This window comes from Rattus rattus, chromosome 1 (genome assembly GCF_011064425.1).
Source record: "Rattus rattus isolate New Zealand chromosome 1, Rrattus_CSIRO_v1, whole genome shotgun sequence".
NCBI lineage: Eukaryota > Metazoa > Chordata > Mammalia > Rodentia > Muridae > Rattus > Rattus rattus.
The window spans coordinates 67,331,284-67,475,125 of NC_046154.1; the positions used below are offsets into that span (position 1 = coordinate 67,331,284).

The following is a 143,842-nucleotide window of genomic DNA, read 5'->3' on the forward strand; positions in this document are numbered from 1 at the left end:
AAATATTGATGGGCCAAGTAAGAGGTTTCAGGCTGCAGGGACTGGGTGAAATAAGGCTTAGTCACAAGCTTTGAATCTCTGAGAGTCTGCTGTGTGTGGAAAAGGGCCCTTAATATGGTCCCCAGGTCAGAGAAGGAGACACATGGGTACTCCTTCCCCAGTCACGAGAGACCAGCAGGGAACAATAGTAGCTCACTGCAGGGTCACTTGGATTGGGGTCACAGATAGAACAAGGACAGTGAAACCACGTGCTCCACTTGACATGGGGGATGAGAGTGAATGGCAACCTCCAGCACACATTCTACATGCTAGGGCACCATAGTTAGATTGTAACTGACTAGTCTAGGGAGCACTGAGGCTGGAGGACAGCCTTGTCTCGTATCACACCATACTCCAGGTTGATAGGTTATTTCTCTGCTGGCGAAGTGAGCCAATTCAAGCCAGATTAGATTAGATTAAAGGCAGGTTCATTGGGAAACAGCTCCCCAATTGTTGAGTTCACTGGCCCCAAGGACTAAGGCCAGGGAAGTTGCCATGAGGAGAAAGGAGAGGAGGAGAAGAGAAAGAAAGGGGGGAGAAGGAAGAGAAAGAAAGGGAGGAGAAGGAGGAGGAGGTGGGGTGGGGAGAAGAGGAAGAAGGAGAAGAAAGAGAAGACAGAGAAGACAGAGATAGAGACCAAAATGCAAAATGTCTGGATTATATAGGAAAGAGACTCTGTGGGAAGGGCAGCCCAGTCCCTGGGCTGAAAAGTTCAGGATTGGGGGCAGGTTATGCCAGGTAGGGACTGAGGGATGCTGGGAGAACCTGGAGGCCAGGTCTGCTTTGGTATGTAGAATATGCATCTTAGTTTCTGGGGTCTGAAACCAAGCATGTAGCTGCTCTGGAAGCTGTCTTTCCAGTGTGTGCTGGTGTACTTCAAAGGAGGATCTCTCTGTGCTTCTGGAAGGAGATTATTTTAGTTTAGGTCTTTTGAGACAGGGTCTAACTGTGTAGCCTTGGCGGTCCTGGAAATCACTCTGTAGATCAGGCTGGGCTTGATCTCAGAGAGATCCAAACACCTCTCCCTCCTGAGTGCTGGTATTAAAGGGGTACACCATCACCACTGGGCTCTGGAAAGAGATTTTTACCTGGTTCTCTACACCAACCTTCGGCATGAACAACTTCTTCGTGAAACCTCAGGACAGCTTCTGGGGGCCATGGGCTCTGCTAACACCATGGTCAAGTGGGACGTGAAGGTACTGACTGGGGACAGGCCAGAGGTCTATGCAGGTCCCTTCTGGGCCCCGCTCACCTCTAACTTGGAGCTGGAACACTAACGGCTCGACAGCTGGCTCAAATACCTTCCCTTGAATAATGGTCCAGTTGAAAGGTTTTTAAATCTCGCATTGGAAACTGTCAGGAAATAGAGAGCCAGAAAATCTCTTCACCAAGAACATGAAAACGTAGTCACCAAATCGCCCTCATATCCACAGAGCAAACGAAGCCCACGGGCAGATTTTGACTGACACCTGGAGAGCTGCCAAGAGCCTGGTGGGCTAGGCAAGGACTCTGCCCAAGTGTCCCTCCCCGAGTCTTACAACATGTGCTAGGCTTGAGAAAACAAATCTTTCATAAATGGTTGTTTGAAAACCTGCAGTTTAAACCCTTCATGGCAGTGCAACTGTGTGTCTTTAGGGATTCACCACCAACTGCGAGGATCCAGACATTGGAGCTAGCATTCGGGATGAATGTTGCTTAGTGTAGAAAGCAAGCTATAGGATAATACATATGCTACGACCCACTTGTTGATTTCCTAGGACTGTTACATAGAAGAGGTTGTGAGAATGGCGTGACCTAAAACATTAACAGCACATGCCTGCTGGCTCCGTACTAGTTATTGTTCTCGTTGCTGAGACTACACAGCAGACAAGAAGCAATTTAAAGACTTCTGGGATGGCCGGCTCACGTTCTAGTCCCAGCATTCTGGGGGCTGAGGCAGGAAGAGCTACAGAAGGAGACGTGCCTGTCTGGGGAAAACAAAATTAAACCAGGTGGTGGTTACACAAGCCTTTAAGGCCAATGCTCAGGAGACAGAGGGAGGTGGATCTCTGTGAGTTCAAGACCAGCCTGGTCTACAGAATGTGTTCCAGGACAGCTAAGGCTCCATGAAAAACCCTGTTTCCAAAAACCATATAATGATGATAATGATGATGGTGATGGTGATGCTGCTGATGGTGGTGGTGGTGGTGGTGTGGTGAAAGGGCAGCTTAAGGAGGGAGGGCTTTGCTTGGGTTCATGGTTCAGGGGGTATAGTCTATCACGGCAGGTAAGGCATGGCTGCAGAAGGGGGCATAAATTCCCCTGAGAGGTGTAGTTACGGATGGTTACAAGCCATGGGATTGAATCCTGGCCTCTGCAGTAGCAGCAAGTTCCCTTAACCGCCGAGCCGTCTCTCCAGCCTCAAACTAAAGAAGAAGAGAAAAAAGGAGGACGAGGAGAGGTTTGGAAAAGTGACATTGTTTTAAAAAAACAAAAGCTGGGCATGAGAGCTCACAAATTTTATGTCAGCACTGTGTGTAGGCAGAGCAGGTGCAGAGACAGGTGATGTCTGTGACGTCAAGCCAGCAAAATAAACAAAGAGCTATTCTCTCAAGTATCATTTTGTGTCGCAAACCAGTTTTATTTATTTATTTATTTTCATCTTGAGCTTTTAAATTTACAGACTTACAGACTTTTTGTTGTTGTTTTCACAGAGTCTTGAACTTGTAGGCCAGGCTGCCCTCAAACTCATTAGTGTCCGAAACTGTCCTACAACTCTCAGCAATCCCTTTGCTTCGCCCTTCTAAGTGATATGACTACTTACACGAGCCATCACACCCAGCTTTTGAGAAAGGGTCTTGCTACGTAGCTCAGGTTGGCCTGAAATTTGCTATGTAGCACAGGGTAGCCTCAAGTCTGAGAACTCAGCAGAAAGCTAAAGATGAGCTTGAAGTCCTTATCTTCCTGCCCTCTAAATGCTGGGATTACAAATGTGTGTCACCAGGCTTAGAGCTTTTTCCTTTTTGATTTACTCCACACATGCCCCAGCCCATGAGGTGCTGCCACACACATTCAAAGTGGTCTCCCTTCCTCAGCTAAACCTTTCTGAAAACCCCTTCACAGACATGGCCAAATGTATGACTCAGTAATGAATCAAGTGCTTTTTAAATCCAACCAATTTGACAATAGAAATTAATCATAACACACACATTCAGAGAGCTGGGAAGAGAGCTGCTTAAAATGAGACCCTGGATTTAGAGCCAGGGGAGGAGGGGGGATAGATTCTGATGTTCTTCTCCATTCTCCCTCCCCCTCTCTTTCTTCCTCCTCCCCCTTCTCCTCCTCCCCCCCACCTCCTCCTCCTCTTCCTCCTCCTCCTTCATTTGAAGTAATTTCTCTCTTGGAACTTGCTGTGCAGATCAGGTTGGCTTTGAATTTATAATAATCCTCCTGTCTCTGCCTTCAAATTTGGGATTACAGGACCATACTGTTGTAGCTGGTTTATCATTCAAAATTCTGACTTACTACATTAAGGACACAATCAAGAAATATTTAAACAAATAGTTCAAGTCGTTCTGATTGAGATGATCCAAGACACATTACACATTAATAAATTCTACAGAATCCAGGCATGGTGGCTCACCACCTGTATTCCCTGTACTCAGAAGGCTGGCTCAAGAGGATTGACATGAATTTAAAGTTAATGTGGGCTACATAGTTCCAGTCCAGCGTGGAACAGAGTTTGTCTCAAAATAAACAATAAACACAACAATAACAAAAGACAAAGGGGGAGGCTGGGAGGAGCAGAACATTTGCCTAGCACATACACACAACACACATACACACACACACACACACACACACACACACACACACACACACACGTCCATGCGTGCACATGCATACTCTCATGTTCGAGCCTGAGAACTCCTTAAAAAGAAAGCAAGAGGGGCTGGAGAGATGGCTTAAGGGTCATGAGCACTGACTGCTCTTCCAGAGGTCATGAGTTCAATTCCCAGCAACTACAGGGTTTCTCACAACCATCTGTAATTGGATCCAATGCCCTCTTCTAGTGCGTCAGCAACAGTGTGTTAATATACAATAAATAAATCTTAAAAAAGAAAGAGAGGGGAGGGCAGGGCAGGGGAAGGAAGAGGGAAGAAAAAGGGAATGAGTGAGAGACAACAAAGGCTGGAGTAGTGGCACATGTCATGTCCCATCACTCAGAAGCTGACGCAAGAGGATCATGAGTTTGAGACCAGCCTGACCTACATAGTAAAATCCTACCTATAAACAAGTGTATTTATATATTTATTTAACCAGTGTTTAAGCTGGGCCTAGTGACATACTCCTGTAACCTTAGCTTTTAGGAGGCTGAAGCAGGAGGATCACAAGATCAAGACTAGCCTGGGCTTGCAAGACCCTGTTTCAGGGAAAAAAAATTATCAGGTTTTAAACATTTAAGTAAGACTCTTCAGTTATTTGCTTAGTTGGGCAATTAGATTAAAACTGGCGTCTGGGGTTTCTGATTCATGGCCTACGTTGCTTCTGTGGTGGACACATAATACAGCTTAACAACTCAGCTGTTAGAGTCTGTTTCGTGTAAAGAATTACCCTTGATAATGTATTTACTATGCTGCAGCTTCAGCCTTTCTGACCCTCCAACCCCAGAGGAAAGCCAGTTCTTATCCTCAGGACCTAAAGCCCACAGGGACGGACATGAACAGAGTTGCTGGAGCATGAACAGCCCTTGAAAAACAGTTCGTTTTGTAGGATGAGTAAGTAGTATCTGTCTCTAATAAACTAAGTGCCTTCCTGGAGGTCATCATGTACTTGTGTGACTGATTATCAAGGCCCAACCACAGGACAAACAAGGTAGAAAAAGCTTTTGTAGTTTTAGATGAAATCTCATGTATCACTGGCTGGAACAAGCTCACTGTAACAATTACATAAACCAGCCAACACACCCAACTTTTACTTTTGTTTTTAAAGACAGTGTTTACAATGTAGCCTTGGCTGGCTTTGGGGACTCATTTGTAGACCAGGCTAGCCCTGGACTTACAGATATCTGCCTGATTCTGCCTCCCCAGTGCTGGATTAAAGGCATAGGCCATGATGCCTGACTCAAACCCAGCTTTGGAGAAAGGCTCTTACTATGTATCCCAGGTTGGCCCGAAACTTACTGTGTAAAACAAGTTAGCTTTGAATTTGAGAACTCAGTAGGTAGCTGAAGATGATCTTGGAAATCTGATCCTCCTGACTGCATTCCATGTGCTGTGAATACATGGGTCAGTCCAGTTTGGGAAACAGTAAAGTACTGCCTCAAAACCAACTAACCACCCATCTATCCATCCATCTATCCATCCATCCATCCAACCAACCAACCAACCAACCAACCAACCAACCAACCAAGGCCAGCTCATCAGGTAAATGTGCTTGCTACTGAGCTGTAACTTTAATTTTTTTTAAGGTCTACTTTTAATAATGATTTTTAAATGCTTTAACCTCTCTTTTAGCCCACTATCTACCAGAGGTAGTGGAAAAGAAAGGATATGGAGGAAGTGGACATGTTTAGAAATGTTTTTTTTTTTTAGAGCAACTCTTGTTTGTGTTATCTGGAAACTGGCAGTTCAGTTCCCAGGTTAAAAATGGCAGCTTGATCCACTCTTAAACACTTTATGGATATATCAGCAGTCTAGTTTGGTAGAATCGGGATAGGAACATCGGTAGCACATCCTAGTTGGAACACCCAGGCCTCGCCTCAGCACGAGTCAGCAGGAGGGACCAGGGAGGAACATCAGGAAAAGTCCTCAGCTGTGTCTCTCTGAGTAAAGCGAAGATCAGTGAAGACTTGAGACTAACAAGCATTGTACAGCTAGCTCTGTACGTAAGCCAAGTTCAGCCTCCTTCGCTGTCTTTTGAATCTTTGTTATACTGTTTCTAAACACCACGCATCCTCTTTGGGTCTTGTTTTAGCAGGTGTCTTGCCTTAGCACGTGAGTCTGTCTTAGCTGACATCACTCTGCCAATCAGCCTGAGTCCGAGAAAACAGGAAGAAGCCAAGGCACACTCCCAGAAGCTTTGTGATGTTTCTTTTTTGGAGTCCTGACAAATGTAGCTCAACTATGCAATATAGGGCAGACCAATATATGTGTGCCATTAACAAATAATCTTTCATCAGGTGTCCTTTTACATGTCTGCTTTAGTAAAAGATTCTTGCACCTGTGTCCACTTCAGGAAAACACTTCTTTACATGTTTGCCCCAACAAAACACAGTCTAACACAACCGACTCTCAAAAAAACCCAACCAAACAAACAAACAAAAACCCAAAAACAAAACAACCCCCCAAAACCCAAAACAAACAAACAAACAAACAAACAAACAAAAAACCCTCAAGTTTCCACTTAAGCCTGATAATCAAGACTGATGATAACCTGAGTTTAATTCCTGGGACTAGCATGGTGAGAACCAACTCTTTTTTCTTTTTTGTTTTTTTTGTTTTTGTTTTTTGTTTTTTGTTTTTTTTTGGAGCTGGGGACCGAACCCAGAGAACCAACTCTTGAAAGTTGTCCTCTGACCTTCACGGACTTATACTATGGTACATACACTTGATCACAAACAAAGTAATGATTAAAAGTAAAAATAAAGTAAAGTAAAAGACTTTACTTGAAAATTTTCATAAATAACTCATTTTTAAATCTAACTTTCTTACTATGTAGACCAGACCAGTTTGGAACTTATTAGAAATATTCCTGCCTCTGTCTCCAGAGTGCTGGGAGTAAAGGTGTGTACCACCATATAAAGCTATATTTTGTGTGTGTGTGTGTGTGTGTGTGTGTGTGTGTGTGTGTGTGTCTGTCTGTCTGTCTGTCTGTCTGTCTACTACTGAGCCTACTGAGCCATCTTGGTGTCCTAACAACTCACAAATTTCAAATTGACTTTCTGAGCAACAAGATGAAATTTGATTGATCTCCTTTCCTGCCACCCTGCACCTGAGTCATTCCTCTGTGCTATGTATGTGTACGTGCTGGGAGAGGAGAAAGAGGAGGTGGGGGTTGGAGGGGAGTGTTGCATGTAGTTTTGAAAGCTACTGCCTTTGCCCTGAGATGGGTCGCCACCAGCCCTAACACACAGCTTCCCTTTCTACCCTGGCTTTAGCTCCGGTGTGTGTGTGTGTGTGTGTGTGTGTGTGTGTGTGTGTGTGAGAGAGAGAGAGAGAGAGAGAGAGAGAGAGAGAGAGAGAGAAATACTTTCATATAATTTTTATTACTGTAATTGTTCTGTCTTATTAGCTGTTGCTCCTTTCTTTCTTTCTTTCCTTTCTTTCTTTCTTTCTTTCTTTCTTCCTTCCTTCCTTCCCTTTCCTTTCTTTCTTTCTTTCTTTCTTTCTTTCTCTCTTTAAAGATTTATTTATTATGTATACAGTGTTCTGCCTGCATGTATGCCTGGGGGTCAGAAGAGGGCCCCAGATCTCATTACAGATGGTTGAGAGCCACCATGTAGTTTCTGGGAATTGAACTCAGGACCTATGGAAGAGCAGTCAGTGCTCTTAACCGCTGAGCCAACTTTCCAGCCCCATACCTCCTTTCTTATGGTATCAAATTTTTGAATTAAATGTTATTATGAATTTGTATATATAAGAAAAAGACCATAAAATCTGAGCTAGAGTTCAGTGGGAGACCGTATGCCTGCCATGTACAAGGCCCTAGCTTCACTTTCCGGAACAGAGAGATATAGAGATGAGTAGAGAGGCAGATAGGTGGAGATAGATGGATGATAGATAGATGACAGACACACAGACAGACAGACAGACAGGACCAGGATCAAACCCAGTGCTATCTGTAGCATCCCCTGGGTGTATTGAATACATCTTTTTCACACACATATCCTATTATTGTGGAAACTTCTTATTTGTTGAACCTTCAGTTTTTTTCTGTTGAGAACATTAATCATATGATGTGAAAGAAGCATGAAAACAATCAACTTCGTCTTAATTGTTCTTTGCTTTTGTTTTTGTTATGTGTTTTGAAGTTTTTCCTCCTGTGTTTATGGGGTTTTAAAAATGTGAATCCTTCTGTAGCAGAGCTAGGCACTGCTCCCTTTATTCCAGCTAACCCCTCCCCCCTTTTCTGCTTTAGCATGAGCCTTGGACCCAACATCATATTTCTTGATGTTCTTTTTCTTCTCCAACTGTAAATTTTGTATTTCTTTTTTCTGCTTGCTCGTTTTGATGTAGACCTGCCTAAGAGTGACGACTTGTAACCAAACGCCAGAGTCAACATTAGGCTGTCTTGAAATCTTCTCTGCCAGTAAAATCAGTTCAAAACGCTTCAGTTGGATTAGCCTGAGGGCAAGTCTATGGGAGTATTTTCCTTCCTTCCTTCCCTTTCCTTCCCTCCTCTTCCTTCCTTCCCTTTCTTTCTTCTTTCCCTTCTCGTCCTTCCTTCCCATTCTTCTTTCTTTCCCTTCCTTCCTTCCTTCCCTTCTCTCCTTCCTTTCTTCCTTCCCTTCCTTCCTCCCTTCTTTCCTCCCTTTTTTCCTTCCTTCCCCTCCTTCCCTTCCTTCTCTTCCTTCCTTCCTTTCTTCCTTTACTCATTTATTAGAGTTTTTGAGATAGGATCTTTTTGCACATCTTTCACTGTCCTGAAATTTACACTCCACTGGCATCGAACTCAGATGCCTCTCTCTCCTGAGTGCTAGAGTTTAAAAATGTGCCACCGCCATCTGGTTGGGTATTTTCTTGATCCATGATTGATGTGGGAGTGCCCAGCTCACTGGGTGGTGCCATCTCTGAGCTGGTGCTTCTGGGTGACATGAGAAAGGAGGCTAAGTTATCTATGGTGAGCAAATCAGTAAGCAACACTCCTCCATGGTCTCTGTATCAGTTCCTGATTTGAGTTCACTGGATGGTGAACTAAAAACTGTAAGATGAAATAAATCTTTTCCTCCCCAAGTTGCTTTTAGTTGTAGAGTTTTATCTCAGCAGTAGAAAAGTAACGTTGAGGGCTGGAGAGGTGGCTCAGAGGTTAAGAGCAGGCCTGGAGGAGGCCTTGGCTTAATCTTGGTAAAAGGCAACTGCAAAAAAGCTTCAAGCCATTCTCATTACTATCAGCATGGTCACAAGCCTAGACAATGGGTCATTAGGCACATCAGCCCATGGTTGACAGCTCAGGAAAGCAGACTAGGCAATGTCTGGGAAGTCAGTGATACCTGAGATTCCTTCTAGCTCTCCTGCTGGCCCTGCTCTTCATTTCAGTGGCCAGCAAGACTCCCTTAGCAATAGGCCATAAGCATGTCTAAGTCATTAATTGTCCCATTTCTATGTGTGTGACATGAGTCTAACTGTTCAATTTACAGATTTGTTTATCTTCCCCAGAACCTTACAAAATAAGTTGCATTATTTTTTTTCAGCTTCTCAAAACTTCAGCCAGGTGTGGTCACACATACCTTTAATTCCAGGACAGGAAAGACAGAGGCAGGCAGATCTCTATGTGTTCAAGACCAGCCTGCTCTAAATAACTATTTCCAGGGCATCCAGGGAAACACAGTGAGACCTAGCATAACATACGTAAAAAAATATGTAAGTATGCAGCTTGATAGAGTTTCAGAAGTATAGACAGATAACATTCCTAGAGTAAAAAAATTCCCATCACCCAAAAGATTACTTATTGTCCCCCCTTTTCTACTCTTACTACAGAAACAAATACCATCGTTCCTCTACTCCTCCCTCTCCTTTTCTTTCCCTGAGACAAGGTCTCTCACTGTGCAGTTTTGGCAGGAGTTCGAACTCTAAGTAGACCAGACTGGCTTTGAACTCACAGAAATCCATCTGTCTCTGTCTCCTAAGGCTGAGATTAAAGACTTGTATCCTCACGTTTGTCCTTGTCCTTGCTTACATTTTTATTTAGGTTTTTTTTTTTTTTTTTTTTTAAATTTCAGCAGTGGTGGTTTTAACCTGTGTGCATAGAGTGCTTAAAGGTCAGAAGACAGCTGTGGGAATCATTTCTTTCTCCTCTTACCGAGTGGGTTCCAGGAAATCTAACTCAAATCATCAAGCTTGATAGCAAGCCCTTCTATCTTCTGAGCACCTACTCCTCACCTCTTTAAAGAGTATCTCCCTGTGTGGGTCAGGTTGCCTGGAACTCACTAGGAATCTTGAACTCATGGCAGTCCTCTTGTCTCAGGTTCCCAGTGCTGTGATTGCAGGTATGTGCCATCTCACCCAGTTCTCTGCCTTCACTTGTGTGGGCGTGGGTGTGTGTATGTGAATGTTATGCATGCTTGGGAATGTGTAAGTTCGTGTACACACAGGTGTGTGTGTGTGCCCTCGTGAGTGTGCACGCACGCTGGTGCAGAGGCCAGAGGAGGATATAGGGTGTCATGTGCTCTCACCTCCCTCCTTGGTCCTTTGGGACCGTTCTATCAGTGAACCTGGAGCTAGGCTGGAGTGCATCAAGCCCAGTGATCCTCCTGCCTTCCCTTCTCTCAATGCTAATACTGGGCAGGCACATTTGGTTTTGATGTGGGCACTGTGATGTAAACTCAGGCCCTCGGGCCGGCACAGTAAGCACTATTACCTACTGAGCCAGCTCTCCAACCCCTTATCCCTACCTTGTAACAGCAGAGTTTAGAGATCGAGGCGTGGTGATATGTGACTGTAATCCTAATCACACATCTGCAATCCCAGCATTCAGTGGGTAGAGAGGAGGAGCAAGGCCAACCTAAACTACACGATGAATATGAGGGTAGCCTAGGCTACACAGTGAGAGCCTGCCTTTAAAAAAAGAAATAAAGAAAAGAAAAGAAAAGAAAGAAAAAAGAGTAGACAGACAAAAGACTAATACAAGGAACGGCCAAATATCTTCATGTGGACCAGGAAGCAGTGTTATCTCCATTTCACAGGTGAGGAAGCCCAGGCAAAAACAAATTAAGCAATAGCTCAGGTCATCTCCTGGGATCTAATCTTGGTCAGGTTGCTGCTTGATCATTAGGCCAAGGCAGATCAGGTGACTTTCCTGAGACCGTTTCTCCATAAAGTGGTGGTAGTAATTCCATGCCGTTGTAAGGTTCTACTACTCCCCTTACATTCTAACTCAGTAGATCTGGGCTAAGAGGCAGAAGTCTTTAATCAGGTGACTCTGCTGTCCTGACCATTCCACAAGAACTCAGTTTTATAAATAACTGTTTCTGAGCATAGCTCATGCCAGTGTTCATAATACTCAAGAAGCTGAGGCAGGAGGATCACTGCAAGTTTGAGGTCAGCCTGGGCTCCGTGATGCGTTTAAAGCCAGCCTGGGCTACAGAGTGAGAGTTTGTCTCAAGAGAAAGAAAGAAAAACAGCTCAAAGGCCCTCCACTCTCGGGAGTCAGTCTTAATTTTTCTTAATAAATCTTCTACTCAAGTTCTCACACTGGTGAAGGTGAAATAGAAACAGATTGATTTGGTGTGGTCCAACCTTTGCAAGTTAGGGTAGTCTTGTCCCAGATGATTTCCCCAGGGGCCCTCTCCCTCACTGGAAGATAAAAACAGAAGAAAAATTGCAGATCTTTAACAAGGGGAAGTGACTCACAGGCTTGAAATGTAAAAAGAGGCTTTTTGTAGGGGAAAGGGCAAAGAAAGAGGTCATGTTGGAGAGAAGTCATTAGAATGTGGGGGAGGGGAGTGACAAGTGGTGGACAGACCAAATGTTTGCTTAGAGCAGTGGTTCTCAGCCTTCCTGATGCAGTGACCCTTTACCACAGCTCTTCATGTTGTGGTGACCTCCAACCATTACATTATTTTGTTGCTACTTCTTAACTGTAATTTTGCTACTGTTATGAATCATGATGTAAATATCGGATATGTAGATGGCCTTAGGCGGCCCCTGTGAAAGGGTTGTTAGACCCCAGAGTCATGTCCCACAGGTTGAGAACCTCTGGCTTAGAGTAATACCAAAAAATTTAAAATTAAAAAAAGATTTAGTCGATTGTTCTTATTTTTGCATCATCGTCATCATCAGAAGGAGAATTGTGGGCTGTTTTGTTTTGTTTTGGTGGGGGGGTCTTGCTATGTAGCCTGGCTGGCTTGCTATTCACTATATAGCCCTACCTAGTCTCAAAACTGCAATCCTCCTGCCTCAGCCTCTGGAGAGCTTTGGCTCACAGCCACCTGTAACTTCAGCTCCTAGCAATCCAATGTCCTCTTCTGAAAGGTCTCAGAGGATATCTGCACAGATGTGGCATACACACATGTGCACATAAAACAAAAAAATCTTTAATAAAAACACTCAGAACATCTTTGCACTTCCAGACATTTTATGGCTTTTTTTTTTTTTTTTTTTTTTAATTATACGGTGATGTCTCCCAGTGCCTGCGATCCATTCAGGCACACATTTTAATGAGCCAATTTGGATCTTTGGACCTTTGAAAAAATGAGCAGCACTTGTGTGCATGCAACTTTGGCTAAGTGATTGACGTGGAGGTGAGGGCTGCCCAGAGTTCAAATTCCATAGCTCCGAATGCACCGTGCACAAGCCTTTTTAGTGGGTCACAGCACTGCTGCTGCTGTTCTTATTCCACACCCTGGGGACCTGGGAAGAGCTTCCTTCCTACCCTCAACTGATCCTTCTAGTTTCCCTCACAAGGAATCAGAAGGCCTGCACCTCTTTTTCCAGGAAAGAAATTCCCTGAACCCTTATGACTCCAAATGGCTGTACACCTTTTGAGATCCAATAACCCAGTTCACGTCCCTGCATTCTTGACAAGGATTAAAATATGATTCAGATGTTGACTATTTAAGTTCCCTTAAAAACATTGCATAAGTCACGATGAAGTTGGTCATCTCTCCTTAATTGTTGGCTGCTATCAGTAAAGAGCGATTTGGAATTGTCTTGCTGAAGAAAACACAGCAGACAGACTCAGGCTTTGTTTTTGGAAATCCAGATCAACCTTTCAATTAGGAGCGTTTGATAAATGGTCTCTGAGAACAGGGTATTTTTCTGGCCTAGAACTCACAACGAGCCTCCTGCCACAATCTCCCTCGTGAGGGCTGGGAATTACAGACCAGAGCCACCACATCCCATTGATGAACTGGTTAAATCCAAAGAGCAGTAAACCAGAAATCTCTACAGGTCATTATTGTGTTGGAATTTCACAGATCTTTGTTACTTTCTTGACTTAAATTAAAAGGTTAGAACCCCTACTGGCATTTAGTCTACCCCGACTTCCAATTTTGAAGTGCTCTTTTCTGAGGACTCCTGTTAATTTGTCTGCATTTTCCAAAACCCCAAGATAACCTGCATCTTTGCAACACAGCTTTCAGGACCCCTGCCCTAAGTCAGACAGACAATCATAAGCCTCGCCCCGGCTGGCTCCTGGTCTTGTACTGGGATCTCTGGGCACTGGGCTCAGGTTCCTTCACCAAGGAGGCCCCTGGTTTCCTGGCACCAGCTGGGGTCCGCTCACCCAGGCTGGGTCCCCACCTCCCCACTGAGTGGCTCCGAGTCTCAGCCCAGCCCGGTTCAGCGGGCTCCGGGTTCAGCTGCCCCAGGCCACTGGGCTATCACGTGGCGCGGAGGCATGGGCGGGGCAGCCAGGCGATATTTAACAGTCGCCGGGCCGCCTTGCTGTGCGGTGATTCTGGACCGTGCGGATTTGCTCGTCTCTCAGCTCTCCTGTTCGGTGGGTTCTGCACCAGTTCTGGCCCCCAGGCCGCTGCCGCTTTACCTTCGCTGGGCTCGGAACTGCAGCAACGGGTTGGTGGCGGGGCGGGAGCAGCCCGGGGCTGGTTGGGAAAGCTCTCGCTTTTGTTCTAGAGGTTTCCTTTCTGTTTGCACGCCTGTCTGTGGTAGAGCAACTTGCGTTTGTCCTGTAGAGGCATTATTTAGAGGGAAACACCTTACAGAAGAACTTAGGAGGTGCATAGTGAGAATTGTCTGGTTTTCCTTTAGTGTCCCACCAAGCTGGACTGGAATCTTGCTCCTCCTCTGCCTCAGCATCACCACACCCCTGGAAAACGTAACGAGATCCATCCTCGGTACGGATACTGCTTGAACCTTCCGCTTTCCGGGCAATTCTTAAGGACCTGGGACTTTTGATTGGAGGCTGAGCTGTTCTAGACAGGTTCTGTCGCTGGGAAGAAGGCAGTTTCGTGTGGGTGTGGGTCACTGGGGATAGGAGATTTTACAGTCCCCTGGAGCGACTCTTTCTTGAGCTCAGTCAGCATTAAGGCAGCCGCTGCTAGTTTCAAACTTGTTCACAAGAATGGAAAAAAACACCCTAAAGTATCAGTTTGATAATCCTGCTGCTGAGAGCCAGGCCTGGTGACCTGGGCCTAATCCCAACACTAGGGAGGTTGAGTTAAGAGAGTCAGCCTAGGCTTTAGACAGGCAGGGACTAAGTAAATCAAGGGCCATCTTTAATTCTAGCACTTGGGAGGCAAAGGCAGGCAGGTCTCGTGAGTTCGAGGCCAGCCTGGTGTACTGCCCGAGTTCCAGGATAGCCAGGACTGTTACAAAGAGAAATCCTGTCTCAGAACGCCTACGAAAATAAATTGTAATTAATCAAGGGCAGGTGTTTGTGGAACACCTAAGATGTCTTCTGTTTAAATTGAATTTTCTGCCTTTCTGGTTAGCGCTTTTGAGAACAAACATTTCAGAGGAACAGGACACCTATCAACGACCAGTCTTTCCTATTGAAAGTGTGTAAACAGCTCCGGAACCTCCAGTCAGGCTGTTGGCCCTGAATTAGAGGAAGGGAAACTGAAACTGTCTGTGCAGGAATTGTACGCCTGCCTTGGTTGGGACAGGAATTGTTTCCTCAGTGTTCTGGAGTAATTTTCTTTTCTCTCCAGGCATATCTTTACTCCAGGAGGGAAGATGGCGTCAGTAGCAGTGGATCCACAACCGGTATGGCTTTTAAGTACTCGTTTCTTAGCCCTTTTCTTTCTTGTGTTTTGAGTCGTTACTATCCACTCCTCCGTGTTTGCAGAGCGTGGTGACGAGGGTGGCCAACCTGCCCTTGGTGAGCTCCACCTACGACCTGGTGTCCTCCGCTTATGTCAGTACAAAGGATCAGCACCCGTATTTGAGGTCAGTGTGTGAGATGGCGGAGAAGGGTGTGAAGACCGTGACCTCAGTGGCTGTGACAGGCGCACTGCCCATCATCCAGAAGCTGGAGCCACAGAGTGAGTTTAGATTTCTCTGTCACTTTTGAGCCCAAGGGAGTGGGTAGGGTGAGTTCTAAGGAACACCAGGAAGCCCTCAGGCCTTCCTGAAGCACTCCTCTTCCTGGAAACTGTCTGCTGACCTTCATTCACACAGATGGACTGCTTTGCAGCCATAACTGATCCTCACTTATCTTACTCTAAATAGAAACTTCCCAGCTTGGCATGGTGCTCAGCCCAGTCACCCCAGCACTGTGGAGGGAGGCGGAGAAGTGTCAGTTGAAGGCCAGCCGTGGCTACATGGTGAACTCCAGGCTGCCTGGGCTGTATGGTGAAGGCAGGCAAATCTTTGTGTTCAAGCTCACCCTGGTCAACCTAGCAAAATCCACACTAGTCAGAGCTATGTAGCGAGAACTGTCTCAAGACAACAGACCAAAAAGAAAAGAAAAAGTAAATTTCCAAAATGCTTTTGTGTTAATAACTGAAATCACCAAGCCATCGTCCAAGGGCACTGGTGAATTCACCAAAGGGGAGAATGAACTGAGTTAGCTTTCTCATACAGCATGTGCAAATTGAAAAACAAATCTTTATTACATTTTTATTGATTTTTGTGTGTCTGCACGTGTGTGTGTGTGTGTGTGTGTGTGTGTGTATGTGTGTGTTTGTGTGTAGTTGCATGTCATGACAGTACTCAGAGAATACCAGGGGCGTCTAATTCAGGTCACCAGCCTTGGCAGCCAGCGCCCTAACTCATTGAATTATCTTGCCTGCCTAAACTTTTCTTTACAAGACAAGGTTGTACATTGTAGCTTCTGCTGGCCTTGGGAACTCACTATGTAACTTTACCCTCAAACTCAAGGGTATCCCTCTGCCTTAGCCTCTCAAATGGCTAGGGTTACATTGCTGAACTACGTCATCAGTGTAAACCTTTTTACTTTTAATATTAACATTATTGAGATAAGAACACACACTGTACAGTTAATCTACTTAAGTTAAAACTGGCTGTACCTCAATGGAGGGTGCTTTCCTGGCATGTATGAGACCCTGGATTCAATCCCCAGAACTGCAAGCTGTGAGAGCAAGCTCATTTTCTTTAGCAGTCAGGACCCGCTTCCTTCCATCCCCTTAAGTTACTCTTGAACCTATTTTGATATAAGATTATTTCTGGCCTTTGGTACAGTCAGTCATAAAAAAGCTTCTTTCACTTAGCATAGCGGTTTTCAGGGCTTATCTGTGATACAGCATTGTATGTACTTCGTAGCCATAGCAAGTGTTCATGTTGTTTCTGTATTTAATCCCTTTTAATTGAAGAAGACGATCACATTGTATGGGTAGAACATATTTGTCTTAGGGTTACTTTTGCTGTGATGAAACACTGTAAATCCAAAAGCCACTGGAGGAGGAAAACGTTCATTTGGTTTACATATTCTGAATCATAGTCCATTAAGGGAAGCCAAGTCAGGAACTCAAACTGTAGGGACCTGGAGGCAGAAGCTGACTCAGAGGCTGTGGGAGAGTGCTGCTTACTGGCTCGATTCTCACGACTTGCCCAGCTTGCTTATTCAACCCAGGGCCACCACTTTGGGCTGGGCACTCCCTGATCAATCACTAATTAAGACAATGACCTACTGGTTTGTGCTATCTTTTGGAGGCATTCTCTCAATTGAGGTTTCCCTCTGTCTGATGACTCTAGCTTGTGTTGACCTAAAAACTAGCCAGACAATGCTTCTCCCACTTGGGGTGTGTGTGTGTGTGTGTGTGTGTGTGTGTGTGTGTGTGTGTGTGTGTGTGTGTGTGTGTAGACATGTGGAGGTGTGAGACTGATGCCTGGAACCTCCCTGAATCACTGTGACTTTTGAGGCAGAGTCTCTCAATCACAAATGAGAGCTCACTGACATGGCTACCCAAGCTAGCCAGGCTGGCTCCGGATCTCCTGTTAATGCAGAGGCCATGATTGCAGATGACTTGTAATCCACATCATGCAGACTCTGTGGGTCTGAACTCTGGTCTTCAAGCTTTTGTGCTTGAAGCACTTTTAACCACCAAGCTGTCTCCCCAGCCCCAACATGATCCACTCATCAGCATTTAGGTTGTGTCTACCTTGGGAAGGTGGTGAATGATGCTTCTGTGAACATATATATGCTCACCCCAGGTTTTGAGGGTAACAGTTCCAGTCTCCTTAGTATGTATTTTAGAGTGGAACTGCTGGAGCTTTAATAACTCTGTTTAAATTTCAGAGGAACTTGGGGTTGGAGAGATAACTGAGGGTTAAGAGCACTGGCTGCTCTTCCAAACAACCTGGGTGAGATTTCCAGCACCCACATAGTGGCTTACAACTATCTGTAACTCCAGTTCCAGGGGACCCAGTGGCTTTTTTGGAATCCCACAGATACCAGGATTGTACACCTGGTACACAGACTTGCAAGCAAAACACCCAACCATGCACATCGAATGTTTTTCTTTAATTTTAGAGGCACTACCAGACTCTCCAAATCTCTCCAAAAGCAGGAATGAACTGCTTTTAACAAACATTTGCATCATTCTCCAAAGGGTAAATTAGGGCCTAGGATTATAAGGATCTTTTAAGACACAGTTATTCCAATGGCGCTAACTCCCTAATGAATTTGGTGTGGATTCTTGACCTGTTATCTTTATGGGGGAAGCTTGGACTGAAATCTGGGCTTCATTAGGAAGATCTAGGGTGGTACTGTTCACTGGTGAGATCCCAGAATGTATCTCTATGTACTGAGATAAGTAGGGATTAACTCAGCATGGGCTACTTTATTTCCTGAGTGAAAGTTCAGTAGAAGGTTGCGTCACCCGTACTGTCACTAACACTGGGGCCTTCTTCCTTAGCTGCTTTCCCTACACAACCCCTCATTTACCTGTCACTGGAAGAAAGTTGCCAGGAACCTACCAAATTTCTTCCTGTGAGAGCGAGAGAAACCAAGAAGTTGATATTGTGGCTCGAAGAAAAACAAAGCTGCATTCTTGCTATTTTCATAAAAAGGCTAAAGCCCTGAAGTGTTATCCATGTGTTCATCCTATACTTACAATGAGTGATCATTTTCCTGTCTGTGCTTCCTACAGTTGCAGTCGCCAATACCTATGCCTGCAAGGGGCTAGACAGGATGGAGGCAAGGCTGCCTATTCTGAACCAGCCAACATCTGAGGTGAGCTTGGGACAGTGTTGAGGCTTGGTACTTGGGATGTTTTCATGTTTGTTTTGTTAGCCCAGTCTCTGAGTGCCATAAACACACAAAATACCTTCCCCTCAAACTGCAGCTGGAGCTGGGTTTATTTTGAAGGAGTAATGACTGCTCCCCGTCTTCCTCAGCTGCCGTTGGGGTGAGTCCAAGAAACAGAGATGAATGGACTGCTTTTGGTTAGATTGCAGGCCGGTCTCTACCAGCTTGTAACTCTGCTCCTGCTGTGAAACTGCTTTTAAGTAACTGATTCCATATGGTGCTGGATGTGTACATATACAAACTGGGAGACATAGTTCTGTGCACTGCTGATAGGAACCACATGCATATGCGACAGATAACCACTGCTGGCACAAAACAATTGGCTTTATCCGTCTTGGTGACTGTGCAGTTCAGATAATGCCCTAAAGTTTTCCTTCTGGTTAAGAATACAGCATTGCAAAAAAGGCTGTCAGTTAGGGGGACATTGGGTTGTGCCTTTCACCATTTAAATAGGTAAGTTTAGTGTATAGCCTTTAGATACCTTTCTGTGTCTCCAAAATTTTCATTTAAGTTGCTTGAGGAATTATTTTCCATTTGGGGTATTTAAATTTTGATGAATGGTTGGTTAATATGGTGGTACATGACTTGAATCTCAGGGTTCTAGACAGAGACAAGCTATTCTCTGTGAGTTTAAGGCCAGACTGGCCTACACAGTAAGACCCTTTTTCAAAGAAAAAAATCTGATGACTTATTTATAATATCTAGCATTGTAATATCTTATATACAATGAACTTGTAGCTCATTCCTTGCCTAGTGTGTAGAGGGCTGAGTTTAATCTGCAAGACCACAAATATAGTCAACTTACTGTGTTTCAAACTAGATAAAAATTAGTTTGGGGTATTAAACTGAAAACTTCATAAATTGAGATCTTATTTAAAGAATTATTAATTAATCAATTAATTTAATGTATGAATACACTGTAGCTGTCTTCAGACACACCAGAAGAGGGCATCGGATCCCATCACAGATGGTTGTGAGCCACCATGTGGTTGCTGGGAATTGAACTCAGGACCTGTGGAGGAGCAATCAGTGCTCATAACCGCTGAGCCATCTCTCCAGCCCAAATTGAGATTTTATTAAGAAGTGATTTTGAGGTGTTTGTGGCTATGTGCCACCCTCCCCTGTATCTCTTGCTGTCTTCTCTCCTTCCCTATGATTCTTCTCTTTAACTTAGACAAACCTATGTGCCAGTATTAGAGGGCCAAGTTCAACCTGGTCTGCAGTTTCCTTTCTGGACTGATGTGACTTCTACATGAGCTATGTAAAGTTATATAATCTCACCAGGAGGTAATACGTTTCTGCTGTCTGTTGTTGTTGTTGTTTGTTTGTTTTGAGAGACAGGGTTTCTTAGCTTAGGCTGCTCTTGAATTCCATTTGCAGATAAAGGTGACATTAAGCTTCTGATCCTCTTGCCTCTACCTCCCAAATGCTAGGGTCATGGATTTGTAGGCTACCACGCCCACTTTCCATGGTGCCAGGCCTCAAACCCAGTGTTTCATGTTTAAATATTCTACTAACTGAGCTACATTCCCAGGCTATCACCCTTTTTTTCTCCCTCTACCTTTGCCTATTTGCAAATTGTAATGGTTTACTAGATTATTCTTTGTCAGGAGAGCTGTTGAGGATTCAACTCAGGGCTTTTTGTTTTACTTAGTTTTGAGTCATTGTCTCCTTGTGTAGCAGAACTGGAGCTGCAGCCTTAGCCTCTTGACTGATGGAATTATAGACATGAACCACCCACCCAGTAGTTTTGAAAAATACTCTATGTGATAGGCTGTGGTGACACACACTTCGAATCCCAGCATGGGGAGGCAGAAGCAGGTTTCTGTGGGTTCATGACCAGCCTGATCTATGGAGTGAGATCCAGTACAACCAAGGCTACACAGAGAAACCCTGTCTCAAAAAAACAAAGCCAAATAAAACAACAATAAAAATCAAAAACAAAGAAAAAACAAGATAAAGTTTTAAAAAATACTATATGTAAGTTAACTTTTGGGGGTGGGGTGGTGATGGGGTGTTGGTGCCATGGTGTATGTGTGTGTTCAGAAGACATTGTGTGGAAGTTGGTTCTTTCCTCCCATCATGTGAACTCCAGGGGTAGAACTAAGGTCTTCAGGCTCTGTAGCACTTCATTCTGTCCCCTGGGCCATCTTGCTAGTCCTAAGAGAAATTCTTTTTTGTTCTTATTTTTGTTGTTTTTGAGACAGGGTTTCTCCCACATAGTCTTGGCTGTAGACCAGGCTGGCCTCCTAGGCTTCTAATATTAATTATTATGAATGGGAAAGTTATGGTGTCACACACCTTTAATCCCAGCTTTAGGGAGGCAGAGGCAGGTGGATCTCTGAGTTCCAGGTCAGCCAGGGTACCTTGTGGTGAGATCCTGTCTCAAATAAGAACAACAAAAACAAAACAACTTGTCTGGACAAATTGATTATTTCATGTTTGTTCATTTCATTTATACTTAGGGATACTCTGGTAGGACAAAGCAACCCGACAGAGACATTCAGCCTCATTAAGTCTTAATGCTATGTGTGCCCAAGACTGAGAGTAAAAGAGCATGTCCAGGTCTGGAGAGATGGCTCAGTGGTTAAGAGCACTGACTGCTCTTCCAGAGGTCCTGAGTTCAATTCCCAGCAACCACATGGTGGCTCACAGTCATCTGTAATGGGATCCAAGCCCTCTTCTGGTGTGTCTGAAGACAGTGACAGTGTACTCACATACATAAAATAAATGAATGAGAATATTTTTAAAAAGATCGTGTTCAGTGCACCTTTGACTATTTAGCTGTGTAGCCTTTGTAGAACCATGAGTGTGTATTTGCCCATATTTCTCATAAGCTGGCTTCTCTGTTTCTTTGCTTACAGATTGTTGCCAATGCCAGAGGTGCCGTAACTGGGGCGAAGGATGTAGTGACGACTACCATGGCTGGAGCCAAGGATTCTGTAGCCAGCACAGTCTCAGGGGTGGTGGATAAGACCAAAGGAGCAGTTACTGGCAGCGTGGAAAGGACCAAGTCTGTGGTCAATGGCGGCATCGATACGGTTTTGGGGATGGTGCAGCTCATGAGCAGTGGAGTGGAAAATGCAATTAGCAAGTCGGAGCTGCTGGTAGACCGATACTTCCCACTCACTCAGAAGGAGCTTGGTAATGGTGCTTTTATGCTGAAGTTATGTTTGAGCCCTTTTCAAAAAGTTTGTTCATTTACTTAGAGGAAGGTCTCACTATGTATCTCTGGCCAGCCTGTAACTCGTAAAACAGACCAGGTTGGCCTTGAACTCACAGAGATCCATCTGTTTCTTCCTCTTGTGTACAGGGTTAAGTGTGTACCACCATGTCCAACCAAAAGCTACCATTAACCTTTAATGAATTAATCAATCAGTGAAATTATGTTTTACTTGTGTGTGGTGTGCATGCATGCCTTGATGTGCATGTGGGAGTCAAAGGACAAGGTGCAGGAGCTGGTTCTGTTCCTGCATATGTGTCTTAGTCACTGTTCTATTTCTGTGACAAAACACCATGATCAGGGCAACTTATAAAGGAAAACATTTTGTCGGACTTAGGGAGCAAAAGCATGTCAGCAGGAACAGCTGAGAGCTCACATCTTCATGATGTGAAGCTAGAGGTGGAGAGAGCACACTGGGAATGACACCCAAAACTGAACTGTCAAAACCTGCCCCTTGACAGACCTGCTCCATCAAGGCCACACCTCCTAATCCTTCCCACACAGTTCTAGCATCTGGGGACTAAGGATTCAACCAAAAGCTCCTGAGGGCCATTCTCTCTCTCTCTCTCTCTCTCTCTCTCTCTCTCTCTCTCTCTCTCTCTCTCTCTGTCTCTCTCGCATGCGCGTGCTCTGAGCCTCTGTCTACTTAGCCATATTGCTGGCCTTTTATTTTTTTTATAAGATTTATTTATTTATTATATATAAATACACCGTAGCTGTCTTCAGACACACCGGAAGAGGGCACCAGATCTCATTACAGATGGTTGTGCTCTTAACCACTGAGCCATCTCTCCAGCTCCTCCCCTTTTAAGGATCTTACATAACTCAGGGTGTGGGGATGGTTATCCTGTAGCTGAGGATAACTTTGCTTCTTCTGTTGCTACCTCCTGAGTACCATACTCTTTCTCCTTTATTTTTTTGCTGAGACAGGGTCCTATATAGCCCAGGTTGGCCTCAGACTCACTAGATACACGATGCTAGCTTTGAGCTTCTGACCTTGCCTTTATCTCTTAAGTGCTGGTATTACAGTATGTACATAGTAAGTTCTAGACCATCCAGGGTTGCATAGTGAACACATCCTCCCTCCCCCAAAAAAAGCAGGGTATTGAGGCTCATGCCTGTAATCCCAGCACTAGAGGAGCAGGTGCAGGTGGAGAATCAAGAATTAAAAACAAGGGACTAGAGAGATGGCTCAGTGGAAGAACTTGGGTTTGATTCCCAGGACCCACATGGGTACTTACAACTGTCTGGAACTATAGTTCCACCACACATGCATATGATGCACAGATGTACATGCAGGGAAAACACTCATACACACAGAATAAAAATAAATAAATCTTTAAAAATAGTTCTGAGGAATGGAGAGATGGCCCAGAGGTTAAGAACACTGGCTGCTTTTTCTACAGGTCCTGAGTTCAATTCCGGGCAACCACATGGTGGCTCACAACCTTCTATAATGAGATCTGGTGTCTTCTCCTAGTGTGCAGGCATATGTACAGTTCAGAACTCTATATACCTAATAAGTAAATCTTAAAAAAAATAGTTTTAAATGCTTAAAACCCATTTTTGATTGTATAGCAAGTTTGAGACCAGCCTTAGTGGTACTTAACTACCTCTACTTCTTATCTTATGTGCCAGGGTCCATGTTGCTAAGAAGTGTGTGCAGGTAGGAAGAAACACATGTAAACCTCTCTCTCTCTCTCTCTCTCTCTCTCTCTCTCTGTGTGTGTGTGTGTGTGTGTGTGTGTGTGTAACAAATGCTTCAGTGTGATCTACCTAACAGTGGGCTGAACAGTCCTAGGAAATGAGGATTCCAACTGTGGAATTCTAAACAAAGGATCGGCTTTGTTTATCTTCTCTTTTTCCTTTTCTTTCCCTCTATTGTCAGAGATGGAAGCAAAAAAGGTGGAAGGATTTGATATGGTTCAGAAGCAAAGATACTGTGAACGGCTGGAGTCCCTGTCTACCAAGATCTGCACCCGGGCCTATCATCAGGCTCTCGGCAGGATCAAAGACGCCAAACAAAAGGGCCAGGAGACCATTTCCCAGCTCCACTCCACTGTCCATCTGGTGAGTGCCGGTTCATTTTAAGGATAAGGGTAGATATAATTATGACACTGAAGAATTTCAGTACTGTATGTGAATAGCCCAGTAGGAACGTGGAGAGTGTAGATGACTCCAGAGAAGGAAATAAAGTCAGAACTTCAGGGCCCTCAGCCACCTCTGTCCTGTGGCATGAGCACAGTGTGGTGCGGTTTTCAATGATCCAGAGAAGGGGTTGCTGTTGTGAATGTCTGCGGGACTCCAACACTGAAAAGAACAACTTCTGTGGGCCTGGAGAGAAGGCTGAGTGGTTAAGAGCACTTTTTGCACTTGTAAAGGGCTCAGATGGGGCTGGAGAGATGGCTCAGTGGTTAAGAGCACCGACTGCTCTTCCTGAGGTCCTGAGTTCAAATCCCAGCAATCACATGGTAGCTCACAACCATCTGTAATGGGATCTGATGCCACAGTGTCTGAAGACAGTTACAGTGGACTATAATAAATAAATAAAATTAAAAAAAAAAAAAAAGGGCTCAGATGGGTTGCCCCACAGCACACAGCAGCTCAGACCACCAGCAAGTCTAGTTCCGGGGATCCAACACCCTCTTCTGGCTTCTGAGGGCACCAGGCATGCATATTGTGCACATCCATGCATGCAGACATACAATATAATAAAATACTCATACAAATAACATAGAAATAAGTAAGTCTTCTTTAACAAAGAAGAAAAGGAAGAAAGAGAAAGAAAGAAAGGAAGGAAGAAAGAAAGAAAAAAAGAAAACACTTACTTTAATCCCAGCACTTGGGGAGGGAGAAGTATCCGTGATTGGGATATCTGTGTGTTCGAGGCCAGCCTGGTCTACATAGCAAACTCAGTGGCAGTCAGGACTTAAGACTTTAATCTCAAAAAATCTAAATAAATAAAAACTCAGATATTTGTTAGATATTTGCCGTGTAAATAATTCATTCTCTTTATAGTTGCAAAAGATGGAAACAGTGCACAGCAAGTAGGGGCAGGTTTGTGGGGAATGCCACAATAGGTTATTGTGCAGCCATTAAAGAATGCCAAGGTGAAGAATGGCATGTACTGTACCAAATGGCAGTTTCTTCTAGGAAGAACAGGTAGCTGGTAACAAGGAAGAGGGAGGCTGAATTCGTTTCCTCTTTTTTTTTTTTTTTCTTTTGTTTGTTTTTGAGACAAGGTCTTGCTGTACAGTTCAGGCTGGCCCGGAACTTGAAACATAGACAGAGTTAGCTTCAAACTTGTAGCAATTCTCCTGCCTTTGCCTCCCCCAATCCTGGGCTTACAGGCGTCCACCACCATGCCTGGCCGCCTTCCTCCTTCACTTTCCCCTATGCCTTTTTCTTTTTTAAATTCTCTTTTACCCTTCATGCAAATATAAAGTCTAGTACATCTTACCCTGCGCTCAGGAGACACATTGACGTCAGCGATGTCATAATCGCACAGACGCGATTAAAGAGCTGCTACTGCCTGGCTGGCCAGGAAGCCGATCAGTAAATGCAGCTCTTGTTCAATTCCATGGCATCTGTGTTGCCTGCCCACACCACAAGCTGTAAGCAGATAAGACACAAGGACTAGTTGTGTTTGCCTGGTTTGTTTCATTAAAGATTGAATTCGCCAGGAAGAATGTGCACAGTGCTAACCAGAAAATTCAGGACAAGCTCTCTGTCTCATGGGTGGAGTGGAAGAGAATCGTCGGCTACGACGACACTGACGAGTCCCATTGTGCTGAGGTAAGATGATGGAGAGCCATTCACTCCAGCGTCTGGAGAAGTCCTTACTACACTGTTTGCTTCAGTTCCCCCCATGAATCCTCTCAGAGTATATTTATGTCAGCCCAGACTGGTGGTGCAGATGTAGAATACCAGCTACTTGGGATGCTGAGGCAGGAGGATGGCAGGTTCAAGTCGAGCCTGGGTTTATCTCCAAATAAAAAAATAGAGAGGGGCTGGTGAAATGGATATGCAGTTAAAGGCACCTGGGACTCGAGGTAGAAGGAGAGAAGCAACTCCGTCAGGGTCTCCTTTGACCTCTGCCTAAGTGCACATGGTAAAGGCAGTTTAAAAAGTGACAGGACTGGGAATGTACCTCAGTGGTGCATAGTACCTGCCTTCAAATGGGTGAGTCGGGTGGCCTCTGGAAGAGACCAGGACGCAGTTGAGGACTGACGGTTAGTAAACCAGCGAAAGAGGAGCTGATATTCTAGAACTGGCTCAGTGTAACCATACAGAATGGTTCTCTGTGTCCCAGGGGCAGTGTGCTGCTGAAATCAGCATACTGTAGCTTCCTATTGGAGAAGAGACTAAGTTAAACCAACAACAGCAAGTGTATGTCTTGATTGTCTGCTCTCTCCTGCTTGCCGTTCTTCAGTTTATGATGGTGACCTTTGCAGTCACGAGTTCAAATCTCCTCCTGAGCTACTTTCCAGCTGTTAATTGGGCACATTAAACTCCAAGCATATGTTCCTAGCTGTGAAATACGATTAGTGCTGCTGCATACAGTATTGTTACTAAACCATCGAAGGATTGGTTGGAGGGTTAGCTCAATGCCAGAGCGTTCCTCCCTGAGGAAACCCAAGCAAATACTCAGGCGTCAGAGAAGCTGCATGGAGAGGATGTCTGTATGGATACGTAGCCAGCACACTGTCACTGGGCTAAATCGTTCATAGCGGCCATCGGATCCACTGCTAATTCTTGAGTTTGTTTTATTTTTAGCACATCGAGTCACATACTCTGTCTATGGCCCGCAACCTGACCCAGCAGCTCCACACTACATGCCAGACGCTCCTGTTCAACGTCCAAGGGTTACCACAGAACATTCAAGACCAGGCCAAACACTTGGGGGTGATGGCAGGTGACATCTACTCGGCGTTCCGCAATGTTACCTCCTTCAAGGAAGTGTCTGATGGCGTCCTCACTTCTAGCAAGGGGCAGCTGCAGAAAATGAAGGAGTCCTTAGATGAAGTTATGGATTACCTTGTTAACAACACGCCTCTCAACTGGCTGGTAGGTCCCTTTTATCCTCAGTCTACCGAGGTGGACAAGGCCAGCCTGAAGGTCCAGCAGCCTGAGCTCAAAACTCAGTAAACTGCTCTTGTCACCAGTGTATGATGTTGCTGACCAGGTGGCACCTTTTATTTTTTATTGTATTGAAATTAACCTGATTAGATTAGAAAAGCAGCTAGTTTGAACAAAGGTCCTTATTATGGTCATTCACAGCTCACTTATGGTCGTGCCCCCGCTGGCCCTGACACATGAGTTCTTCTTACCCAGCTGGTATGTGGAGTGTGTTAGTTTTGTGAGGACCTCACCAGAACCTTAAAGTTCAGGTGCGCTTACAGTCTTGTCCATGGCCTTTGTGTTCTTATTGGCTGTAAATGTCTGTCTGTACCGAATAAAGATTTGTTCATGTGGCCTCTGCTCTGAATGGGCATCTGCTCCTGTGTGGTCTGAGCAGGCTTCATCACTGTTTCCCTCAAGGCATGTTCTTGTGCGGCTTGAATTTAGTTTTTTTTTTCCATGTGAAGAAATACCACCTTTGGACCCAATAAAATTCATAACAGGGTAGAGCGTTTTTATGTTGTTACGTTTGCTTTGTGTGTTGCTTTTATTGACCTGCTTGATCTGCATGACATTATTAAGCACATACATGAGTTCCAGTTGGCTTTTTGGGGAGTTCAGCATTAGAAGATGAAGTCCAATTGACGATTTCAAACAGATTCAAAGCTAGCATGAAGCTGAACGCATTGTTATTGCTACTCAGGGTGATGGGAGAAGATCACTTGAGCCCAAGAATTAGAGAGCAGCCTGGGCAGCAATGAAGGCCCATAGAAGGAGTAAAGGGTCAGAAAAGGGGCTCAACAGGTAAAGGTGCTTGCTGCCAAGCCTGATGACTGGGGTTCAAGACCCATAAAGGCTGACTCTGAATGTGGTTCTCTGAGTTCCTTATGCACAATTGGGCACCCACAACACAGACACACACACAGGCCAGGGCTGGTGTCACACACTTTTAATCCTTTAAGCACTCAGAAGGCAGAGGCAAGTGGATCTCTGGTCTACATATTGAGTTCTAAGGCAGCCAGGGCTACTAAGAGAGACCCTGTGTCAAAAACAAAACAGAATAACGATGTGGAATGTCTTTTAATTTTTTAAATGATTTATAAAAAGGGGGGACGGCAGCTGAAATTGGCTCAAGGGTTAAGAGCACTAGGTGGGTTCAGTTCCCAGCGTACATGTGACAGCCCACAGCTGTCACTCCAGGCCCAAGGGAATCCAACACACATGGTGCAAGACACACATGTAGGCAGAGTACCCATTCACAAAAAGATAAAACTTAAAAGTAAAAATGACAGAAAAACAGGCACTGTCTGAAAAAGCCAAAAGATGGTATATGTTATGTGCATGTCTGATACCCATAAAGGTCAGGAGAAGACACTGGGTCCCCTGGTACTGGATCTATAATTATGAGTGGACACGTGGGTGCGGGAGTCAAACCCTGGTCCCATGCAAGGGGAGCCGGAGCTCTCAACAGCTGGGCCTTCCCTCCACCCACCTCCGGGATTTTAAGCCAGTAGAAAGGTCTGTTCACAGCAGGCTGCTTTGCTGAAAAGGAACCAAAGGGCAGGAAGTGAAGCAACTGGGTGGGTTGTATCACTTTCCAGAAGACAGCAGATTTTTTCTTTTTTTTTGGCCAAGAGCCCAGTTAAAAAGTAAGTCACAAGTGAGATTGCCCAGTGTCCACTTTACCTGGATAACCGGCTGTGCTATTTCTGAGTGAGAAAACAACTTCAGTCATTGGTGATGTGGGCGCCCATAGGATAACAGAAAAAAGTCCAAGGTTCCTGCCTATGGTCTCCAGGCTTCTCATTCCTTTAAGCAGGACACAAGTCTCCTTATCACAGAGCTGCAGTCTTATCAAACTTCCAAAAATGCAAATGAACTCTAAGACTGTAGTTAAATCCTGGGCTCAATCCCTAACACCTCACAAGCTGCATGTAAACACTCCTGGGATCCTAGCGTTTTGGAGGAGCCAACAGGAGGATTAGAAGTTCAAGATTTTTGGTGGCTATATAGTGAGTCCAGAGACAGCCTGGACGACATGGAACCCTATCTCAAAAAAAAATTTTTTTTTAAGACAGATTTGAGGGGCTGCAGAGATCTCTCTGGACAGGAACACTGGCTGCTCATGCAGAGGACCCTCTGCCTTCCGTTTCTAGCACCTACATGAAGGCTCACATATACCTATAGCCCGGTGCAGGGGAATCCGGTGCCCTCCCTTAGCAACTGTGGTCACTGCCTGCACACGGTACACATGCATACAGTCAAGCAAAATACTCCTATGCATAAAGTAAAAAGAATATTTAAAAAAAATGTTTTTTGAAAAGAAAGCAGACTCTAGAGCCACACGCTCTGCCTATTATGCTAAGTGAGCAGCGCTGCCCGTCACTAGACCTAAGCTTGAAGGTTCTCTCAGCCCTAGCTCTTGCCTTTCTATGAAAACAAGAAAGAGTAGCCAGATGGTGGTGGGACACCTCTTTAATCCTGCCCTTGGGAGGCAGAGGCAGACAGATCTCTAAGTTCAAGGCCAGTCTTGTCAACAGGGTGTGCTCCAGAACAGGCAGGGCCACACAGAGAAACCCTGTCTTCAAACAAGCAAGAAAGCAAACAAACAAACATAAATACAAAAACCTAAACAAAAATAGAAACAAAGAACCCCAAGTCACCAAAACCGTACACACATAGACACACACAAACAAGGGCGAGCATGTAACTTTGCCCATGTCCTTGCAGAGTCTGGGACAGTTACAGGTATGGTTTTAGGAAAAGTAGATGATTCATGGGTCTCTGCTTCTTAAATTTTTTTTCTTAGTTCAATTCAGTCACAATCTTTTTATTCTGTGCCCCAAAAGTATGTGTATAGTTTATTTCAGTTGGTGGAAATATTTGTATTTGAGGGTGTAAAAATGGTTTTATGCTTATTGATTTGCTTTTGTGGGCGTATGGGTGCCATTATGGGTGTGGAGAGGACAACTTGTGAGAATCCATTTTCTCATAAACTTGTGGTTTCCCCCTCAAACTCAGGTCATCAGGCTTGGCAGCAAGTGCCTTTACTCTCTGAGTCATCTCACTGGCCCCACAGTGTTTTGTTTTTGAGATGGGGACTTACTGTGTCACCAAGCTGGCCTAACTCCTGGACTCAAGCAATCCTTCTGGCTAGCCTTCAAAGTGCAGGGACTCTGGGTACTACACCTGGCTTGGAGCATTCGTATGCAATAAGGACACACATGCTTTTTCTTGTTGAGACTGGTCTTGCTACACAGCTCTGGATGCCTTCAGTCTCCCGAGGACTGAGATTATAGGCATATGTCTCAATGCTGGCTACTTAATTCTGAAAGTCTACTCTTGTGTTTCTCCATTACAAGAGTTTCAGTGCTAATTCAATTGATTATGAAAAGGAGACAGGCTTGAAAATTCTACAGAAATTTCAAAACAGAATACAGACTAGAGGTAGGTGTTGTGACTTCTTCTGCCTTTAGTCCCTGCACTTGGGAGGCAGAGGTGGGCAGATCTCTGTGAGTTCAAGGCCAACCTGGTCTACAACGTGAGTTCTAAGACAGCCAAGGCTACACAAAACAATAAAGCCAGACGACAATGCAGGTCAGTTTTAGAAGAAGCCCCTGTTGCTTGTCATGACCTGTCTACACTGGTCGTGGTTTTGTCTGCCTGTGTCTTTGTTGAGAGAACTTTTTGCAAGAATGCTTCTCATTGTCTTTTCAGTATTTGGTGTCTTCAAATCTTGCAGCTTCATTGTGGTATAAACTGACAGAAAATTAGTTTTAACAGATTTCCTAACATGATATCTTACTTAACATGGTAGGTTAGTAAGTAATAACTATGTGGGCTCTGGTGTGGTGAGCCAGCCAGCCAGCCAGCCAGCCAGCAAACAAAGTCAAGAGATTATGGGGTGCTGTCCATTAGTCTTCACAGTTTTCTCATTTTTAAAAAAACAGATTAATGATATCCTGATTGGCGAATGTGAAGTATTAAGGATGAGGATGTCTTTTAAAAAATTATTCTGGCTGGGTGTGAGGCGTATGCTTTTGATCCAGCATGGAGAGGCAGAGGCAGGTGGGTCTCTGAATTTGAGGCCAGTCTGGTTAGTCTGCATAGTGAGTTTCAGAACAGCCAGGGCTACACACAGAAACCCTGTCTCCCACCCCTAGCGCCCCAAAAAATTTAATTTCAAAAGACAGTCTCTTATGTTACTCAGGCTAGGCTCAAACTCTTGGGCTCAAGAGGTCCTTTTGCCTTAGACTCCCCAAAAGCTCAGACTGTAGTAGACACAAACTACTACGTCCTTCTGTATGGTCTGAGGTTAACCACTCTAACCACCAGAAGTATGAGGACATCATCTATGGGACAATGATATGTCTTATCTCTAACTGACCAGCAGGTTAGTCCCTAATACCTGAATGAGATTAGGGAAAACACAAGTCCTTTGGTAGGACATTTCAGGTGCTGAGGACCTAGTGAAGTACAAAAAGAAATTTGAATTTTGGGTTGTCCTCCATACCCCCTTAGAGTACTACTTACAGAGGAAGAAGGGGTGTACAGATCTTTAAGAAGCAGAGTCTAATTGGAGTCTGGGAAAGCCAGTGTGGGAGGAGAGAAAGCTCTGGCCAGCTGGGCCTTTCTTGGCTTCCATGGGACCAGGCCAGTTAGATCTCACATCTGATGCAGTTCCAGGAGAACTTGATACTGAGGTCTGTACCTGTGATGGTCTTGTGAGGTCTTTGACCCAGTCAATCTAAGTATTTATCGCTGTGTCTCAGGGAAACCTTCAGCCTATAGGTATACACTTTCCAAAGAGGTTTTATGTGATACAGGATATTCTGCAACATTTTAAAATGTCTGTACGCTGAAGATCTTTCTTTCTCTTCTTGCTTCTTCTGATGCCAGCCTCTCACTGTGTCGTAGCACAAGTTACTGAGTCAACTCTTTCTGAGGTTTCGGGGTAAGCTAGTCTCAAATTCACGGCAATCCTCCTGCCCTACTCTACTGAGTGCTAGGGTTATAATGGCCTTCCCAACCACTTTGGCAAGTCGAGGAGGCCTTTTAACTAAATTTACTGTCCACTTGTGGGTGTGCTCTAAGGAAGGGGTAGGGTTCCAGAGGAAAAGGGCAAGTCAAAATCACACCCTCGGTTAGCGGTGAGGTGGTGAGAGGCAGGTCATCTGTGCATTGCTGAATTTGACAGGTAAGAATGATGCTTGGCACAATACATATTCAGAAAAGTATCAGCTGGGTGACCACTTGAAGGGACAGGAAGTCAGGGAGAAGAAAGGTGTTTATATTTCAGAGTGGGGTAGACAGTTAAGTGAAGTCTCTTTTTTTTTTCTTCTCCTCTTTTCTTTTCTTTCCTTTATTCTTGATAAGGTTTTGCTAAGTACCCCAGTCTCATTTTGAACTCAGTATGTACCAAACTCACTCTCCAATTTCCTCATTCTTTTAAGTGTTGGGACCAAGAGATGTGCCATTGTGTCCAGCTGAGAGTCCTCTCTCACGCTTGCTTAAACTAGACCCTCAGACTAGAAGGAGACAGGGCATAAGAAGAGGAAAAGCTTTGAATCTCACTCAAGAACCTAGTCTTCATAGAGAATGAACCTTTGAGACTTTTAGCTTGTTATTCATTTCATGAAAGTTCTACTGGAGTGAGCTAGATACAAGATACTGGGCCCTTATCATGAATACCTGTATTCTGGGCTGATACTGAAAAAAACAAACTGCTTTGTACACTTACTGGGTAGAAACAATGTGAATAAAAAAGCAGCTACCATACATATATGCACATACATACACACATACACACATACACACACACACACACACATATATATATACATACATACATACATACATACATACATACATACATACATACATACATGTTTGAGTTCCTGAGAGGATAAGGCGTAAACTCTGCCCTTGTGTCAAAATAAAGAACAGAAACTTTGATGCCCTTAGAAAAAGATTGTCAGTGAATATTTGATCACATTCCAGTATAGGATGCCATCTATTCCTCACCCTTAGTGGTTGAGGCTACTAATTATTTTTCTCCTCCTGCTTCCCCCTCCCCTCTCTGTGTAGCCCTGACGATCCTGGAACTCACTTTGTAGACCAGACTGGCCTTAAACTCAGAGATCTGATTGCCTCCTAAATGCTCGGATTAAAGGCATGTGCTACCACCGCCTGTCAAGGCTACTAATTCTTACATGGTCTTTCTTTTTCTATTTCTTTTTTTTTCTTTTTTCTTTTTTTCAGAGCTGGGGACTGAACTCAGGGCCTTGCGCTTGCTAGGCAAGCGCTCTACCACTGAGCTAAATCCCCAACCCCTCTTACATGGTCTTTATTACAAAACTAACTTGCTAAAGATGACACTTTAGCCTAGGAAGGTATAGGAATTCCAGAGCAACAAATGGATCAAAGTGAAAGAAAATGCTGACTTAGGCATTTCCTGTAACTGTAAGGAGGAATAGAGACCTGACAGCTCCTAGAGGTCAAAGTGAGAAAGGTAATGGACTGTGTTAACTGACATTTACAGAAGGCAGGCAAGCTCACATGGTGTGTGTGTGTGCATCAATGATGAGGTTTTTGATAAATGTCGATGAGGAAATGGCTACCATTTAAATTATGTTTTTGTTTTTTGTTTGCTGCATACGTAGGAGTCAAGTTGCCAAGTCATGTGACAGATGTTTACCGACTGGAAGAAAGGCCAGATTTTTCCAGAGTGGTAACCCCATTCCACTCGCATTCCATTCAAATGTGAAAGCCCTGACTTCTCAGTACCTTCCTTGATACTTATTAACAGACTTTCAATTCTAGCCAATTATAGAATCACAACGTTATAGGAGTAGATATTGGGGCTAGGGAGATTGCTCAGAGGTTAAAAGCACTGGCCACTTTTTCACAAGTCCTGAGTTCAATTCACAGCAACCACATGGTGGCTCACAACCATCTGTAATGGGATCTGATGCCCTCTTCTGGTGTCTGAAGTCCCCTACAGTGTACTCATCTTCTTAAAATAAATAAATTAAAAAAAAAAAAAAAGGTAAGAGTAGATATTGAGACCTGGGAGTGGAGCTCAGTTTGTGGAGTGCCTGTCTAGCATGCAGTCAAGCCCTGGGTTCCATCTGTATCACTACATAAAATCAGGCGTGGTGACTCAGACCTGTAATACTAGCCCTTAGGAGGTAGAGGCAAGAGGATCAAAAACTCAAGATCATCCATGGGTACATACCAGGTTCAAGTGCAGCCTAGGGCATGTGGTCGTATGTGAAAGAAGAAAGAAAGAAAAAGCAGACAGTGAGTAGTGTGGATCAAATACTTCTCTTTTCATTTTCAACTCTCCATAGAAGATGGGCATTGTGGTGCCTGCTTGTAGTCCTGATACTTGCAAGGTGGAGGCAGGGGCATCGGGATCTCAAGGCCAGCCTGGGCACCATGGGAACCTACCTAAAAACAAAACACAAAACTCTATTCAAACTAGAACCTGGGAAAAACTCAGCTGAGATAACTCCTTAGAGAACAGTGGTCCGAGTGAGCTTTAGCATAGATAACAGTACCCCTCTGTCACTGGGCCTAGGACCACCTTGTCTGTCATTGTCCTCCCCTGTCCCCTCTGTGCCAGGAATTACCAGCTGGGGAGCTTGATAAGAAGATTCCTGGTCCCACACTTTTAAGTAGGTCTCGGTTTTCTTTTTGTTATTGTTGTCGTGGTTTGTTTTTTTGCTTTTTGTAGGTTTTTTGTTTTTGTTTGTTTGTTTTGAGACAGAGTCTCTTTATGTAGGTCAGGCTGTCCTGGAACTCTTTTTGTAGACAAGGCTGGTCTCAAACTCTTAGAGATCCACCTGCCTCTGCCTCCCAAGTGCTGGAATGTTCTTTACTTTTAAAGAACATTCTTATGTGCTTCTAATGCAGGTGATCCAATGACCATATTTTGAGGAACAAGGAAATAGGAAGTAAATGATTTTAATCTGAAACAGAACATAGAGTGATTTTATGTTATGTATATAGGTAACAGACAGTTACCTATAGTTCTTTTATATAAAAAATAAAAAAAACCAAGATCCTTAGTATAGGCTTTACAAAATATTTTATTTCTAGAAGTTCCTGGGCACAGGGCCTAGTGGTGCATGTTTCTCAATGCCAGCTACCCATAGTTCTGAGACAGGTCAAAACTGGCCTGGGTTACGAAGAGAGTTGAAGGCCAATATATTTGACATAGTGAGAAGTCTCCTCAAAAACAAAAAACAAAAAACAAACAAACAAAAAACCCAGAAAACTAAGAAGGCCTGTTGATACAGAGTAGCATGGGGAACCACAAGTGCAGCTTTAGTGGTAATGTGTTTGTCTGGTATCTGCAAGATCATGGCTTCAGTGCCTTGCACAGGGAAGAATAGAGCAAAATAAAATACTCAAATGGATAAGACGCAGAGGAGTGGACATTGGTTAGGTGATTAACAATAGATAACAATAATCACTGTAACCTGCACCCTATCCTAAGGATTCTAACTTCCTCAGACTTGTTAAGACAAGAGCAGACCACTGCATTGCTCTACAGAGCATCCCACTTGGGGCGAGTGAGTGGGGCAGTTGTGTGTGTGCCAGCCCACTCAGCTGTTCCTCATTGTTCAGTATAGGCAAAGCGAATGAAGCTGGACTGGATGCCCCAGGTCCTCTGGGAGGCGAGCACACCCTCAGGCTCACAGTCAGCACTGTGCGCGCACCTTTATCAGCAGTTTAAATCCCTACAGATAGCGTTTCCATTCCTGAGCTGCCTCTTGTATTATCCAGGACCCAGGGCCACTCACTGCTCATCCTTTATGAAAAGGAGAAAAAAAGACTCCATATCCTTAAAATGTTTAGTGCCATCTTGTGGAAGTTTGCTATAATATGTGAATTCATGATGTCATATCGTCATAGCGTGTGAATGGTGCCCCCTAGAGGATTTCATGGTGAACAGCCTGAAAACCCCACGGTATCTCTGGCTCAGGATATTCTGGTTTTCATGAGAGAACGAATGTCTGGCTTTCTGTCCTTGGGGAGTGTCTATGGCTACGTCACTGGTGTCGCACTGTGCATGCCATACTGGCTCCACCCTCCTCCTTGATAGGCACCTTTTCAGCAAAACACTTCTGACAGTCCTGCTTTAGCAGTACATGACTGCTTGTTCACGTTAGTAAGACAAGTATTTATTTTCTGATGCTGGGAAATGATTTGTGAAGCATTTCCCAAAGCCCTGAAAAGGTGGCAGGCAAGATCCCCAACCTCGAACTTAAACTCACCATAGATGATAGACTATGGCTACTTTTAGCCGCTCCTTCCCTCTCCCATTTCCTTCACAGCAACCAGGTTAACAGTAGAGTTGGAGACAGCCTAATAGTGTAAAGGAACTTGCACACTGATCTGATTATGTGGAAGGCGAATTGTTCATATGGCACTCCTAAACGGTCCCAAGGTGTGTGTGTGTTGTGTGTGTGTGTGTGTGTGTGTGTGTGTGTGTTGGGGGAGGAGGTTATCTTGTTGGCTTTAGGGACTGGAACTCTGCAAGTGGGACCTCCAACACTTTCAGAGAATCTTCAGAGAGTTGGTGTGTAGGTCACTAGAGTTTATTGATCCCCTTCTGCAAGTGAGTGCACCCCGACTTCATTCTTCACCTGGTAAGTTGGATACTTCAGATGAAGAGTCAGGTTGAAAAGAACTAAGAAGCACAGTGGGGACTTGGTCCAATGCCTTACTGATGTCAAAGCGCAGATAGATATAAATATAAATATATAATAGAGATATAAAACTATAGAGATAGATGGAAATATAGATTTATAGATATAGATACAGACATAGAGTTCCCATTCTAGCACTCTAACTCTCTGGCAGGAGAAAACAGCAACTGGCTTTCTGGTTTGGCAACTAGAAAATTCCTCTGTTTATATCTTTTGTGCTATAGCTTCATGGTCTATTTTATATTTAGTAGAAATAAATATAGTGTGCCAGGCATGGTGGCTCATGCTTGGGATCCAAAGATTTCTAAGGCCGAGGCAGGAGAAACTGCCACAAGTTCAGGCATATTCTGGGCTATGGGGGTCACAAAAATACATGTACACAAACATTGTTACGATACAGATCTAGTAAGAGGGAACTATAATGAATGGGTATTGAAGGCACATGGTGTGGTAGATGTTAAATACATTCATTAACAAGGGCCCAGGGAAGAAGCTAACAAAGTATATCTTTTGACCTATAACAGGCTAACATGATAGATGGCTTTTCTGGCTGATGTTCCAAATCAATTTTCGTAACACTGCTGGGCTCTGTGGATCTCAGGTTGATAAAGTCTTTGCAAAGTGAGCCCAGGAGCTGGGGTTCTTACTGTGCCAACAGGAAACTTAAGGAGTACATTAGTGAGAACGGATCTCTCAGCTCCTGAGTTCTTAGGGAGAAGTCCAGTGAAGGACACAGAGAGAAAGAGGCCTGGTGAATAAATGAAGACTTTCCTTGTTCCCATGCCTTTCATTTCCCCCTTATTGTTAGGGAATAAAATATAGCAAGCACCAAGTTTACCATGCTGGGGATGGGGAGATGGCCGAGTTGGTAAAGTGCCTGCTGGATTTGGACCACTGGCACACATATTTAAACCTGGAGCTGCGGTGTGGTCCTAGTGTTGGTGGGGTGGGTAGAACTACAGAATAGGCCTGGGACTCATGGCCAGCCAACCTAGTGGAGTCATGATGTCTCAGCTCAGTGAGAGACTCTGCCTCAAAAAATACAGTGAAGAGTGTTTGAGGAAGACACATTAAATCAACCTTTGGGCTTAAGTGTGGGCCCGTGTCTACCCATGCCCACATGCCACACAAATATTTTTATTTTGATCATTCTGAGGCAGGATTCTGCTAAAAGTATCTCTGTCATGATTCAGTGTAACTCAAGCTGGTTAGTTTTTTAGTTTTTCAGATCTTGTCTGGCTTTAAACTTGCCCTGTAACTGAGACTGATCTTGATCTTCTAGCCCCACTTTTTTTTCTCCATCTTTATTAAATTGGGTATTTCTTATTTACATTTCAATTGTTATTACTTTTCCTGGTTTCCAGGCAAACATCCACCTGACCCCTTCTCCTCCCCTTCTATATGGGTGTTTGCCTCACCATCCTACTTCCATTTCTGCCCTCCCTGCAACAATCACGTTCACTGGAGGTTCAGTCTTGGCAGGACCCAGGGCTTCCCCTTCCACTGGTGCTCTTACTAGGCTATTTATTGCTACCTATGAGGTTGGAGCCCAGGGTCAGTCCATGTATAGTCTTTGGGTAGTGGCTTAGTCCCTGGAAACTCTGGTTGGGTGGCATTGTTGTTCATACGGGGTCTCGAGCCCCTTCAAGCTCTTCCAGTTCTTTCTCTGATTCCTTCAGCGGGGGTCCCGTTCTCAGTTCAGTGGTTTGCTGCTGGCATTCGCCTATGTATTTGCTGTATTCTGGCTGTGTCTCTCAGGAGAGATCTACATCCGGTTCCTGTCAGCCTGCACTTCTTTGCTTCATCCATCTTATCTAATTGGATGGCTGTATATGTATGGGCCGCATGTGGCTAGTCCCACTTTCTACATGCTGAGATTACAGATGTCAGCCACATGCCTGGCTCATTTAAGCCATGATTTTGATATGTAACTCAGTAATATTAAATATGGTCACAATGTAGTCCAACTATCACCATCACTCACTACAGAGACTTTTCTTGTTCATGTAAAATATCCTGTCCATTTATGCTACAGGTTAAATCATTAACTCCTTAGTCCATTTCCTCATTTCTGCCCTTTTTTTTTTTTGAGGTTTTTGTTGTTGTTGTTAGTTGTTTTGGCTATTAGGACATTAGCTTTCCTATTATTATCATCATCATCATCATTATTTCTGTAATAGTCCAGTCTACACTATAGCTCCTCTTTTACCTTCCTGTGTGCTGGAGGTGAAACCCAGGGCCTGTGAGCTTGCTCAGCACAAGCCTTACCAGTGATCTACACCTCTGGCCCCTTTCGATGACTGTTTCAAAGTTCCATTTGAGGCAAATTCTCTCTGTGTAGCCCAACTGGCTTTAAGCTTACCATTGTCTTGGCCTCTGCCTCCTGAGTGCTGTATATCAAAACTAGAAAACAATTTGCTATTTCAGTTCCTAGGCAAGTCCTACAAAAGGTAGACCATTGTTATTTAAAAAGAAGGATAGTAACTCGGATTGCTTTGTTTTGTTTTATATTTTTTGAGAGTGTCTCACTACGTAGGCTGGCCGGCCTGAACTTGCAGAGGTCTGTCTGCTTCCGCATCCGGAGTGCTGGGATGACAGATGAGCGCCTGGCACGGCAGAGTCTCCTCCGGCGGCCATGAACCAGTAAAGGAGCGTTTCAGGCTGCTATGGCGGCACCTGTCAGGCTGCTATGGCGGCACCTGTCGGTATTCGCAGCACTCCACGGGTGGAGGCACGAGGAGCAGCTTTGGATCCGAAAGTTCACTTACTTGCTAACTGCCTGTTCTTTTGACCTTAGTCATCACCAGGAAGAGACTGCTCGTTCTAACATCTGAGGTTCTTCTTTTACAGATGCTTGATTTCTCTGCTTTTGACTCGACATCTGACACTGATGAAGTTCCTGATATTATTCCTTTGGAAGAAGACTGAACCCAACGATCACACACAGCTTTGTCCTCTTAAGGCAAAAGACTACCCAAACAACACAAGGAAAGAGTTCATTTTATTCAACACATAATACGTATCTTTTTTTAAATGTTTGCATCTGTTTTATTCCTGTGGCTTTATTAATCTACTCCTTTTTGGCTGCTTGATCTTAGTTGTAAATGACGTGAACTTTTGTAAGAGAACTTGTTCTGCGTCATGTATCATTTTATACAATTCTTTAATGTTTAATTGCTGAAATCCCTTTGTAATAATATTTAGCTGTAGGCCAGTGAGATGGCTTAATGGGTAAAGGTGCCAGGCCTGACGATCTGAGTTTGACTCTTTAGGACCCATATGATGAAGTGACTTTCTCAAACTGTTCTCTCTCTCTACACACACACACACACACACACACACACACAAACGTGTAATAAAAATACAAAAATTGGGTAGCATAAAATTTGACCAGAAAGTCTTTTTTTAAAAAACCGAACATTTGCTATTTTCTGTTGTTTTGTTTTTTTGAAAGCTATATTTACTTATTTTATGTATGTGAGTACACTGTTGCTCTCTTCAGACACACCAGAAGATGGCATTGAATCCCATTACAGATGGCTGTGAGCCACCATGTGGTTGCTCGGAATTGAACTCAGGACCTCTGGAAGAGCAGTCAGAGATGGATCGCTGAGCCCTATTTTCTGTTTCTTAGGACATTCTTTTGTTTTCCTTTTTTGATTTTTGAAACAGGGCTTCCCTGTGTAGCACTGGGTGTCCTGGAACTCACTACTTAGACCAGGCTGGCCTTAAACTCAGAGGTTCTCCTGCCTCTGCTTCCTGAGTGCTGGGATTATAGTCATACACCACCACAACTAGCATGAAATGGTTAAATGTATGACTCTATGGCCTTCTAAGTCACATGGCTTGGGGGATATAATTTACAAAAAGGTTTAAAGATCATGAGAAGTTTAAAAATTAAGTAAAAAACATTAGAGCTGCTTTACTTATTTTTTCTTATCTTGAAAATTTTCCAGCTGGGCCTGGTGTTGCAAGTCTTCAGTCCCAGAACTCTGAAGGCTTTGAGGGGTAGAAGGCAGGAGGATCAGAGTTCAAGGCCAGCCTCTGCTACACAGTGAATTTGAGACCATCCTATGCTTCAGGAGTCCCTGTCTCAAGAAAGATATCAAAATTTCTTTTGCACATGAAATTGTAAAGTGGTTTTTTTTTTTGAAGGGCATTGCTTAGGTTTGAGGGCAGCAAAAGAATGCTAATGTAGTTAAATTCAAGGCCACAGTCTTGCTTAAGTAACTGTATTTTGTTGTTTAATTCTTACTGAAGCCAGCTGTTCTGGCATACACTAGAGAGGCAGAGGCTGGCCTCTTTGGGAGTTTGAGGCCCGCCTGGTTTTCGTAGTGAGTTCTACATGGCTAGGGATCCATAATGAGATGGTGTCTCAACAAACCCAAATCCTTTCATCTGAGTTGTCTTCACGAAAGCAAGCACTACCTTTGCAGGCAATTTGGGTTCTATCAGTTGTGTTGAAACTTGACTCAGTCATTAGGAAACACAAAGTAGACCCCAAAGTGGATCTTGGGAAAGGTTCTTTCCCCTTCCCAAGTCCTCTTAAAATTTTAAAAATCTTATCTTGCCTCAGTGCTGGATTTACTATAAAGTTTAAGAAAACTGAATATAGCTGGACTTAGAATGCCAGTGGATGGAATAAAGACACGGAGACTTGTTATTTATGAAAACATAGGTTCTATAGCTGGCAGATTCTCAGCTACTCCAACCTGCCAAATCCTGGCCTCTGTCCCTCTACATGGCCCATTACCTGTCTTTCCCATTGATTCCCAGCACCTGTTCCTTCTCATGTCATGCTGGTGAATCCCCCATGTCTGGTTCCTCTCCCAGAAACCCTCTTCTGCTAGGAAATCCTGCCTTTCCTCCCCTGGCAACAATTGGCCACCATATCTTTATAAAATCAGTTAGTAAGTGAGGAAGGCATATGTTTACAAAATACTGGGACAGTTGATAATCCATAAGAATAACAAAACAAAAATGTGGACAGTACTCGGCTGTCTGCTGGTACAGCATCAATATCTGAACGTACAATGACCACCTTCACACGCTTCACAAAAAGATTATCTCAACAACCGAATTTGTGAGACGCCTAGTGGCACAAAACACCGCTGGTCACAGAACAGTATCAAGTATTAATTAGCTAAAAATATTCTATAAACTAAAATACAGGTCTATATTTTAGTAAGTATGAATGTCATTTTTCCCAGGTTGTGGTCACAAAGTATTTCTCACTAAAAGAAAGCAGGGCTTCTGGAAGAAATGGCTGACTCCAGGCCTGAGGCAGGAACTGCCCAAAATGAGCCTTCAATTTCTTGGAAATTTGAGAAAGTTCTCATTGTCCAAATAAAGGATAATTTGAATCACTATATGGATAACAAATCAAGCAAATTGAATCCTGTACATCTGTGTAGTTCCACAAATTCATGTATGAATATATGAGATGTGGAGGGATTGTGCATCGAAGTTAGGAGGTTGAAGAGATTATGGAAATACTACAGCAAAAATGACAACATAAAGGGTTACATACCATAAACAGAACGGAAGACAGACTTAGACAAGGTCAGTTAACTGAGAGGCTGGGATATTTAATCACCTATGTGGATAATGCAAAACCTCCTGTGAGCAACGTCAGATCTCAGAATGAACTCTGGTGCGAAATCTCAGATGACCTCCTCAAAAACTACAGGAGCTGGTGCTTTTACTAAGTCAGGAGGTAATAATTGTTTGATATGGTAATGTGAAATATGATATTCCCACCTTGAAAGACTTGTTATAGAGGGGATGATGGAGAAAGAATAGCCAGGGTGCTGGAAGGGGAAGCTGTATGCTTAGCAAGAGACAGACTTCTGGTACAGCAAGTTGAAGTCTGGCTGGTGGTGCCTCCCACCAATGCCAGCATTTGGAAGATGGAGAGCCTTCCAGAATTAGGAATTCAGGGTCACCCTCCTTTGGAAAGGGAGTTGAAGGCCAGATGAGGCTAAAAGAAATCTTCTCTCGACTCCCAACCTCTACGACCAAAGAAACATTTGATAATATAAATTTTGCCAAGCACTCGGGATGAGGTGATCAATAAGCAACTCCGCCTGACCCAGTGGCTCTTGTCCATTAATTCTCATAGTAGGAAGACAGTTACAGACTTCGATGCCAGCCTGGGACACATACAGAGTCCCAGCTCAGTTAGAGCTACATAGCAAGACCGTCTTTTTTGTTTTGTTTTGTGTTTTTCCAGACAGGGTTTCTTTGTATAGCTCTGACTGTCCCAGAATTCACTCAGTAGTGTTCTCGAACTAACAAGTTCTCCGCTTCTCGAGCGCTGGTATTAAAAAAAAAAAAGTACACCGCCGCCTCCACCCGACAAGACCCTGGCTTAAAACAAAGGAAAAGATAATTTGTTCAGGGTCATACACTTGCATTACTCACTACAAAGGGTTACAGTGTAGCTTTTCCCGAACAGCAATCACATACTGAGCAAGAGAAACCGAAAACTCAAAGAACCTAGGCCCGGAGGGCTCTAGAAAACACCTGGTTACCCGCCCTTGGAGCAAGTTGCTGGTCACGCAAGGTTTTGTGGGTCTTGTAGTTTCTCTGAGGGAGACGGCGCATTGCATGGTGGGAGCTAGAGCCTCCTCGGAAGACCAGTCCCGGAAGTCAGGCGGCGCCGGCGCCGGCGCACTGTGTCCTTGCGCAAGCGCGGGAGTTTGGTTTGCGTGTTTCGCTGCAGTCACTGCCCTGGTTTTCTGGGCGCGTTCGGCCTTTTGTGGTGTGATGGCTCTTGGAGAGGAGGCAGCGGGAGGCCGCAGCAGAGGGGTTGCCGTCACCTCGGGATGCCTGTAGGAGGAGGGGTCCAAGGGTCCTCACAGTTTCGGTGCCTTCGTTTTCCTCCGTCAGAGTCGCCGTGCCTTTGGAAAGCATGAGCTCCGCCTGGGACTCCGCTTTCGAGAAGCAGCATCTCTGGATGTACCTGCAGGCGCTGGGTTTGGATCCGAGTTCCGGCGTCAGGGTCGGCGGGAAGATGGTATCCTACGCGCACCTTGGAGAGTAAGGAGACCCGGGCGGTGGCGCGGTCCCCGGTGGAGGCAAAACTCAGAGGCCGCCAGCCCATGGCGGGGGACTGACTGTTCGTCACCAGTGTAGGGAGGAGTGCCCTGCAGTTGAGACAAAACGGCGGGCCCTCTTAACCCTCCCTGCCTTTGTGGTCTGTAGTTGGTGGGAGGCGTCGGGGAACTGTTTATGCAAACGTCTTATAAGCAGTTGACTGTGGGTTTAAACTTGGAATCCGAACTAAAGCATGTTCCAGCTGGCCAAAACAATGAATGAAAAATCAAAGGCCGATACCCTTTCTTTTGCCACTTAAGTTATTATGTTGTGATCACAAAATGAAGTTCCTTGTTTATACTCATGTACTTTAGACCCGAGCTTCCAATTTCAAGCACCCTTTTCTCTTTATAATTTAATTAAAAGAGTGATTCCATTACTATATCATCACCATCATTATTATCATCATCACTTATTATTTTGGTATTTTGAGACAAAAAAACAAAAAAACCAAACCCAAACACCCTCTCTCTGTGTAGCCCTGGGTGTCCTGGAACTCGCTCTATAGACTCCGCCTGCCTCTGCGTTCCGAGTTCTGGGATTAAAGGCATGTGCCACCACGGTCTGGCTCCTCTGCATAGGTGTTTTGCTTGCTTGTATGTCTGTGCAAGGTTGTCAGATCTCCTGGGACTGGAGTTTCAGTTTAGAACTGCCATGTGGATTCTGGAAATTGAACCGGTGTCTTTTGGAGGAGCAATCAATTCTCTTAACCTCTAGAGACATCTCTCCAGTCTCTGAATTTTGTGTTTGATCTTTTTGTTTGTTTATTTTTTCAAGACAAGGCTTCTCTGTGTAACAACCCTGGCTGTCCTGGAGTTCTTTTTTTTAGAGCAGCTAGCCTTGAACTCAGATGTCAGCCTGCCTCTGCCTCTTATGTGCCCCGATTAAAATGTACCATCATGCCTGGTTAAATGACTTTTGTTTTTTTGATGCTTTAGACGTTTTTATGCAACCTCAGTTAAATATACATACATACATACGTACACACACATATATATAGTATACAATCATTCACTTGCAATAGTTTATATATGTTATTTTAAAGTAATTCCATGACATACAGGTAATTTTACTATTAAGGATGAAAGTAAATTTGCATACTAAGGAATGCCCTTTTTTTCTTTGCGATGGAAGATCATAGAGCTTGGCCTCCAGATCTGCTTGCCTCTGCTTAAGTGCTGATTTTGTGTTAACTTTTGGTTGATGCATTTCCAGAAACTTTTGCTGCTGTTACATCTTTCAAGACCCTCCCTCACATTGAGTTATGCTACCAGAAGAGGGTGTTGGAATTTCCAGAAACAGGGCTGGAGACAGTTTATGTTCCTCACCAAGGACAAGAATAATCTGAGGATACATCTGTCATCTGTTGCCTCCATCTATTTAGTCGTTTTCTTTTTCTCTTCAACTTTTGTTTTTTCAAGACAGGGTCTCACTGTTTAGCTCTCTGGCTATCCTGGAACTTACCATGTAGACCAGGCTGTCCTTAGATTCACAAGAGATCCATTTGCCTCTGTTTCCTAGGTACTGGGACTAAAGGCATGAGACACTATGCTCAGCTTGGCTTGTTTCTTGAGATAGATCTTACTCCACCCAGCCTGCCTTGTACTTGTGATGATCCTTTTGCCTTGACTTGTGGAGTGCTAGGATTGCAGGAGTGTCCATTATGCCTGACTGTTGCCAATATAATTTCAGTTCTAGTGACTGTATTAATGCACCTAGGCATCTATTTTTCCCTCCCTTCCCCCTCCCTCCTTCTTTTTCTTCCTTCCTTTTACTCCTAATCCTCCTGTCTCTACCTCCAACTGTCAGGTGGGGTTTCATTTACTGTCTGTCTGTGTGCATGTCAAGTGTGTGAACATCAAAGGACAATGTTATGTTAGATGATTTACCGGAGTTTGGAATAGAACTCAGATCTCCCGGCTTGCAATTCTGGGAAGCAAGTTCCTTTATTAAGGTGTCTCATCTATTTCTTGATTTCTCAGTCTCTCTCTATATATGTAGATATAGATATAGATATAAATGTAGATAGATATATAGAAATATATTTGTGTGGAGTCAACACTTTCCTGCCACCATGTGGGTGTCCCAGGGATGGAATGGATCTCAGGTAGTAAGGCTTAGTGGTAAGCACCTTTACCTGCTGAACCACCTAGAACAGACTTCTAAACAAAGCACTGCATATGCTAATAATAGTAACTACTAAACAGTTACCAATCAAACTTAATTATAACTTTGAGGGCGAATATCATATTATGCTTACTTAAAGACAACAAATTCTGTTCACCTCTGTGGCAAACTTTTTGTAATTCTATGAGTTTATAGTTTATATGAGCATATATTAACTTCTGTTCTTATAAACTGTCTCAGCCCAAGGATTTGTCTCAAAGACTGTATTTGGAAAGTCTCATTAGTTTTGTTAGGGCGTGGACTAGAGGGAAAGGAGAGCTGCATAGTTATCCACACCTGTACATTGGCAGCGGGAAGGAAAAGAGGTGGAGGTGGTGTATGTGTCCACTCAACACCTGTTGAATGCTCGTCCAACTAGGATATTTTTGGGAGGAGACAGTTTTTCTAGCTTCTAGCTTAAAGTTTGTGTATATAGTGAGGACAAGCAAATTATTAAAATGCATCTTAAGAAAATAGTATAGTACTTAAGGAAGAAGTTGGGATAGATTGCTATCTGTAAAAGGTCTAAAATAGTTACCCAACAAGTATCAAGTTCTCAAAAAACTTTAGCTTTTGTTACTATCTACTACTTAGTAAATCCCGTCAGAGGGTCTCTTCTCTGCTAGGTAATTAGGCTTTCGTCCCTTTCTGTTTAGTGTCCTAGCAATAAAGCAAAGGCTAGTTGTTCATTTGAATCTCTGTTTTCACAATCAGAAAATAAAAGCTTGTCTGCTTGTCTCGTTTTTCTCCATTTATTTACTCACTTTACATCTCCGCTGCTGCCCCTCCCCCCATGCTTGTCAATTGTGTATAAAATGTACCTGAATAAGAAAAGTTAACTTGCCTTGACCTCTTGAGAATGAGAAATAGCATGTGAGTGAATACATAAGCAGTTATGATGAACCTCTTTAGTGCAGTATCTAGACAGCTTTGGATGCCAAATCGCTTTATTAATCATTTGTCTTTGCCTTTTCACTTTAAACCATTAGGGACATGTTTGACAAACTGAACCGCGATGCCTTTCATATAGTTTCTTATTTTTTGTTTAAAACACTGGATGAGTCTCTTGCCAAAGAAGTTTTCAGGTAAGAAAAAAATTATTTCATTTTCTTCTTTTTTGAAATGTCTCATGCTCAGATTTGAAAATGTCCTCCTCCTCTCCTTCCTCCCCTCCCTCCTCCTCCCTCCCCCCCTCCCTCCCCCTCCCTCCCCTCCCTCCCTCCTCCCTCCTTTCCTCCCTTCATTCCTTCCTTCGGTTTTTCAAGACAGTGTTTCTCTGTGTAGCACTGTCTGTCCTGAACTCACTCTGTAGGTTAGGCTGGCTTTGAACTCAGAGATCCACATGCTTCTGCCTCCGAGTGTTGGGATTAAAGGCGTGTACCACAGCCAGCTGGTCAGTAACTTGTTTAGAGTGGATGTATCCTTAGAAATGGAAGTGCTTACGCCTTATATAGCTAGGCGAGGGCTTGGGGGTGTGTGTTTGTGTGCTTATTTTAAAATACTGTATGTTTCATAAATATTGTAGATTTTGTTCTTTACAGTTTGACCTGCTATTCTTTATGGTCTTTTGATGGGAGGATTGAGACAGGGTCTTACTATGTTTGGCTAGCCTGGAGCTCAGTATGTATAATATGTAGACCAGACTGGTCTCTAACATCTGCTTCTGCCTGTAGTGCTGGGATTAAAGATATGTGCCACCACATCAGCTTCATGGTCTAAAAATTAATGGGTTGATATATACTTATTTTTTCCTCTGTAAAATTTTTATTTTGAGGGCACTACAGAGATGGCTATGCTTAAGTGCACTGGCTGTTCTAGAGGACCTGTATTTGATTTCCCACACCCACATGTTGGTTTACAACCGTCTGTATGTAACTCTGGTTCCAGGGGATACAACACCCTTTTCTGCCTCTGCCTCCCTAGCGCTGGTATTAAAGACAAGTAACACTACCTAGCTAAATCCTTCTAATTCTATCATAAAGAGTTCCACTCGCTGGTGACAAAAACATTCAAATATGGGCCTGTGGGGGCTTTGTTATTCAGAACACTACAAGGGGCTTCAGATTTTTCTGATGTTTTTTCCCTGATTAAAACCATCATGGCTCAGTCTGTGTTTTAGATAATGTGAAGACAGAAGTAAGCGTTATTCCTAAAGTCACTTAGCTGAGAATATAACTTGTTTACATTCTAGCCTTCAGTCCTGTTTTCTGTAAATGTATTGTTGTTTTCCTTGTCTACCAGGGATTAAATTTACAACCCTACGTGTTCCAAAGTACAAACAACGTGATTGTTTTTGAGAGGTCGGGTCTCTATGTTGCCCTGGTTGACCTGGAACTCCCAGAGATGCTCCTGCTTTTTCCTCCTGTCTTCAGGGATTAAAGGCATAAACTCATTGGGCTCAAAACTTGATTCTTTAAATAAGTATACCTCAGTAAATAAGTGGACAAAAAAAGGTTATTGAGGGAGTAATAGGTAAATTGTAAAGTGTCCCCTACCCCCTTTTCCAAAGCTAGGGTGTCACTGTTACCCCTTGCCTGCCTGGTTCTCTGTAGATTTTGAACTCACAGAGTTCCACATGCCTCTGCCTTACCCCAGTGCTCAGATTAAAAGCTTGCACCAAGATTGCCTTATTTTTCTTGGCAAATCTCTATAATAATTATTTGTAATCAAATGAACTTCTTATAATAATGACCTAAGAACTGTTTTCTCATAGGCTGATATCTTTAGTTCAGACTAGGAATACTAGTTTAATTTGTTTTGCTTTAATGTTTCTACTGTGGGGAACAAATCTGATGTTTTTTAAATTTTGTATTTTGGGAGGTGTGGTAGTAATTACCCCCCCCCCCCATAGATTCGTGTATAAATGCTTGGCCATAGGGAATGTCACTGTTAGTAGGTATGGTCTTATTGTAGCCTTGTTAGAGGAAGAGTGTCACTGTAGAGGCTGAGTTTGAGGTGTTAAATGCTCAAGCTACAACTGATGCCACACACAGTCCTCTTCTGCCTGCAGACGAAAACGTAGAACTTTTGGTTCCTCTAGCCTTCATGTCTGCTTTCACACTGCCCTGCTCCCCCATGATAATGGACTAAACATGGAAACTGTAAGCCAGCACCAACTAAATGTATTTCTTTATCTGAATTGCCTTGGTCCTGATGTCTCTTTACAGCAATAAAATCTAAACTAAGACCAAAGTGTTCATTAGTCTACTGTTCTTATCTTTTCAAGAGATTGCTGGCCTCCATTTGACCAAAAACTTGACATGGAATTCCGGAAACATTGTTGTGAATGGTTAAAAGAGATTTCTGTAAGTATTTCCTTTGTAAAATAGAAAATGCAGATTTGAAGGTCCAGGTGTGCCTGTAATCCCAGTGCTTGAGAGGCAGAGAGAGGCAGGAGGACCATCCAGACTAAGGCTAACCTGGCCTTTGTAGTGAGTTCTAGGCCAGCCAGGGTGACAGATTGTCTTACAGAAATAAACACAACAACAAACAAAAATATCCCTTTGAAAAGACTGAGGATGTAGCTCAGTGCTAGGACACTTGCCTAGAGTGTGTAAGCCTTGGGTTCCATCACCCTAGTAAAACCATCTAACCAAACCAAGAACAACTAACTATTAAACTACATTAATCCTTTTCAACAGATGAAATGTGTGAGTATGTCTAGGCCCAAGGTAGATTTTTGGATGTCTAACTTGATTATACTTTTCTTTTGATTTTTTGAGACAGGGTTTCAGCTCTGGCTGTCCTGGAACAGGCTCTGTAGAACAGGCTGGCTTTGGACTCAAGATTGGCTTGCCTTTGGCTCCCAAATGCTCCTATTAAAGGTGTGGGCCACCATGCCTTTCCAAAGCTGGTTCTTTTTCTGAACTTAGAGCCTGCCTGTTACTGCTACCAGAAAAATTGTTTATGTGTCCCAGAGTGCTGGATTACAGGCAGGTGCTCTGCCTATCTGGCTTCTTTTTGGATTCTGGGAATTTTAACTCTTCCTCCTGCTTATGTGATAAGTACTTTATCCACTGAGCTATCTCCCAGCCTCCAGAGTATAGCTCTAGCTGGCCTGGAATTGATACACAGATCAGTCTGGTTTTGAGCTCCTAGAGATCTTTCTACCCTTCTCTGCCCGAGTGCTCAGCCTAAAAGCCTGTGTCAACATTCACAGCCCTTTATGATTTTGTTTCTCTCCCTAGTGCTGGGATTGTAACTCTTAACACTCTACTCAACTTTCTTAGTTTAAAAAATGGTGGGAGTGGGCTGGAGGTAGTAATTAGCTGCAACTTTATGTTTTCTGCGTATTTTCCATTCCTCCATGGAAATCTGATTTTTCCAGGCCACTGCTTTGAAGGGTTGATGGTTTACTGTGCTACAGTGAGGAGCTGACATGTGGCCTCTATTGCAGAATTGTCATAGGATGGGGCTCAGTGGTTTAGAGCATTGGCTACTCTTCCAGAGGACTCAGGTTTGATTCCTAGCACCCACATAACCATAGCAGCAGCTCACAAACTCCAGTTCCAATAAACTCCAGTTCTAGGGGATCTGATGCCTTTTTCTGGCCATAACCTTGAGTGTATGCATCTATACACAGGCATACATGCAGGCAAAGCACCCACACAAATAAAATAATGAAATTAAAAATCAGTGATTAAAATTGTTGATTGAATCATGTCATGTCCTCTTCCCTAGGCTGAATGTGGGAGTAGTTTTCCTCAGGTTGTTGGCTCATTGCTTATGTCTCCCGGCGGTCCTAAGTTTATTCATCTGATGTATCATTTTGCAAGATATGTTGCAATCAAATATATTAAAACAAACTCTAACAGTAAGTTTACTTATACTTTATTTGTTTTTATTCTTAATTGTTATTTATTATTTTAAAATCAAGATGAAAATGAGTTAAGCCATTCATTTGCCTGAAAAAGCATGTGGTTAATATTTTACTATCTAGGCTGGAAACCTCACAATGAGCCTGTTAATATATGTGTCACTTTGTTATGCTCTGGTACAGAGTTTGGAGTACATTCTCCATAGAAAGGTCAGATAAGTATTTTAGGCTTTATTCCTTCCCTCTGTTTTGTTTCTATAACAGTTCAGAGACAGAGAAGCTGCAAGCATGGCACATGCCTACTATCCTGGGGCTGAGGTGGGAGGAATAGAAGAGTAAGCCTCCTTGTGCTGAATAACAAGTTTTGGGCAAAACCATCACTACCTAGTGAGAACATGTCTTTTTTTTTTTTTTTTTTTTTTTTTAATCTTTATTAACTTGAGTATATCTTATTTACATTTCGATTGTTATTCCCCCTTCCTGGTTTCTGGGCCAACATCCCCCTAGCCCCTCCCCCTCCCCTTCTATATGGGCTTGTGAGAACATGTCTTAAAGACATTGGAGAAACTCAGTTTTACCTTGCTTGCTTAAAGGCAGCCACTGAGACAAATTATACCTCTAATCCAGCATGGTAAATATTGTTAGAAGTTTAGTTTGGTAACTGGTGTAGGTGTGATTCTGATACTAAGGTCCTGTTTCCCAAATGGTTCTTGATCTGCCAGTAAAGAAGCCATGAGCTAATTGATGGGCAGAAGGGATAGGTGGGACTTCTGGGTCCCTACAGAAAAAGGAAGGAATACAGAGTTCATCAGGCTTCTAGTGGAGGAAAAGTTGCCCAGCCCTGTGAGCCACACAGGCTGCTCCTTCAGGTGGGTGGTCAGGGGACTTTAATAACTAAAGTTTAGGGCAGGTAGGAGGTGCAGAGCTGAGAATATTGATATGGACATGCTTTTCCAGGCGGAAGAGAGTAGCACCCAGTAATTGTCCCAAGAAGGCAAGTTGAAAGTTTGTGTCTTTTATCCATGGATTCAAGAGAAGCTGAGTGGGGGCTGGTAGTGCTGCCCGATCCTGGAGCTTAGGCAGGGAAGCAAAAAGCTACACACAACATGCTGGCTTTGATTGGTGGTTTTTATTTCAAAATTTTAATTCACTGGTTCCTAAAAACCAAATAAATGAATTCTTACAGCTAATAAAAATATATGGTAATAAAAGCTGTGACACTGTTAGGTTTTTTTTTTGGAGCTGGGGACCGAACCCAGGGCCTTGTGCTTCCTAGGCAAGCACTCTACCACTGAGCTAAATCCCAACCCGACACTGTTAGTTTTGCTCATAAAATGTGGACAGTCATAAGGCAGAAGTAAGCGTTGAAGCATTGAACTCTGCTGCCTTCTGAGTCCCTGACATAGCTTATTTTGAATAGGTAGTATATTCTGTTAAAAATCAAAATACAAGAACTCACCCCTTGATTTTTGTTGTTGTTTGTTTGGGTTTTTTGCTTGTTTATTTTTGCAAGATCGGGTTTCTCTTGTGTATTTGGCTGTCCTGGAGCTCAACTCTGTGGGCCAGACTGGCCTTGAACTCAGATCTGCCTGCCAAGTGCTGGGATTAAAGGTGTGCACCACTGTCACCTCCACCACTGCCTGGCTCACCCTGTGTTGTTTGACTTTATGTTTTTTTTTTCTCTCTCTCTTTCCTCTTTTTTTTTTTTTTTTCCCCTTAGTCGGGTCCTCTCTGCCTAACTGGCTATTTTGGAACTCACTATGTAGACCAGCCCGGCCTCAAACTCGGATTGACCTCCTACCAGTGGCTACCAGGCCTGGCAGTTTGATGTTTCAGTTATATAAACGGTGTAATCAGTAATCTAAGTGAATGTTTCTTCTTTCTTCCCCCTCCTGGCTCCCTTCTTTTATCTCTCCTACCTTCCCTTCATTCTTTTTAGCCTCAGTCTCCCTCGTTTTAGGATTACAGACTTGTATCATATTGCCTAGCAATGTGGATAGATTGCTCAGCTGTTAAAGCCTAGACTCACAACCGGAAAAGAAAACGAAAAAACAAACCTTTTGCACATATACATAAGTAGGCTCCCTCTCTCTCTCTCTCTCTCTCTCTCTCTCTCTCTCTCTCTCTCTCTCTCTCTCTCTCTGTCGCTCTCTTTCTCTCTCTCTCAGACAATAGATTCAGAAATGGTTATACAGACCTATACTTTAAGCCCTAGAAGGCTGAGGCAGGCTGACCTCAAGTTGAGAGCCAACTTTGTTGCATAGTAAGTTCAAGCCTCCTTCATGGGTCTCTTCATAGGAGACCATGTCTGGCTGGTGTTTAATGCATACTTTTAATTCTAACCTTTGGGAGGCTTAGTCAGGAAGATTGTTAGTTTGAGGTCAGCCTGGACAACAGTGTACATTTCAGGCTAGCTTGGATGCATGGTGAGATTGTCTCAAACACTACGCAAACAAAACAAAAGGTGGAGAAAACTCATAAATGAGGCTGTAGCCCTGATTTTGGTTCATTGGGTATCAGAACTTTCTTTTTAGAACTGCTTTTTATTATACCAGACAAAAACCTTAATTTATGTACCCAGCATGCAGCTGAGATTTCCATTGTTTAGGAGACCTCTGTATTCAGTGATTTTCTTCAAGTAGTTAGACATTGTGGAGGTATCTGCAGCATGCTGGGATGTGGGTAAGCATTAAGTGTGGTATGGGGACGGAGACTGAGGGAGTATCCTATCCTTACTGTTGATCTGTGTTTAGTAAGATGTGTAGATGAAAACCTGACCTCAGATGGGATTGTAAGGATTCGTCATCATTGGTCATCACTAGCAAAGTGAAGAGTTGATTGAAAAAAATGGCACTCATTTTATTTGGTTTTCTCTTGTCTTACTGGAAAGACAAGCTCATGGTGACGTTTTCTGTGATCTTGCCTTCTGTTTAGATTCTCCACATTTTGCAGAAACATTTAATGCAAAGCCACAAGATATGCACAAGTGCCTTGCCAGATGCCATGTAGCACGCAACAGATTTTTACAGGTTTTGCAAAGAGAACATTATGTTACCCAAAAATACCAGGATAATGCGCAGTAAGTAATATTTTAAATTTAGAAAATTATTTCCTTTTTGAGTAAATATCACCAATATAAATATGTTCAGAAATGGCCTACTTCAAAATCGTGGTATTAATATTGCATTTTAACTCTACAATTTTGAAAATTATTTTTATTTTATGTTTATGGGTGCTTTGCTTGAACATATGTCTGTATACCACATGTACCTGATGCCCACAGAGGCCAGAAGAGATTGCTGATTCTTTTGGAAGTGCAGTTACAGAGAGTTGTGAGCCACATGGTGCTGGGAATTAAACTAGAGACCGTGAGGGCAGCAAGTGCTCTCCAGTGCTTAGCCATCTCCCTAGCCATGGAGTTGGAGTTTTGAATTCTAACCGTCCTGACTCTATTTTGAATTTTTTTTTTTTGGTCTGGATATACATTTTGTAACTTTTTAATGTTTATTTCATAGTTTTAGTAGATATTTTATACCTTTCAACAAGTATTCCATATTTTAGTTACTTTATATAGTAGACCACTGCATGTAGTGAGAATTCCGGAATTTTGGTTTCTTTAAAAAACAGAAATAAGAGTTTGTTTTTGTTTTAATCCCAGGTATGAGAATATGGGGTTACTTTGGACTGTCTGCAGTAGCTGACTATGATTTGCCTTGTGCTCTAGCAGAGGTGTGGTTTTGCCAGCTGCAGATCGTTTCTGCAGTTGTGTGATGTTTGGACTTAAATGGGTATATAAACAATAGGCCCCCAAGATGGTGGGTTTGGTGATTGTTGGTCTGTGTCTCTCTGTCTGTCTGTCTGTCTCTCTGTCTGTCTGTCTCTCTCTTCCCCCCCCTCCTCCCATTCTTTTTTTTTTTTTTTTTTTTTTCTTTTCTATTTTTTTTCGAGCTGGGGACCGAACCCAGGGCCTTTAGGATTGCTAGGGCAAGCGCTCTACCACTGAGCTAAATCCCCAACCCCCCTCCCATTCTTTATCTCTTTATCTCCTCTCTAGTGGTAGGGGTGAGATCCAGTGTGGGAAAACAAGGAACCACAAAGTAGCAAAGTGTGTGTGTGTGTGTGTGTGTGTGTGTGTACCTGTGTCTGTCTGTCTGCCTGCCTGCCTTCCTTCCTTCCTTCCTTCCTTCCTTCCTTCCTTCCTTCCTTCCTTCCTTCCTTCCTTCTGTCTATCTGTACATCTTCCTATCTAATTTTGGTTGATTGAGAGGGTCTCCCTGTGAAGTCCTGGCTGACCTGGGCTTTGCCATGTACAACGACCTTGAACATGTGCTCCTCTTGCTTCTACATCCTAAGGATTACAAGCATGTCGCATGATCCAGTTCATAGTATTTTATATGTCTGTTTATCTACTTACTCAATAAATCTTTTTCATTTTTTTTCCACGTGTGTACTGTTGTTACAACATGAAATGAGACAGATAAGACTGACAAGGAGTTGACTGTCTTTACTTTTACTTGTAAAAATAAGCATATTGTGTGTGTATGTTTCACATTGTGTCAGTGCAAGTCAGGACAACTTCTTTTTTTTTTTTTTTTTAAAGACTTATTCATTTATTATATATAAGTACACTGTAGCAGTCTTCAGACACACCAGAAGAGGGTATCGGATCTCTTTACAGATGGTTGTGAGCTACCATGTGGTTGCTGGGAATTGAACTCAGGACCTCTGGAAGAGTAGTCGGGTGCTCTTAACCGCTGAGCCATCTCTCCAGCCCCAGGACAACTTTTGAAAGTTGTTTCTCATCTGCTGGATGGTCTGGGTATTGACTGTGTGGTCAGGCTTGGAGGCAAGTACTTTACCCCTCTGAAGCCTCTTGCTTGAATTTTTACTGTTAAAGCACAGTAAAGATAAGAAAAGAAAGTAAACAAGTGAGGCATACCAGTTAATTATAATGGGATGTTCTTTTCTGTTGTTTCTTACAGTCTGACTGTTAAGCAAGTACGAAACGCAAGATCAGAATGCATGGGTCTACAAAACCAAATTAAAAGGCAAGTGACTTTTAGAGCTGGAATATACCTTATATAAAGTTTAAGATTTGAATTTTACAAGTAATGGGACTACTAAGAGTAGGAGAATAATATGTCATTACTTAGTTGATGCTAGGACTAGAACATTTTTTTTCTCACTTTTAATGCAGTTCTAAAATTTATTATTGCATTGTTGAGTTCTTTGTTTTTGAAACAGGATCTCACTACGTTTGTAGCCCTGGCTGGTTTAGCACTTTATGTAGATCATGCTAATGTTGAACCGATAAGAGATCTACCTGCCTTTGCCTACTGAGCATCCAGATTAAAGACTTGTACCACCACACTCGGTTGATAGTTGGAGAATTACTATTTTTTAACTGAAATACCTGTTTGTAGTTTGCAGACCACTTAGTTTCTTGGATGTAAGAAAATTACCATGTGAATTTTTTCTATGAATAATTCAGTCATTTAATTTTTTTATTAGACTGGGACCCTGTGATGAAAAGAGTAATATACAAGAGAAGATTCAAAAGGTGAGACACTTTGAATAGCAGGGGATCTGTTTATTGTGAATGGCTCTCTGGGGTCTCAATGTTAGCATTTTTAGATCAGTATATTACAGAATCCTGATGATGTAATTCCAAGTGAGACACAGCAAAAAAGAACATATGTAATAATTTTAGTTTTACTTAAAAATATAGGTTTTATACACACACACACACACACACACACACACACACACACACACACACACACACCAATATATCTATATATCACAATAGGAGATAACAAAATGTTCACTGTAGGTTATTGATGGAAAGGTTTGGTTTGCGGTTTTCTAAGTTCTCTATAACGAATCTGTAGCATATGAGGGATAGGAAAGAGCAGGAGAGATGGCTCAGGTTAGAGCGTTGGCTGCTTTTCTGGAGGACCTAGGTTTGGTTCCTCGTATCCACATAGCTCCTCACAATCATGTATAACTCCGGTCCCAGGAGACCCGATGTCCTGTTTTGGTGTTAGCTAGCAGTGGGTGAATCTGGTGTATAGGCATACACGAAGACAAAACATCCATACCCATAAAACAACCGTAATAAAATGTTAAAATAAAACAGAAAAAATATTATTAAAAAACACATCATCGCTCTCAAGGGAAACTAAGTCCATAGTGTTTATGCTCACTTTATCTTTGTTTGAAAACGAAGGGTATGGCTGTTTCTCACTTGCTCCTGTTAGTTCTTTTCTGACTGAGTCCTTTTCATTTGTTTTGTTTTTCCCTTCCCCTCCCCTTCCCTCCCCTTTGGCATTTGTTTTCTTCACTTTTGAGCTTTCCATAGGTACCACAGTTTTGGGGTGATAGTATAAAGAATTTTAAAGTTTGTTTGGAATTTATGTAAACTGTATTTTCCCTAAGAAGTTCCTTAGCTCAGCTGTGATGGCACAAGCCTTTGATCTTAGCGCTGGAGAGGCAGAGCAGGCTGATCTTAGGAGTTGGAGGTTAGTGTTGTCTAAGCCGCTTCTTTGCCAGCCAAGGTTTCTTAGTGAAGAATTACTTAATTTTCTCATCAGCTATATTTCATTCGTTATTAGCCAAATTTATGCCAAATTTTTCTTAGTATGGACACATGTGTGGATTTTATATTTTGTTTTGTTTTCAAAGGTTCGGTCTTTGTGGACTTCAGTGAATGAGACACTCATGGTTTTGGAAAAGGAGAGAGAAGTTGTTAGCTCACTCTTCAGTTTTGTCAACCAGTATGCTTTGGATGGGGCTAGTGTTTCTGTTAATATTCCAAGGCTCTTACTTGACAGACTAGAGGAGCAGATATGTCAGGTAGGTTTTGCTGTAAAGGAAACATGCTAAACATGCTAAAATAGTGTCACTGCTCTTTACATTGTGTGTCATCGTAGAGATTTCCCACTGCTTCAAGCATCTGTGTTCTCTGTCAAGGTGTGTGTGTTCCTATCCATTCGCTTTTGTCATCTCTTCTACCTTGTTCAGTTTTGTATGATATAGAAAGGTTAGCCTTGCTTAGAGTGAAGATTGTACTGTGTTAATTTTTTACATTTTGTGTGCGTGCGTGCGGTGTGTGTATACATGTGAGTGCACTCATGCCACAGTGTGTATTTGGAAGTCAGAGGACAATTTATGGGAATCTATTCTCTTTTTCATGTGTGTTATGGGGCAGAACTCAGTTCTCCAGGCTTGGTCACAAGTGCATTTATCCACTGAGCCATTTCAACTCTTTGTATCAGTTGTTTATAAATTTCCCCCTGCCTCAGCCTCCTCAGTGCTGAGATTGTATACTTCATCAAGTCTCGCTCTCACGTGTATCGTTTGTTTTTCTTCTTATGACTGGTTCAACTTTGTAGTCTTGGCAGGTCTAGAACTGGGTTTATAGACTAGCCCAGCCTCTGCCATCTAAGTTCTGGAGTTAAAGGGTGCCCTACCACATTTGGCTTCCAGAGAGAGGGCCTTTTATAAAGTCTGTATGCTCTAGCGCTTTTTTACTTATTTTCAAGTAGAATGTGACTAGGGCCATCATTCACAAACCTTGCTGAGGTACAAGTCTTTGGAAGCTTCTGCTCCTCAGTACTCTACTCTGGAGAACAAGCCGTGGGGGAGGTTCCTCCCAAATTGCTTCCCTTCCCCCCTTCCCTTTCATCTTGACGCTCAAGCATTCCGTGACTGCTTTACCTCCTTTATCTCTGTGATGGCAATACCTCAGTTTTCTTTGTGGGTTTTCACAGTGCTGGTCTTAGTGTTTTCTTTTCATCCCTCTCCACGCCATGTATATTCTAAGCGAGAGAGGAGGTTTTCCATGTTTGTTTTTGTTGTTTTGAGACAGGGTCTGATCTCTATGTAGCTGTGCCTATGCTGGAACTTGCTATGTAGACCAATCTGGCCTCAAACTCACAAATCTGCCTGCCATTGTTTCCCAAGTGCCATGGCGTTATCAGCTTCCTATCAATAATTTTATTTATTTTATTTTTCAAACAGTGTCTCATGGACACTAGCATTATAGACCAGGCTAGCCTTGAACTCACAGAGACCCTCTTGCCCTGCCTCCTGAGTACTAAGACTAAAGACATGCACCGTAACATCTGGTCCCTATACAATGTTACTACACATCTCTCTTCTTCAGCCAAACAAAGCCCCGTCTACCCTCTGCATGTTTCTGTCTTCATTTGGAACATTTAATTGAATGGCTTACTTACTTTTTCTTTAGTATGTACCCTTTATTTAGTACTTACCACATACCGGGTACTGACAGTAGTATATAGAAGGTACGTAGATAAAATATTTTGTGAGATTTCACTTTAAGATACAATATATGTGCATCAAATTCATAATATATAACAATTAACATTCGTGAATTCAGATTTCTCCAGGGTGTAGGCAGGTATCAAAAAAGACATTAATTATGTATGAGAATACAAATAAGGAAGTGGTGATGTCTTTAGAGAAAATCACTATTAATGTTTTGTTTTGTTTTGTTTGAGATACTGTCTCCCTGTGTAGCTCTGGCAGGTTTAGAAGTCATCATGTAAACCAGGCTGGCCTTGAACTCACAGTGATGCGCCTGTCTTTGTTTCCTGAGTGCTGGGATCAGTGGTGTGTTTTTTGAGACAGGGTCTCTCACTGGGACCTGGGGCTTGATAATTAGGGTAGGGGAGAAAATGTAGGAATCTTCCTGTCTCTACGCTGCCAGTGCTGAGATTACAAGTACACGTCACCACACTCACTTTTATGTGGGTAGTGGGGGCCTCATGCTCGGATGGCAAGCACTTTATAAGGACTGAGCACTCTCATCAGCCTCCTGATTTTTTTGTTTGTTTGTGTTAGGATGGATGGCATTTGCAACTTTTGTTAAAAATAAACTTGTCACTTGGTAGAGACAGGCAGATCTCTGGGCTGCAGGGCCAGCTTGATTGACATGGTAAGTTCTAGTTTAGCTGGGCTACATAGTAAGAACCTGTCTCAAAGGAAAAAAATCGTGATTTTTTTTTTTTGCTTTGTTTTCAAATCTGCTCTATATATTTAAGCCATTAAGAAAAGATTGGGGGCTGGTGAGATGGCTCAGTGGTTAAGAGCACTGGCTGCTCTTCCAAAGGTCCTGAGTTCAATTCCCAGCAACCACATGGTAGCTCACAACCATCTGTAATGAGATCTGATGCCCTCTTCTGGTGTGTCTGAAGACAGTTACAGTGTACTTAAAATACATTTTATACATAAAATAAATAAATCTTTAAAAAAAAAAAGAAAAGATTGATTTCTTTTACTTTTATATGAATGCTTGCCTCTGTGCGTGCTCGAGCATGTGTGTGTGTGTGTGTGTGTGTGTGTGTGTGTGTGTGTGTGTGTGTGTGTGCGTGTGTGCGCGCGCGCGCGCCATATGTGTATCTGCTATTCATAGACGCCAGAAGAGGGCTGCATCCGACAGGAGTTAGACACAACTGTAAGCTTTCGACACTGAGCGTGAGTCCTGAGGAGCACCGAGCGCTCTTAGCCAACTGCTGGCTCTCTCCAGCCCCCCTTTATTTCTCATCCCATCTGTTTGCGTTCTCTTTGTTGCTAGATTTTTGCCCTTCTGCATGATAGAAGACTGGTGTGCAAGTCCTTTGACGGTTTTTACAGGACTGAGATTATTTACCTGGTTTACGTTTGGGTGGTTGTTGATTTCTCTCCTCACTTTTAAGGCACTGTTACATAATAGTAAAAAGCATCCATGTAATTTTATCACCTTAAGAACCTACCATCTTTGCTTTTTGTCCCCCTTCTGAATCTTTAGTTGCAGATAGGAAATGTTTATGAGGCTGGAAAATTGAACCTCTTAACAATTATTCAGTTGTTAAATGAAGTCTTGAAAGTAATGAAATATGAACATTGTAAGGCTGGCCAAGCAAGATTGACAATAGACCTCCACTACCTTGAAAAAGAAACCAAATTTCAGAGGGAAAGATTATCAGCTATGAAGAACATGAGGTACATAGAAAGCTGTCTTGTTTTGCTATGGGATGGGTAGGGTGGTTGTCTTAACAGAAGTTGTGTATAATTCTTCAGCTTTGGTGGATAAGTTAAGGCATACTGGAACTTAAGTGGAGTAGCAGGCATATGGTTGCTTTTAAAAGGTTGTTTTAAAAGGAGAAAAAGTATATTTTAAGTTCTGAAGAGTCACTTGTTAAATTTGTATGGTGTTTAATGTTAATCTTTGTAATATATCCTTCTCTGCCCTACTACTGTTGTCTTAAATTGTGCTATATTTTTATTTATTCTTCAACAAAGTATTTTTTATGATATCATAGGCATAAAATAAAAGAGAACGTCACTGCAATAAGACATTCTACTGTTGAAAAGGAAGAAAAATGGCATACGAAGTGGAAAGGCTTTCTTGGTGTGTCTCCTTTCAGTCTAATTAAAGGCGGGCCTTCAGTAAGTAATAAAGACTTGTGTTTTGGAGAAGAGTTAAATTTTCGGCAATTCTGTTTTTAAGTTTTAACAATCTTTTAATTTGTAATACTACAGTAACTTAGAAATGTGAGTGTATTCACACACACACACACACACACACACACACACACACACACACACACCATTGTTTGTATTTATTGTGTGTGTGATGGGGTGGGCCAGCACACATGTGTCATGGTGCAGATGAGAAGGGCACAGGATGATTTTTAGAAAGTCTATCCTTCCATCCAACCTGTCCTTGGACTTGAACTCAAGCCCTCAGGCTTGCCAGGCAAGTGTTATTACCTGCTGAGCCAGCTTATCGCCCCAGTTATTTTTTTGTTTTGAGAGTTTTTTTTTTTTTTTCCCCCGGAGCTGGGGACTGAACCCAGGGCCTTGCGCTTCCTAGGCAAGTGCTCTACCACTGAGCTAAATCCCCAACCCCGTTTTGAGAGTTTCTTGTCTCCCAGATTGGCCTTAAACATGATGTGTAGCAGCTGATGATGAGTATAAACTGCGGATTTGCGGCTTCTCCTGCATCTGCTCCCACACGTTAGGATTGTAACCCTCTGCCACCGTGTTTGGCCCTGTGGCTTTTTAGAGACAGGTACCTGTTGTGTAGATACGTATGTATGCTACGCTGATCTGGAATGTATTTAGCTGGAGCACTAGGATTATAGGTGTGTTGCTGTGCAGTTGAGATGTTTAAAAATGTAATAATTTCATAGTTTTTCATCAAGCTACTGTTATGTATAGTTACTCATTTTAAATTCAGAGGCTAAAAAATACTATTAAGTAAAATTCAAAACATACAGATATTATATTCTTTTATTTAAAATAATGTTTGTAGGGGCTGAAGAGATGGTTTCTCAGGTAAGCGCAGTGGCTGCTCTTCCAAGAAGACGGGTGCCACGTGGTGGCTTATAACCAGCTAAACGTCAGTCCTAGGGTATCTGATGCCATCTTCTGGCTTCGATGGGCACCAGGCACACATACATGTAGTGCACAGACACATATGCATGCAAAACATATACATATGAATAGTCCCAGGATAAATGTTTGATAATTTATCGTTAGGGAAAAACTTCACTTGGAGATAAACTTAACTTTGTCATTATGGTTGTTTGTGAATGTGTTACTTAATATTGTGAATTCTGTGTTTTAAGGCTGTGGATCTTTTGCCTCCCATGTCTCCTCTTTCGTTTGATCCTGTGTCAGAGGAAGTATATGCAAAGAGTGTACTTTTTAAGTATCCTGCGTCACTTCCAGGTTGGTAAGCTCCCCCCACTTCCTTTTAAAGACAGCGTCTCATTGTGAAATATTGGAATTTACTGTGTGGACCAGGCTGGCCTGGAACTGCACACTGTTCTCCTGCCTCTGCCTCCTGAGTGCTGGGTGTATAGGCCTGCATTACTGCTCATGGCTTATTTCTCATTGTTTAAAAGTTATTTATATTTTTTCAATTATTTATGTATATGCAAATTTATGTGTATATGCATGTACACATTACAGTACATGTGTGGAGGTCACAGGACAACCTGGTTCTCTCCTTTTACCAAGTGGTACCCTAGGTTCAAACTCAGATAATCAGGCATGGTGGCAAGTGCTTTTTACCTGCTTTCCAGTTATTTTTATTGTGAAATATATATCATAAAATTTGTTTTGGTTACAAAATGTTACGAAAAAAGAAATCTATCACTTGAAAAAATGAATGCTTCAGCCTATCTGAAACACACAAAACATATACATAGGAATAGTCACAGGATAAATGTTTGGTAATTTATTGTTAGGGAGAAACTTCACTGGGAGATGAACTTAGCTTTGTCATTATAGGATTAGCAATGTGAGCTGCAAACCTGGCGTTTACTTAGTTTTGAACAGTAGTTGCCTGGATTTAGAACCCTAGGTCGACAAATCTTAAGACTTTGATGGTTAAGTCTGGGTTCCTGCCTTCTATTATCACGGACACATTAACCATCTATCTCATTGTCATTCATTTGTACATAATTAGGTTATAACTTATGGTTGCTTATAAGATTTCTTTTTTATATTATGCAGGTTTATTGGGGCACTCCTAAGTGTAGATTTGTTTTTAACTATTTGGGTTTTATATGTATATATATATATATATATAAAATCTAGAAGCTCATTTTCAAAGTTCAAGATTTTGTTTTTCTGTGTCTCCTTTAATATTGCCTGTCTTTAATTTTTTTTTTTTTAAACTTTTTTTTTTTTTTTTTTCCGGGGCTGGGGACCGAACCTAGGACCTTGCGCTTCCTAGGCAAGCACTCTACCACTGAGCCAAATCCCCAACCCCCTGTCTTTAATTTTTAAAAAGATTTTACACACACACACACACACACACACACGCCATGCACACACACACGCATGAACTTGTGTATGAGGATGTCCATGGAGGACTGTAGAGGTGTCGAATACTCCAGAACTAGAGTTATGACATTTGTGAGCTCCTCAATGTAGGTGCCGGGAGCCAATCTCCTGTAAGAGCAATAAATACTTTTAACAACTGAGCCATCTCCAGTTTCATCTTTCATTTTAATCCTTTCCTTCCGAATCTTCTATTAGGATTCTGTTTTGTGATTGTTACACATTTATTTTAGGTGTTGTCTAACTTATACCCCAGACCAGCCTCAAACTTGAGATTCTCTTGCCTTAGACTTAGAAGTGCTGGGATTACAATTGTGGGCCACTATGAATGCCTAGAATTTCTAGTTCTGTCTTTCACCTCTGTTAAGTTCTCATTTGTGTATACAGGTTCTTATATTTTTGGGCTTTGTTAATTGTAGTTGGACCAATTTAAACTAATCTCCATCTAGCTTACAAACGAGTGAGACTCAGACTGGTTATTTTATTTAGCTTTGACAGTTATGGGGGGTGATCCCTAATCTACTTTCCTAACTGCTGGACTGACTACTGTACGAGCAGTGAACCCCAAATACTTGCTGTTTCTCCCAGCCATGTTCTCATGGTTCATCTGCTCTCATGGTGGCTTCCTCTCCTGTGCTCTTCTCCCCTCTCTACTTGTGACCCCACAACCAGGTAACTGCCTACCTCTAATCCCTCTAGAAACTGGCTGTAGCCATTTTTATTCAACCAATAGTCTTAAATTAAGGGGCAAAGTTTGCACTTGGGATACAGAATTTAGCATTACATAATCACAGACCAAACCTCAACAGTTGATGGCTTTTCTCCTTAGATCTTTCTATTTTAGTTAGTTTAATCTGTCTTTTTAACCTACTTTAACACTTAGTATTTCATATTGTTTACTTTGAGAAGCCTAATTTGTTGTCCTTTTCTACCTTTCTTTTTCTTACTTCTGATTAATTTAGTATGTATGTTGCATGTGCACATTCATGTACACTACAGTTCATTTACGGAGGAGAGCTTACAGGTTCTATCCTAGCAAGTATGGCCTGGAATTGGAGATGAAACTTAGGTGCTTAATCAGCAAATACACTTCCTGCTGAGCTGTCTTGTTAGCCTGGTCTTTCCAAACTGGCTGAGGTAACCTTGAACTTCTGATCTTCCTGCTTCCGTCTCCTAGTGATTAGATTACAGGCATGGGTATACATGTAGTAGGCAGTCATTATCAACTGCGTTATGTCCCCAAACTGAGAAGTCTTACTTACCTCTTTTTCAAAACTGCTTTTTTAATAGTCTAATCTTGTATTTTGGTTTCTTTCTTCTTGCTCATACCTTTTAATTATACCTTTTTCATTTTCTTGCCTTTTATATTTTTGTATCTTAGGTATTTTTACTCCTATGTGTTCTTGCTGATTCTCATGGTTGTTTGCTTCTTATTGAAATTCTTGGTTTAGTTTCATCTTTAGTGAGTCCACATGGAGGAGCCCATGCTGGCCTGGTATTCATTATATAGCATAAGCTAATCTTGAACTTAGCTTCCTCCCTCCCTCCCCCTCCCTCCCCCTCCCTCCCCCCTCCCCTCCCATTCTTTTTTTGAAGCAGGTGGTTCTCTGTGAGGTCAAAGTCAGCCTGGTCTATATAGTGAGTTCCAGGACAGCCAGAGCTACATGATAGATAGACCATGTCTCAGAAAGATGAGGCATAAAAGGTATAAAGTAGTAAAATTGACATAATACCAAAAAGGGAAGGAGAAGCTTTTCTTTAAAACCTGGGGAGGAGCTTCATTAAGAAATAAGCTTATCTAGTGACATACCTCCTCCTGCCCCCTTTAAGACATGATTCTCTCTGTATAGCCCTGGTTGTTCTAGAATTCACTCTGAGGACCAGGATGGCCTTGAACTCACAGAGATCTGCCTGCCTCTGTTTCCCAAGTGCAGGGATTAAATAAATGATTTATTTTTACTTTATGAGCATTGGTATTTATGCCTGTATGAGAGTGTTGGATCTCCTGGTACCAAAGTTACAGTTAGGAGCTGCCATGTGAGTATTGGGAATTGAACCTCTCAGAACAGCCAATGGTCTTAACCACTGAGCCATCTCTCTAGCCTCAGAACTTGCCTTTTCTAAGTGCTAGGAGGGTACAAGCTACCCAGTCTTGCTTATTAACTTTCTTTTTATATGCAAGACAGACACGTTTCAGCTTCTGTGTACTAACAACAGGTGATACTTGTTTTTATGGTGTCCTACTAGTTTTGTGATATTTGTTTGTTCTCATTTGGGGAATGTTCTGTGATTCTGTAGTACAGAGGGTTTTGAAAAGGTTGAGTTGTAGCCAGGCAGTGGTTTCACATGCCTTTAATTCCAGCATTCAGAAGGCAGAGGCAGGTGGATTCAAGGCCAGCCTAGTCCTCAGAGTAAGTTCCAGGACACTTGGGGCTACCCAGAGAAACCCTGACTCAAAAAACAAAATAAAACAAAAAAAGTTTGAGTTGACATTCTACTTAGACCACTGTAATGGGCGAGTATCTTTACATAGCATTTGCATTGGCGTCTTATGCAGTGACACCTTAGCTAAATGTTCAAGTATGGGAAGACTCTTGAGTATTAACATGTTTAAAAAGGGGCACCTCATCTGTAATGTAGCCATGGCTTCATTTACCAGTCTTTACCTTTCTTACCATGTTTTGGTGGTATTTATCTTCTTCTCAATACCATAAGCCATGGCCTCTATGCTCTGGTGAATGAAATCTGTACCTAATGTCTTGATACCTTTATTTTTTCATTCCCTCACTGGGACTGATGTATATCTTCTGCCTCCTTGCATACTTTTGGCATACTGCTGTAGCAGAACAGAGCAGTTCAGTCACCACTATTTTAGACTGCTTGGTGTCACGGTCTCTATCTTTTATATCTTTGCTGTGTTAGGATGGTAGTAACATATAGCTGTTGAAAGGTTGGTGTAAAAAATGTGCAAGCTGATTGATGGCATGAATGTATTGAAGCGTGCTATTGAAGCTGTTCACATGCCTTTATTGTTAGACCATGGTTCATTTACTTAAAAATGTAACATGGTTATATAACACTGCATTTGGTGCTGATGACCAAACTCAGGTCCGTGCACATACCCCATCTCTCCCCCCCAAACCCCCGTCTTTTGTTTGTTGGTTTGTTTCGAGATAGTTTTTGTAGTACAAGCTGTCTCAAACTCTGTATAACGAAGCTGGCCTTGAATTCCTGCCTTTACTTTCCAAGCTTGCCTGGGTCCAGCACCATGAATGGCTACATCTGTCTTCTTATAAAAGCCTGCTACCACATAATCTGTTTTTTCTTTCTTCTTTATCTTTGGTTGTTATTTTCCCCCAAATACTGTTTTATGTATGCATGCTCACTATGAAGTGCATGTGGGAGTTAGTGTTCTCCATGTGGGTTTAGGGAGCTAATTCAGGCTGTCAGGATTGATGGCATGCACCCTTACCTGCTCAGTTTTTAAAAATCGTTTTCCTGTGTGGTGGCTATGGGTGTGTGAGTGTTAGGCAGGTCTGTTCTGTTGTGTTTTTGCAAGTGTGCAAGGCCAGTTGGCCTGCAGTCCTCCAGTTTCTTTTTCTCTGCCTCCCGTTTCTTGTAGGTGTTCTGGGATTGTGGGCTCAGGGAGTGACCTCACGTCATCAGGTGTGCATGGCGAGTTGTTTTTATGCACTGAGCCATCCCCTTGTCTGCTTACTCACGCTTACGTTTTTCTGGTTTCTATTTAGAAGCTATTCTAAACAGTTGGGCGTGAGCTCAGTGTAGAGCACTTGTTTAAGGCTAGCAAAGGTTTAGACTTTGGTTTCAGGAGGAGAAGAATATGTCTTTAATGTTTCTAGAGGCCCTTGATTATTAGAATACACAAACCTAATTAAAGGAATAATTTTTGAACTTACTTAGATATACATAAAGAAGCTAAACAAGAAGATGGTGGCAGAAGAGAAGTGGATACCCCAGGAAATGTGTGTGATGGCGCTGACAGGTAAAACATTTGACTCATATAGAACTTCCTGTGTGGTGGAATAGTGCATGATTTCTTCCTCTCACCCAGACAGTGTTTTTCTCCTGTAGATCCGCATTTGCAGATGTTCAATACTTACTATGCCTGGGTATTTTTTTCTTTTCTTTATTTTTTTTTTTTTTTTTTTTTTTTTTTTTCGAGCTGGGGACCGAACCCAGGGCCTTGCGCTTCCTAGGCAAGCGCTCTACCACTGAGCTAAATCCCCAACCCCTCTTCTATATTTCTGAATATTGGGTTTTATGGGAATTATCTGAGTTTTGAAGAAGGTACAGATTTGGAAATTACATAAGGTAAGTTTGAGAATTTATGCCGTTTTCTATGTGTGTGAACTATTTTAAAATCACTATTGAGTGAGTAAGATTTGGGAACATTTGAGGTCATATGGTTTGGTGGGAACTTTCAGACTAGTGCTTTCTATTGCTGTGGCTGAGTCCAGCTTAGCTTTTAGTTGGTCCACGTATTTCCTTTTTAGCCTGCACAGCTTGCTGTTTGCATCTATATTACAGATTTAAAAAAAAAAAGAACTGTTTATTTTATATGTATGAGTGCTTTGCTTGCGTGTATGTAAATGCAGTGCCTGGTGTCTTTGGAGGCCAAGAGAGGGTGCTAAGTCCTCTGGAATTGGAGTTAGAGTTACAGTTCCATCGTAGGTATTAGTCACTAAATCCTGATGCTCTGCAGGAATAGAAAGTGCTCTTAGTGGGTGAGTCTGTCTTTTCTCCCCCTGGCCAATTATTGATGGTGGTGGTTGTTATTTTTGAGGTAGGGTCTCATTGCATAGCTTTGGTTGTCTTGGAACTAAAGCTGGCCTTGAACTCACAGAGATCTGCCTGCTCCTGTGTTCTGAGTGCTGAGATTCGAGGTGTGCACACTATACTCAGTTTATAATGAAGTTTTTGATATTTATAAGAGTTACATTCTTTACAAAAAATACTAGAAGATATTTGATTTATTCTAATGCCAAATTTAGCAGGAAAAGCTATTTTGTTAACCATTTCTTTCAGGAATTCTATTTTCTTTATTGCCTGTTTTCTATTATCCTGTTATCCTGATCTGTTAGCTTTTATGATCAATGCCCGATATAAAGTAAAAAACTGAGGACCAGTGAGATAGCTTAGTGGGTAATGGTGTTTGCCCCCAAGCCTGAGGACCTGAGTTCAGTTCAGATCCTTTAGACCCACATAGTGGAGAGAAAACCTTCTCCCCATGTTGTCTCCACATATGTACTATGCCTCCTCCTCACCAATGAATAAAAATGTCAAAAACCTCTGAAGTAAATGTACATAGTACACTTGGGTAATTATTTTTTATTGGAAGTAGGAATTCTTATGTAACAATGAAACAGGTAACTGAACATACATGTGGCATATGCTTGTGTATGCATGTATGTGCTGTGTATGTATCAGACCCTCCCGCTTAAGCTTGTGTAGGAAGCACATTACACTGAGTCATCTTCCCAGCCTTTCTTTTTTTTTTTCCCCGTTCCTTTCCCAGCCTTTCTATTGTTTTTATATTTGTTTCTATTTCTCTGTTGTTGCATGAGTGTGGGGTCAGAGCGACAGCTTGTGCAAGTTGGTTCATTACTTCCTCTACAGTGTGTGTTCCAGGGCTGAAACTCAGGTTGTCAGGCTTGGCTGAGATTTGTTTCTGGTATCTTTAATTATATGTGTGTCAGGGTGTGGGTATGTGCACGTGAGTGCCTGTGGAGTTCAGAAGAGGGTGTGGAACTCTTGCAGTCGGAGGGTCAGGTGTTTGGGGACTGACCAATGTATGCCAGGACCTGAACTTGGTCCCCTGTAAGAGTAGTGCCTGCTCTTAAGCTTGGGGCTGTTGCTCTAATGCCACCATGTATTATTATTTGGTTGATGTTTGCCTTTTGTATATTTCGTGCAGTACAACTTCCCCAAGGAGAAGAGGGACAGATATGAAAATAGATCACCTATGAAAATTGTGAAGGAAAGATTACTTGGGAGAAGTCTATGGATTGAATATTATACTTGAAAACCATTGAAAGAGTACATTTTTAAGCTGGGTAGTGGTGGTACATGCCTTTAATCCCAGCACTCGGGAGGCAGAGGCAGAGAGAGAGGCAGAATCTTTGCGTTGGATCAGTCTGGTGTCAGAGTGAGTTCTGAGATGGCCAGGGCTTCACAGAGAAACACTGACTAGGGGAAAGAAAGAGTACAGTTAGCTCTTTGGCACGCAGTTGTCATCACAGGTAATCAAAACACTCTTAAGCCTTATTGATTAGATTAAGCTGATGGAGGTAGCATTGTACTTGAAGCCAATATTCAGTAGTGGCTCATTCCTTTCCTGTTCTGTGAGCACTCTCTTTAGAGCAGGTTTTGCACAATTCCCCAATGTATAGTGGTGATGCTGTTTTCTCAGTTTATTTATTTACTTTTTGACATTTTTACTTTTTGAATTGCTGGCCTACAATTCACCATGTAGACCAAATTGACCTTGAATTTACAGAACTCTACCTCCTTTCTGTGTGCTGGGATAAAAGGCATGTGCTACCACACCCAATGTTTCCCCACAACTTCTTTTTTCTTTACTTATTTTTACTTTCCTCCTAAACTTAGGTAAAAAACAAAATTCCAGTCTGAATATTTTAAATTCGAATATATATGTGTGTTTTAAATTCGAATATATATGTGTGTGTATATAAGGATATATACACACATAGGCTTCGCCTCTCTAGTTGCTACGGATGTTGCACCTCTTACTAATTAATTAGTTTTAAATTTTGTGTATGTATGTATGTATGTATGTATGTATGTATGTATGCATGCATGTATGCATGTTTGTATGCATGCATGTATGTGTGTGTGAGAGAGATTTGGAGGTGCTGGTGTGCACATGCCATTTTGTACAAGTGAAGGTCAGAATTGTTTTAAAAGATTTATTTATTTAATGTATATGAGCATCCTGTCACTGAACAAATACCAGAAGAGGGCATCGGATCCCATTACAGATGGTTATGAGCCACCATGTGGTTGCTGGGAATTGAACTCAGGACCTCTAGAAGAGTAGACAGTGCTCTTAACCAATGAGCCATCTCTCTAGCCCTAGGTTAGAATTTTTAGGGGTTGTTTTTCTCTTCCGATGAAGGCCCTGGGAATTGAACTCAGACCTCCAGTCTTTTACCTAATGAGCTATCATCTTCCATCTGCTTAAAAGATTTATAGTATTTATTTGCGGAACTCCGGAGAGAGCGTTGGATACCCTGGAGCTGCAGTGACAGGTGGTTGTGGGCTGCTTTTATGTACATGTTGGAACTGAACTTCGGTCCTCTAGAAGAGAAGCAAGTGCTTTTAACCATGTGCTGTCTCCACAAAACCCAAAGGAAAATCCACTAGATTAATTAGCACAGCTGTTTACTTTATACTCTGTATCTGAAAAGTAAGCCAAGTGCTCTTCGCAGGGGTCTCTGGTTTGGTTTTGTTAAAAAAACAAAAAGCAAAAAACTAGCCTTAGAATTTAAAAGATTTTTTGAAATTAAGTTGAGAGTTAATTTTTGTTTTGTTTTCTACAGGGTCTCTGAGTCAGGCTGGATGATCTAGGCTTACCTTGAACTACTTTTTTGTTTGTTTTTAAAGAAAATTTATTTGCTATTTATTTATGTGTATACTCTGTGTGTTTGTGTTTGTGTTTATGTGTGTGTGTGTGTGTGTGTGTGTGTGTGTTTGTTGTGTATACATGGGCCATGGCACACATGTGAAGGTCAGCCACAGTGGTTTGGCTGACTGGTTCTGTCCTACCTTTATTGTTGTTCTCAGGTCATAGCTTATGGGGCTCTGAGCAGAATGGTGTTTATACATTATTATACGTAACGTAGTGTTATTATATATGTAACGTAGTGTTATTATAAGAGCAAGGTTCATAGGAGAAACCGAGTTTGGAGATGGAATGCTAAATTTTTCTGTTACTTAAAAAGAACTTGATCTACAAAATTAAAGTTTTTGATAATGAAAAAGAATATCTGTACATGAGAAATATAAGAAGCCCCTCTTGCATCTGAATCTTTGAAGTAGGTTAAAATTTTATAAATTACTATTTATAAATTGCACTATATGGACATACATATTTTCATTACTATAGTGTGTTCTTTTCATGGCCTGGAAAGGGAGCAATAAAAAAAGTACTTAATACAGCCGTACTAGCATTGGAGTTTAAGGTGTGTGGAATACTATTTGCTTTTTTCATATTTAAAAATAATTTATATTATTATTTTTTTAATTTATATTATTCTTAATTTTTAAAATCATTTCTTTATGCTGAATCTGAGGATTTCATGTAGGACAGCCTACGTACTTGTATTTTATCCTTGCTATGGGATTTTAGCTTCAAGTGCTATTAAAAATAAATCTTCTACCTCAGCCACCCCCCCAGAATAATCTTTTATGTGTGTGGGAGAGCACAAGGTTGTCTGTGTGTGTATACAGGTCAGAGGACAATTGAGTTCATTTTCTGTCTTGGATCTGGGAGTCCAGCTCAGGTTCTTAGGCTACATGGTGAGTATTTGGCAAAAGCTGCTTGTTTTGTGGCAGCCTTGCTTTGTAGCCCAGTCTGGTTTGGAACTTGATCTTGCCTTAACTTCTGAAGTGCTGAAATTACAGGTGTGTGCTCCCATGCTTGGCTGAAAGAATATTAAAGTCTCTGCCGCTGTGAAATTGTATTATTAGCATGCTGAGGACATTGCGACAGTACAGTTCTCGTCAGTTGAGTTAATTTTTAAGTTGTATGCATTTAAACTTATAAATGTTATAGGCATAAAAATATGTAGTAAGAAAGTTGGAGTTATTCGGGAGAGTGATACACAAGTTGGGCAGAAGTGCTGCTCCAATTGTCACTAGACCTCCCCAGAGTAAACTGCCTTTTGATGACCAGGGCGAATTGAGTGAAATCGTCATGGACAGATACGGGGCAGACAGTTTCTCACTGAGATACATCAAGTTAGTGAACGCCTCTCTACACATAACTTAGATTTGCCGTCTCTTTTCTTTCAGCCCTGTGCCTTTTCCCTTACAGTGTGCTTCGTCCTCAGATACAAACAGTTTCACACTACTTGAGAAGGTATGGTCTAAAACCATTTTCATGATTGTGAGACATGGCCTTGCTAATTGGCTGTGTAGTTCAAGCCATTCTTGAACACATGGCAGTGCTCTTGCCTCAGCCTCCCAAGTGCTGGGATTATACAGGTGCTTAACGCTTGCCTTGGAAGACAGCTTCAGCTAATTGTGACTGTAGTGATTTATAAATTATTTTTGGTAACTTAATTACATTCAAGTTCTTTTCCTCCCATTCTTGTGCCATTTCTATTCTCTTGCTAAATGAGAATGTGCAATTATTTAGATCTGCCATTTAAAGAGCTTCAATACCAGCCATGATCATTACTTTATAATGTATGTCTTTTTTCAGGATCCAAATATGAGGACTCCCAAAGAGAAAAACGTGCCTTATAAGAAAATAGCAGGCTCCGAATCGGAAGACTCTCCTTTATCAGATACTGCAAAGAATGCACAGAGTAGCGTATCCGGAGGGTCTGTGCTGGGGAAAAAGAGTGACCCATTCCAGAGAGAGCAAGATCAGCTGGTGGACGAGGTTAGACAAGGACTGAAAGGACTGTTAATAAATGTGCTTACATAGTTGGAATGTTTTTCCTAAGTGCTGTTGGCATTAAAAATCGAGCAGAATTAATTGTTGAGAAATTTGAAGTAAAGGAGTCACAGGTGATAAAGATGAAGGCTAGGGGCTGGAGAGATTGTTCAGTGGTTAAGAGAGCGCGTGCTGCTCTTGCAGAGGACCTGGACCTGCAGCACGTCAGGGAGCGTCTGCCGCCATCTGCCGGTACTGGGCTGCTGACTGCTGCGCTCACGCTTCTTGTTGCACTCCGTCCTGTTTCTGTCAGGCCTGGGTCATTTTCCTTTTTTTCTTTCTCTTGTAGGTTGCCAGAGTAGTTCTGTCTGATTCACCACAGCTCTCTGAGGGAAAAGAAGTCAAATTGGAGGAGCTAATTGACACTTTAATTTCTAATCCCTTCTTAACCAGGAAACAAATTCCCCGGACTCCGGATAACTTGAGTAAGTTAATGCTTTCTGTTCCACTTTCCCTTTCTCATATTTTTGGTTGTGGGATTAGCCTTTAATGGCTGAGCCATCTCTCCAGCCCCCCTTTCCCTTTTTAAGACATGATCTGACAGTTCTTGGAAACAATTTAAAACTGCACTTCTTGTTTAGCTGAGGTGGCTCTTTAGTCTGATACAATGGAATCTCGTTGACGTATTCAGCACGATCGCTCACATTTTATTACTGTCTTTCATCAGTAATCTTTTGTGACTCTGAGTACCTCCACAAAAATATAATCAGTCCTGATGTTATAATCTTGTTTTAGTTGTTTTACTTGGCTATTTTTCTGCAAAGAATTTTATTTGGTCACTTAAAACTTCTGGGGCCAGTTGAGCCATCTTCCTCATGGAAGAGAATGGCGTTGTCCTCTGTCCTCCATACATGCACCACAGCATGTGTGTAGTCATACACACATACACGTGTACAGGCATGCACTAAATAGACAAATGAATAAAATCAGTAAATATACTAAGAAAAATTTTCACCTTCAGATCAGACATCCATGTTTAGGGAATATGATGATTTTGCTTTCCAGTCAGCAGCCCATGGCAAAAATAATCAGTGTCCAAAGCTTCCCTCTCTTACCTGCGGCTGGTGTAGGTGAGCCTGATGCTTCCGTATTTAACCAATGCAGATCATTTGGGTTGAATGATTGAATACAGTTTCTTCTTTGCTTCTGATTCAGTTCATTGAGCTGAGACAGCATAGGTTACTGTTCTTCAAATGACAATAGGGTCCTGTAGTGTGTTTTTCTTTTTAAAAAATTATATTTAACACAACCTTGCGCATTTGTTAACATTGCTTAAAGCCATTTCCATCCTACAATGGCAGATTTGAGGAGTTGTGGGAGATCAAATGATCGACAACCTAATATTAGTATCTAATTTTTTTTTTAAATCTTATTTATTTAACATGAGTACACTGTATCTGTGTTCAGATACCCCAGAAGAGGACATTAGATGGTTGTGACTATTATCCGGTTGCTGGGAGTTAAACTCAGGACCTCTTGAAGAACAGTCAGTGCTCTTAACCACTGAGCCATCTCTCCAACCCTAGTATCTAATCTTTTTTTTTTTTCCTTTTTTTCGGAGCTGGGGACCGAACCCAGGGCCTTGCACTCGCTAGGCAAGCGCTCTACCGCTGAGCTAAATCCCCAACCCCAGTATCTAATCTTTTAAAAACAACAAAAAACATTCTGCCCATTTCTGGTCTGGGTAGACAAGCAGATATGTCTTTCCTGTATGTAATCAAATTTATTGTGTGTAAGTCTATGTATGTTTCAAGAATAGCTGTTGCTATGTGCTCTGACTTGAGTTTGGTTACTAGGAGATGAAGTTTTCTGATGCTCTGCTTTGTCATCCTGTTCGCATATATATGGAGCTTGGGCTGCTACTAAGGCAGGAGCTTTGTTTTCAGCACTAGAGTAAGGTATATTAATCGCATGTCTATGTTTGGGCATATGCAAATGGTAAAATATTTTTTGTGTTTTTCCCTCCACCTTAATTAGTAGCTGATATTAGAAGCTCATGGAGAAAAGCTGTCGAAACTGAAGTTAACAGAAGTTCAGATGGGATTCTAGTGGATGCCAAAGCTGGAGACGTGTCGTCAGAGTCTTCATCTATACTGCATAATCAGAGGGAATTTAGCATGGCTATTTTTTCCCCAGATTTTGATGGGTCTTATTTGCCTGAAGAGAAAGCTGTTCCAGATCAGCTTACCAGTGTACCTCAGAAACATCTGGTAACGAGTCAGATCAGTGAACCCCCAACAGAAGATGAGTCAGACTTGATAAATAAGAAAATGATTTGTAAGCAAGATTTAGAATGTGCAGCCACCAGGCTTTCAGAAACTAGACAAATGGAGGCATTCTCCCCTGCTGTGGGCAGTGGAATAGATGTGATGGGTAGAAGTAAAGAGGACTGTGTTCGACTGTTGGACTACTCACAAGCTTCTTGCAGTGAACCTTCCACGCATAAGACTTTGCTATGGGATTCTTTCCAGAGGTTGAGTGGCATTGGCATATTACATGAGACTCTTCCAGAAGAAGTTGGTCACCTAAGTCTTAATAGTTCTACGAGTTCAGAGACCACTTTTCACCTGGAACCAAAGACTTATGTAGACAGTGATGCTTTTCCAGATGGTGTGGGGAAAAGACAAGCTATTCCAGAATTAGATTCCAATTTACAGTCTCTTCTCAGTAGTTATGAGGCTCTGAAGAAATCTCTTAACAAAATCAGGAAAGAATCTCGCCTGTCTAACCCTAAGACACTTGAACAACACAAAATAGAATTGAGTCCTGTAGCCAAGCAAGTAGATGATACATGCACTGTTTTGGACACTCAAGATTTGTTTGTTGACTGCACAAAGCCGTCTTCCCACGTATCCTTTGATGAAAGAACACAGACTGTATCACCTCTATCTAAAGCTTTTCTGGTGGAGCAAAAATTGAGGACCACATTACCATGTAGGCTTGGGGAATTTCTGCCTAATTTAAAAGGTAAGAGTTAACCAAACCTGTGCATGCACCCTTGGCGATCCATTCTCTTAACTTTTTTAACCCTCCTAGGCTAGAGTAGCACTGGGCTACCTACCCCTAGCTAGCCACAAACTTACTATATGATTTGGGCTGGCTTCAAATTTACCATGTAGCCCAGGCTATTTCTAATCTTCTGTTCACTTAACTTTTCATAAATATAGAACAAAGTGAGTGTTGTGTGGTCATGGTGGGTGATGTGACAGACATAATCCTTGTACCTTCATCAAGGGTAAGAGGAGTATACCCTTACTTCATGGATACTTTCAGAGTCCTGACTGTATATCTACAATGAGAGAGACAGACAGCTTTTCCAAATAGAGTCATATTTTGAGATGCTGGTGTTAGAATTCCAGCAGAGTGTGTTGGTGGGCAGTTCAACCTATAACAGTATTATTGATGCTAAGCATTCAGCACATGTTATGAATCATAATTCTCTTATTTTTATGTTTGAAAATTGTATAAGAAAAAGTTAAAATTATTCTTAGGCATTTAGGACCGATTTGGTCTTATTATATAGATTTCTTGCATATCACTTTGGTTTTTCCATGATATTTAAACACTTTTGAAAAGTATTCTAGAAGTACATTTATTTATTATTTATTTATTTATTGAAAAGACATTTGAGTAGAAATGATAATTTTATTCATTATTTATTAGTGGGTCTTGCACAGAGTGAGCCTTTGCTAAATCAAGAAATTTGCTACTTTTTGGAATTGTTCCTACTTTTCTGCATAATAATTTTCCTCTTTTAAAAATCAATTTTTCAGAAGAAGAAATCTCAAGTAAGAGCCTTGAAGCAAGAGACTCTCTGATTTGACAAGATAAAGCATTTTCCAGTTGATTTAGCTGATGCACTTACCCTGAAGCCTTTTCACTTAACTGCAGCTGAGATCCACACATTGGAAGTGTAATTCTCTTTCTAGCATCAGAGAAGTTCTGAATGTACTTTGGCTTCTTATAATGTATTTAGGTCTTTCTCCCTCCTCTTTTTCTTGCTAAATATTATGAGTTTGAAATGTGAAGTATTTAAGAACAGCAAATGTCAAATTTTAGAAAACCATTTTGATTCCTAGAATAATCTTATAAGTAAATTACAAATATAGTTATGTTAAAAATATTAGTCATGGGGTTGGGGATTTAGCTCAGTGGTAGAGCGCTTGCCTAGCAAGCGCAAGGCCCTGGGTTCGGTCCCCAGCTCCGGAAAAAAAAGAAAAAAGAAGAAAAAAAAATATCAGTTATTAACATAAGGATGGGTGCGTAATCTAATAGCCACTAAATAGCCATATCTCTCTCATTTTAGAGAAATAAACCATTTTACTGGATCTTGATGGATATTCTGGTACTAACACAAAATGAACGAGGTGTAGTGTAGTACCCTTGGATGTGTAATCAAAGCAACACACTGTAACGTTTGTAAAATTGTAAACAGACTTAATGAATTCTAAGTATATTGGTCCTGCAGAATGATGTTGATGGGATAAAATGCATGTATGTGATAGGTGAAGACGAAATGGAGTGAATTGAGGAGATGGGGAAAGGTAGAAGATGGCCAGATGTTTAAAGAACAGTCAGACTCTGTTTTGTGTATGTTAGGCTGAGAATTTAATTCTATTTATATTTAACAAGAATATCAATGAGAAATTTGCAAATTTGTTTTACAATTGTGGTCTGTGGGTGGTATGGTGGGTGTTGTTTGTGGAAAGCAACAAGGTTTTATTACTTACTGATTGAAAACATTAAAGTTCCTTAGTGCCTACAGAATATTCCAAAATAGTTTTGAGAAAATTGAACATGGATTTAACATTTATACATTTTGCCTTATTGTCAGGGGTCTTGTTTGTATCATCCAAGGAATAAATACATGTGCCTGAATAAGCCTGACTAGAAGAGGCACTAAAAGGTTGGTTTATCTCCTTCTATTCTAACTGCAGAGCCTCAGTTTGTAACTTTCAAAATCCTGTCCCCAAGTCTTAAGAAAAAGGAAGAAGAGAAAGGTAGATGGGCTGAGTGTCAGAAGGATTGTATAAGAGCTGCTTACAGAGAGGGAAAGAGGACATGTTCCCGAGGGCTCTGGTTCCTTCACGAGTGCAGCAGAGCAGACTGTTCAGGTGTACTGGGAAATCACTTGTTTACAGTCAGCCTGGTATCTAGACTCTAAGCATGTTAGGGGAGAAGAAGGACTGTCAGAGGAGCCTCTGTCATCTAGAGCCAATGCTAAGTGTTTAATACACATGGTTGCATTTAACCTTTGTAATTGAGATAGGAGGTATACCTCGCCTGCAGATTCTGAAGCGAGTGAGAGATTAAGTGGCTGGGGTGGGATGCCGGGGCCACCTGTATTAGGATCATCTGAGATGCCTGTTTAAAGATGCTTATTGAGAGAGGGTCTGGAAATCTCATTCAGATATGCTTCCACGGCCACTCATAGGCTCAGCAGCTCACTGCAGAGACTGCGATGCACGGTTAGCCCGAGGTACCTTTAAGACGGGGCACACTGTCGTATGCATATTGCTCAGCCCTTCATTATGAGAGTTGAAAGGTCAAGTATCTGGATATCTTGGGTTTAGAAGAGTCACTGAAATTTACCTGTGGATGGCTGAACATTCCTGAACTCATTATTTCTTGTTTCAGCACCATGATCAAATCTCCAATCTGTCACTTCCAAAACTGATAGTAACTTAATGCTTTCAGTGCTTTCCCGCACAGCTCTGTGACGGGTAGCAGCTACTTGATCTTGTCAGGTCCTTGCTTACAAGCCCATTGATGGTTCATTGCAATTACAGAACAGGGTTTGGTTTAAAGACAGCTCCCTTACTTAGATACCCCTCCCCCCAAACTTTTTTTTTGTCCTTCTAGCTCATCTCAGTTCTTTAATTTGACTTGAAGACTTTAAGAACCTTTCATTATAGCGGTTAGGATTTTTTAAATTTTTTATTTATTTTCACATGTGTGGATGTTTGCCTACATGTCTGTCTGTGTACCTTTTTGGTGCCTGGTGCTCCCTGAGGGGGGAGTCAGATCCTCTGGGACTGGAGTTGGCTAGTACTTGAACCTGGGTCACAGGATGAGCAGCCACCGAGGCATCTCTCCAGCCAGTTATAGTTCCTTTAGAACTCAGAACAGCACTTTAATCCTTTAAACACCTTCGATCCCAGCACTTGGGAAGGCAGGCTGATCTGAGTCTGGTCTACAAAGTCAGTTCCAGGACAGCCGACAGGGCTACAGAGTGAGACCCTATCTGTAAAACAAGAGCTGAAGGCTCAGACAAATCACATGGTCTGCCTTGATGTCTTAATTTGCCCTCCCTAGATCCATGGTCTTACATCCTTTTTGAAGTCTATTGTGTAACTCTTTTGTGTGGGAGGGTTGGGGGGGAGGTAGGGATCTTGCTACTGTTCAGGTTAGCTTCAGCTCACAGCAGTCTTCCTGCCTCGGTCTCCCAAGTGCTGGAACTACAGATGTTTACTTAGCTTTTACTTAGTGTCTTTGTCCCCCACTGTACGTGATTTCTGATCACAGCTGTCCACACACCTTCTTACCTGTGTAGATGTCTGTAGGGTATGTATACTGCTGAGCATGGAAGATGCTGACAAGTAAGATAAGGGTAGTTAAGGAGCATTTGGGGGACAGGGACTAAGCTCAACAAAATTCTAAACAGACATTTTGAAACCTTTACAGTAGTTTTCTTAGTTATAAGGTCTGATACCAATTTTACCTAAAGTGTAGACGGGAATTCTTGAGACCTGTATAAAAGCAAACTTTTTTTCCCTAGTGTACTAAAAAAATGTGTTTCAAAACATTTCATTTAATGTGTGAAGACATTATGAAGATCAGATGCCTGGTTGCTCTCAAGAGCACCCAACTCTTTATGCACTGAGAGCTGGCAAGTTCATGTTCTTAAGTGGGAAATGCCTGTGTTCTAAGGACTGTTTGGAAGTGTGTTCTACAAACTGCTGTCTAGAATAAATACTCAGTGTTTCACCACTGTCTGGGATTCCCTGTATTTCAAAAAGAATTATGCCTCAAACACACCACTGAATTATTATGTACAAAAGTACAACTTGGTAAAATAATTTAAAAGGCTCAGTGGTTCAGGTAAGAGTACTTTGTTACTGGTGTTTAGTTTTAATCACTAGAATCTAGAATCTACTACAACAGCTGTTATTTTTATGTTCAAGGTAAGGTCTTGCTATGTAGCCCTGACTGGCCTGAACTCTGGTGTAGATCACACTGGCTTGAGTGAGTGACTGGTCTTTGTGCTCCTAGACAGAGAAGTCTTTGCTCTAACAGATGACTTGACACTAGAGCTGGAAGGGAGCAGTTTATATCTATTCTGCTTTTACCATATGTGCCCAATGCAAACTAGGAACCTCAGACTCTTTTCCCACAAAGTAAGTAATAAACAGTCTTGGTGTCATGGAATTTCCAGATCAGTACAAATGGTCAAACACTAATTTTGTGGCCTCTTTCTAAAGTTTGTAAATTTGGAATTACATGTGGGAATAATCTATACCTTAAATGGTAGTTTTTGAAGATCTTAGTATAGCCTAGGTTGTCCTTAAATTTATGGTAATCATCTTACATAGCCACCTGAATACTGGGATTACAGGGAATGAGCAGCTGCCTAGCAAAAGATAAGTCTTTTTTTTTTTTTTTCCAAATAATTTTTCTGTCAATGGAGGTAGAGGGGTGTGATGGTTAGGAGGCATAAAGGATCTGGTGAGAATGCCCTAAAGTGTCTCACTTTAATAGAGTCATGCCAGTTTTTTCATGTATTGATAGAAGTCACCATCCATCAGGTTATGAGGATAAATTAGAATACATGCATGTCAAGCACTTAATACCTAGCATTTAACAGGCTCAAACTTTGCCAGATGTCACATGCAGTATTTAGAGGAATGGCATAATCTGGATGCTTTCTGTGTTGACCATTTTGGCAATCTTATGTAGTCGTGTTCTTACTGTATCCACAAACAGGAGAGCAGGCATAGTGAAATCAATGTCTTGCTTCTTCAAAGTAAAAGATTAGAACTGGGATTTCATCCCAAGAAGTTCTAGGTTGGCATTCTACCACTGAGCTATGTCCCTAGCTTAAGAACTTCTTGGGGCTGGGGTCTCTGGCTGGTCTCAAACATTCCAACGAATACTCTTGCTTTCACCTGGGAACAGGCATGCAGCACTACCCCCAGGTTTTTATGTGCCTCTGGTGTTGGATCCCAGGGTCTTGTGCATTGCTAGGCAAGCCATATACCAGTTGAGCTACATTCTATAAATATCCAGTCCTTGTTTGTTTTAAACTTTACATGTGCTGGAGTGTTCTGCTTGTACCAGCTATAAGCCTGGTGTGTGTAGAGGCCACAAAAGGGTGTTGGACTCCCTAGGACTGAAGTTACAGATAGTTGTGGACCCAGGTATTCTGGAAAAGCAGACAGTGCTCTTAACCAGAGTCACTATTCCAGCCCCTTGAGTCTTTACCACTGCTACGGCTGCTACCAAACACTGTCAGTTTGCCAGCTAAACGACATTTGAGGATAAAAAAAAACCAAAACAGAATCTGTACTATTAAGTACCATCAAATTATTTCAAACAACATTTTAAATTGCTAATAATAAATGTTTATTCATGATTGAAACCAAGGAGGATTTAGAAATACATTTTAATATCTTGCTGATAAAATAGTAACATTCCACCTTTGTGATCTGATAATACAGAAGATAACTGCTTTAATACTCTATTATAACCAGGTAACCATAACACACCCACACATACACACCCACACACACCACCTACTTTAGTGTTAACACCACACTAACTTTTCATAAAGGCCGTCTTGAGGATCTCTACTGGATAGCTGAGTAAATAGCGTCCAATACTAAGACTAGGGAAGAGATGAGATAGTAAGCACACGTTTCAAAGCCCACTTTTAAGCACATGACATTATGAATATTAAAAACAAATGATGCAAAAAAAAAAAAAAACCCACCATAATTCAGCATTTACTAAAGAGCATTTGGCATTTTTCAGCGCATGAGGAGGCTGTGCTTGGGGCCATCTACTCTCTCTAGCTTCTCAAAGTGTTTCCTGGCATTACGAATGTTGATCAGAGTAGCTGCAGAAGGGATGGATGGATCTGACATGACCACCATCACATACGTGTTTGATGTAAAGATGTCGATGAAGGCAGCGAAGTTAGAATTCCTCACTTCCATGCTCTGGAAAGAAGCGGCCAATTTACTGCAGCTTAGCTTAAACTGCTTGATGATGTTGCTGATCTTCTCAAAGCGGTGCACATCTCGCTGCTCTTTGCACTGGTAGTGGGAAATCACCAAGAACGTAGCTCTCTCGAACAGCAGAACTTCATCAGCCTCAATAATCTGGGCAAAATTCCTTAGGTTCATCTCCAGCTGCTGAACGTTGGGGATCAGCTGATAGACGATGCTGGACCAGGCTTTGTAGAGCGTCTCATCCCAGATGGACGTTCGAAAACAAGCGCACTCCAGCGGGCGAGACAAACGCCTCAGGTCTTCTTCTCGCTCTTTAAAAATCAGGTCACGTTGATCTTCCTGAACCAGATCCATTTTGTGCACCAGGCAGAAGATTTTGGCATCAGGTGAATTCTGGAGGATGGCTTCCAGACACGACTGATAATAATGCATATCTTTTTCCAGTTCGCGGCTCTCTACGTCAAACACATAGATCAGAACCTCCACATTACGGAAGATGTTGTCCCGCTGGCTGGTGAAGTAATTTTCCATAAAGGTGTCCTGGCCGCCACAGTCCCACAGGTTCAGCACCAGGTTCCCCAAGAATCGGACGTGGGAGTGCTCCACGTCGATGGTGGCACCCAGGCGCCTGGTGTCGCGCGCAATATAATTTGCAAAGATGATCGACCTCATGCTGGTCTTCCCCGACCCGCTCTTTCCCATCAACAGCACCTTTTTCTTCATGGCTGTATTTGGCATCACCTGCCGGCGTCGCCGCGGATTGGGCCTGAGGCACGGCCTAACGGAGGACCAACCGAGGATGGGAACGGCGGGACACCAGGCACCGTCTGGCAGCGGAGGCCTTGCACGGGAGCTCGGGCAGGAAAGACGGCGGAGGCGAGGCCTCAGAAAACAGCGCTGGAGGCAATGGCCACAGCAGCTCGGAGCTAGGGAGAGCAGACTAGTGATGCGATCAGCTCCAGCCTAGCCACCACCCACTTCCGCCGGTATCTCGCGAGAACTCCGAGTTCCTGCCACCACCCACTTCCGGTGGTGACATCGCGAGAATGTCGGCAGCTCGTTTTCGACCTGTAGAATTTTGAGAAACTGCTTCTTAAGTTGCAATCTAGTATTCGCATACAGCGAGATAAAACGAAAGGGGAAGCCCATACTGGTTTTTGGTTCTGCTTGGGTTGCACTGGGGGTTTGCAGGAGAGGTCGAGTGAGCCCGGGAGGGAGAATGCTGCCCTCGCGTGGCCAAACGTCCCCACACGCCCACTGCCATTATCACCTCAGAGAGACGTGCTGTTGGCTTGAGAATCGGGCGGGCAGAGGCAAGTCCTTTTTTGTCAGGGATGACAAATGAAAACCAGCTTAGATTTCGAGAAGATAATTGCCAAGAGCTAGACAGTACCTTACCAGGAGATATCCTGACTCCTGGTTCTTTTTCTACTTCCAGACAATTTCCCTTTTCATGTCCTCTTTTCTTATAACCTTAACTTGGGAATTTGTGATTAGAATCCAAAACCCCAGGAGAGGGTACTGTGGAACGCCATGCATTAGCTTCGTCCTCACAGTAACCGTGTGAACACTATTTTCAAACCTTAGGAGGCTAAAGAGTCTGAATGACTTAGGTTTGCTCGCTTAGCCATAGGTCACATTGCCTCAAGTAAAGGGCCCTCAAGGAGAGAAAGTCTGTGGTCCAATACATTCAGGATGAATCAGTAGAATTGCCAGGGCACTTCAGATTCCTAAATTAGGACACCACATCCTTACTGTAAAGCCTTTTCCAAGTTGTATACTATTACTGTACCAATGAAGACATTTCTTCATTCAAAAATTGAATGTTGGGGCTAGAGACATGGCTTATCATTTAAGTGTACTCGATGCTTTTGTATAGGATCAAGGGTCAGGTATGATACCCTCCTTTGGCCTCTGTGGTCTCCTGCACAGATATGGTGCACGCGCAGACACACACACACACACACACACACACACACACACACACACACACACACCTCTTCCAGAGGACCTAGGTTTGATTCCCAGCTCCACCATGGCTCCTTGAAATTGTAACTCCAGTCCCAGGGCATCTGATGCCCTTTTTTAACCTCTGTGGGCACTGCATGCATGTGATGCACAGCCATATATGCAAGCAAAATATGCATTTACATAAATAGTATTTTCATATGCAAGTAACCGTTGTTGCGGGCTATTTGATCACACTGTGAACCCTGAGATTATATTGTTAAAAAAAAACAAAAAAACAAACTCTTTCTAGTTGTGATGTGGCTCAGTCTTAGCACACACCTTTAATTCCTCTGGCTGGAATACAGACAGGCCCTTAGAACACACTTTTAATCCCAAACAATGAAGGAAAAGTTAGTCTGTAGAAGAAAATACCATGTTTGAAACTGAGGTCTAATTGAGAGGCAGACAAAAGTAACGAGTCAGAGAAAGATTTGACAGAACAGCGTATGCCCAGCTCTCATGAGTAGAGGGGAAAGAAGCTACTTAAGCGAGAGCATCACAGAGGAAGTGGGAGGCAGTTTTACCAGGACAGTTATAGAGAGACAGGTTGAAGAGAGAAAGCAAGCTAGAGACAGGTGAAGGCAGAACGAGACAGAATGAGACAGAGCCAGAAGTTAGAATGAGGCCAAGCAGAGCAATTCAGGAAAGGCTAAGAGAGAGAAGCCAGATTGTTTGTTCCGATCTGTCTGTATAGTGTTGTCAATGCCTTGTGTGTCTGGACTGGTATCTCCTTTCCTAAATCTGGGATTATTTTTTCTGCTTGATTCCTTTGAAAACATTTTTCATGTCTTTAGAATGAGATCCTTCTCTTTCTTCAATGCAGATAATCTAATAAGTTTGGCCTTTTTCGAATGTCTTCTGTATCTTGGAATTCCCACTGGAGTTTTCTTATTTTTTAATTTGTCCTTGTTGAATTGTTCCTCTCTCTTCATCTTGTCTTCAGGATCTTCTCTCCCTGTCCTGTGTCCGTTCTTGCTGACACTTTCCACAGAGTTTATTTGATCTATTATGTTTTCTTACTTCCGGATTTGAGTTCAGCTTTTCTTCAGCCTTTCTGCCTCTGTTGAATTCCTTTCATTCCACCCATTATCTTTCTTATTTCACTCAGCCTTTTGTTTGTGTCTTGGGACATGCTTACAATCACTATTTTGAGTTCTGTCTTTTGGGGCGTCTCTGTAACCACCACGGCCAGCAGAGTAATAACTTGTGGGGTACAAGAGGTCGTTTCCTTCAACACTGCTAAGTAGCTGCTGTTGGTTCGAACTTTGGGAATCTGACCCCGAGTAGCTTATTGTGGGTACATTGTAGCACCACACGATTTGGTGAAAACTTTCCTGGTGACAACCTAATCTTGTGTGCACAATAAAGTGTACAACATGACTACATTTATAAAATACATGTGATATCTTCAATAAAGATGGGTTCTGCAGATTGACTATAAATGACACTTTCCATAAAGATAGGTAGTATAGATTGACAAACTCCTGATAAATTCCTGGAGGAGGATCCCCTGTGGCCTTGACTACAGAGCTAGCCCAAAGGTCACCAGGCTGTTAACCACATCGGCCTTCTGGGTTGATGACAGGTTTTTACATCCCTCCCTTCAAATGAACAACCCTGTGTGTTTAATCCTGGTTCCTCTAGTGCTAATCTGTGAACACAATAACCCCTCCCGTATACCACCACCCCCTTATTTTTTTAAGAGAAAAAAATGTAGCTGTAATAGAGGTCAAGGTTGAATGTATTGCCTGCATGGCTAATCTAACTAATATAGACTAGCATAACAGAATTGTAAGAATAGCTAATTGAGGACTAAGGGAAGGGGAACTCCATCTTAAATTAATCATGGTAACAATTCAAAGGTCACTTAAAGAGATTTTATCTGCTTATGATGATCATTAATTTGACCATCTATAGTATGAGAGAAATTTGACACATTTAAGTAGCACACACAGGAAACAGCTAACAACCAAGATTGTGCTTGAGCAACAATGACTTAGTTAGGGTTTTACTGTTGTGAACAGACACCATGACCAAGACAACTCTTCTAGAGGACAACATTTAAGTGGGGCTGGATTATAGGTTCAGAGCTTCCATATAGGTTCAGTCCATTATCATCAAGGTGGGAGCATGGCAGTATCCAAGCAGGCATGGGGCTGGAGGAGCTGAGAGTTCTACACCTTCATCTGAAGGTTTAGTGGAAGAATGGCTTCCAGGCAGCTAGGATAAGGGTCTTAAAGCCCACACCTACAGTGACACACCTACTCCAGCAAGGCCACACCTTCTAATAGTGCCACTTCTTGAGCCAAGCATATACATTAATCTCTTGATTAATTTCTGCTCATATTTTTGCTGTAATAGTAATAGTTTTACTAATCATACAGGCCATCTTTGAGACTTCTGTGTTCCAGTAATCATTCCTGGGACTGGACATCAAAAAGCCTAAAAACAATTGTTAGCATGGGAAAACATCATACTATTTCCTATAACTGGCATGCCTTTCATCCCCCTGACAAAAGGCATTTGCATTCTGCACCCACAAGCTGAGAATGAATGTAATATAGTCAGCTTTACTTTTGGGTCAGTAGTATAGTGTTCTTGTCTCGCCAAGGTCTCAGCTCGATGAGTTAGTCTCATTGTCTCTCCAAGTCACCAGCTTCCCCTTCCTCTTAGGGCACCTCCTCTTGCTTTGTTGTCTACCTTCAGACGATTCGTTTGTCAGTGGTATCTGGGATGCCGTTCATGACGAATGCATCAGAGCAGAAACCACTGGGACTTCACTCACTTTCTGGTATGACACACGCATAACCTCGCCCTGATAGAAGAACATCGGGTCTTTCCATTGATTAGTTTCTAGGTCTTCCCACTTAACACACACTTTTGGCTGTGTCTCTGTTAGGGGAAAACGATTGGGGTAGCAGCAGAACTCTTGCGCTTTAAAGTGAAAAAGCTTCAAGTCAGCACAGCTAAATGTGCTACAGCATGTGGGGAATTAGGTGGGCGTGGGTGCCTTTTTCCTATTTTTAAAATTTGCCATTTAAGCATTTGGTGATGTCAATCTACAATAGCCCGACCCTGCGGATTGTAAGGGATTTCAGTAATGTGATTAATATTACGTAATTTGAAAAACTCCTTAAATCATTTGCTAGTATAAACAGGACCATCAATTTTTCTTGTAATGAGAATCCTAGAGAGATAAGGGACACACACAGAGCTACTTGACAAAGTCAAGTTCCAGATATGACACAATGGTATTTTTCCTGGAGACCCCAGGGCCCTGTGCCACACCTGGGGCTGTGCTCTGCTGTGGAGGCGTGGAAGTCCTATGCTCTCACTCTGGGATTTCATCCAACTCAGTAGATGTCACTGTTGTAGAGTCAATAAAATTTTAAGGAAATTATGTTGTCTTGATTTTTCATAATTTTTATGTTACTGCCTTAGATATATGCATGTGATTTTATTTCCTTGATATGTTTCTTTTTATTTTTTAAACATCTTTTTTAAGTGTGTGTGTGTGTGTGTGTGTGTGTGTGTGTGTGTGTTGTGTGTCCGCACGTGTATGTGCGGGCACACTTGCACACAGATGTGTGTGCATAGGAGTTAGGTGTCTTTGGAGGTCAGAGTCATCAAATACTCCTGGGAACTTGAGTTAGAGGTTCCGTGATCCTTCAAACACAAGTATGGAAAACCTAATTCGGGTCCCCGCAAGAGCAGTTTGTACTCTGTTCTACTGAGTCAACTTTCTAGTCTCTTGTTTTATTATTATTTTCCTCATCAGCTACATTCTTTTAGTCAAAGGATTTGCAATGTTCAAGTGGGGCCTGACTGTGGTGGGGTTGACTGTGTACCTCAGAAGGTAACTCCTCAGAAGAGGAGCTCTGGCAGCCTGGAGCACGCTGTATATTGCATTGCTCCCAAAGCAGAGCCTTTGCTGGGAGAGCAACCACAGCTGTGTGAGATCAGTTGCACGAAAGCATATTAGCCAATTACTAATGGTGGGTGCTCTGACTCCAGTAACTGTTGCAGGACAACCAACCAAGAGGGGTGTAGTGTATGCTTGCATTTTAGGAGTGGAAGTCAAGGAAGGTAAGTAAAATTGAATATTAAATATCAAATTTACTTTGGAAAAAAAACAGATTACATGGGGCTAAGGGTTAATCATTAGATCAACTTAGAGAAATGTTCAAGTGGGTAAAGTAACTAGGAGGAAGAGTTCTGATACAGTCAGAGTCCATGAGTTTTAAATATTGCTAAGGCCTTGGAAGGTTCTAATTAGGAAGTAAGAAGAGTAAGAGATGGGAAGTCATAGACTTCTGGTGTATGAGGTGGTGGTGTATGAGGTGTGCCTGAAGTAGTGAAGAAGGTATGCCTTCCAGAAAACTGGGTGGGCAAGAGATCTAACTGAGCACTGTACAGACACAGGCAAACATATCATGAGACGCACGTGCTAGAGTAGAAATTAACACTAGGACATGAGAGGGGGAGGGAGAGAGGGGTGACTTGCTGGCACAGCTGTGTGTAGGCAGTAATTCAGGTGTGAGAGCCTTATTTGTTCCTGTTCTCGCTCCCAAATAATTGACACAAGGAGCTGTTAAGTTTATTAACAAGCTTTAAGCACTGTGACTGGAGATACTTGTCAATTCTTGCCCTCTATGCCATCTTCGCTACTTCTCACCGTATGGTCTGTGTCACTTACCATCTCAGTGTTGCCTTGGCTCGCTCTGCTTCATGTCCTCATGGCAAATCCTTTGGCTACATGCTCACCACTACTTTTCTTGGACCCTCTACCTCCTGGCCATCTCTCTCCTCTCTTTGAGAGCCCCTAACTAGGATTGGAAGTGCTGCCCTATTCTCTTCTGCCCGGCTAATTGGTTGACAAGCCCTTAATTAACTAACCAGGGATGACGGAAAACAATTTTTACATAACACTGAGACTGGAAATGCTTGACCATGGCATTATCCAGACTGTACTAGATGCCTGGGCACAGAAATGAGTGTACACACACACACACACACACACACACACACACACACACACACACACACACACCCATCTCTCAACAGCTGGGCTGAGTTGAAAGGTGACGTTCTCAGATCTCTTTGGCTCCAGTAGGTTCCACGTGGTGCAGAAAGGGGTTGTGTGTGAAAGACTTTGGCTTCTGCAGCTTCAGTGTTCTTGCGGTTCTGATGTGTGGGGGAGGGGAAGTTGTAAATCCTTTCCTAGTAAGACCCTATTGTTTCCTGTTCGTTGCTGGGGCTTTTCCTTGCCCTAGATGGAGGGTTGTTTTACTATAGCCAGGCTGATTTTATTTACTTATTTTTATTTAAGATGTTTATTACATTTAAAAATTGAATGTATCTGGGCATACGGTATTATTGTATATGTGTGAGGGTCAGAGAGTAACATTCAGGAGTCGATTTTCTCCTATCAGTAAGTACATGCTGGGGTGTAAACTCAAATTTGTCTGTTCTTTTTTTTTTTTTTAAAGATTTATTTATTTATTTTGTATGTAAGTACAATTGTAGCTGTCCTCTGACACACCAGAAGAAGGCATCAATTCCATTACAGATTTACCTGTGGTTGCTGGGAGAACTATCTTGAAAGAGCTCTGAACTTCTTTTTCTCCAGTCCCGGCTCTGACTTCTTTTTAACGGAGTTATTTTCTTGCACTAAATGTCTTCTTTTATCTTTCTAAGGATACATTATAATATTAATTTTAAAAAAGGTTTTTATTTCTGGAGACTGTACCCAGGGACTCCTGCATACTGTTGAGTGTTGGGGTCCAGGAGTCACCTCACAAACCACAGGAACACTGATCTCAGAAGACACAGATAGTTTATTGAACATATGTCCCAGGACTGTTCGATCATGAACTCAGGAGCTGAATGACGACATTGAGTTAAAATCCTACAGTGCTTTTAAGCCTAAAATCCATAAACGTCTGTGCCAAGTTACTTCACCAATCAGGATTTAGGCATGGGGGATTTCCTTAGCAACATGTGTTTGTTGTGTGCTCATCCTGCTTTCATATTTGGGGCATTCAACTGTGGCAGAGGACTTGCCTTGTCTAACATTCAAGTCTTATTTGCCAACCAGGATGTCAGTTACCCATATGTCCCTGTCTGCCAAGTAGAGTGCCAGTTCTTAGGGAAGTCTTGAGAACTTAAACTTTTCTTGACCCCTACTCAAAATGGAAGTCTTATTCCAAATAGTTTCTTATATTGGTGCAGATGTCTCTCTTATATTGGGGTCTATTCCAGGGGCAGCTTATAAAAGCAAATACCATAAAAGCTTATACACAGGTACAGGAAGTGCTGCTGGATGGTTGATTTGTGTCCAAGCTTATTGTGGCTAACTATACAAAGCAGTTCTAACTGACTTCTGATGTGATTGGTTTCCAAGAGAGTACAGAATAGAGCAGAATATGTAATCAACTTGGGCACGAGAGAGTTTCTTAGTAACAGCAGTAACAACATAGAAGGAAGTTAGTTATTAACAGCATAAAATGGCAGGCTAGCCGGGTAACAGTTACCTAGGCCTTAACATTGAGTGCATCTTTAGACTTGGGTGGTTAAATTCTCCAAAGAATTTTCTGCTAAGAATAAGTCTAATAGGGGTTGGGGATTTAAGAATAAGTCTAATATACAGTTTATTATATTTTTCCTTTTTCGGGGAGTGAGGAGGAAGGGGTGTGTTTCAAGACAGGATTTCCCCAAAAATCCTGGCTGTCCTGAAACTCACTCTGTAGACCAGGCTGGCCTTGAACTCACAGAGATCCACCTGCCTCTGCCTCCCAAGTGCTGACATTAAAGGCATGTGACATCACACCCAGCTGGATTTTCATTAAAAAAGATATAAAGAAACAATCAGGCTGTGGTGGTGCATGCCTTTAATTCCTGCACTTGGGAGGCAGAGGCAAGCGGATTTCTTTGGAGTTGGAGGCCAGCCTGGTCTACAGAGTGAGTTCCAGGGCAGCCAGGGCTACACAGAGAAACCCTGTCTTGAAAAATCCAAAAAGAAAAGAAAAACTGGAGGTTGGGCTTGGTAAAATCCTAGCACTAAGGAAGGGAAGGCCTTCCTTAGATCAAAAGTTGAAGGCCAGTCTAAGCAAACAAACAAACAAAAAATTGAAATAAAATGAAACAAAACAAAGCCCAGAAGGAAACAATGAAAGATGGAAGCCTCGGTAGGAGCTCTGGATCCAGGGATAGGGTGGTCGCAGTTGTAACAAACTATTCACTCCGGGAAACTGTAACACCCGAGTCTCAGGGAGTTTACTCAGAAGCACATAAAAGTGGCATTTTGCCAGGACTGGGAATGTAAAGACCATTCACGTCTGTTGCTTTCTCCTGGTTCCAGAGATAGCCAATAGCTGCCATCTTAAGTAAGTCCTTCTGGATGACCACCCTCGCACCCCGCTGCCTAAACTGATGCCAGGCCCTTCTGATTCTGCTTCTCTCATCAGGATTTATGAAGAAAAGGTGGTTTATTTAGCTTATAGTTTTGGAGGCTTAAGGTTCAAATGGCCTACAGCAGGTTTGATGAGAGTGGCCCCTTAATTCCCTCAGCTTACAATGGGTGAGAACAGCAATTGTGAAAATCTGTGTGGGGAGCAAAGAAGTTCTTTTAAATCAGGGACGGAGCGTTGGTGAGGACAAATCAGCTTCTAAAACATCCTTTCGTGAGAACTACTGAAGAGTTCCCTGAGAGCTGCTTTCTGAAGGTGGGCTTTACTCCTAGAGATTTTACCAAACCCAAGGAATTACCACACCCCAGGAGTATGGTATCCTGTGGGTCAAGTCTTCATTCACAGTGGATGCTTTGGGGACATAAATGACAGTTAAAGAACAATCTAGTTATGGACTAGAAAAACGTTAGACTCCTTACTGAGTTTGAGGCAGGCTTTACTTACTCCTATTTATAATTTGGAGCCTCAGTCCTCAGTGGCAGAAGTCCCCTTGTCTAGACATTCTCTGATTTATTGTTTCTGGGGAATGAGATTGATAATCTCTGATGGAGTAATTGTCCATTTATACGAAACTGGAGAAAGGGATCTATGGGTATAAGTGCTTCCTAAAGAGATCTTCAATTGTTTCTAGTGTAATTTTTATTCTCCCATCAAAAGAAACACCTCTCACCTCAGAGGAAAGAGACATGGTTTATTCTGGAGCGTATGGGAGTGGCCATGGCTTTGGGACATGATTTAGGTCTCCCCAAGTCAGTGTTCTAAGGTGGAAGCAGTTTTGTGGAACTTTTTTTAGAAAGTTCTAAATCAAGGGATTTAAAAAACCACACCGGTGGAAACAGAGAGGAGGGGTACTTTGCTGTAGGACTTGGATGCTGTCTGATAACACCCTTATTCCTTTAATCATGGAAAACTAGGCTTTTGTTAACATTCGAAAACGTTTTTATCTGCTTGTCAGATGGGGCAAAGAATCGCTATTTAGAAGGCTAACCATTGCTCAAGGTAAGTCGTAGTTAGGTCCTGGATAGGAAGCACGGCAACCCTTTCACATGACTGAGGGTTGACCAGCCAGTCTGCCTCTTCCACAGTTTTTCTCCCAGGTATTTATTCACAATCCCCAGTGAAGCCTTCAATTTCTGAATGGTTAGGATGTTCTGTGGTAAAAATTAATTTGCTTAGCTTTTCCCACTATTGGCCAAGGATTCCGCTTTCTTGAGTCAGCTAAGCCAGTTGCTATTTTTTTTTTAAATTCTGTTTCTGAGGATATTATTTCCTTACCCCATTTCAGAACTTACCTTCTCAGCTGGGTGATGGTAGAATCCCCTTCAATCCCAGCACCCAGGAGGCAGAGGCAGGCAGATCTCTATGATTTCAAAGCTAGCCTGGTCTACAGACTGGAGTGAGTCCCCAGACATCCAGAGCTACACAGAGTAATCCTGTCTTAAAAGAACAAGAAAAACAACAAAACAAAGAATTTCCCCTTTCATCCCCCTACCCTTGTTTCAGTGGAATGTAGGTTAAAGAAAGCAATTACAGGTGTTGAGTCTGCCAGTTTATTTGGACTAGAGACAACTCTTAGCCAAAATATTCAAAACAACAATAATTATTTTTTTGAGACAAGGACTTACTATGTAGCCCAGGCTGGGCTCAAACTCACCATCCTCCTGCCTCTGCTTTCTAAGTGTTAGGATGACAAATGTGCACAGTCACCCCTAGTCCAAACAAGAATGATTTGTTAATGATTCTGAAAGGGATTCTATGCAGGGATTTGTCTGTTTTGTGTTGTTTCTGAGACAGGGTCTCTCTATGTAGTTCTGGCTATTTTGGAACTTGCTGTGGAGATCAGACTAGCCTCAAACTCAGAGGTTTGCCTGCCTTCAGAGTGCAAAGGCTACAGTGTGCTCTGGTTATGTGGGTTTTGTTTTGTTTTTGATATGGTGGAGAACAGATCTGGGGTCCCATATATGCTAGGCAATTGCTCCACTACTGATCTATCTTCTGAGCGGAGTAAAATAAGGTATAATTTACACATTATAAAAGTCTTCTATATATGTGACCCCCAGTTTCACTTTCATGGCTCAGTTTAAATATCTACCACTCCAAATCTTTCCTTCTTCCAACTCATGTTCAGTTTCTGCTCTGACTCTGAGACTCAGACAACATTGGTCTGCTCTGTTTATCCAGTCACCTGTTTTAGAAATTTCATATAAACGGGACTATATATGTATGTACATTGTACCTGGTTTCTTTCTCTCAGGATACAGTTTTTGAAGCCCATTCTGTAGTCTGTATTAATTCATCCCTTTCATTGCTGAATGAGAGTCTGTAGAAAAAGTATGGAGTCCCACATTCTATATGTTCAGCAGATGATAGAAACCCGAGTTGCTTCAAGTTCTTAGGCTATTATGAAAAATGCCACTAAGGAATGAATATTCTACATAAAATCCTCAGAATTTATCCTCTCATTACACAACCCTCATTTTAGTGGAGTTTAGAAAAAAAGAAAAGAATTATGTGTGTGAACAATCCCACTTCTTTGGACAAGAGAGAACTCTTGAGCCCAAATACCCAAAACAACAGTCCTCTTTGTGTGTGTGTGTGTGTGTGTGTGTGTGTGTGTGTGTGTGTTTATCTTTATTAACTTGAGTATTTCTTATTTTCATTTCGATTGTTATTCCCTTTCCCAGTTTCCAGGCCAACATTCCCTATCCCCCCCCTCCCCTTCTTTAAGGGTGTTCCCCTCCTCTCCTCCCCCTTGCCTCCCTCCCCCAACAATCACATTCATTGGGGTTCCAGTCCTGGCAGGGACCAGGGCTTCCCCTTCCACTGGTGCTCTTACTAGGATATTCATTGCTACCTATGCAGTTGGAGCCAGGGTCAGTCCATGTATAGTCTTTGGGTAGTGACTTAGTCCTTGGAAGCTCTGGTTGGTTGGCATTGTTGTTCATATGGGGTCTCGAGCTCCTTCAAGCTCTTCCAGTTCTTTCTCTGATTCCTTCAACCGGGGTCCCATTCTCAGTTCAGTGGTTTGCTGCTGGCATTCGCCTATGTATTTGCTGTATTCTGGCTGTGTCTCTCAGGAGAGATCTATTCCGGTTCCTGTCGGCCTGCACTTCTTTGCTTCATCCATCTTATCTAGTTTGGTGGCTGTATATGTATGGGCTACATGTGGGGCAGGCTCTGAATGGGCTTCTTTGTGTTTTGTTTTTGACTTTACACACAGTAGCATGGAGGTCATTGTGGACGTTAATTCTCTCCTTTTATCGAGTGTGGTATGAGGACTGAATTTAGGTTGTTAGGCCTGGTGGCAAGTACATTTACCACACTGAAACATCTTCCACATTTTCTTATTTGTTTGAGATAAGGTCACACTACATAGCTCTGGCTGGCCTAGAACTCAGTGTGTAGACAAGACTGGCCTCCAACTCCTAGAAATTCACCCGCCTCTGTCTTTTGAGTGTCAGGATTAGCATCTTCTTCTTCTTCTTTTTTGTTTTTTTTTAAAGATTATTTGTTTATTAAATATGAGTACATTGTAGCTGTCTTCAGACACACCAGAAGAGGGCATCAGATCTCATTACAGATGGTTGTGAGCTACCATGTGGTTGCTGGGATTTGAACTCAGGACCTCTGGCTCTTAACCACTGAGCCATCTCTCCAGCCCTGGGATTAACTTCTTATTAATTTTTTTCAACAAGCATAACTATTATTCCTCTTGGATAAAAAAAGAGTAGAATTGCTGGGTTATATGATAAATAGCAAAACTTTTAAGGAAATGGCCAGAATGTTTTCTGAGATGGCCGAGCCATGTGATACTCCATCTAGCAGTCCGAGAAATCAATACTTCTTTCTTGTCCTTGGCAGCAGTATTGAATTACAGTCGTTCAAATGGATGCATCGTGAAATCTCATTGAGTTCACAATCTGTGTATCCTAATGGTTATTGTTCCACATTTTGTGGGGGGGGGGTCTTGAGGAGCACCCTCAGGTCTGGTGACTTGTTGGGAGGACTCACTCAGCATAACCACATAGCTGTTACTTATCACGGAGAGAGCACTCTGAGAAATCAGCACCAAGGAAAGCCACAGCCTGAAGTAGTGGTCCTCAGCTTTCCTGATGTTGTGAGCCTGTAAGACAGTTCCTCATGTTGTGGTGATTCCCAGCCACCAAATTACTTTTGTTACTCCATAACTAACTGTAATTTTGCTACTGTTATAAATCATAATGGAAATACCTGATATGCGGGATATCTGATATGTGACCCCTGTGAAAGGGTCGTTCCACCCCCAGATTGAGGACCATGGAGGCTAAAGGCTTGAGGGAGCCAGGTGCTGGCTTCCGAGTCTTCCGCAGAGGCCTTGCAGAAAATCGGCTTAATCCCCACCAAATGTCTGGTAGGAGAACTCAGCAGAGAGTCCGTTTTTAGGGTTCTTTCCCCTCCTCCTCCCAACTCCACCCTTTCCCCTTTCCCTCCACCTTCTTACACACTACCCTTCTTATTTGCGTTTGCAAAGGACTTGAGTGTGACTTGCATACAACACACAGATAGCTGGCTTTGCATGGGAATACTGGAAGCCGTTGTGGTGTCAGAGAACCTGGTTGTGAACTAACTTGCTGATGGAATGATGGCTGGGATTCTCGTGTCTGAAGAGCTATTTCACTAAGAGGCTGATTTAGAAGTTCATATAGCGGGTAAGTGATCACTGGCTGGTGGGTACCTTCTCCTGAGTGGAGCTCTGTGGCTCAGTGGCTCACTTCTGATCCTAAACGTTTATTAATTATTGTGGGTGTGGTGTGGTATGGCGTGGTGGTGGGGTGTGCAGACAACTTTGTGAAGTCAGTTCTATTCTTTCGGCTTTACCTGGGCTCCAGGGATTGAACCCAGATCACCAGGCTTGCAGGCAAAGCACATTGACCTGCCGAGCCATCAGCCTGTCTCCCTCACCCCTGAGCTTAACTGCACAGCCATGAGATGCTTTAGAGTTTTACAAATCTTCAAGAACAAGGACCATTTCCTTGGGTGATTTTTAGCATTGATTGGTTTGTTCTTGTGTATCTCCAGACAAACTCAAAGGACAGGATAGAGGAAACAGCAGTCTGAAGACCCCTTGCTCATCAAAACTTTATATTCACTGTTATCCAAAAAGCACACATCAACTGATCATTAAGGAAGATAAGGGCCACATGAAGTTAGAGAGTTGTGCAATGGGTCCTTGCCTCAAAACTCGGCTTTCCTTTTGCTAGCAGGTCCATGGATAAGGTTAAGGTGCTAGTGAAGAGAATGCTAGTCTCCAGCACCAGTTACTTGGTAAGAACTCCATGGTGGACCCTGTTCTTGGAAATGAACAGAGTGTGCACATGGTGGACCCTGTCCTTGGCACTGAACAGAGTGTGCACATGGTGGACTGCTGATAACTATTGGCATTCAGGTACCTGGGGCAGGCAGTCAGTGGGTATGGTGTTGGTGATTAGGGTACTAATGATAACAGCCAATCCCCCCTCCTCCACTAACAGTAGTGGGTGATTTACAGGGTCAGTACTATTAAAGGAACAAAACCTAATTATTGTGGCTAGCAAGAATGCCCAGCAAGAAATTCTGAACTCTTTTAACTCTTAAGTGTCTGGTGAGAAAGAAAAGGATAGAGAAAAGGTTGTTCTTTCTCTCTCAGGGCTGGACCAACTATTTCATCGATTTCACAAGTGTGCATGCACACTTATATACATACACATAAACCTGACATATGTATGTACGTACATAGAGACAGGCGTACACATTTGGTGGATGGGGCAGAGCCCCAACAGGCACACTTTATTTCTTCTCTTAGTTTTGTACCTTCTGAGACAAAAGTTGTTTATAAAATTATCTCATAGATGAAATGTTACACAAAAGGAGGGTGGAAGGATGTTGATGGCGAGTACAAAGCAGTGTTTCACTCTGTCAGCTCATTATAAGTTCAAAGCAACAGTTTCACATGGCCTCACCTTATCATAGAGCACACCTGTGCCTTCATCCTTGGATCTGGCTTAAAATGAATACATTTCCTTGATCACAAATCTGTCCCAAGCCAATTTCTGTTAGTGAAATTTACGAAAACTCATTGTACTCATTATGCAGCCTTTACTTACTATTCTCTGAGGAGGGGGTCTATTCTTGATTCTAACTTTATTGCATCTTTTTGGCAAAACAACTAAAACCATCTCCTTAAACTATCTTCCTAAATTTTTTTAATCAAATCAGGAATTCTGTAGTCATTAATTCACCTAAATAGGATTGATTCATGAAAGTCCATTTTCATATTGATCTGCAGGAAATTTGCCTAATAGGGTGGGCTGATGCCCAGAAATTATTAGGCTATGCAATAGTGGCAGGAAAGGCATATCAGCAGCAAGAAGCAATCCTGGGACGAAGTCTGTGGGACTGTGCCTCCCCAGAGTACACCCATTGTGGGCCATCTCTAGGAAATGTACTTGCTTGCCATAGGCTTTCTAGATGGTTTCTGTTAGTGGACCCTGTCCTTGCAGTGAACAGTGTGTGCACATGGTGGACCCTGTCCTTGCAGTGAACAGTGTGTGCACATAGTGGACCCTGTCCTTGCAGTGAACAGTGTGTGTACATGGTGGACCCTGTCCTTGCAGTGAACAGTGTGTGCACATGGTGGACCCTGTCCTTGCAGTGAACAGTGTGTGCACACGGTGGACCCTGTCCTTGCAGTGAACAATGTGTGCACATGGTGGACCCTGTCCTTGCAGTGAACAGTGTGTGCACATGGTGGACCCTGTCCTTGCAGTGAACAGTGTGTGCACACGGTGGACCCTGTCCGTGCAGTGAACAGTGTGTGCACACGGTGGACCCTGCCCTTGCAGTGAACAGTGTGTGCACATGGTGGACCCTGTCCTTGCAGTGAACAATGTGTGCACATGGTGGACCCTGTCCTTGCAGTGAACAGTGTGTGCACACGGTGGGCCCCGTCCTTGCAGTGAACAGTGTGTGCACACGGTGGACCCCGTCCTTGCAGTGAACAGTGTGTGCACACGGTGGACCCCGTCCTTGCAGTGAACAGTGTGTGCACACGGTGGACCCCGTCCTTGCAGTGAACAGTGTGTGCACACGGTGGACCCCGTCCTTGCAGTGAACAGTGTGTGCACACGGTGGACCCCGTCCTTGCAGTGAACAGTGTGTGCACACGGTGGGCCCTGTCCTTGCAGTGAACAGTGTGTGCACACGGTGGGCCCTGTCCTTGCAGTGAACAGTGTGTGCACACGGTGGACCCTGTCCTTGCAGTGAACAGTGTGTGCACACGGTGGACCCTGTCCTTGCAGTGAACAATGTGTGCACATGGTGGACCCTGTCCTTGCAGTGAACAGTGTGTGCACATGGTGGACCCTGTCCTTGCAGTGAACAGTGTGTGCACACGGTGGACCCTGTCCTTGCAGTGAACAGTGTGTGCACATGGTGGACCCTGTCCTTGCAGTGAACAGTGTGTGCACACGGTGGGCCCTGTCCTTGCAGTGAACAGTGTGTGCACACGGTGGACCCTGTCCTTGCAGTGAACAGTGTGTGCACACGGTGGACCCTGTCCTTGCAGTGAACAGTGTGTGCACATGACAGACTGTGTAACTGTGGACCCTTCCATGCCTGCTCCAGTTCCTGAATCATGACACAAAGACTTTATTTATAAACTTTTGTCCTTATAGCTAGGCGGTTTTTTTCTATAGCTCATAACTCGATTATCCCATTTATACTAATCTAAGTTCTGCCACATGGCTGGTTAGTTACCTTGTCTTCCTTCCCAGCCTGCTTCTTCCCATGTCTGGCTTCCCAGAGTTCCTCTCTCTGGAAGTTCCGAGTAACTCACCCCCTTTTGCAGACCATAGGCTTTTGATAAGGTGATGGGGAACTCTCTTTACAATATCCTAAGGCAGGAGATGATTAACAATACCAAATACGGTCTGTAATCAGATCCCTGCGGGTTCAGAAATCAGCATTTGAATAATGCAAGGACGGTCTTTACACAGTGCACACAAACTTCTCCCAATGGTGGACCCTGTCCTCGGTGATGAACTGTGTGCATGCGATGGACCTGTCCTTGAAATGAACGGGCGCACAGGTCTGGTTTGGTTTCCAAATCTTCCATTTCTCTCCCCGAGGTCTCCTTCCTCCCATGTCCCACCTCACATTTCTACCAGAAAGGCATGACGTAGCCTTGCTGTCTGTTCTTAAGACTGATCAGTAAGTGGTGTTCCTGTCTGAGGTTATGTCTGTGACTTTCTACAGCCCAGGCTGGGGAACTGTAAATAGTAAATATTTTAGCTTCTGTGGGTAAAGAGGCAAAATCAGGAAGATTTCTGTAGAATGCTACAGACTTCAAATCTTTATGGACAGTGAAATTAGAATTTTATGTTTCACAGATCAGTGTGATGTTATTTTAATTTTTCAGCCATTTAAACATGGCAATCATTCTTAGCTCAGTGGCCCTGTCAACCCGCTACCAGTGGAATTTGGACACTGCCAGTGGTTTGCTGACTTTCTTTGTCTGCCATGGAAGAAAAAAAAACCAAGACAGAGCACACAGCAGCTCAACACTGCATCGATCCAAGACTCCTCAGACGCTAGCAGTTCACACTGGTTATCTGCATTCCATCTCTCCCGCCCACATGGTAGGAAGAGGGAGCCAACTTCTGCAGGTTAATCTTCCGACCTCCACATGAGTCTTGTCACACAAGACTCTGGCTCTTTCTAGAACCTGCAATAAATAAATGTAAAAAATAAATAAAATAAATACAATAAAAGGAAGCAGTACTGTTTAATTCCAAACACTCTACTATAGTAGTATACTATATGGTATACTACCATACTTTCTTGCTTGCTTTTGAGAAAGGGAAAGCTATATAGCCCAAAACTTGCCTTCTTGTCCCAGCTGCTGGGATTCTAGACACGAGCTACCACACCCAGCTCGAGAGAGGGGCCTTGACCTTGTTCTATCATCAGAGTAAGCTGCTAACTTGTGAAAACTTGATTCCCAGAATAGTTTTGTTTTTGCTTCTTTGAAAGAGTGAAGTCTCATTTTGTAGCCCAGGATGGCCTTGGACTTGCAGCAGCCCTCTTGCCTCAGTCTGTGGGTGGGCATCACGTGCTTTGGCAGACTAGTGGTTATTTGATACAGGAGTTTCCAGGGCAGAGGTCCGCAGTGGTTTTCAGGACCAGGTTAGCTATTAGGGGAAAGAGGTCAGAGGGCAAAATAGAAGCTTCAAAAGCTATAGTCCTTGAAGCGTGGGCTGGGGGGGCCAGCATCAGCACCATCATTAAGAACTTGTGAGAGACACGTGTTTTCTGGAGCCCATATCTCAGAAACAGAAACTCAGGATGGGGCCTGGCAATCTGGTTTCCATCCTGTGGCAGCCATGTGGTTCTGATGCTGCTAACATTTGAGAAACCCCTGCTTCCAGGCATCATTACCAGCAGCTGGAGCAGCACTGAACCACCTGAGCAATAAGAACTGGGCCCTCTCATACCGCTTTGTTCTCAAGAACAGAGGCCGGTGGTTGAGAGCAATTCTAAGATGTAGGCAGCCAGGTATAGACTTTCCAGAAGGATCTAGTGATGGAATTCAGGGTCAACATTCTGGAAGTCAGGGTATGCATTTCCTTAAGGAGTACAATGTGTCCTAGAGATGGCAAGTGCCACCCTGACAAAATACTTATCATTGTCTTTGCATTATGTGACCTTGGTATGGTTAACTTGGGGACCCAGAGGCTTTGTAAAGCCTTCCAACGTATCCTCCATCTTTCCTTCCAAGGTCTAGTAGGAGAGTCCCTGTCTTGGGTCGGCCAGGTGAGATAGTGGGTGAAGTCTGACCTCACAGGAGGCCCTTGTGATGTCATTGCCACCTCAAGATGCCCTCCTCTATGACCCTGGAGGTCATAGAGGACTCAGTCCTGGGCCCTGCCGCTTGTAGGCGCCAGGCTGCTTGGTAGCAGGTGCGCACTTCCCAGCGGCCGGCTGCAGTGAGGGCAAGCTTGTAGATGTGAGCCGGCCTGGCTTGCTATCTGTGCCCAGTGCTGCTTGTTTGCCCAAGGCCAGCCTCAGGACGGGAATAGATTACAGAATTTTGCAAAGGGCCACCTAAGTTTTCTTCTGAGCAAAACAGCATCTGTTTTGTGATTGATCGTTGTCCCAGGCAGCTGGGATCCTACAGGAGACTTCGGTGGTGGAAGGTCCGAGGTGAAGGATGGGGAAGCGGACTTGCATCTGCAACCTGTGCACCTGCGGGTAAGGTAGTCCCCCAATGGGCAATCTGGGGAGGGGAGCCCGATTTTTACACTCCCTAGGGAGCCAAGCCCTTTTCCTGGAATGAAGACAGGCTGTACCTGTATCCCGCTGCTTCACCAGGCAGATCCACACTGGATTCAGGTTTTAGACTTCAGTGTTAGTGTTGTCGATAGCATTTAATGCACACATGTTGAATCAGCGCTGTTCAGGCGGGATGTGTGTGTGTGTGTGTGTGTGTGTGTGTGTGTGTGTGTGTGTTTCCTACAAGGTAGAGACTCAGGAACCTTGAGAGTGGGCCTGGCCCATGCTGTCAAGACAGAATGGAAACCCTGGGCAGATGGGGATGGGTTTTGTTTCTTCTGTTGCGATTGTTAGCACTGGGGAGTTCTTTTGTGTGGGTGAGTTTTTCACTTACAGAAATTGATACTTTGTCTGGGAACCAAAGGGCACTGGCACCAACTGTTGCAGTGTTGAAATAAACAACCGTCACAGGGAAAGTACTTTGTAGTTTTCTGGCAGGATGCCTTCCTGTCACTTGCTTTCAGGGCCACGATGACAGGAAGCATAGCAAAGGCAGGGTCTTGGAGAGAAACGTTGGGCTGCGGTCTCTGAGAGGGTCCTTCTGTCAGCTTTGCCAGGATAGCTAGAGAGCTGCAGGACTGCGCCAATCAGGAGATAGCAGATGGGCAGGACAGGAGAGGGTGGGCTCTGGAATTGTTCTCAGGTTTCTGGATAAGACCAAGAGAGTGAGCTTGGGGGTCAGCCCTCTGGCGTCCTCACTAACGGTGGGATCTTGGAGGGGAGTCGAACTTCTCCCCATTAATATTTCAGTGCGAGTATTCCTCTCACAGGACTATCACAAATACAGGGATAAGGTGTATTTCTATGAGCATGGATTCTGCTTACTCTGTTAGTATCCTAAGGTCTGCAGAAGAGGTTTTACAACAATAGCATGTTACATGAAATTATTACATAATTACATACTTATTGTATTTGGGAGAATAGGTTCAGAGGACCCTCTGAAAATAGAAGCCTTTGAATTCTCAGGAATCGGAGCTCATTAGAGTTGACTGGGGACTTTAAAATGGGTGTCATTGCTCCTGCCATTCACGAGCAGTCCCTAAGGAAAGTCCTATCAACAGGCTCCGGATAATTACTGCCATTTCCCTACGAGTGGCTCTTGCTGTCGAGGTTTGTCAGGTGCAGCCAACCAGTGTCCAGGACTAATTTTTCAGACTACTGAAGATTCAGTACTTGTTCTAAGACTCTGCTTCCTCTGGGGCCTTTGAATGGCTCCTGGCTCCGTCTCTGCTCTCTGCTTTGGGGTTGAAGTCTTTGAGTTCCATCTTCACACAATGTGTATTCTAGGTAGGAAGACGGGGACTCATGGGGTAAGGAATGCAGAGTCAGATGCCACCTTGATTCCTATCTGGTGTCCTTGATATAAAGTCTGTCTTCCTTCCTCCTCCTCCCCCTCCTCCTTCCCCTTCCACCCCCCCTGTGTTGACTCCTTTACTTTATGGTCCTGTCAAGCGTCTCGGGTCTGACCGTCATGTTGGCTAGCCTTCCCCCCTGAATTCTAGTCTTTGTAGATTTTTCTCCTGTGATTTTGATGGGACATCTCAGAGTCCGAAGCAGACTTTGTAGTCTTCACTCATGGTTTCTTCCTCTTGCTCTTCTTCCCTTTCCTAAAATGCTTCTGACCCCTCCTTCTGCCTCCTAACCTTTAAGGTCTTGCTCATGTTGTGAGACTCCCCTTTGACTCAGCCCTCTAGCCTCGCATCACAGAGGTAGGATCCCATTTTCTATGCTCTGGTCTTTTAGTTATGTCTTCCAGATTCATATCTATTGGTGGTGTGCTCTGGAGAAGCCAAGCTCTGCTTTGTATGCTTCATGATACTGACCTGTTTAGTGGTCAGAACATAGCTTTGTGAGATGGAGGAGGGCTCTGTCTTTGGAGTTGGTTAGGGACAGTCTGGAGCGGTGTTGTCTACAGTGCTAGCCACATGATAGCATTTCACTTCAGTGAATTACAATTAAGTAAAATTAAAACTTTAGTTTTTTAAAAAAGAGTTATTTATTGTATATAAGTACACTGTAGCTGTCTTCCGACACACCAGAAGAGGGCATCAGATCTCATTACAGATGGTTGTGAGCCACTATGTGGTTGCTGGGGTTTGAACTCAGGACCTCTGGAAGAGTGAGCAGTCAGTACTCTTAACCAGTAAGCCATCTCTCCAGCCCAAAACTTTAGTTGTTGGTTGCATTAATCACATTTTTTTTTGGATGTTCAAAAGCCACTTGAGGGCTGGAGAGCTATTTTAGTGGCTAAGAGCATTGGCTAATCTTCCAAAAGACCCAGGCATAGCCTGGCCTGGGACATAATTCTGTATGACTTTGAGCTCCTGTTTCTTCCTGTTTCCATTTCCCAAGTCCTGCTACTAGAGGCCTGTATTACTACTCCCAGCTTTTCTTTGGTTTTTGAGTTTTGTTAGCCTTTCCTGCTTCAGCCTTGCCACTTCCAGGATTGTAGGCACACGTCACCATGGCTAGCTCCTTAAATATGATTTCAATTGTAGTACACGATACTCATTAGTGCGGAAAGGCTTCTATTTAAAAAAGCTTCTCTGCTGGGAACTAGCTACTAAAGGGCCAGTTCTTAAGGTTGGCCACAAGATGGCAGTGTTTTCTCAGCCAATCCTCATCGCTGGTTCAGTTGGTCTCTAACAAAACCTTTGGGGTTCAGAAGTTTTCTTGAATTTTATTTTATTTTTATTTATTTTTTTTTTTGGTTCTTTTTTTCCGGAGCTGGGGACCGAACCCAGGGCCTTGCGCTTCCTAGGCAAGCGCTCTACCACTGAGCTAAATCCCCAACCCCTTGAATTTTATTTTTATTTATTTATTTTTTATAGGTTTACTTTAAGTTTTCTAAAACTAGCAATTAGTGTTTAGGGCCCAGTGTAGCAGAGAAAGGTGTTATTCCTCAAGGATCTGAACAGATTAGAATGAAGGTGTTTCAAATAATGTACAACCGAAGATTCTAACCACTCATAAAACTTGCTAGCAAGCTTTACTGGTTCAAGGAAACCAGACCCAGTTCCCAGGATCAAAACACATTCTGCACCTTCCCTTAATCCAAAGCTGACAACTGGCATTGTACAATGGAATGTTATAATCTTTTAAATATGATCAATACTAAATAAGCAAAAGTAAGCATTTATAAGATGCAAAAGGATGGTAAAGTCAACGTTTTTAAAACCCAAATGCTAATTATTTCTATATAGCTGCAGCTGCTCTCTCTCTCTCTCTCTCACACACACACACACACACACACACACACACACACACAGAGAGAGAGAGAGAGAGAGAGAGAGAGAGAGGAGAGAGAGAGAGAGAGAGAGAGATTTTAGTGGAAGTAACCCCATAACGGGATAGTGTTTCCAATTACATCTGAAACCCCCAGTGTTGCCTGTGGAAACCCCCACTTTGAAAGTTCTACATCCTCCTATCACTTTGCATTTCTGTGATTTTTCAGAAAATTCAGAGCAATTTCTTTCCCCATCATCGTGGTGATTGTCAGCATGGGAAACGTGACTTTAGTAAGGAGTTTTGATGAGTTCATCTAAGCCTGTTCTCCCCGGGGAAGCTTTTAACTTATTTAGTTGTCCTTTTCCAATTTGGAACTGGGAATTGAAGCTAAATTAGCATCTAGGGTCAGGGCTCTGATGGTGTAGACAGTCAGGTGTTCATCCGTCCTCAGAGCGGCAGACACCAGTGCTCTCCAATTCTCTCGTCTCACAGGTAAGGAACAGAAGCACTGAGCTCAAGTCTAGAAGGGTGCATTTTCTTGAGCTTGGGCATGAGGTAGGCCAGTTAAGTTGTCTCCACCTTTAACCGCATATGAGACATTGCTAGATGTTGTGATCAGTCTGGTGTGATTTCCAATAACGCAGGCCCACTTTTCTTTCTTCCCCCTCTCCTTTCTAAGTACTGGGTCGCCCTGTGTAGCCCAGGTTGGCCATAAACTTGTTGAGTGTAGATTTTTGTTAGTGCCGCCTTATCTTTCTTATTGATGGGGTTACAGGCAAGCACCATTATGTCAGGTTTAAAGATACACCTATAGGGTGGTCAAGATGGCTCGGCAGGTAAAGGTGCTTGCCGCCAGGCCTGGCTCCCTGGAGCCCACGTTCTGGGAGGAGAGAACAGATTCTCACAAGTTGTCCTTGATCTCTACACATGTGTGTCAATAAATTCACCCAGGAAAATAAAATAAATATATAAATAAAAGAAGACTCAGGGGTTTGGAAGAGATGGATCAGTGATTACGAGGATGTGCTGTCCTTGCAGAGGCCCTAAGTTCAGTTCCCAGCGTTCACATGGCAGCTCACAGGCATCTGTGACTCCTGTCCCAGGGGAGGCAACACCTTCCTTAGGCTTCTTCCAGCATCTCGTACACCCATGGTGCATGGACACCCAAACGTATAAACTAGAAACAAAACATTTATAAAGATATCCTTCTTCATGCAGGTATACACACACACACACACGCATGTGAGTTCAGGTATTCTTGGAGGCCAGAGGCATGAGATTCCCCCGGGGTTGGGGTTAGGTGGTTGGGAGTCCCTCACTTTGGGTGCTAGAACTGAACTCGGACCCTCTACGAGAGCCGTTTATGCTCACAGCCACTGAGTCGTCTCTTCAGTGCTCCACATACACCATCCTCATTTTTGTTTGTGCTGTGAACCACACTCACACATCCTAGGCTACAGCTCTACTGCCGAACTATGTCCACACCCAGCCATTGTCTATTGATTATAAAACGAAGGCTCGTGTCCGACTTAGCAGTATTATCTGCTTTAAACACAATTAGCTTATCCTAGAAAGCTTTTTAGTGAGGCAATAAGGGGCAGCAAATCTTCCTCCCGAGATTAGAATGTTAGCGCCTCTACTTTTTATGAAGTAGGATTAAAAAATGTGGATGTTAAAGAAGGGATTGACATAGCTTACTTTTATATCTGATTATTCTATCGATTACTGCATACCATTTAATGTGCAACTTCCAGGGCGGGGATGGGGACACATCATGGACTATTTATGTAGCATTGGTCACGTGCACAGCATCTCGTAAAGAAGTTAGCCTCAGAGAGGACCGGCCAATTGCTTTGGAGGATGTGGCTTTGGCTGCTTCTGGGAGCGTGTGGAGGAAGGTGATCTCCAGGGCAGCCATGTATCTGCAACTTAAATCAGTTATGTGAACCAGGGAGGAACTTGTTATTTTAATTTTGGAAAATATTTTCTTCACATTGATGGAAATTTCCTTAACCTTAGATTTTATTTTCTTAGAGTCTCTGTTACAAATTAGGAGGTGGTGGTGGGGAGGGACTTGGTTGGATGTTACATGTTTCAAGAAGAATTCTTGTTTTTAATTTAAATAAAATTGTCTTCATAAATTCTGATTAGGGGGGAAAGGAAAGAAAAAGCTGGGGAAAACATTCTACAAATACTTGCTGATGACTTTGTAGAGGACCAGGACGGCCTCTTTAACACGTTTGATTTGTGTATTTTCTGTACTTTTCATGTGAGGCACTGTGTAGGCACTTTAAAACGTGGACTTTTAGATATCAGGATTAGCTCAATTGCTCACATATACTTTTCATAGTAGTATAAGTCCGTGTATAGTCAGTCAAACTGCAGATGCTGAGGGCATAGAATACACAGCTCTGTACTAGCTCAGGTTGTCGGTTAAAACAATCTCTTCTGTCATGTAGGCTGAGAATGGATTTGTTTGAGAACTCTCACTTTAATCCCTCCTTTTCCCTTGTCCCTTTCCTTGGAAGGAGCCTTCCCGGCAGCTGGTTCCTTACTAGCCACCCGGCTAGTTCCACTTAGTAGTGGGTACTTTTCAGCTGATGTTCAAAGATGGATCCTTCAGGCGAGTTATATAGTTTGGAAATAAGACAAGTCTGAAAGAGGAAAAGTAGCCAACATATGGCATGAGGGAGGCACATTAAGGTGGGAGGGCTTCAGAGGTGGGGCTACAGGAAGGGGAAGGGGTTCGCTGCATGCTTAGGAAATCAACGCAGTCAGGAAGCCCAGGTTCTGAATCCTGGTTGCACCTGGTTGAGCCTGGCTGAGCCTGTGCCAGCCAAGTGCTGTCCGTATACAATAGGGGTGATGGCAGGGCCTTATTCTCAGGGCCGGGAGGGATGGGGAGGGATACATGCTCAGAAGGCGGTGCTTGCGGGCAGGAGCGGGGGCGGGCGCGGGGGCGGGGGGGCGCCACTTACCAAAGGCATTGATCCCAGAAGAGGGAGACTGTGCCAGAGACACACAGCACAGGGCCCTTACCTGGCATTGTGGCATTGTGTTGACATTCTGGCCATTTTTTCCCTCCCCTTTTCCTCCCTCACCCCATGAAGGGGGACTTGTGGATCTTCCCACCTGAGCCCAGCGATTACAGGCATGGGTCATCACACTCAGCTTTCGTTTTCTTACTTAATAGAGGAGTGGATGCTCTTATGGGAGCAGCTGAGCATACAGACCCCAAGCACAGGTGCTGCACCAGGCCTTGAGTTCAAATTCCATCCTTAACACAGCCTAGTTGTGCCACATCAACCACTTTACAGTGACATCTGTACTTCTATGTGCCTCACTGTTCTCATCTGTAAAATGGACACAGGAGTAGGGTCAGCATCATAGGGCTGCCATGAGGGTGGAACCACTATAAAGTAAGAAGGGAGCCCTTAGGAAGGCAAAACTGACAAGTGGTATTAAATGAATGTAGATAAAGGTGCCAGTGTGTATTCTGGGTGATGGAACCTCTTGAGAAGAAAACACCACCTTTGTTCTCAAAAGATTGTGTATTCCTCGGAAGAGAGAAGTCTTATTAACTGGCAGGTTGTGAAGAAGTTAAATTGGAGGGAGGAGTGTAGTTAGATGGTTGAGGGCTGGGTGATATTTGGCAGATTGGAATGGTTTACAAGGTTTAACAGAATTAAAAACTATTGTTTGTATGTGATGGGGGAGAGTCTGATGGAACTGGTTCTCTCCTTCCATTCTTATGAGGTTTCTGGGATTGAACGTAGGAACTCAGGCTTGTTTGGCCATACCTTTACTGCAGAGCCATCTTGCTGGCCTGGCTTACAAGGTTTGATTCACTGTTAAACACTGGCAGGCCCTCTGTGCCCTCAGGGGCTGCCTGTACCTGAGCCCGGCAGTCACTATACTTCCCATGTTCAGACTGACGTGGACAAGGATCAGAGAAATGTCTATTTGGGTCAGAGCTTTTCAAGTCTTTAAATCACTGACTGTGGGGATTAAAGCCATCCTCGCTGCATAGCACAACTTACCATTCTCTTTTTGTACCCTTTCTTCCTCCTCCTCCTCCTCCTCCTCCTCCTCCTCCTCCTCCTCCTCCTCCTCCTCCTCCTCCTCCTCCTCCTCCTCCTCCTCCTCCTCCTTCTTCTTCTTCTCCTTCAAAATCATGTTAAGGTTTCTGTGATGACTGCTCAGAAGGGAAAGGATAGTGTTTCTAAATGGCTGTTAAATTAACCACTTAGCCGAATAGATCCATATATTTTGAATATCCAGATATCTGAAAGCCCCTCATGCTACATTACAAATTGAATTTGTAATGTCAGAAATGAATTCTGTTTCTGCCTGTGCTGGTCAATTACTTAATCTCAGAAATATTACCCTTATTGGATGATTATTTTTAAAAGTCACCATCTTCCCAGCAACAGCTGATTTTGTCTTTCGAGTATGATGCAGTTCCCCTCTGTTCCCCACATAAAATCTACCTACACCTGTGCACAAGACTTCAACCCACAAAGCAAAGAATCAGCCGAACACTTCAGCCTTTCATCCTGATTTAGTCAGAGCAGCTTGGGCGGAGGGACAGCGCCAGTGGATGGTGAGTGGAGAAGCCTGGTATTCCGGTTCTGGGCCTGATGAGTTGTAAACCTCAATAGTCTGTTCAGGGCTCTCAGCATCCTGGGCTCGGTTTTATGTTTTCTTCCCTATGCCCTGGAATTGTATGAAATCAGATCACACTTTACTATTGTGTGCACATGCATGTACCACGGTGCACGTGTGGAGGATGGAGGATAACTTGGAAGAGCTGGTTCTCTCTCCTTCGACCACGTGGGATCTGGGGATTAAGCTCAGGTCCTCAGCTTTGGCAGACAGTGCTTTTAGCCACTGAACCATTTTTGCTGGCTCCACTTTTGGGGCTGGAGAGATGGCTCAGTGGTTAAGAGCATTGGCTGCTCTTCCAGAGGACCTGGGTTCAATTTCTAGCACCCACATTGCAGCTCACACTGGCCTGTAACTCCAGTTCATGCTATCTGATACCCTCATATAGTCATACATGCAGGCAAAACACCAATGCACATTAAATAAGAATAAATGATTAAAAGATTAAGAGACCCTAAGGTTTTATCCTTGGTAGTGAAATAAAAAAAAATTGTTCATCCTGTTGAGCATGCCGGTGTCATTTGAATGCTATCCTGTCACTCCCGGGGCAGAAGTTGGAAGGTAATGAGTTTAAGGTCAGCCTGAGCATCATAGAGAGACTGATTCAAAAAACTAAAGAGATCTTCAGATTAGGAACTTGCCTTCATGCTCTATCATAGTGGCTGTCTAGGCTCCGAATCTCTGTCTCAAGTCTCTGAAGAAGCCTGAAGACTTTGGAGACTCTGATGGTAATCTTAGAGGGGAGAGAAGAAAACGTGAACTGTACCATAGAGCTGGGAAGAGATTTTTTTTCAAGAAAACTCCTGAATAATTAGCTATGTGTCTTCCATGGGCCCTGAGGACTTTTGGGCATGTCTGGCTTGTTTACATGATGCCCACAGATTTCCTCACATGGCAGCACCTGTGGGTGCTCCAGCTTCACAGTATTTTAGACCACAGAAGACACAAATTACACTACCATCCTGTTTCCATTCCAAAGGGAAGAGGCCTGGCTCGATCAGCCTCTGACATAGCTCTGCTGGCATCTAGAGTCCTTCCCATGGCCCAGTTAGCTGAGCTCTTGGAGGCCTAGGGTTATATAATAACAGGCAGCGTCAGGGATGCTCTCCACAAGGGCAAGAGTTGGGAAGCAATCAGAAGAGGAATCATTTGGCCTTGCCAAGATAACCCTCTAGATAGGGAAAGACAGGTTGGATGAGAGAATTATTGGACTCTCAGTTTATTGAACAAGTGCGGTCAAAGAGCACTGAGTGATAGGTATTGGACTTCTTGAAAGAGTATCCAAGTATGAGTAACAGGGCTCATCGTTCGTGTGTGTGTGCGTGTGTGTATGTGTGTGTGTGTGTGTGTGTGTGTGTGTGTGTGTGTGTGTGTGTACACATGTCCTAGGACAACTTGCTGAAATCTGTTCTCTCCTTTCACCATGAGGATTAAACTCTAATTGTCAAGCTTGGCCACAACCATTTTTATCTGCTGACCCTATATATTTTTCTCTATCACTTGTATATTACAATCTACAGAGGGGAACTTGAAATTGGCCCAGCCTTGGCCACATGCTGACATATCAATCATAGCAGCGGTCTCTCACTGGTGTCTGTAGGAGTAGGCGGACCCTTCTCTACTATAAGATTAACACGGTGGGAATTCATCAGAAGAAGGGCATCAGATAAGAGGCAGCTCAAGTACACTTTGATGAAAAGAATTTATGCCTAATTTTATACCACATATGCAAATGAAAGGCTCATGTAGGCTTAAATGAAAGTTCTCATCTGTGGCACACATGGACACTTCTGTCCTTGGGGGTCTGTCTTGTGCAGTTAGTTTTGCAGGGTTCTTAGTTGTCACTAGATGCTAGTGACATTCATCTGATTATGACAGCCAAAAATGCCTGTTAAAGTTAGTGTATTGGCTGGTTTTGTGTGTCAGCTTGACACAAGCTGGAGTTATCACAGAGAAAGGAGCCTCAGCTGAGGAAATGCCTCAGCTGTAAGGCGTTTTCTCAATTAGTGATCAAGGTGGGGGAGGACCCAGCCCATTGTGGGTGGTGCAATCCCCGGGTTGGTGGTCTTGGGTTCTATAAGAAAGCAAGCTGAGCAAGCCAGGGAAAGCAACCCAGTAAGTAACATCCCTCCATGGCCTCTGCATCAGCTCCTGCTTCCTGACCTGCTTGAGTTCCAGTTCTGACTTCATATGATGAGCAGCAATGTGGAAGTGTAAGCTGAACAAACCCTTTCTTCCCCATCTTGCTTCTTGGTCATGATGTTTGTGCAGGAATAGAAACCCTGACTAAGACAGTTAGGGAGAGGGCTCAATGGATGAAGAGACACCTATTGCCAAACTTGAACACCTGGGTTTGAGACCTGGTACCTACATAATGGAAGGAGAGAACCAGCTACTGCAGGCTGTCCTTCGATCTCCACACGCACCTTTGTTGCCTAATGTCTCTTTAGGGAGGGACAGAATTATGAAAGGTTGAAAATTACTGAACTAGAGGCATTCCCAAGCCATGGTAGCCATACCAAACGATTGCCTTATTCATGAGAGTGGATCTTATTTGACTGTTTTTGTGCCATGATGGCAGACTTCACCTGTACTCAAATGTTTTGTACAGTGTCCCCAACTTTAAATGGCTCAAAGAATCCCCTGGAAATCTGTACCCTAAGGACACGTATTTTTGGGTCCTGTTTCTATAGTCCTTGATTCCATGGGTCTGAGGTTTAGGCAGCTGAGTGCTTGACCAATTATTCCTGAAACTGTGGACGGTGGACCACACTTTCAGAAACATGATGCTAATTCAACAAGAGGATTAATAAAATAACTTTAAAAAAAGACATGATTTGTTGATTATTGGTGAGATTTTGAGATTTCAAACCTTCCAGGATCTTGATAAAAAGAAGTAAGGTGAAGACGATGTTTGTGGTCTGGCAGTGCTTGGAGGAGCATTCATTACTCCTTGCCCTACCAGCAAGAAGTGTATTCTCTGTTATAAGCTCTGACTTGCTCACTCCTTGGGGAGGAAGTTTGGCCTCTCAAACTCCCAGTAGTTGCATTGCTCAATCCCCTCAGGGTGGTTTTAGTGCTTCCTGGACCTCACAGGCCCATTCTGTGATTTCCATGACAGACTTCCTCACCTGCTGTGGAAGCAAAGAGTACCCCTTGAGCACCCCAAGCTGCATTCCTCCTGTGGAGCCTCAAGGGCGGACAGTCTGATAGCCTTACAGTGCGGAACCTTAGCGTCTGGAATCCCTTTGACAAAGCTGTGTCCCTTTAAGAGCTTACTTCTCGGGGTTGGGGATTTAGCTCAGTGGTAGAGCGCTTGCCTAGGAAGCGCAAGGCCCTGGGTTCGGTCCCCAGCTCCGGGGGGGAGCTTACTTCTCCACCCACCAACACAGCAGGGCAGAGGCATTCATGGGTACTCACCTGAGTGTGCGCGCGCACGTGTGCATTTGTGAGGGTAAACAGGTGTGTGTGTGTGTGTGTGTGTGTGTGCGCGCGCGCGCGCGCGTGTGTGTAAGGAGGCTAGGGGAGATGTCCGGTGCCCTTTTCAACTGCTTCTCCTTATTTCCTGAGACCCGGGGTTTGCTGATTTGACTAGGCTGATGGGCCAGCAAGCCCCAGGAATCCCCCATCAGTCTCCCCAGCACTGCGGGCCACCGCACTCAGCTCTTTTTCATAGGTTCTGAGGAGATACTTTACCAACTGAGCCATCTAAATCCCCAGCCTTTCAGTTCCACTTCTACCTCCTTCCTAGCTGGGGTTGCTCATGGTGCTGTTTACCGCAGCATTTTTTTTTTTTTTTTTTAACATTAAGATCATGTGACTTGGGTAATTTAAATAGCCTCTCCCCCATCCCCATCCTGAGAACAGTCTTTCTATGCACCCTCGGCCGGCCTGGAACTAGATAGTAGACCAGCTTTACTTTATTCCAGATGCACAGAGACCCACCTGCCTCTGCCTCCCAAGTGCTGGGATTAAAGGGGTGTGCCATTGCACCTTCTAGATCTTTGCTCTTCACTGACTTGGGGTAGACTTAGAATTTATCCCCATGAATCCTGTCTCCCAGACTCGCTAACTGTGCTGGCTGCACTAGTATCCTGGCTGCTGACGGCACTCTCTACATTAACCACTCAGGAGACAACAAACCACTCGAATATCACAACTGAGCAAGGCCCAGATATTTTTTCAAATAATTAGAATGGTGTTTAACATCATGCAAAACCTCCTGAGATAAAGTCTTGAGTTTCTGGAGTCTCTTGAAAAACCAAAACTACACGATGGCACTGTGACTGTCTTTGTGAGTGGTAATGGTCTGGTGAAGACAGGCAGGCTCTTTCCAAACTGATCTTGGTAAACGGTAAGGGGGAAACACCAGGAAAGTTTATCCTCTTACTTCCCACAAGAGGGCAGTCTAATCTCTAAAACAGTGGACACCGCTGGCACTGAGCTGCAGATTCGTTTGACTTTGGTGAAATAACCAGGCACCCACCTACGTTTGCACACAAATCAGAGTCCAGCCTGGGCTCTGCTCTTTCCATCCATATTTTCACTGACTCCTGTCCTTGAGCCTGGTTCTCTCTGTCCCACCTGCAGCTCCCCAATCCTTACGAGCTACGGTGTGAAAGTCAAAAGGGGAACTCTTTCTGATTCTGGAGGTTCAGAGCCACAAGTTCAGCTGAGATGGCAGCTATAGAAGTTTAATAGTGGCCTTGTGAGGTAGGATTCTTTCTAGGGAAACACCTCAGGCCACAGAAATAGCCTCACAGCCTAATGTTTCTCTGTGATACTTTTTTGTTTTTGCTTTTTAGCTAGAGCCGTCTTCCCTGGGCTAGTCTTGATCTATGCAGCTGTAGATGACCTTGAGCCCGATCCTTGCCCTCCCACCTCCTAGGTACTAGAAACAGGCGTTTGCTACCACACCAGGTTACCTCTGTGCTACAGATAGAGCTCATGGCCATGGGCGTGCTATGTAAGCCCTCTACCAAACGAGCTATGTCCCAGCTCTTTGGGGTAATTCTTATTGGTGTAGGATCCTGAGGCAGAGAACACAGCCACAGGCATGCAGTAATACTAACAAGGCCCTGAGGAGATGCTATGTAAACCTAGATGCTTGTTAATTCAGAATGAGACACATCTGCTGAGGAGACCCAGAGAACTCATTTCTGCTAACTAGCATATTTTCCTTTTCAGAAAAAGCAAAGCAAAGAATAAAACAAAGATAACCAGAAGTTAAAATACCCATACAAGGGTAGGGGTATAATTTGACACTGAAGGTTCCTGTGATGTACCCAAGCCCTGCACCAAGGGACTGCAGAGTTGGTGCCAGCCCCCCTACTGTAGCAGGCTACGGGGTAACTCGTTCTAACCCCTGGCCTCTGTTCTCTGGTCCCGCCTCTCCACATCCGTTCAGATACACCCATCATTAGCTTCACCCTCTGTTAGATTGCGTTTACTCATAGCACTTCCTGCTTTAGACCCCATTCTACCCACTGGAACTTATTTTAGTAATTTGGCCTCAGGACTATGACAGGCTCAGGATCCAAGACACCCTCACCTCTCTTGCCACTCTGAAGATACCTGAAGGGATTTCAAAGGTTTGAGAAAACAAGTTTAGCCAGATGGTGGTGGTGCACACCTTTAATCCCAGCTCTGGGGAGGCTGACACAGGTGGATCTCTGAGTTTAAGGGGAGCCTGGTCTGCAGAGCGAGTTCCGGGACAGCCAGGGCTGTACAAAGAAACCCTGTCTCCAACAACAACAACAACAACAACAACAACAACAACAACAACAACAACAAATGAAAAAAAAAGGAATTGAATCTTAAGTTATTTAAAAATTGGCTTTAGTTAAAAAATCTTGAATTTGCCACCCTATCCTAGGTAAAGCTTATATATATAAATCTCCCCATACACGGACACACTCTTGTGTATGTCTAGGTAATATATATGTATATTCATGTAACATATACATGCAATGTAAGGTAATAGATACTGTGTAAAGTACCTTGTTGTGTGTCCTGTTTTAACCCTAGCTTCTGCCACATCACCCATAATCACAAAGGATCCTGACTCAGTCTTGGATTTTACACTTTCGGGGTTAGTTCTGGCCCCGCTAAGACCTTGAACGTCTATTGCCACTTTTGCTAATTTTTAGTCATAAGCTCACTCAGAGGGATCTCCATGTGTCCCAGTGTGTCACCTTTGGGCGGTTGTGTTAAAATCATCTACGCCCTGCATTTCTAATGCAGGAGTGGAAGTGTTTGGTTGACAGCGTGTCGCTTCCATCCCCTGCCTCCCGAGTGGGAAGTGAGAGTGGGCTCAGATGCCTCATTAAGTAGCTTGGTAGGATTTGGAGAAATAGGGTAGTTAGAAAATGAGTTATTTGGTACTAAAGTGCAGCGAGGCGTGCATTTAAATGCCTATTTAGTGCTTCAAACCTGGCTTTGGTTCATGGCACTGTTAGGAGACTCAGTTCTATTTTAAGAGGGATTAAAAAAAAAAAAAATCTATGCAACTGGCCGGCTAGGCAAACAGCTAGAGCAGGGTGGGCCACCACTGTGCACAAGTCTAAACAGACTCGAGCTGTCTTTTGTGATCTTTTGGAGAGTTCTTAATGTTGGAGAGAGATTATGTATGTAAAAATGCAAGTCCCAGGCGTGGCGTGTGGCGGGATGTCCATCACTTGGCAGAGGCCACAGTAATCGGGTCTAAGGAAAGGTTTCCTTTCTGCAGTCTTACAGGAGGGAAGGCTCTCTAGACCCACTGATCCTGTTAACCACACAGAAAGTTTCCTAAAATGGCTGTGTACGTATACTGACTTCTTTTTAGACATACCCTCAAGAATCATGAACCTTTGACCCTGTTTTGTAAAAACCTGTCAGTCTCACATACGAAAGTGATGTAGCTCAATCGTGTTCACCCTTTTCCTTCTCACGCCAACTCGCAATGATCTTCCTTTTCCTACCCAGTCCCCTCCAGGCCAGTCCTCTGCTGTGTGTAGCTCTCGTGTTGTTCTGTCAGTATGCTTGCCCTTTCGTTTCTTAGATGGTTTCACAATGTAGCTCAGGCTGGCTCCAATGTTTGTGATCCTTCCGCTTCCGGGTTCTGGGATTACAGGCATGGGACACTTGGATTGTGATTACTTTTTACTAAAATCCCCTTCTTTTCCTGGGTTCAGCTTAGGCTGCTCTTGAACTTACCATGTTAGCAGAGGCTGACCTTGAATTCCTGGTCTTTCTGGTCCCACTTCCACTGGGGCCGCAGGCGTGTGCCATTGTGCTCAGGTCTTTGTAAAGTGCTTCTGTGAAAGTCAGCTAACCAGAGTGCATTTCTTCATAAAGAGTAAAAAGTACAAAAGAGTTTGTACAGGACTCAGGAGTGAGGCCTTGGGGGTGACTTGTGTGTTTTGGGTGCTCAGAATCATTTGTTGCTGGGTTGAAGACTGGGCCTTCTAGAGGTGTGGTCTTGGCTAAAGGGGAAGGGGTTTGTTGAGCACCAGAGATACGCAGATACAGTCTGTGGCCTCTGGATCATCCTTACTTGGCTCTAGAAGTGAGCTTTACAGGGGGCATATTCAGAAGGATGAAGAGTGTGGCTTCTAACCCCAGTGATATAGCAGCAGTGCCCACCCACAGTATGTGGCACAGCAGGGCCCTGTGCAGGGCTCCCACCCAGCAAGTGGCATTGGCTGTTGAAAAAGCAAGGAGCATAACGAAAGAAATGAATTCACTACATCATAGGTTGGGTTTTTTTTTAATAGTTAAAAAATAAAAATCAAGGGGCTGGGGATTTAGCTCAGTGGTAGAACGCTTACCTAGGAAGCGCAAGGCCCTGGGTTCGGTCCCCAGCTCCGAAAAAAAGAACCAAAAAAAAAAAAAAAAAAAAAAAATCAAACAACCTCTTTAACAGTCTTCAATTCTTTGGAAGGCGAACATACTCTGAAGTGATGTCAGGAAAGCGTGTGAGAATGCCAGGACCCTCACAGCTGTTTTCGTAGGCAGAGGGCGCCCTCTCGGGGAATCCTACCACAAGAAATCTCAGTTTCCCCTCATGTTTGTTCCATTTCATCCTGTGTGCTCCTCGAAGTCTCAGATGCCAAAGCGTGTCAGTTACTTCACAGTTTCCACCTGGGGGCTCTGGAGTTTGCACGAAGCCAAAAAGCATCTGCAGTTTCCCCGTTTGCCACATCTGAAAACGCAGGCCTTCTCTTTGGGCTGTTTATGTCATCACCGTGACGTCTCTGAGTATGGCTAGTGGAGTTTTGAGTTTCAACCGGAGCTGTAATCTCAGAAGTATGGAGACTCCCTTTGCTTAAAGTCCAGGGTCTTTTGGGGAATATTTTTTTCTTTTGCTTGTGATGGTTTGGGGTCATTTGAGTCAGTGTCGAAATCCCACTTTTGTCCTTTGCAATGTTGCTGCTGTTTTTCCTTGTATTTTCTGACCGTGGATTAACCAGGAACAAAATTAACAAACTAAGTCATGATGTTTATTTCTGCAGATGCGCAGAGTGGCCTTGGTGTAATCCGGTTTGCGTGCTTCTTTTGTTCTCTATCGTAGATGAAGAGCTATAGGCAACGAAGATGGTGGCTCATAACCATCTGTAATGGGATCCCATGCCCTCTTCTGGTGTGTCCGAAGACAGCGACAGTGTACTCATATATAATAAATAAGTCTTAAAAAATTCCATATCCCTGGCTCTTAGAACAGTGGTAAATGTGAATGAATGCATGAACAAATATTTTATTCTATTGATAGAAATCAATCTGACTAAGGTAAACCCCATTACATTACAAATGACTAGGCAGGGAAGACTGCTCAGTGGTTGTAGTATACAAGTACAAGGACCAGAGCTTAGATCTCTACAACCAGTTAATTGTTGTCAGTGAGGTGGCCTGCTTTCTACAGTTCTAGCCCCAGAGGGCAAAAGTAGGAGATCCTCAGAGCAAGACTAGTCCCCGAAGTGACTAACCTTATATTGGGACCCTTTGGGCTTGACTGAGATGAGATACCTTGCCTCAGTAAATAAGGTAGAAGGAGGATGGAGGGATGATTGGTATGACATCAACCTCAGGCCCCCAGATGTGTGTATATACATGTACACCAGACCCATAAGAAAATGGAAAGAGAAAAAAAGTGACTTATTGCCCCAAATCTTTCATCAAGATCACTTCAGACATTGGAGGGAATTGCACTTAGATTTATGACATTCTACCATTGGCTTATCGTTTCCAAACAACAACAACAAGAAAAGGTAAGCACTAAGGAGATGGTTTGTCTGTAAAAGTGTTTGTAGTCAAGCCCGAGGGCCTGGATTTGGTTCCTGAGACTTACAAGGTCGAAAGAACAAACTGGAACCTGAAACTTGTTCTTTGATCTGCACACAGGTGCGTGCGCGCGCGCGCGCGCGCACACACACACACACACACACACACACACACACACACACACGCATTTCTTATAAGTAAGTAAAAGTTCCAGGATAAAGGCCATATAGTTCCCCACTTTTTTTTTGGACAGTGTTAAGGATTGAATAGGGCCTTGGGCATGCTGGGCTTTATATCTATTGTGTGTGTGTGTGTGTGTGTGTGTGTGTGTGTGTGTGTGTGTGTATGGCCTACATTATAAACAATGCCAGACATGATACACACTCTCCTGTTTAGTTCCCCCAAAAGGCCATAGGTCTGCCTTTAACAAAGGCACTTATTCAGAATAATTGGTTTTATAAACTCTTATATTATTATAATATTTAGGATAAAGTTTAATTGTATACTTCAGAAGTCCTAAAATAATAGTGGCTTCACAAGATAGAAGTTTTTCTGTCATTGAGATAAGCAGGAAGTTCAGGGACAGTAGGTGGCCTGCAGTGGCAGGGACCCAGGCTCCTTCTGTCTTGTTGCTTTGTTGTCTTTTAGTGTTTTGCCTCATTATCCAGGATGACTGATTAAAGTGTGTGTGTGTGTGTGTGTGTGTGTGTGTGTGTGTGTGTTCATTCTACCAGCAGGAAGGAACAGTTTCCTCTAACCCTTTACCTCATAAAAGATATCCCATGTTCATGGACTAGAGGATTTGATAGAATGAAAGAGGCCCTGAGTTCAATTCCCAGCAACCACATGGTGGCTCACAACCATCTGTAATGGGGTCTGGTGCCCTCTTCTGGCACACAGGTATACATGCAGATAGAACACTCATGCACATAAAATAAATACATCTAAATCTAAATCTGTCTGTCTAAATCTGTCTGTCTATTGTGATCCATTTACCAAGAGAGCAGAGTGCACAGATACTGGGTCAGTGTCTAATATGTTTTGCGATTACTCAGCTCTTCAAACAAAGCAAACCTCTTTTCCTAAACTTCCAAATCATTATGGGCTTCAAAATACTTCTAGGTCCCTTAGAAATTCTGTTTTTAAGTTGTGATTTCAAAGTCCACTTTACCTGGGAAAAGCCATGTAGCCCAGATCTTTACAAGAACAAAATGGATGTTGTGTGAGTCCAAAGGCAAGTTCAGCTTCACTGATTGATTTTACAGTTTAGATGTATTTGAGTTGAGCGATCAGGGCTTAGAGCTGGTGGCTTGTGCCTGTGATCCTGGCATTGGGAGGGGTCTCCCACAGTGTCCTACTGAAAAGCAGTAGGAGTGCCGTGAGTTCAAGGCCACTGTGGTCTACAAATAAACCCTGCCTCAAAACACACACACATACACACACACACACACACACACACACACACACACACACACACACACACAAAGGGTTTGTCAACTTTCTTAAAGGACTGTATGTAAATATTTTACAATTTGCAAACTGCTGTAGTTTATATCTGGAATGTTTCCTAAAGGTAGTGTTAAATAAAGCCGTACTTATCTATCCTCAGTGCAGTGCTCTTGGTAGGGACAAAAGTGGTAAGAGATGCAGCCCAGGAGGAGGTTTTAGGTCACTGGGGGTGTTCCTGGGAGGGGAGTTGTGGGAATCTGGTCCTTTTCCATCCCAGCCATGATCGGAGCAGTTTCGCTTCTCCAGGCGCTTTGCCTGTGATGTACTTCCTGGCCACAGGTCTAAAAGCGCTCCGATCATAGATTGGAGTCTCTAAAAACAGCCAAAGAAAACGTTTCTCTTGGTAACTTGATTGTTTCAGGTATTTATTATAGCAATTGAACAGCTGACCAGCACATTGACCTTCTGTGAGCTTTGCCTTTATCTCCTAAGAGCTGGTGAGGGCAACACTCGCGGCAACATGTTGCTGTGTCTTGGTGAAACTCTGCTCATCACACCGGAGTTGGAATTACTATAATTTCCAAGTGTTAGAAAATATTGTTTCTATTCTTCAGCAATTTCAAAATGGGAAGATTATTCTTAACTTTGAAAGCTGAACAAACAGGCTGGAGAGATGGCTCAGAGGTTGAGTATTCTCTGTTCTTCCAGAAGTTCTGAGTTCAATTCCCAGCAACCACATGGTGGCTCACAATCATTTGTTATGGGATCTGGTGCCCTCTTCTGGCCTGCTGGCATACATGCAGGCAGAATCCTGTACACACAATAAACGAATCTTTTAAAAAAACTACACATAGAGAAATCTCTCTCTCTCTCTCTCTCTCTCTCTCTCTCTCTCTCTCTCTCTCTCTCTCTCTCTGTGTCTATCATCTATCTGTCTATCATCTATCTATCTATCATCTATCTATCTATCTATCTATCTATCTATCTATCTATCTATCTATCTATCTGACAAACAGGAAAGGAATCTGAACAAAGAAGCAATCTGAATTTAGACTAAGGGCCACGATTTGACAACTCTCAATTTTTTTTTTTTACTTATTAAATTACATGTATACTTTAAAAAATTATTTATTTTATTTATATGAGTACACTGTAGCTGTCTTCAGACACACCAGAAGAGAGCATCGGGTCCCATTACAGATGGTTGTGAGCCACCATGTGGTTGTTTGGAGTTGAACTCAGGACCTCTGGAGGAGGAGTCAGTGTTAACCACTGAGCCATCTCTCCAGCCCCAGCAACTCTCAGTTTTAACTGATGTTGATAGAAATTATTCCTAAGAAGGTAAGATTCTCTAAGATGTAAATTCATTGCATAGGATGAGATTCTGGAATGGACTCGGGGACTCAGTCTAAGCTTTTAGAACTGAGTCAGAATTATTTTTGAGGTCACCAGGTCTAAAATACAGAAAAATGTTTCACTCATCTAAGAAAATGTGCGTGTTTCTGGATGACGTTCTAGTGTGATAATATAGAGGCGAAATGTGAAACTTCCCATTTAAGCCTATTTTAAGTGCACACTTTAGTGACATAAAGAAATTTACAATATAATGAAACCATTAGCATTCTCTACTTCTAGAAATGTCCCATCAGGGCCAGATGAAGCTGTACTTCATACACAATAACTTCCCACACCCCCTGTGACTAACTCCAGGGAGTTTTGAAATAAAGAAGCTTGAATTCTCCAACCTTCTCACTTTCAAGTTCGTTTTGGCTACTTGAGGTCCCTTAGGAGTCTATGCAAATTTTAGGATGGCTTTCTATTTCTAGAAGAGAAAAAAAAAAAAAAGGGGGCCAGGTGTGGTTGTATTGGATCTGTAAATTACTGTGGTTAGCGTTGTCAGTTTGAAGCTTGGTGGCCAGCTTCAGCCTTTAAAGGCAGAGCTCTCTCTGCAGCTCCCATTGCCATTTTAATCCTATCGAGTCCTCTGGTCCATGAACGTGGGATACCTTTTTATTCGTATTTTCTTTCAGCAATGCTTTATAGTGTTTAGTGTCTGTATTTCACCTCCGTGGTTAAACTTATTCCAAAGCATTTTATTTTTCTATAATTAAAACCCTTGTCTTAACTTTTTAAAGATGTTCATTGTTGGCATGTATACATTCTGCTGATTTTTGTGTTTTGTACTTTGAAACTTCAGTAAGATTGCTAACACCAAGGGGCTAGAAGTGTTTTTATCATCTCACAATTAGACAGTCGCTGTGATCGGAGATAGTTTTATGTCCTCCTATGTCTGCTGCTGGTGTTGAAGTGAGCACTGGGCTTCTCTCAGATTGAATGGTGGTCTTCAGCCTTTCATCCCAAGTCTAAGCCTGCATGGTGTTTTCTTATGCACCTTTGATCTGTTGTGATGGTTTGCATATGCTTGGCCCAGGGAGTGGCACTATTAGAAGGTGTGGCCTTGTTAGGGGAAGTGTGTCACTGTGGGGTGGGCTTGGAGACCCTCCTCCTAGCTGCCTGGGGATGCTCAGTCTGTCCTGGCTTCCTTTGGGTGAAGATGTAGAACTCAGTTCCTCCTGCACCATGCCTGCCTAGATGCTGCCATGCTCCTGCCTTGATGATAATGGACTGAACCTCTGAACCTGTAAGCCAGCCCCAAATAAATGTTGTCCTTTATAAAACTTACATTGGTCATGGTGTCTGTTCACAGCAATAAGACCCTAAGACACCTGTCATAAAAATATGCTTCTAACTAAGATTTTTTTAGTCAATGCAAGATTGATTTTACCAAGCTAGGTGGTGATGGTGCATGCCTTTAATCCCAGCACTCAAGAGGCATAGGTAGGTGGATCTCTGTGTGTGCGAGGCCAGCCTGTTCTACGGAGCAAATTCCAGGACAGCCAGGGCTACATAGATAAACTCTGTCTTGAAAAACCAAAACAAGGAAGAAAAAAACAAAACACCTCAGAAAAACAGCAACTACCAAAAAAACCCTTATTAAATGCTTTCTCTTGAGATTCATATGGAAGTGCATTAGCATGACTTCAGGGATTTACTTTAAAAGTCTTCAACAACAACAACAACAACAACAACAACAACAACAAAAAGAATCCAGACGTGGTAACATTTGAGTAGGAGGAATGAATGATACATAGTTATGAATTAATCACACAACTATTTCTGTATTTGGAGATTTAAATAGTAAAATGTTTGAAAAAATTCGTTAAAGTTTTCTTGTTTGCACACTTCTTTAAAATATCCGTTTTGATTTCAAAGTCCTTGTTTTTTTATTTGTTTGTTTTTAGGAAATTTTGTGATCTTTGGTATCAAATAGTTATACTGTAGTTTCCCCTCCAGTGTAGAAAAGAATGTCCTTTTGCTCTGTGTGTCTAAAATTTCATTTTATTTTAAGTATTGTTCTTGTTACCAGAAGCAAATGAGTTCTTCTAAACTCATCAGGTATTTAAAATGAATATGCAATATTGGGTATACAAGGTGTGTGTGTGTGTGTGTGTGTGTGTGTGTGTGTGTGTATGTGTGTGTGTAGGGTGCACATACATGTATATGTGTGCATGTGCCTGTATGTAGAGGCCCAAAGTTGATGTCAGTTGCCTCTCTGGTGGCTTTCTTCTTTATAGAGTCTTTCAGTGAACCTGAGATTTACCAATTCCTGTTAGTCTAGCTAGATAGCTTGCCTTGAGTATCTACCTCTACTCCCAAGTGCTAGGATTACAGATGACCACCATCTCTGTGGGGCTTTTACCTGGGGTCCGGAAACCTAAACCCCAGTGTTCATGCTTGCATGTGACGTGCTCTATCCACTGAGCCATCTCAGGCCCTATACAGACATTTCTATATGTGAAATATTTGAGAATGCTTTGAAATCACTATAAGCCCTGTGTGCAGATTCATGAGGCCTAGCGTAGGACTAGGTTCCTGGAAGGGACTGGGCTGGGGTCGGGTTAAGACTGAAGAAAAGGATGAGAAGTTCCTTGGTACTCTTTCATCATTAGCCTGTACCAGTGGGTGTCTTAGCTAAGTTTTTATAGCTGTGAAGAGACACCATGATCACAACAAACTCTTACAAAAGAAAATATGTCATTGGGGCTTGCTTATTGCTCCAGAGGCTTAGTCCATTATCATCACAGTGGGAAGCATGGCAGTGTACAGCCAGACGTGGGTGCTGGAAAAGGAGCAGAGAATTCTACATCTGAATCAGCAAGCAGCAGGAAGAGAATGACACTGGGCCTGGCTTCAACATTTGAAATCTCAAAGCTCACCCCCAGTGACAAGGCCACACCTACTCCAACAAGGCCACACCTACTCCAACAAGGCCACACCTACTCCAACAAGGCCACACCCACTCCAACAAGGCCACACCTACTCCAACAAGGCCACACCTCCTACCACCACTCTAAACATTCAGACATTGAGTCTATGGCGGCTAATCTTACTCATACCGCCACTGTGGGTGAAAGTGGAAACTGGAATCAAAAGTCCTAATTGGAAGGTTAGCCTAGGTGCTTGGTGAGTTAGGTAACTGGTCCACTTTATCCTTAGAAAACTAAGGCCAATGCTTAGTTTCCCAAGTTAAGAATTCCACAAGTGAGACTTTGGCTAATGCTGCCTTCAGCCAGGAGTGGGGTGGGGTGGGCTGTTGGTCACTAAATGAGGGGATTACTGTGAGATAGCTAGATGTACTGAAGAAGATATTTGTGTTTACATTAGGGTTCATAAGATAATTTAAAGAAATCATTCAGCAATAATGTCCGAAGGTTATTTGGGAGGGAGGTGTTTACTTCACTAACCAATTATATATTTATTTAAATAAAACACATAAATATTAAAAAAATAACATTAGTAGGAGCAACGTGGCATTCTGCAGTTATGTTTGACATTTTAAGCAGGGAACTTGATCTGCTCTTGGATGTCCTGGTGGAACCACAGCTTTGACATATCTAATGATATTAAGCACTGCGCGATGAGCTTCTCTGTTGAGGCCTTCAGGAATGCTCAAACATGCCTTCTTAGCTCCCTAACAAGCCAAACTGGGAGGCAGAGCGAGGAGGTGCTGGCAGGCTGTCAGAGCCTGAGGCCCCCAGGCGCTGAGGTCAGCTTCCGATCACATCCTGGGGTTAGCGTGGGGCTGCTAACAGGTTCCAGTCTTTTTAAAACCCAGGATTCATAGGGGAAAGGACCTGGGAGACTGTTGGAGCAGCCTTTCCTTTTACGGATGGTATAACTGAAGGCCCTGAAGGAGGCATGCTTACCCTGAACTGAGATGTCTCCTGCCAGGCTTGGTCGTCTCCATTTCCCTGGGTCCGTAGAACAGTAAAAAAACATAACATACTTTCCTGCGGGAAAGCCACATCCTTCAGTAGTGATACCCAAAGGTGGACTCCTTGGTCTTTTGATTGTTTTGGAGAGATGCGGTGTGACTCCCTTTATTGCTTCAGCATTGGGTGGTCTGCCAGGGAGCACGTAGCATGAATAACAACTAATAAGTAACTTTACAGCACAGGTCCTGAGTCTTTCCAGCTAGTGTACTGCTGTGTGGCTGTCAAATGCCAGGCAGGTCCTAAGAAAACAATAACTTCAACCCGTCCATCTTTTACATACATGGCACATTGCTGTCATAATTTTTTTCCCTGAGGTTTTAATGGCTCCAGGGGAAAATGTGCATGTAAAAACACACATAGGCAAACACACCCTCCTATGCATAGCTTTCCTAGCTGGCTGCGTGATAATTTCTGTTTTTAAATACGATCTATTATAGCCCATTTGGAATGTTCCTTCTTTGGCCACAGTAATGTGTTTTATTTTGTTGCCAAGAATCTGAGCATACTTGATATTTTTGAAATACGATTCCTCTGATGTCTGCCTTCTGGACTCTCCATACTTTTGCATTTAAATTAGGATCAGTAACGCTCAGAAGAGGGATTTTACCCATTGCACAGGCTTGCTCTTCTTCCACAGTGACCTTGTGTTCTGTGTCATCAACGTCCTTTAGTTTTCCTGATGAGCTGGGGGAGTCTGGACTTTTGTTTGGCTAGGGATTTCCCAAACTTTGGTTTCATTGTCTATAAGTTGGGGATTAAAACACCAGCTACTTGGGAGTGACTTCACATATCGATGATCACAGTAGCTAATACAATCCTGAACGTCATTCAGGATTCAGTAGTTGTCTTCCCTGCCTTCTTAATATTTTATGTTATCTTCAGTTGGAATTCTACCCCAGCAATGCCCGTTTTTTCTTTATTGTCATCCTGAGTTGGAATGGAGGCCATGCTGTTTATTTTCTTCCTTCTTGTGTATATGATGCAAACCTATGATGTGAGTGCAAACCTATTTGTCTGCACACAGGAGGATGCCGGAGGAGGACTTCAGATGTCCTGTTCTATTATTCTCCTCTTTATCAGCTTGAGATAGGGTCTCTGACGGAACCTGGAGCTGGCAGTCCTCCTGCCTCCAGCCTTCCCAGGGCTGGAGTTACAGATGCATGCATGGCCGCACTTGGCTTTTTACATGGGTGCTGAAGATTCCAGCTTGGGGTCTGATGGCTGTACAGCATGCGCTTGTACTCACTGGCTTCTTGCCAGCCCTCGTTCTGCAATCACATGGGGTGCCATGCCTTACATCTATCCTGTTTGGCCTTAGCTGGGATGTCTTTCACTCTGGTGATTACAAGGCACATTGTAATCTGTATACTCTTCATGCTCCAAGGTGGTTGGGTCACTGTACTGAAAACTAAGGGATAGGCTGGGGCTGCTCAAGCCTCACCAGTTCCTAAAAGGACATTGGCACAGGGCAGCCCACACAGTGGCTGTGGTCACTTGTAGAATCACACATAAGTGTGTGGGGACAATTTAAAATGAAATTTTTTTTTTTTAAAATGAGATTTATTTATTACACTGTAGCTGTCTGAACTCAGGACCTCTGGAAAAGCAGACAGTGTTCTTAACTGCTGAGCCATCTCTCTAGCCCCCTAAAATGAAATCTTAACTCGCCAGAAAAGTTCCCATTTAAGACGGCTGTCATTTTCTTTGTCTTTGCTGTTTATGGTCCACCCATTTCCTCATGTCTCACTTGGCTCTTTGCCTTGGAAGCTATGGCCACCTGGGAGTAGGGGAATGGGACTTGTGAAGTGAAGCATAACTAGATACTTCTTGGGTTTTAGGGTTGGTTTGTGTCCTGCCTCTTCCACCAAAGACTGTTGAAGGTCTAACCCAAGTACTTTAGAATGTTGAAGGTCTAACCCAAGCACTTTAGAATGCTGAAGGTCTAACCCAAGCACTTTAGAATGTAGCCTTATTTGGGGAAGGGTTTTTCTGGAGGTCATCAAGGTAGTGTGAGGTCATCAATGTTGTGTGAGTTCGTTAGAATGATCCTGTAAACTAGGACTAATATTCTTGTCCAAAAGGTGAGATGTGGATTAAGAGACAGACACACACGGCAGTAGATGATGGAAGGACACATGCATATCCCATGTACATTCTTCTGAGGCTCCTGGAGCCTAGGAGGAAGGCATGGCATAGATATTCTCCCCAACAGTCAGCAGAAGGAGCCAGTACCTTAGAGTCCTCCCCTCAGAACTAAAGAATAGTTTCCTTATCCATTGCTGTGATAAGATTCTCTGACAAACAAAAGCAGCTGAAGAGGTTAAGGGTTTATTCTGGCCCACAGCCTGAGGGTGCTTATGGGCTAATATGGCAGCAGTTTGAATCAATGGCTAATGACACACTCAAAATTGAGGAGCAGAGAGTGGTGAATGCATACTGCTCTTTAGCTTCCTTCCTTTCTCTTACACAGTCCAGGACCTCAGCTAGAGAATTGTCTTCCTACCTCAATAAATAGCAAAGATAACCCTCACAGGCATATTCAGCGTACCTCCTAGGTGTCACTTTGACAGCACTAACCATTGCAAACAAATCAAATGATAATACATTTCAGATTAATTCTCCTAGTGTGCCATACAAGTTAATGGAAGCCTTTACAGGAACATAGTGCACTGTGGGAAGGAAGCAAACGCCTTCGTCATCCCTTTCTTCTTTATATAATGGGATGGTGTGATGAACCCTATGTACCTACTGTGTTACCGATGTTTTAGTGGTAATGGTGCTTTAAGGACACCTTTGTATATCGTCCCCCAGTCCCATCATCATTCTGTAGACTTTGGACCACTTTCCAACTTAATGGTCTCTTGTTGACAATCTCCGGAAGTTCAAACTTAGTAGAGTGGGACCAGGAGACCATCTAAGCATCCGCCCATCTGTGTGGCTGTTTGAAGCTGAAGTCAGGTGAGATGGGTAAAGAAACTTTTTCCCTACATGGCACACAAACAAATTATCTCCCATCTCCCATCGGTCCTATCTTTCAACAGTCTCTTCAGCTATGCAGTAGAGGGAATATTGAGGGATGTAAAGAGCTTATTGTAGCTTTCAACTCTGCAGAAAGCTTTACACCGCCCACGTGCTCGGGGCCTCCCAGTGGTACTTTTCAGATAGACACTTTACACCAGTGTGGGCTGAAGTGAATTTGCCATTCTGTTTAAGGGGTTATTTATTTTACTTTATTATTATTTTTTTTTTACAAAGTCCCAAAGTGCTAAAACATTTGAAGAGTACTGTACATGTATACATGATAGCATAAAAAGTACATTTTTCTGAAGCTCATGTTCTGGAATTAGAACTGGCCATCTCTATAAAAAATGTATATTTTGAAGTTCTCCATGATAAATCGGTATTAATAACCATGGCTATTGGGTGACTTTAGGATCCAGATAACATCAATAACCTAAAAATCAAGGGCACATTATAAATATCAGTGCAGACTGGATTACTGTCTCTATGTCAGGGGGCCTGAGCTGGAGCTTAATTGAATTAGTCATTTGGTATCGAATGGAGAGTCGGTTCTCCAGTTCCTAGTGAAAAGTAGGAGGGAAGGAGGTATAGAATGTTATGTTTTGGCGTGATTTTATTTGTTTTATTAATTTTTTTAGCCATTCTCAGCTTATTTCATTACAGGGAGGCGGGGCCGTTCTCCATGTTCCATGGAAGTAATGCTGGGTGGCAGGAGGGATCCTTCGTACCTCATTATAGCTAATGTAACTCACGCGGAAGCTGCGGCTGGCGCTCCGAGAGTCGAATGAGCTATTTCCGATCTTTAAAAAAAAAGGTGTAATTTTCACAGTGCAAAGTTCAAAACCCAGAGGAAATTGCTAAGGGTTCTTCTTCAGTCTCCCTTGATCAATAATTACTGCCACAAACTGTGTCCAAGGTACTCCGAGGCCGGAACTGCTGCACCATCTGGCAGTTAACATCAGGTGGATCCTCACAAAGACGGATCTGTCCTCCTGGGCCCAGGAGTCTGGTCTGTGCGTCAGTGAGCGCGTCTCTGTGGGTATCTGTGGGTTCTGTCTTCCTGGGCCCAGGAGTCTGGTCTGTGCGTCAGTGAGCGTGTCTCTGTGGGTATTTGTGGGTTCTGTCTTCCTGGGCCCAGGAGTCTGGTCTGTGCGTCAGTGAGCGTGTCTCTGTGGGTATGTGCTGTGAGTGCAGAGACTGGAGGGGATGGATCCCCCTGGAGCTGGGGTTATAGGCAACGGTGATGGGCAGCCAAACGTGAGACTCCCTGATCTCAAGAAGATCAGCATTTGCAATCTTAACCACTAAACTGTCCCTCCAGCCCTCAGGCGTCGAGTTTCTTCCTTTTTCCTTAAAAAATTTTGAATTTTTAAAAAATTTATTTTTATATGTATGTATTTTGCAACCCTGTTTGTGCACCACATGTATGTACTTCTCATGGAGGTCAGAAGGGCCTCCTAGAACTGAGTTACAAATGGTTGTGAGCCACCATGTGGGTGCTGGGAATCAAACTTGGGTCCTCTGGAAGAGAAGCCATCAGTGCTCTTACCCACTGAGCCATCTCTCCAGCCCCAGGAGCCGAGTTTCTAAGTAGAAGTTTTATTCTTGAGCATTCAGAGTCATGCCAATCATAAAAGTGACTGCAAATATAAAATTAAAGATACAGTAACATGTATCGGAAATGTAATTAAAAAAATAAAGTTAGTTGCATGCAGTGGGCATACATGTAGTATGTACAGTCAGCATATAAAATGCACAGCTTTCTTATAACTCAACTTTCCGTATCTAGCGTTCACACAGTACACAGGCAGTAAGGCATCCCTAACTACCTGATTAGGAACATTTGTACTCACTTCCAAATTCGGGGTACTTAGGTGTGGAGAGAGGGAGAAGGTTGGAATGGATACTTATTTTATTACTTTGTGTTTATGCTCGCTCCAAAGTGCTTTCTCATGCATTTCCTAGGGCACCCATTGTGTACCTAACCTTTAAGGTACCCTGCTATGTCCGCTTTGAAGGGAAAGATGCGGACGCTCAGGGGAGGCTGATGCCCTTCATTGACTGTGCTCTTTATTGCTGCTGAATGTGTGTGTGTCTGGTGCCTTCCCAGCTACTTTGCTGCCTCCAGGAATCTATGACACTCAGAGAGAAGTATGTTCTTCCTGGCCTCTCATTGGTTTGCTGTGTTAAGTGCATCAGCAGAGCCTGGTTTTTTCTCCTCCAGTTAGAAGGCATGGGCTCTTACAGGAGTAGTAAAGGTTATGTTGACTGTTGTTGGGAACAGTCTCAAAGCCAGAAAGTGCAGTGATTACGGAAGCCGGCGCCTGGGTGTACGCAGTGAGGACAAAGCTCCTGAATCATCTCTCTCACCAGATCACACTGTTGAATACGGAGTGACACACACAGTAGGCTGGGCAGGCAAGGGACATAGTCGGCTGGGCAGGCAAACAGTCCTAGTAATACATGGAAAAGGAAAATGGGGCCACAGTTCCTTGTCTTAGTCAGGTAACGCTTGTTTACGCTACAGTAACAAACCTGGAAATGTACTGGGTCTAGCAAAGGTTCATTTGTGAACCGTGTGAAGTCAGAGGCTGTTTTCATGCAGTGGCTCAGGGCCAGGGATGCTACCACCTTACAGGTCTGCTTCCCGATGCTCATTTTCTCCAGGCATAAGGAAGGGGGAGGAAACGTGGTTATTGCTGAGCTGAGACATGTACTCTGAAGTCTGCTGGAGCCCTCTGCAGCCACGAAGGCATGGCACGGCCTCTAGTAACATCTGGTCAATAGCCATGTCTGGTAATCGCTTGGTGGTTTTTGTTTGTTCAATAAAGGTTTAGGGATGCTCATGTCAATGTCAATGGGTTAAGATTTGATTCAAAACTAGGGGTTAGGGTTAAAGTTAGGGTTATTCATATTAAAAAAGCACCCAAATTTTGCTTCATCTACAAACCATAATTTCTCCATTAGAACTTTGTACATAAAACCTCCCTGCAACTAGAAACAGGCACCCTTCTTTTTCTACCCTGTCAGAAAATTGTGCTCATTTTATTAGAATACTCTCCGTGACTGCTATCCCTAGAAGTGTCAGAAGAAATAACCAGTTGATGGTGTCCTTGAGGTGAACAGAGCCTTCTTGGACGAGCCGTACAATCTGCAATGTGTATGTGGCAACGCCCTGCCCCCACACTCCTTGCATCCGCTATTGAAATCTTTCTGATCTTACATTATGATCTCGGTATTTTACGTTATGGTCTCTGTTAAAAACTTTTCTACTCTCCCACTCTCTGCAACCACTGTAGGACCTTTCTGTCTGTCTGTCTTTCTGTCTGTCTTTTTATTTATTGATTGATTTCAGTTGTTAGGTTGCAGGGGGAAGATAGTATTGTTTGTCCTGCATTGCTGGGACTTGAACCCAGGGCCTTGCTGGTATTAGGTAAGTGGCCCAGCACTGAATTTCACCCCTAGAAAATGTGAACTTTTGTAGAGTGACAAGCTTCAGCTGCCCTCAAAATTTTTGTTTCAAAAATGGTATCTGCCTTCCTTTGCTGGGGTGTCCTGTGTTGACCACATGAAACATCTGGAAAACATGGGCTCACTGGGCTACCAGTAGTCCTTCTGATTCAAAGACCTTTACTTAAGAAGAACTTTGATGCCATTATTGGGAAAAATGTTTGCCTTCATTGAATAGATGATCCCCAAAGCAATGCTATTATTGTTAAAGGAACACATGGAAGGGTGTGTTGTGAGGGACACTTCATCTGAACTGGAAACCAATAGATTTTCCTTAAAAAAAAAAAAAAAGTCTGTTTCGTGATCATGTTATCACAGAAGGACACAAACACAGAAAGCCCTTTACGATGCCTCCAAGCCATGGATCTGTGCTAAAGAATGAAGGAGCGACCCATGTGTGAAGAAAGGATAGTTATGCTTCAAAAAGTTCCAGGACTGGCCTAATTGCACTTTGAGTGTTCTCTCGAGGGAGCGATTCTGACTCCTTGGTAGGAAAGCACGGGCAAGTCCGACCATTTGGCTTTGTGAAAATAAACTTGCTTTAATTTATTGACATGTTAGATGTACCTGACCAATTTTCTCAGACTTTTCCCTTGACATGTGTCTTGGGCGACGGAGTCTCTGCCGTGTAGTCTCTGTGTTTTTAGAGAAGTTGTGTTTGGTTAAGGAATGTATCGAAATGGTTGCAGCTTGTTCTCATTAGACTCTGGAATGTGGCTGCTGGAGCTGCAAGGACTGGGGCTCCGGTGGTGGCTGAGCGCTCTTACCTCCCTGCTTCACGACAGGCCCGCTCCGTTCCATTCTGAACTACCGACTGGGCTTCCGTGGGTAGCGTGCCAGGAAAGCACAGCTCGGGGAGGCCTGCCACCCAAGCCCATGGCTGCTCATGAGACCTCCCTCACGGACAGTCCAGCTACGGTTGCCCCAATTGTAATTACCTACCAGCCTCCGGTTTGGCATGGCCAGCACAGGGAGGCTTGCACGGGCTGTGAAAAGCAGTGGACACTGAGGAGAAACTCGAAGTCGAAGCCTGGCAGCTGGTCTTCCTAATTGAGCTTCTGCTCAGTCCTGTTTTCTTACTTCGAAGCCCCTCCCCCGGCTCAGTATCCCACCTCTAACTTGAACTTAGCTAATAGCTTTCTAACCAGACTTCAGGTTCTATTTTATTGACCCGTACCGTTCGGCCCTGGGGAATCATTTAGATTCTTCAGAGTTAAAGATGAAAACTTCTTTGCATCTTCCATCAAAGCCCTGTCCTTTGAGATTTGACCTCTTCCTTCTTTCTTCTTTATCCTTATCTCTTCATTTCATGCTCCTGGAATATAAGGTAGTTTGGAAGGTATCTGTCTCACGCTTCACTTTCTTTACTCCCTGACTATCTTGCCTGGCGTAATGGTCCATCTGGCTAAACTTTGCTTAGTTTATGGTGCAGCATCTTTGAGCCTTCCCCATTTCCTCTCCTGGTTCAGGTACTCCCTATCCTATGTGCCCAAGAGGTTTATGTAAGCACAGCCATGCAACTGAGTAGGAACTTTTGTAGTACAAGTGCTTGTTTCTCCCCGTTGGACTGTGAATGGCTCTGGTAATGATCGCAGGTGTTTGAGTTGAGGAAAGATTGCTGACGTGCTTCTCGGCGAGCCATCCAGCATTTTGTGAAGGCAGACGTATCTGAGCAGTGAGACAGTACAAGGATGGCTTGGATGATGCTCACAGAGCTCAGTGAATGCTCAGCTGGTAGACTGTTCATCTCTGTATCTGTCACTTCTACGTGGCTCTAACATATGAAATCACAGGAAGACGGCGGTATTCTGTGGTCTGGGGTGATGCTTGGGAGTCAGTGACAGGTACGCCTGGAGGCAGCAGATCTTCTCCTAGCCACTGTGTGCTTTATTTTAAAGTACTTTTTCAAAATGCATTAGTTACCTTTCTATTGTTCTGATTGAACATTGTGACCAAGGCAACTTAGGGAGGAAAGTGTCTATTTGGGACTTGTTTCAAGAGCCTTTTTTTTTTTTTTTTTTTAATTATTGTATTTCTGATTGAATTTCATTGGTTTCCGGCAAACATCCCCTTCCTCCCCCCCTTCCTTATGGGTGTTCCCCCCAACCCCCTCCCCATTGCCGCCCCTCCCCCACCAGTCTAGTTCAAGGTTCAGTCTAGGACTTGGGACTTATTTTGCAAGAGGGTCAGTCCATGTATAGTCTTTCAAACCGTGGCTTGGTCCTGAGACCTCCTTGGCATTGTTGCATATGGGGTTTCAAGCCCTTCAAGCTCTTCAGTTCTTTCTCTGATCCTATATATTCAGATAGTTATTTGAGCATTTTCAAAATGATTAGACCCCTTTGGGGTTGCATATCAGATATCCTATACATCAGATAGCTATATTATGATTCGTAATAGTAGCCAAACTATAGTTCTGAAGTAGCAACGAAAATAATTTTAAGATTGGAGTTGCCACAACACGAGGAACCGTGTTAAGGGTTACAGCACCAGGAAGGCTGAGAACCACTGCTCTAGATCGTCAGAGTCCACAATAGCAGGTGGCAGGCAGCTGCACGTGCACATCTCAAACTGAAAACAGGAGGCAAATACCATGCATGGGAAACTTTGGTGGCTTTTGAAAAGTCAAAGCCTGCCTCCAGTGACACATTTCTTCCAGCAAGGTCTTACCTCCTAAGCCTCCTCAAACGGGACTGTCATCTGAGGACCAAATACACAACATAAACTGTGGGGAATCTTTCAGTGACGTTATCACGCAGTTTCCTCAGGACACTCTCTGCCTCCCTGGAGTGATGGAGCCTGCCCTGGCACCTCCTCTCTGGGGAGGAGAGAGCTGTTTATTTTTTTTCTGAGATGGAAAAACCTTATTATATAGCACTGGTTGGTTTGGAACCCAAATCTACCTGGCCCTCTGCCTCTCCAGTGTTGTGATTAAAGTTGTGGGCCACTACCCCTGGCCTTTGTGGACTTTTGTGGCCTGATACAAATTGCTGTGGAACACCATGAAGGATGACATCTAAATCTATTAGGTTGTTTTATTGTGATCCCTTCCCTGCCCGCCCCGCCCCCGCCCCAGTGGTTTAAACAATGGGTCAATGGGTCTGAATTCTCTCCACCTTGGGGAATAACTGTATCCTGCTTGGCTTGTGGCTGGTTTCAGCTGAGCTGGATGGAGAAGCTCTGTGGACTAATACACTTCAGGCTGCCCTGGTGCACACTCAAGGACTCGCAGTGTCTGGGATGGAGACTGTCTGTGAGGGCACAGGGATGCTGTGGGTTGTGAGCATTATACAGGACCAGCAGTTGGTGCTGGTACCAGATTTTCTTCCTCCCCAGTAACAGAGTTCAGCCTACTCAGTTTATAAGAGCCACACATCTCTAAGCTTTCAGAGTGGCAACATGGGAAAAGGTTGTAGAGTTGAGCAGAGCTGGCTGGGCATTTGGGCATCTGGCGCTGGCACTTGGCCACTTGCTTTCTTCATCACCACGAGATAGGTCCCATCATCCTTGTGAGGTGCAGGATAACTGAGTGAGAGTTCATTTCAGCACTCCTGGCCCACAGCAGGCTCCCAGGATCATATTTACATCTGGGCACAGCATTCTGACCATCCAGTTGAGGAGTGTGTGAATACAGAGTGAGAGAGTGTGGCTTGCCTTTGATATAGTATTAGTGACGTGCAGGTTCCTAGCACCACTCCATTTTGTGGAGCCTCCATAGGAAGAGCCTTATCTGTCTTCTTCCCCAGACCTACTCCCAGGGATCCTTCCGGAAATGCACTGGGGGTGGGTTGGGGGAGTGGGCTGTGCTACCAGACACCTCAATGACCTTAAGAGTTGCTTATCCTCAGTTTGCCTACATTTCCAGATCTGTTTGAAAATGTGTGTAGTCCATCTCCCTAGAGGTGGTCAGGGGTTGTTATGAGAAGGGTATGGGTGGGTATTTCTGTCCCCTCCTCCCCTCCTTCTCTCTTTCCATCAGCAAGTTATTTAATTATCACATCACAAAGAACCAAGCAGCAGGGAGCAGACGCCTTCTGTTAAAGTGATTTTGTGTAGCCGCCATCACAGCCATTTGCAGAGGCTCTCCGGGAAGACTTTGAAGTTGCTTTTTAACAGGCTGCACCTGCTTCGCTGTCAGGTGTTGGGTCAGATCTGAATTTCACAAGTCCATTTATTCTGCAGCTCACAGGTAATGTGCTACCAAGAAGCCTATATCTTAAAGGTGAAAATCTCTCTGCTATGTTAAAAATGTCAGTGGGAAGACTAGCAGGTCACATACCACAGCGTTCACGGAATGTCAGATGGTAGGACCCCCAAATGAACTTTCCTTTGTTTCTTGATATCTTTTTGAATTTATATGCTTTAAATAATAATTTTATATTTTCTATGCTTTAAATATATAAGTGCTTTTTATTTTTGGGAAAAAAAACACCCCTTAACCACAAAGCACATGTGATGCTGCTACTTAGTATTATATATAAAAAAATTTAGGGTGTTTAAGAGTGGGTGACTAGTAACCTAAAGGGAGGGTGTGGAAAATTCCAGAAGGCAGGCATGGCAGTGCAGGTATGATCCAGTCAGGATGGGGGCTAGTGAGCTCCAGTGCACATACTTCTCCCAGTCTCTGCTGCTGCTGTGCAGAGCTGTGGGATAGTGTTGGGGTTGCAGGGCCTCCAATGTGAGCTGGGTTTCACGAGTCCCATAGAAGCTTCTGTGGAGAATTAATGAGCTGCTAAAACTTGGCTCCTGCATTTCTTGAGGCTCTGTAACTTCACTCATACTACAGATTCCAAAGATGATCATTGTAGTCCTTGATTACCTCCCTTCCTCCTGGTCCCCCTTCCCCCTCAGCAGGGTTTGTCTATGTAGCTCTGGTTGTCCTGAAACTTGCTATGTAATCCAGGATTGCCTCCAACTTGAGAGACCCATCTACCTCTGCCCCGCGGTTTGTTTAACAATTTAGAAAATGACGTTTGTTTGTTTACTGCGTGTGTCACGTGTTCACGTCTGTGCTTAGGGGTCAGAGGCAGACTTTAGGTATCATTACTTCCCATCTTATGTTTTTGAGACAGGGTTTAGCTTTGGCTAGTGAGCTCATCTTTCAGGCTAGACTGGTCAGGGAACTCTGGGGATCCTCTTGCCTGCCTTATTCAGTACTAGCTTATAGGTATGTGCTGGCAAGCCTGCAGTTTTTTCTTTGTGTTTTCTCTTTTGCACAAATTCTGGGACTCCAAACTCGGGATCTGGTGTCCACACAGAGAGCACTTAACCCCAAGTTAAGGTTCTTAATCATTTGAATTTGTTGATTCTAAAGCATCAGTTGAACAAGTCAGAATGTTCAAAACATTTCCTTTGTTGTCAGACAAATTTTCTTTCTACCTCACGTCAAAGCAGTTCCCTTGTCAGTGGGACTCTCCCTCCCACACATTCCTGAGTTACCTCCTAATAGATAGCTATAACCTGAGTCCCCACCCCTGGACTCTTGGCCCTCTCATTGCAAGTTACTCTTTCTAGAGAATTCAGTTCCTCATTTTAGAGAATAGAGTTCATCGGGTCATTCCCAGCCCACAACCTTCATTTGCTTTCTGTTGCCCTTAGTTAAGTGAAGAGTCAGTAGGTCTCAGACCAACCCGGAGCCATGGACCAACCCCAGGTCATGAATCTGGTTGAAAATGACTGCGAATCATCACATGGCTCCGGGAAGGGGTGGAGGTAGAGTGAGGTGATGGACACGCTGAGGGACTGTGTGCCTTTTCCTCCTCATCTTTGCTCACGTTGCCCCCATCACCGTTGTCCACTCTTGCTCATGCGGATGCTCACTCATCCCAGGCTACTTCCTGAACTGATCATGTGACTCACCTTCCTGAGCCGATCACGTGACTCACCTTCAAACAAACCACAGTGTGCCTGGTGTTCTTCCTCTCACTTTACTAGTATATTAAACAATTTCCCTAGAAACCAGATTCACACGTGGGAGATCCATGAGGGCAAGAGTTTCCTGCCTTGTTCTCTCCCTGATGTCTAGCCTAGTGTCTTGAAACTATTTTTGTTGAATAGGATTGAGTGGTTGGCATTCAAAAGTACTTTTGTGCCAGTGAGATGGCACCAAGTTCAGTCCTGGGACCCACATAACAGAGGGAGTGAGCTAGTTTCCACTAGTTGTTCTTGACCACCACACGCATGTCATTGCATGTTTATATCCACATATGTGCATGAGTACACAAAGGAACCAATGTGAAAATAAAACAATCCCCCCAAAGTGCCTTTAAATATTTTGCATATATATGTGCATATATACAACACACATATACACACACATACATATGTATGTATAATATACATGGGCATACACTTTCCCTGGTGAACATATGGTGTTAGAAGACAATTTTCTAGAGTTGGTTCTTTCCTTTCACAATGGCATGGCTTCCAGGGACTAAACTGAAGCCATCGGGCTTGCATGGCAAGTTCTTTTATCCGCTGAGTCATATCTCTGGGGACCAAAAGTGTCTTTGATGAGTTCTCTAGAACAGATTTGGAGAAATAAAATATTCTTACTTTTTTCTTTATTTATGAAGGATGCAAAGCAAAACTGTGATGTCTGGTGTGGCAGTGCATTGTAAAATGGTGTTTCTTTGCGGCCACCTAAGGTGCTCAGTTAGTTTTAGAATCTTTGTCATTCTCCGACTCAGAGCTTCTTAGGAACAGAGTTTTCAGTTTTGTGAGGAACTGGGCACAAGAAGGAGATGGATACGAAGAAATCCATTGTAGGCCCAATACGGCATCAATTCTTGACTCTTGCACAAATTATCCCTCTCACAGGACTTTGGCTCTCCTTCTGCAAAGTTGTGTAGGCCATGGATGATGGCTGTGACCATCCAGGGCAGTACGGGGCACACAGTGGGCAGGCTGAAAATGCAATCGTGTGCACCCGCTTCCTTAGCCCTAACTCGGGCGGGGCTCAGTGAGAAAAGTGAGGCATCTGTGATGTGTGAGGCATCACAATCGGAGTTCCACTATTCACCCTGCGCAATGGTAAGCGGTGGGATGAATGACAGAAGGGAATGAATGACACTGATTCTGCACTGCACCCAGCAGGCCACTCTTGAGGCAGAATGTGCAGATACTTGATAGATGGGTTCTCTCTACCCCATCATAGTGCCGTGCATGCTGTGGAAGGTTAGTTGGGAATCATGCAGCTGGAGACATCATATGTGTGTACAGAGCTCCAAAATGGTCCTCGTCCTTGCCGCATCTCTGATGGCAGTGGCACAGGAGCAGATCCAACAGTAGTAGCACAGAGGACAAAAGCTAAGATCTAAGATAATAGAATAGTGATGAGCTGCAGAGGGCCTCCCCTATGTCAAGCCTTGGGCAAAGTCCTCACTCCCTTTGCCTTGGTTTGGGGCTCGGTGGGGGTTGACTGATGAAACGTTGAGGACTCGGTGCAGTTGGAGGGCGTCAGACTGTGCGCGCACTAGGCTGATGCAGGCCAGCAAAAGGCATTTCTTCTTATCGGCTTTCGTTATTAGCTCCTGGTTCCCTCTTTCGGGATACTCCTGCTGAAGAAGGAAGGTTTACCAGACAGTGTAAGATTTCAACCACAAGGCTCGGAAAAGCCTCTCTGAATTGGGGGAGGGTTACAATTAACCTCGTAAAGAGTACAGATGAAAGTCTTTCCTATCGTTACACTCAAAGACACTTTAGGCTACTCTTTCCCCAGTGGAATAGTTGCTTTTACGGCTCGTTTTAAAGTTTTATTTCAAAAACAGCCAGCGTCTTAAAGCAGGATGCCGCGTGCTCCCCAGGCCTCCACTTACAATGTGTTTTCGCTTTTCTCAATCCTATAACCGAGTTTCTGGCTGTGATGTGAATTGCTACCCTCGTGTCCCTGCACGCAGAAGGTTTTACCTGTGATTTTTCTGTGCTCGTCACAAGATCTCTCCCAGATTTCCCTGCTACTCTGACTACAGAGTTAGCCTTACTATTTTAGTAAATATTGTTATTGTCAGCTTCTCTTTTTTCATTCAGGGAAACTGAGTCCTGGAAAGTGATAAAGTCCATCCCAACAGGTATTTCTTTTACTATATTCAGAACTTAGCTGCCCTTCAAACTCAGCAAGGGAGTCCATTCCTGGATCAACCACCAGTAGACTAAAGTTTGCTGTGTTGAAGGGAAAATCACAGCAGCTACTCATCACAAGCCCTCTGAAACCCCCAATCACTTTACTCAGGGGGTGAACGGATTCCATTTCATGTGCCTGTTCCAGGTGAGTGGTGGTGGCTGGCTGGGGTGCAATAAAGTCTGTGGTTACTGAGAGAGTCATAGCAGGTGTTCCTCATCATCCTAGGTAGAGGATGCCACCTAAACTTCTAAGCCTGGCACAGTAGAGTCTTCTTGGTCTGGATTGTATTTACCTGCCCAGAACCATTCATCAGCCTTGTACTGCTTGCTCTTACGGTTGCTGTCTGTCACACGAATGTGACTTTGCATTTACCCAGCTTTTCCAAAATATCCTTTGCTTCTTGTTTCTCCAATGCTGCCCTATCCTCTAACACCTGAGTTTTGAACTGCTATTGAAGCCTTCCATCAGTTTTGCCCTCAGCCACACTCCTCTGGTCACTTTCTTTTGACTTGTTCATTGAGTTATTCCCCCATCTCTCTGCACACACACACACACCACACACACACACACATACACACACACACACACACACACACACACCATACACACATATACACCATACACACCCACCCATGAGGTAAGCCCCAGTGGAATAGAGTGTGGGGCTTTGAAGTTGGCTCTGGAGTTATACCTGCCTCTTTTCTTGAGACAGTATAGTCTCAGTCAATTAGGAACCCTAGTTACGATGCGATCAGGCTGTCCAGAGGTTTATGGTAAACCCTTGGCACACGGTACAAGTCCACATGGTAATTTTATCACGAGTTGTTTATTCTCACACCAGTTCTGTGAGGTGGTAAGAACTAATATTTTAAAAAAGTGATGCAAAGGGAGGATCAGATTATTTCCTTAGTGTCGTAGGTCAATAAATGATTGAATTAGAATTTAAACTCATCAGTGTAATTCCAAGGCCAGTGGCTTCCTTTTTACTATACACCAAAACTTTTTTTTTAAAAGATTTATTTATTTATTTATTTATTTATTTATTTATTTATTTATTTATTTAATGTTTGTGAGTACACTGTAGCTGTCTTCAGACACACCAGAAGAGGGCATTGGATGTGAACCACCCTGTAGTTACTGAGAACTGAACTTAAGACCTCTGGAAAAGCAATCAGTGCTCTTAACTGCTGAGCCATCTCTCCAGCCCACATCAAAACTTTCAATCTACAAAGTCGTTGATACAAAACATGGTAGCTGAACAACTTTCAGAGTTTCTAATTATATTTCATTGCCTAGTCACTCCCTAACTCTCCACATATACACATCACACACATTTTTCGGGCATGACGACCTATCTCTTTTTCCTTTTTTCTCTTTTTTCTTTTAAAAAACTTTATTGGTATATCATGTACCCCAATCCTACTCATTTCCTTCTCTTCTTGTAACTACCCTCCACTTTTGCAACCTATCCCCCAACCTATCCCAGTGGAAGTTGTAGTGTGTCACAGTGTGCCCCATGGTGTAGCCCTTTGTCCACATTTCTTAGCTTGCAAATATTCATTGCAGTGAGTCATTGGTCTGGTACGAGGCGTCTGGCTTCTGCTACTCTATCAATACTGGATTCACTGGGACTCCTCTCAGATATCCTGTTGTCGCCCTATGTCATGGAGATCCTATAGCTTTGGCTCTGTAGGACTGACCCTTCATGTACTCCAGCAGTTCATTGATGGGGGTAGATATGGGGTGGGCCAACTCAAAGCCCTGAATCTGGGCCTGAGAGGAATCTGAGCTAGCTGGTCAGCCCACCTGCTCTTCTGCTGTCCTGCCCTGTTCTCCTGAGTGCTGTAGCTGGTGAGGGACATGGCTAATTCTTCCACTCTCATGACCTAGGGCCAGCTTTCACCACAGATGGAGAGGGGTGAGGGAGGGGAGGAGGGCATCTTTTTCAGGGCTGGCTCTTCCAAACTTATGCTCTCAGACAGCTCACCCCCAATCCTCATATTCAGGACCAGCTCTATTGTGCTGCCCAGGTGAGGTACATGGCCCTCTCTCCCAAGTGCTGCTGCTGGTAAGGGGCAGGGCCAACTCTCCTGCTCTCATGACTCCAGGGCACGTGAGGGGGTGGGGGTGGGGGTGGGGGGGACTTATTTCTTAGACATTTAAAACATGGTGACTTATTCCTTTTTTTAAAATTAATTTTTATTTATATGAGTACATTGTAGCTGTCTTCAGACAGCTTCTTCCAGGAGACAGCACCCGATCCCATTACAGATGGTTGTGAGCCACCATGTGGTTTCTGAGATTTGAACTCAGGACCTCTGGAAGAGCAGTCAGTGCTCTTAACCACTGAGCCATCTCTCCAGCCCAGTGACTTATTTCTTAATACTTTAAAAACAAATGTCTCTCTCCTACATTGTCACCACCAACCCTGTCTGGTAGGAATCAGTATAGATACACAATGCACATCACAGATTCCACAGATGTTGTTCTAATAGCATGGTTCTAATTCACTGTTTTTTATTCTTGGCCAAGGTGCACCTATCTTAGCTGGGCACTCGAGTTGCATTGGTTATCATATCTTGTCAGCATCTTTAAACTGAAATCTTTGTCTCATCTTTTATCACGGACTGCTAGACCTTTCTGTAGGGTAATCTTCCACAAGGTCCATCCAATCTTTCCTTGTCATCAGGCTCAGACTTAGCCATTCCTTCTGGGGAGGAAACTGTGGGGATGCTGCTGAGTTCTTAGGCATCAAGTCAAGAGGTGCATGATGGTGACTAACTCATCCCTGGGGATGCTAACCTTGTTCGCCTGGGGTTGGAGCCTGCCAGATTTCTCTCCGGTAAGAGCCTCATTTCCCCCTCATGTTTGAATACTATGGAGACTCCTTTAATATTCCATTAACGTTCTTTACTGTTAGCTTCAGCACTTACCTATGGTCACATGAATCTACCATCGGTGAGAATCCATTCCTGTCATTTCTTTTACACTTACTGGTTGGCGTTTTGTTATAAGGAAGCCCCTTTCCTCTCATTTATGAATGTGTGCACTTATTTCCTTGTGGACACATGGGTCTGTTTTG

At 43.3% G+C, this 143,842-nt stretch overlaps 3 protein-coding genes and 1 non-coding gene across 6 annotated transcripts; 3 read left to right on the forward strand and 1 right to left on the reverse strand.

The window, feature by feature from the left end:
• The first annotated feature begins 14,781 nt into the window (after positions 1-14,781).
• On the forward strand, positions 14,782-39,856 carry Plin2 (perilipin 2). 3 transcript variants are annotated; one of them, XM_032902239.1, is made up of 8 exons: positions 14,803-14,903; positions 14,986-15,181; positions 18,251-18,333; positions 21,273-21,552; positions 23,520-23,701; positions 25,301-25,426; positions 26,408-26,698; positions 39,322-39,856. In XM_032902239.1, the coding sequence occupies exons 1-8, from the start codon at positions 14,874-14,876 to the stop codon at positions 39,397-39,399; spliced, it is 1,266 nt and encodes a 421-aa protein (XP_032758130.1). In that variant the 5' UTR covers positions 14,803-14,873; the 3' UTR covers positions 39,400-39,856. The 3 variants fall into 3 exon arrangements, with proteins under 3 accessions (XP_032758132.1, XP_032758130.1, XP_032758122.1); XM_032902241.1 differs by lacking the exon at positions 39,322-39,856 and having other exon boundaries at positions 14,782-14,903; positions 25,319-25,426; positions 26,408-27,266; XM_032902231.1 differs by lacking the exon at positions 39,322-39,856 and having other exon boundaries at positions 26,408-27,266.
• Positions 39,857-43,105: 3,249 nt separating this feature from the next.
• Positions 43,106-77,330, forward strand: Haus6 (HAUS augmin like complex subunit 6). The gene is made up of 17 exons (XM_032902249.1): positions 43,106-43,512; positions 46,725-46,820; positions 48,962-49,040; positions 50,416-50,548; positions 53,486-53,630; positions 55,534-55,599; positions 56,063-56,111; positions 57,236-57,406; positions 60,366-60,559; positions 60,880-61,006; positions 62,191-62,293; positions 67,334-67,415; positions 72,467-72,533; positions 72,879-73,061; positions 73,405-73,540; positions 75,093-76,082; positions 76,889-77,330. Exons 1-17 carry the CDS (start codon positions 43,385-43,387, stop codon positions 76,936-76,938), a joined length of 2,799 nt encoding a protein of 932 aa, XP_032758140.1. The 5' UTR covers positions 43,106-43,384; the 3' UTR covers positions 76,939-77,330.
• On the forward strand, positions 72,263-72,393 carry LOC116890460. The gene has a single exon (XR_004386652.1).
• A 4,383-nt stretch (positions 77,331-81,713) lies between the features above and the next one.
• Positions 81,714-83,329, reverse strand: Rraga (Ras related GTP binding A). The gene has a single exon (XM_032902256.1). It carries the CDS (start codon positions 83,081-83,083, stop codon positions 82,142-82,144), a length of 942 nt encoding a protein of 313 aa, XP_032758147.1. The 5' UTR covers positions 83,084-83,329; the 3' UTR covers positions 81,714-82,141.
• Between the last annotated feature and the right edge of the window lie 60,513 nt (positions 83,330-143,842).

What these genes read in the sequence shown, in the direction of transcription:
- Plin2 (XM_032902231.1), top strand. Translation starts at nt 14,874, where the DNA reads ATGGCGTCAGTAGCAGTGGATCCACAACCG. An exon ending in TGAACCAGCCAACATCTGAG is followed by an intron (nt 18,334 to 21,272) that starts GTGAGCTTGGGA and finishes CTTTGCTTACAG; the next exon opens with ATTGTTGCCAATGCCAGAGG. An exon ending in TCCACTCCACTGTCCATCTG is followed by an intron (nt 23,702 to 25,300) that starts GTGAGTGCCGGT and finishes GTTTCATTAAAG; the next exon opens with ATTGAATTCGCCAGGAAGAA.
- Haus6 (XM_032902249.1), top strand. Translation starts at nt 43,385, where the DNA reads ATGAGCTCCGCCTGGGACTCCGCTTTCGAGAAGCAGCATCTCTGGATG. An exon ending in GTGTGTGATGGCGCTGACAG is followed by an intron (nt 67,416 to 72,466) that starts GTAAAACATTTG and finishes CTTTTCTTTCAG; the next exon opens with CCCTGTGCCTTTTCCCTTAC. An exon ending in CCGGACTCCGGATAACTTGA is followed by an intron (nt 73,541 to 75,092) that starts GTAAGTTAATGC and finishes CACCTTAATTAG; the next exon opens with TAGCTGATATTAGAAGCTCA.
- Rraga (XM_032902256.1), bottom strand. Translation starts at nt 83,083, where the DNA reads ATGCCAAATACAGCCATGAAGAAAAAGGTGCTGTTGATGGGAAAGAGC.